The 122,566-nt window shown below is 40.8% G+C and overlaps 3 protein-coding genes across 8 annotated transcripts; 2 read left to right on the top strand and 1 right to left on the bottom strand.

Annotated features, from left to right (window-relative positions):
• The first annotated feature begins 1,063 nt into the window (after positions 1-1,063).
• Positions 1,064-54,642, top strand: slc20a2 (solute carrier family 20 member 2). 5 transcript variants are annotated; one of them, XM_034691609.1, is made up of 11 exons: positions 1,064-1,385; positions 30,290-30,850; positions 33,462-33,602; positions 34,193-34,278; positions 36,194-36,290; positions 36,510-36,629; positions 37,886-38,116; positions 38,684-39,326; positions 39,568-39,753; positions 46,806-46,890; positions 49,823-54,642. In XM_034691609.1, exons 2-11 carry the CDS (start codon positions 30,562-30,564, stop codon positions 49,985-49,987), a joined length of 2,043 nt encoding a protein of 680 aa, XP_034547500.1. In that variant the 5' UTR covers positions 1,064-1,385; positions 30,290-30,561; the 3' UTR covers positions 49,988-54,642. The 5 variants fall into 5 exon arrangements, with proteins under 5 accessions (XP_034547500.1, XP_034547498.1, XP_034547502.1 ...); XM_034691607.1 differs by lacking the exon at positions 46,806-46,890 and adding an exon at positions 44,571-44,655 and having other exon boundaries at positions 1,067-1,385; XM_034691611.1 differs by lacking the exons at positions 46,806-46,890; positions 49,823-54,642 and adding exons at positions 44,571-44,655; positions 45,152-46,300 and having other exon boundaries at positions 1,067-1,385.
• Positions 54,643-57,090: 2,448 nt separating this feature from the next.
• Positions 57,091-74,469, bottom strand: LOC117818395 (E3 ubiquitin-protein ligase KCMF1-like). Of its 2 annotated transcripts, none has more exons than XM_034691256.1 (7): positions 74,274-74,469; positions 70,332-70,499; positions 67,727-67,866; positions 64,939-65,040; positions 62,268-62,448; positions 60,635-60,953; positions 57,091-58,717 (listed from the first exon to the last, which is right to left on the bottom strand). In XM_034691256.1, exons 1-7 carry the CDS (start codon positions 74,287-74,289, stop codon positions 58,390-58,392), a joined length of 1,254 nt encoding a protein of 417 aa, XP_034547147.1. In that variant the 5' UTR covers positions 74,290-74,469; the 3' UTR covers positions 57,091-58,389. The 2 variants fall into 2 exon arrangements, with proteins under 2 accessions (XP_034547147.1, XP_034547146.1); XM_034691255.1 differs by lacking the exon at positions 74,274-74,469 and adding an exon at positions 73,573-74,165.
• A 4,710-nt stretch (positions 74,470-79,179) lies between these two features.
• lipg (lipase, endothelial) lies at positions 79,180-84,647 on the top strand. The gene is made up of 10 exons (XM_034691254.1): positions 79,180-79,503; positions 80,624-80,814; positions 81,037-81,216; positions 82,116-82,227; positions 82,307-82,525; positions 82,719-82,961; positions 83,175-83,295; positions 83,666-83,893; positions 83,985-84,089; positions 84,197-84,647. The coding sequence occupies exons 1-10, from the start codon at positions 79,413-79,415 to the stop codon at positions 84,207-84,209; spliced, it is 1,503 nt and encodes a 500-aa protein (XP_034547145.1). The 5' UTR covers positions 79,180-79,412; the 3' UTR covers positions 84,210-84,647.
• The last annotated feature ends 37,919 nt before the right edge of the window (positions 84,648-122,566 follow it).

The following is a 122,566-nucleotide window of genomic DNA, read 5'->3' on the forward strand; positions in this document are numbered from 1 at the left end:
TCAACAAGACACAGCATCTGCACAATTCAAGAGACATTTTCTCTGAAAACACACACCTCTGCTAATAAGTGCGTAAACAGTTTAATGAGATATGTTCTTAACTGTTGAAAAAATGTTTTACTCTGAAGCCATTGAAGGGGGATGTCAAGGTGAGGGCTGTAAAACGTCAACTGTAACAGTGGGTTGTTTTTGCCTTAGACTTATTTTATACATTTTAGAAGTAATAAAACCCATGCATTAACTATCTACTGTACAAACTGTACATTTACATCGCGCCAGGTTTAATTACCCTCCAAACGACCCTCCTCCCTCTGTCTCCCACCCACAGTTGTTGACTGGCTGCGCCGGTTACGTAACACATTTATGCACGTGGCCACAGCCATAATAGATGGCATCATTTTGACGGATTAAACATTATCATCGACCCAGTGATCACAACCTTATCACGCAACCTTCAGTTTACCTGTTGAGGCGTAGAATAAGGGTGAAGTCAGGGGGAAGGAATAACAAAGTAACTGTTGGACACACCAAAATCCCGGATTCGCTAGGACGGATTCCTCTGCACGGCACGAGTCCACTCCGTCTCAAATCATAGAAATAATCCACAGTGATAGTGTGGCGAAGGAACAGGACAGTATGTTTGATCATATTATCTGAATATACATTATTTTTTACCGCACATTGTGTTTGTGTCGCCTGTGCTCAGAATATAATGCTTTCAGTTGTCTGTCTTTATTTTATCATCGCATTTAAATCCAAGTAGCCAATTTTCGTTGTATGAAACGCTCGTACAATCACCCTTTGGACACTAGAAATACATATTACCGCAGTTAAATAAAATGCTGATACGCTTTAGAGATATATCCACTATTTTCTGGACTATAAAATCAGAGCTCAGAACAATCGATTCAAATCAGTTAGAAATAAACACTGCACATCTGTTTCATTAACCAAGCCTTGCTGCACACATTCATGGTGTATTTTGCCCCTCTCCCCCAATATGGTGTCACCATGCCCTCAACAGACTGACCACTACTCCTCTCTCTCTCTCTTTCCCTGTCTCACGCTATCCCCCTCCTCCTCCTCCCCCTCCTCCTCCTCCTTCATCCCATAGCTGTCATCCTGAGCACCGCTGAAACGACGGCTCAATCCCTAAACGCCCGGATGAGAGCAGCAGGCGACATTTAGGGCAACATGGTCGTATGAGTTGGCCGAGTCGAGAGCAAGCAACCATTCCGGAGGGGGACGACGGCCACTGCTGGAATCTGTGACATTTTCGACGCAGCCCACGGAGAGCGGTTCTGGGAAAATACAGAGAGAGATAGAGGCGTGGAAGCGAAGAGGAACACGGCACATTTCCCCCCTTGTGGTGTCCTATTTCGTTGGTAAGTACATTTTGTCTGGCCAAGAAAGACACGCTGCCGCTGTGTGTTTGTGGCTTCGTCTGGCTCTCAGTCGTGTTCGTCCACTTTCCTTACGCGTTTTTCTTTGTGGTGTGCCTCTGTGCAGGAGACGGAACGGGCCTGGTAAGTGAACACAACGTGAAATACAAATGTATGTGTGTTTAATCAGCGGCGGCATCTCGCAACCACGACGTCTTGCGATTCTTACTCTCAGCTCTGACAGGAATCACGTTACAATGTTACATTTCACCACAAGTGGCTTCATTTTGTTGCAACCTTCGCGTAATGTTGTCGGCACCGCTCACACGCACGCAGCTGAATGGAGCTGCTGCACGTGTGTAACTCCACATCCGACTGAGTGTATCACAATAGCACCGATTCACACAGACTGTCTGGTGGTCCGTTTACCGGTCTGAACCGGTGTGGGAAAGTGGAAAAGCCAAGAAAAAGCTTGGACCAGAGCGACGCGTTCAACGTGCGTATAATTGCTTGTCATTAATCACGCGAGTTCATTTCACTCTGTTGGGCTTTTCGTGCACCGAGTAGACACTACTTGACGACAAGGCGGGTCATCAAACCAAGCATGCGCACTGTGCACTCACAACTATCGCCCCATTGCCCAATAACAATAAGAAGTTGGGACAAGCCTATCCCAAAAATCTGAGAAGTGCCTCAGGTCTGTTCCCTTGTCCTCATCATGAGCTGTAGGCTTTTTATTGCCTCTGAGCTGGTGTCCCTACCTTGTTATTTAACCGTGGATTTCAGCCAACTACAAATCCAGTCGGAGCCAGTCAGACAGCACGGGAAAACAAACCTGATCTGTTCACCTGCAGATATGAGTGCGCGATAACGAGCCAGCCACCTATTGTGACAGTGTGTCTCTGCTTATGAAGCCCCAGGGCGAGCCTCTTCCTTTGTCCCCATTAAAAAGATCACAGTGAGACACAGTCAACATAGAGGGGTGGAAAATATAACAAAAACACCCAAGAGGAAAACAAAAATCAGAAAGAAAACAGTAAAAAAAATCCATATGGATAAAGTAATTTGTTGGTTTAATTCTCTGAAGTTTTGGATAAATGCACACCTACTGTATCAATTTGTGTTTTGCAATTAAAAAACATCAGGTGCACAGTTACTAAAATAATTAGATCCTACAAAATGTGCTATATATTTCCAATAACACTCTATATGACTCTAAACTCCCAACATTTATTTATCTAAGGAATGGCTGTTGCATCATGTCCTGTGATTGTGTTAGTTTGTCCTCTCCCTGTTTTTTTTTCAAGCAGAATGTGTCAAAATGGAGTCATCATATTATATTCCTTATCTGAAAAACATACCCAAAGCAGAAAACATCCAATGGCCTGCTGCACTGTAGGCTCTGTGAGTACATAAAACCCTGGCAGCAAGAATGAGGTTTGCGAGTCAATGATTAATCTCCATACTACGATAAGAAGGGGCAAGAAAGGAGAAGAATGCAGGAGTCTAGCACCACCGCATGTTTTCTTTGAATTTTTTTCTCATATAAAAGCTTTGCTGAGAATCTGCAACATCAGTGCATTTTACACAACATGAGCTCATAAACTGGAGGAACTATATACACCGAGGCTCTATCTTGTCCAGCCGTAAAGGTCATTGGACTGATATAAAAGCAGATCATGATAAGATTAGCTGATTAATAACTTCCCCTTTTTATGCACACCTTCTTTTTTATTTGAATGTACGAGTTAACAGTGTGAGACATCTGCTGACCAGCTTCTCCCTCACACACACACACACACACACACACACACACACACACACACACACACACACACACACACACACACACACACACACACACACACACACACACACCTTCCTTTGAAGTGTGCTTAAGTAATTCTGTCATTGTCAGCTCCTCAAACCTTCCCCATGTTTTTATCTTAGATACTCTATTTGTAGAACTCCTGAAAAGGGATTAAGAAAAAATTCTCAAGATGACAGTTTAATCTGCTGTTTTGCATTTGATGTGTCCTGATTTGCTGAGTGCACCTGCTTTCCAAGAACATTTTAACTTTACGTTCAACCAAGCAGCTCTCTTTGCAAGGATACTTTCTGCTCAGGCAACTTTGGCACAGTAGAGAACTGTTGTTGTTGTAGCCCTCCTTTCCACTGAGCCATAATTAAATTTTCAATCACTACCTTGTGGAAATGAGGTGAGTTCACAGAAACATTAGGGACAAATTTAATTTATATTTTCATTGTACTATGGCCTGCCCTTTGTGAGTGTAAGCCTCGTAGAGAAAAACAATCCAGGCAGAGTGATTCACAGTAAATTGCCATTGTGCAGCCACAGCTAAGAACACAGCCAGAAGAGCCTCTCTTTTATGATAACCCATGAATTGAAAGGCTTCAAAACAGACACAAGGTAGTGCATATGTAAGCAACAGTTTGGGTCTGGCAGCTGAAAATTGTGTTTTGAAAGTCTGTGTTGAAGCTTTCTCTCAGTGGAGGAGGGGAGAGAGAGCTGTTTGTATGCACGCGTACACAAAGTATTTGTACATTGTGTAATGTTTTCATGTTCCACAAGATGATGAGAAAGCAGAGTCAGACCAGTTTTCATGGAGGTGTGCTTTCGGCACACGTGCGCACAAACTTGACAGTTTCTGAGAACTTTGTGACATGTGTGACTCCACCTTTTAGTTCTGGTGGATGTTAAACCAGTGATGGGCCTCTTGCACTGTGAAAACACACAAGCAGGTTGCACCACATTGCTGTAGTCCCTCTTTACAATGTGTTGTGATGCATGTTTGCAGTGATGTCATCCATTTCCAGATTACAGATTCGGAATACATTTTTGATAACTCCTCTGTAAAATTGAATCACAGAGAATGGTCTAGCTCTCTATAAGGGGTCTTCACTATTCTCGTGGGATTTTTAGACATGCACGTTAGCAGCCCTATCACATGCAATGTCAATAAGTCCACCACTTTTATCCAGACTGAAATATCCCAGCAATTATCGGGTGGCTTAAGATGACATTTTGTACATACCTTCATGATCCCCAGAGGATAAATTCTAATGACTCTGACGATCCCCTCGACCTTTACAGTAATGCGTGTTTGCAGTCAGGTCTCCCTTAGATTGGCCTCCTAAGTTGATTGTCCTGATTTGTAGCACCTGTGCCAGGCCAGTTGGTGTCAATAAACGTCATGTGACTGGTGTATTTTATCCTGAAGAGGGCGGAGCGCCAATATTCATCCATTGAAATAATTAATAAGAGTAATGAGTGTTTGACTTTCAACTGGATGGATGACAGGTATTTATGATTCACTTTTGTTATGTTCAATTAAGTACTTAAGTTTTCCTGTAGCACCGTAATGAGGTTAAGATCATGATTTGTCAAATTCCTGCTGAATGAATGACGCTCGTCCAATCATGAGAGCACTTTGGGTTTTGGGTTTTCAGATAATTGGTAAATTTTTGGATGTTTTTGTGATTTCAAAAATCCCTCAAGTAAAGCTTAATCTCAAATAGCTGCTTGCATGGATTATCAGAAATGATATAACTGTTAGATACTGTCCTACTCCACAGCATCAAAGCTGTTAGCATAACAGAAGGCTGCATTTTTATTAGAACCCCACTGTGATGGGGCTGCTATATTTTTGAGACTGATCATGAACGATCCGAGAAGGGAAATGTAGCATATTATGGATTTTATGGCGTATATAGTGCACTTTTTAAGTGACATTTTAGTAGACCTTTCCTATTTTGCACTGCAATAATATGACCATACAGTGGTAATCAGAAGATTGCTCTCTAGAAACTTACTAAAGAGAATGTGTTAATAACCAGTCATTTCAAGTTTAGACAAACCTCCATAAGCTGTTATTCTTGCCTACATGCTGCAGACAATGCTGCGAGTATGGAAAATGATGGAGTCTGAGCACGCTCCCAAGAAATGTTGTCACTTTGTTATTTAGTCGGAAGATGTTGTGTATTCTGTTGAGTGGAGAGAGATAAGTTAAGTGGAGAGACATTCAAAGAAGTTGGCAGACATTATTTATTCCAAAGAAGACATAACTTTAATGGAGTGGCTGGACAAAAGAAGGTGAGCCAAAAAAAAGAAATGTATGGAAAGTGCCGCGCGGCCTGTTGTTGTTTCCATGACGGTGGGGTCCCGTGCAATCCGGCCCCTCTGCCAGTGGGTGTGTCCGTGCCTCTGTGGGCGGAAGGGCAGTTGGCACCGTCACCGTCAGAGAACAGTCTGTCTCTCAGATCGGCCCACCTCGCCCTCAGAGCACAATCACACTGTTATGTCTGAGCCCTCCTTCGCCATGGCAACATTACATGATAGCACAGTGGAAATCTTCATGCTGTGTGTGTGTTGCATGTCTGCCTGTACTTGTATCGCTTAATCCATGCTGTTGCCCAAACCTGGTTAAGCATGTCTGTGATCATATGAGGCTGATAACAGGCCTTCAATGACATGAGTCAGAAGAAGCACAGTGGAGGGAGGAGGGTGAGGAGAGAGAGATCGGCATCTGAGCGCTCTTCTTTAAGAGGGAACTGAAGAATGTTAAATGGACTGTATTTATGTAGCGCCTTCTCTAAGCGCTTCTACATTAGATGCCCCATTCATCCATTCACTCCACTTTCACACTGATGGCTGAGGCTGCTATGTAAAGTAAGCCATTAGCATTAATTATTCCATTCACACACCGCTAACACGGCCACTGGGGGCAGTTTGAGGTTAAGTGTCTTGCCCAAGAACATGCATATGAACAATGGGACCTGGGTTCAAACCGCCAACCCTCCGACTGAGAGCAGCCAACTCTACCGGGGAGCCACAGCTGCCACCTAAAGAGGAACACATGTTCAGAAAGATGCAAGCTGTAAGTGATGGAGAAAGATGCTGCAAACAAACTGTAAAATCCTCAGCAGAGCCATTTAGCTGTTTTTGAGACATCACAGTTCTGTGAGTCTCTTGATGACTTCATTTCTGCCTTGCTTTGTGTTCAAAGAACTATTAAAGCTGAGGAAGATAAATTGAAACTATTTCAGCTCTCAATTTGAGCACTTTAAAACCACATGTTCCGTTTTAAATTCTCAGTACTTAACATGATCTAAGGTTTAGACTACAGAGATACTTAAGCTGCATTTAAACACTTAAGTATTTGTGGTTTGCACTCTTGTTTATGTATGCAGCTGGTTTCAGGCAACTCCTATCTAATGGCAAGCTAACAACCGATTCAGATGTTTGTGTCCCATAATGCTCCTCTCTCCTCCTGTAACCACTGTCACGTAGGCCAGCATTCTTCTGTCAGCGAAATTCAAGCTGTAATTACCCATAATGCTCGTATTTTGACCGACATGTTTTAACTGAATTAAAGGTGTACTTTTGGGTTTTCTTCTGTCGTCTTGACAAATGCTAAACATTTACAGTTGGCATTTATGATCTGTTTAATCACTATTCCCGGTAGTTCTCCTGTCTCGGTTGCTTTGAAGAAGGCGACCCTCGCTTCACTTGGTGAGGATGACGCACACCAGAAAACCTCTGCTCTTTAAGTTATGAGCCCCTTAAAGAGTAAACCTCTAGATTCTCCACATAAAATGGAAACCCATATTAACTTACATGGAAACAGTTGGCCATTTATTACCCTAGTTAGCATGTGACTGCTTATGCTGGTTGCATCGTTTTCTCTGACCCTTTTGTGTGTTTTTTGGCTGCGTTTGTCCTCTCCACTCGGTCATGAGAGCCGTTTTGTAGTGTTTCTGGTGGCCTTCTGTAAGCGGCAGGGTCTGTATCAAAGCGTTGTCACACAGAGCGTCTCTTGTTTTGGTGCTGGCCTGGTGTTAACTATGCTAATGACAAGCTTACTGCTGAACTGTGAGGCATTGTGGCTGTATTTATTGGAAGTAGATTGGACATTATTTTCCTGTTCTTCTCATTTGAGTACATTTGTGAAGAGGAACCAGGAGCTTGATTTGAATGTCTTATTTTTATAAGTGAGACCTGTGGTCAGTTTGAAGTTTGGATAACCCCTCATGGAAAAATCACTCAGACAAAAATACTGTGAAGCATGTGAAAAGCTATTCCTGGCATTAGTGATGATATTTTAGGTGATGTAAATAGAACTTTATATAATTTATTTTACTTATGGATGCAAAAATAAGCCTTTATGAACTACAAGTTGCCTCAAAGTCTAAATCAGTGTGTCCTTTTTCTCTCGGGAAAAGATTAGCAAAACTCTCCTGGTGGGCTGCACAACATTGAACTTGCACATTACTTTCTAATAACTGAATATTGCATAGGGGATTGCTTTTTCATCTCTATGCTGGAGGTTTCGAAAAATATTTTTTTTTGGTGTGGAAGGTGTAGCAATCCCAGCGAGGACGAATGGTTTTACTCTCAACAGATGAGTTTATTTTCTCAATTTCCGTGCCGTCAATAAACAAACACACCGTAAGAGCTGCACGGGACAAACAAACAAAATGTAAACATCACCATAAGCAAAGAAATTACAATAACATCACATAAACACGAGACGAGGTAAAAGCATTTAAATACGGAAACCTGATAATTGATCCCAATACTGTTAAACCTGTGCAAACATGTAACTGCTAAAATTTACATTCCACAAAATAAACCAAACATAAGAGATAACACCCCAAAACACAATTAATCAGTGATACAATGAAAAGCATTTAAGGCAAACAAACAAACAAAGGGACGCAACACGAGGCTGGTCTACCATGACTCAGCAAACAAAGGGCTAAGAAGTCAGGTGTGAGCAGCTACCGCGATCCCACTTCATGTCATTAAAAGGAAAAGGTTATCAACATATCAGTAAACCCCCTCCACCAAACCAAGACAATAAAGAAAAATATACCTTATTCCCAATCTCAAGCGGGACGCTAACTGAACCTTCTCCGTACCTTCTCCGTACCTTCATTCATTGAGAAAGCGCTGACATTTGTTTACCTTTATCAGCTGTTCAGCATCAGCGCGTCAGCGGTAAACTGAGCTTTCAAAATAAAAGTCCCAACCCGGTTCCAACAATAAACACAAAAATAGACACTTCAACCATAAATATGAGCACATTTTTGTATACACTTTTATCTTTAAAAAGGGTCATTTACAGAAGGTGTGCACTCACATAGAGTTCTACAGAGTGAGTTTATGGGTGTGTCTGTGTACATATTCCTCTTAGTACTTTCAGCCTTTGATATTTTATTTGGTATGCTGCTAGCCTGGTTCAGGACTCCCAATGACCCAAACAGTTAGTGTTATGTCTACTAATTTGGGACGGACAATATAGAGTAAACAGATGACCGTATATTGACAACTGTTGCAGCTATTGTTGTTAGCTGCAGCATAATAATTGCATGTTTTTGTGCGGCTAGCCAAATTCATGTCCTTGCGTCTGAGTGACATACCCAAAGAAGGGACCACAATTAAAGTACAGTTATAGTCTATGAGCCGCTGTTGAAAGTGTACTACGTAATGTTATTTTACTCATTTTGTTCAATATGGCAAAAATTTCACACCAGGACTCCAGCAGAGGATCAACATGTGCTCTAACACCTTCACTTCCTGGTCCAATTACTTCCAGGTTTATTGTATAGATATCCAAACAAGTCACGGGTTTAATTTTCCCTGATAGAGGCAGGGACTCTCTTTTGTCATAGTGGATGTTCTGGCTTTGTAGAAATCTCTCTGTTTGAACAGGTGTGGGCTCACGTGTCCTCTTTAACTCTGCTCACTGAGTTTTACTCTGGATTGTGGTGAAGGGTGGGACAAGCCCCAGAGATGAACGATCGACCTGTCTGCATTGGTCCACACTGTTGTGTTGATAATGTTACCGCCTATTTGCATTTGATTGTTGAGATGGGGCAGGGCTCCATGTAAGGATGAGCAGCTGGCTGACTGGTCACTGCACACACTCATGTGACGCTGCTATTTCTAGCCAAATCATTCCTCCCCTCTCATGCCTTTAGCAACAAGAGCGAGTGGTGGATATGTGACACCTCAGAAAGCAGCAGGACTGGAAGGTGGGGGCAGTTTGTCAGATAGAGCCCAATGGTCTCTTTTTGGGGGGCCACCTTGCAAGGTGGCGACCTGCAAGGTGGAACAATGGCATGTAGAAAGGTTAATCATTGAGTTCAAGATAAGATGGAAATAAAAGTACATGCTGTGAGGTTGAGTGTTCAGGTTGTTGCCACCAATCTGCGGATTGTCCTGTCATGTTTGCACATTTTTCAGTTGACTCAAAATAAACACATCTGTCATAGCAGCTGACAGAGTGTCAAGGGATCAGCAGACAGGGATGCTGTTGAGTCATTTTGACACTGAAATGGGTTAGTGTAGTGTGGTTCATCTTACTCGCCATGCAAACATTCAAAAGATGAACCCCTAAGCACCTTCAGCACTCCTGCATGTCCAAACTGTAATTTAAACCTTGCTGGCATGCTTGCGGTTTTAAACTTTTAGTAATGTTAACAAACTTCTTTCTCCGATTGCGGTTAAATAGCGTTACCTTCTTTGATTGATTGGTTGAAGGTAAGCAGTCCACATATTCTCACCTTCTCGTGGTACTTGGTTTCATGCTAGGTATGCCGTCATACCGACTCTCTATGTCAGTACATGACTTAGCAGAATAAACATACTAAACATTTTCCTGTGTTAAAAAAATGTTTGATGACACTACGGAGGAATTAGCTTTAATAATTGAAATGACCCCCCCCATACTTCCTAAAACACCTTTGGTAATGACCCAAGCGGTACCAGAGTAAATTAATTTGCCATCTGTATTTTATAAAGTCATTTCTCCTGCAGTGTTAAGTTATAACAGTAATATACTGCAAGCAGCAGGTTGTAAATTAAATTTTTTCTTTATTATTCCTCTGTGACATTTAATTGTACGGTGCTGAGGAAATGCTATAGTGATTACTTCTATGATGTCTGCCTAGTATCAATTTATTACGCTTTAACAAGCTGGAGGTTCCTACCATGGTATTACAGGCAATTGTTTTCCCTTAAAAAAAAGAATTAATCACAGTACTCACCAACTGAAGGATATGATAAGTGGTTTAATGCAGGTTTCGTTGCCCTCTGATTTAATAATGTTAGATTGTATAATTTTTCCTCTTAAGATCTATGATAATCCAAACATAGAAATGAAAACCATTTTGGAACTGAGCCTGGAAAATGCACTGGCACCAAAAATACCCCTGTACTACAGGGAACCCTGGGGAAAACACTGAAAGTAGAGTGTACGCAAAAATAAACTGCTCCTGTCCTTGAGCTAAGATGCTTTTAGAGGGTAATGTCAGGCCAGTAAACTATGGGGGACGAGGATTAAATATCATAGAAAATCTTCAGGGTTCCGTTTACTGAACAGGCGCTGACATCTTCATAATGTTTCACACATTCCAGCCTCGCTATAGCTCTAGAGTGAGTGACCCCCCACTGCAGAGGTAATGCCGAGAAGGCTTACCCAGCTTCAGTCTGAACTGTGGTCAACAAACCTGTCAACATGATCTTTATCCATAAACACTTCTGTTTGTTTCCTGCTCATAAAATATACGAAGGGGCACATATTTTACCGGTGCGTAAGGCTGAAGTATAAATATTTTTTATCTCCAGTTATTATTATAGTTTACATAACTGCAGTATCTCAATAAGTAATGATTAAACAACAGAAATGAGTCAAACCCTGAAGAGTATGTTTTTGCTCATCAAGATAAGATAGTTTTTGCACATTATGTCAGCAGCTAGTAGGGCAGCTATACTAACAAACAGCACATGAACAGAGAGTCTTAATCTCCCACTAAAAGTTCAAAGACATCAAATCTTAGTTATAATCTTAACACTTAGAAAGCTCTGTATATAGACCTCTAGGATTTGGGAGTTTGAAGTTGAAATGCACACAATTAGTTGGCGATTAAACGTTGTTACCTTTGCTAGTCAGCACCAGAGTTACTGGTCAATAAAACAAATTATTAATGTTTTTATTATTGTAGTCCCAAAATGGCTGCTCTATGTTGTGTGAAAGAAGTAACACAGCCAGCCACCACTAGCCAGGGGCTGTAGCTCTGGTTAATAGATACTGCCATAATGCTAAAATGCTCAACTACGCAGATGTTACCAAGCACAGATGACGGATAGAATCTCGTAGCACTGTGAGGTTTGGCAGAATTTAATCTAGAAAATGGAGATAAAATTGTAGGCAGTATCTGGTTAAACTGGTACTTTTGGCTACTTGACCAAAGCAAGGCATGTGAACTTTAACCTGCAAGGAGGAGTAAAGGCTGGTGGTGCCAGCTCTGCTAACTTTATACACCAGCTATCTGATGTCACAATTCAACATTGTTTATCTACAGACTCTATGATCCCATGTTTAATAAATTGTGCTCACATTAGTCTGTTTTCTGAGTGTTTTCTTACCTTTTTTAGACTGATCATTTGGTCAGAAATTAGATGCATATTCAAATAACTTGGAAAGTCACTTCAGAATATCCCTGGTTTGGAGTAAGCAAGCTTCAAATAAAGGAGGGACACAACGAATGCCCCAAAAAGCAACAGGGAAGTCTGAAAAGATTGTGTAAAATGGATGAGACTTTCTTTCTTTCCTTCTTTCTTTTTCTTTCTTTCTTTCTTTCTTTCTTTCTTTTGTTTCCCTTGCATCATGAAAACTATTCTTTTCTGGTATCTCTTTTCGGATGGAACACAAGCTGCCCCACTTTGTATCCCCCCTTGAGAACTTCTGTTGATGTGACTGAATATGTGGTGCTTCTCTATTGCTGTCAAAATTAGGTTAACGTTTTGGTTGCCGTAATTGTGTCTGATATTCCAGAGTAGCATTCTTTCTGCAGTATAGTTTCTCTACTGGACATGCAACGTGGCATTTTTACTCTTTTTTGGTCATAATTTTAACCCCAAATGTTGCCATATTTCTCATTTCAGTTGTCACTAATGAACTCAAAATGTATGCTAAAACCTGCCAAGAAAACAACACAGGTTTAATTTGGAATTGGCTCTTCTCTGATTCACTGAGATGTTCTCTCTACGTTTGCACGATCTTATTTCATTACCTTGAAGTACAAAGTTATTTTCTGTTGATGCTTTGTGAAATACTATTAGGTTAAATAGAAGACCAATACAGGCCTGATGATGTATTCATTTTAAAACCTTGGCATTTTCAGTCACAACTCTATCAGCCAGATGGTACAGAAAGATTTCTCCTCAAATGATCTTTTATATCAGAGATGTTACTGATTTGTTTGCAACAGTCTGAAGCTCTTTGTTTGTTCTAGTGCAGCTTCATCTGGCTCCTCATTATGTTCTTGATGTGCGGGAGCGAAGATGCAAATTGAAAGTTTGAGTGGCGAGGATTCATCTCGCTGCAAACGTAAATTGAACTCTTCACACTCTATTCTGCTATAATGAAACCGTGTCTCAGGGCAGCAGCAGCTTTTATAAAGTCATGTCAGGGGAAAAAATACAATATACAAATACATTCAAATAGTGAATCACTGTTGTAGAGGCATTCTTATATGTCAGCAAATTTTCAAGAAACGCAACTCCAGCCCTCAGCACACAGGAGGTGTAGGGAGACAAACTAAAAGAGACAGTGGTTACCTCTTGCTGTGACAGCAGCAGTGCTTTAGTGTTTGAGCTTGAAGTGGCACTTAAAGCAGTGAAACATACCTGTGTTTCAGTGCACGTGATAAAAAAGGATTTGAGCTTACTGTGCCCTCGCCTGGTTGGGCTAGACAATGTCCTAATTTTGAGGAGATGAGTGAAAAAGTCTGTAGGAAATGATTTACCCCAACAAGATTAGAGGTGACCCAGTCATAGTTGCCCTCCTCCTTCTCATCTACCCTTCATCATCCGGAACACCAGCAGACCACTTGTCACTGTGAGTTTCCTTCAGCATGGAGTATGCTGTGACAGCACTCAAAGACACAACAAGCAGCACATGCTGCACAGCCTCAAACAACACTGTCCCCAAAATACCTCTCCCTTGAGCCATTAATTAAACATATCTACTGATTGATTAGCTAGTTTAGAGTTTTTCCACCACAGAACTAGAGCAGTGATAGTTCTCCTGTTTTTATATGAAGGCACGAAAGCAAGCAAACATACTTTTCTTTGTGTGATAATCTACAAGTAGCATGTTTTGCAAACTTGTGACCCACTGCAAAAAAGAACAGCCCTCCCTTTTTTTTCACAGTACAGTTTGTGTGTGCGCAGCATGTGCTGAAAGAGTGCAACACAAACAGCACACATGTGATATAGATAACGCTGGTCACACAGTGTGTTCTGTGTAATTTTAAGATTAACTCATTCATGCTTCAGAGGTAGTCGTAGCAGTCAGAACAGCGTGGAGCGAACTCTCCTGCCTGGCAACATTTTCTCTCCGTTTACAGTCCTGGATTCAAGATGATTTTGCTCACTGTCAGAAACCTGCCGCCTCAGGATTCCTCAGCCTCTCGATCAATGTTTACAGGGAGTTTTTCCAGCTGGAAGAGATGCACTTTTTTGCACCATACAATTATTCAATGGCTTAACTCAGCTAAATGTAGGTTCTCAGGCAAATTCCCTTCTTGTGCTGTGCGAGTATAGTAAGTCTTCCCTGCAGGTAATACAGCCCACAGGGGATCTCCTGTGGTGATGACATGCTGTGCTGATTCCCCAATGGTTTACTCTCTGCCGTATTGTTTTTTAGATTCCTCTCCTTTTCACATGCTTTTATGACTGCTGATGCTGGTAATAACTCGGTTTCAACATCAGTACTTGAACTCAGCCTTTTGCTTCAGGCGGGATAAACTTTGTGTTTACAGGGTTTAAAATAAACAAAACAAAGATTTTACTATGGCATATCTGACCACACATTTAGTGTCCTGTATGGAGCTTATGTATTCAGGACTACATTTCTTTACCAGCATTTGTTTTCTATAGATTAATTGACTTAAAAAGAAATGTCTCCCTTGCGAAGACCCCCTGATGCGATTAAGGTTTAATGCTGGAGTCGTCATGTGAAATTCCACTTCCTGTTTTGACCGCTTTAAGTGCCATTCTTGAATCTTTTTGTGCAGCTACAGCTTATGCTAGCAGCACGTTTTTAAGTATTACTCTTAGTTCCACTTAGAATAACAGCACTGGGGTAATCCGCTGACTCACTGACTTGAAGGCCTAATCCAGTCGGCCTCGTGTCTTTTCTTTCACCAAGTATAGACCGCGTACGCCGAGGTTAAACGTACACCTAATTCTCTCTCTCTCTCTCTCTCTCTCTCTCTCTCACCTAGTATAGACAGCGTACGCCGAGGTTAAACGTACACCTAATTCTCTCTCTCTCTCTCTCTCTCTCTCTCTCTCTCTCTCTCTCTCTCTCTCTCTCTCTCTCTCTCTCTCTCTCTCTCTCTCTCTCTCTCTCTCTCTCTCTCTCTCTCTCTCTCTCTCTCTCTCTCTCTCTCCCTCTCTCTCTCTCTCTCTCTCTCTCTCTGTGTATGTAAGCCTAACATTCCTACAAAGTAGTGGCAGATAAAAGGACCCCATGTCCTCCCTCTGTCGCCAAGTCACCCACTACGTGCGCACAGCAGCAGGTCTAATCAAAGCACTCCATAATACTGTTAGCTGGGTCATGTGCTGGAAGCCAGGATTAAGAGCAGGAGGGCACAGGCCACTAGATCCAGCTTAGGAGGGAGTGTTCTCCCTCTTTCTCTTTCTCTCTCTTTGTCTCCCCCTGTCAGTCCCTCATTCCCCTTTTACACTCCTCTTTCAACTTCATGGCAGCCTTGAGTCACATATGTCAAGAATTCTGTTGTTACACAAGAGTTTAATGAATGAAATGTACATTTTTATAAACACCACTAAATCAGTTGGATTATTAGCTTGTTTAATCTCTATTCTCCTGAAGTCTGTCCACTAACAGTTAATAGTGACATAGTGATCCGGTGACGGCACCGCTGGGGATACATAAAACTCTGTTTATGTTTTTTATTGCGTCCTTCTGTAACCTTTTACCACCTGCTGCTCTGCATGCAGAGCACCAGCACTCTGTAGAACTTTCCTAGACAGCTTATACTTGGAAAAACCTTTGTAATACAAGCAGAATATAGATTTATACATTGACATTTTGTCATTGAGGTCATTTAATAAAAGCACATTTTCTTATACTGAAAAAATGCACTTTTACTGTAAAAGATAAGTTATTTTTACATAATAAGACAGTAAAAAATGAAGGTATACCAGCAGATGATTATGTTTTAATAGCTTCTCTAAGATTTCTAATTTGGCAAAGACTTGGATCAAGCTTTAATTGGTTTGCTGGCCATGAAGAGCGCTGTAATGGAGTGGACAACATGTGTTTCATCCCCATTAGTGTAAATTTAACCAAAACTAATGTTAATGAAGTCATCACCTCTCTTTTCCTACAGCCTCTTGCACTTTCTGTGCTATGTTTTCAACACTCGCTAATACCAGCACCCACTTTACGCCAGTAACACATTTTAATACCTCCGAGCATGCCAGCAGTAGATTACCAGTCTCAGCAGTCGGGAAAGAGGTGGGGAGGTGAGAGGTCCTGGCCATGTTTTTGCGACTACACAGCCAGATCAACATCTCTCCATTTCCACATCCGAGATGAGGAAAGATCCGGTGGGCTAAGCAGAGGAGAACCGAGGGGTTGAGGACAGGGGGTGAGGGGTACACGCTTTGCTATTGGGTACCTACGCTGATTCGTCGAGCAAACTGGAACTGTCTGGCTAAAGCCTGGCATGGGAGGGGGAGGTTGAGAGAGTAGGGGAAAACAGAGAAAGGGTCAACAGTAAGATGACTCCCACGCTCAGGAACATCGAGACAGGTGGCAGGAAGAGAAGAAAGCTGGAGCGTAATCTCAAAAAAGCCACAATTGTTTGTGAGTATCAAGCCTAATTGTGTTGGTAGTTGAATGATGTGAATGCTAGCCAGCACAATCAGCCCCCTTACTGTTAGTAATAAAGTAGTTGGCTCTATTTTCATCGTTGAGGCACATTTTGATTGGTCAATTAGGATCCCTGTTGTGAGCAGGGTTTATTCTCAGAGATGACTAATAGTTTCTGCCGGGCTAAACGCTATATTTCAGTCTTTTATCCTTTGTGTTGCTGCTATTTCAGCCTTTTTACACATTGTGTGTTTGGGATTGTGTTTGTGTCCTCAGTTGGACTTTGCCATTGAATTATTACAAATCCTGAGTTAATAACTTGCTAACAGGAAAGAAAGACTACTTGTTGAAATGTGTTTCAAATTGTCTATACTCTAATATCTGTATTAGTTATCATGGTTTGGCTTTATTAGTGTCATTTTATCAACCCCCCCATTGTAACTCACCTCAAACAAAACCAATGTCTGAATAGTGAGTTTGTCTGCCTCACTCACTTCAAACAGTTGTACGCTCTTACAGGGAGGGGTCACTTTAGTCACTTTGCCATTTCAGGGCGAGGGAGTCAAACTGCACAGTCTCCACTGAAACCAGAGAGAGCTGACCTTAAACAAGTATTTAAACTTTAGGCTTACTAAACAAGGAGAGCCAGAGGGGGCTTGATTGTTTGCTGTTGTAACACAGCCTGCTTTGGTGTTGCTAAAGGCTCAGTTACTTATTTAATCTATGGAGGGGGTGACTGACACCACTCTGAATTCGTTATCTCTCTCTAAAGTATTGAAGACAGCTCACCAATCTATGTAATGAGGCAATGTGTCATTACAGATTAGGATGACATATGCAATGGATTTGGTTGGCCATGAATTGGCAGGCCAGGAACATCATTTCAAACTGAAAGAGGACATTTGCAGGTTTTTAATGCATAAAGTGGGAGCAACTACTGTCTACAGAACTGATAGCTGCTTGAAATATTTGCAAGAGTAGGTCGGAAATGACTTGCTATGACGTGCTATGTGATGAGTAACAAAGAATTAGCTTACACGGTGACTAGCACCTTGCATATCTCTGCCCGAGGCTACACCAGTTGGCACTGTTAACACACCATAATATCACACAGAGTAAAGGTAACTGAATTGCATTTTGGGTACTTTGGTGTTCATGTTCCTACATGAGAAAAGAACCAGTGGGCCGATGAACCAAAAAGGAAAGGCGGCAGTGTTTTGGGTATTCTAGTTCATGCTGTCCATTTAAAGTTGAACAGTGTTGTTGTCAGGCTGAATTTTTGGAGTACTTCTTCATATGGTTAATTTTTCATTGGATCCCCTTCTTATCTACATTGCCAGTCTTGAATTTATGTTCCTAGATAACTTTGTGTGACTTATAGTTGTTTATCTCTGTCATGAGTGGTGGGAAAATGCCAAGGACACTAAACCCTCTCATCACTTTGTTGAATAATGAATAGTGTCTCTACAGTTTATAGAGATGTAGTTTGAATTCCACGCAACAGCAGCAAAAATAACATTCAGAACTATTACAGGCAACACATGCTGTCAGGTTTTGTGCTACACCTAAAACAAAATGTAAATATGCAGAGATGCATGAGAAAGATTCCAATATCAAACAATTTGATTTGTATTTGTGTTGTTTAAGCACACCTGAGGGTCAGAAATGTTAAGATTTGGTGAGCAAAGATACATAGTTATTAGTTTTCTCTACTTACTAAAGCTAACTGAGGTCCCTATTGTTAAAGCGCAAAAAAACAAAGCAAAGTTCTGACTTTTATTGTTTTTCTAATGCAAACAAGAGCACTCCTGTTCATGTGTTAAAGTCTTCATCCAGCAATTGGGCCGCCAAACAAAGCATAGTCTCTAGGGATAGACCGATTATCGACCAGGCCGATTATCGCCGCTGATATTCGGCATTTTGATCCATATTGGCATTGGCTATTTTTAAAAAAGATCTGATAGGCGATAAGAGATCAATTTAAAACTGGGTTATTTTGGCTCATTTCTCCCTGCAGTTTCTCATCCCTGGGGATGAGCTGAGCAGCATCTGTTGTGGCCTCTACAACTACTAGTGATTAAAAACTCATACAAACCTACTTCAAAAACACTGAAATATCCCTTTAAACTAAGATAAGTGGAAGATTAACATTTCAGTTATATTGACATTTTGGAAAACTTTATTTACTGTAAAAAACTAGCTATTTATTTGTTTAAGTTTTCATTTAACTTTATAAGACATGCTGCTGAGCCTGGGAGCTCCCTGCACTATGTGTTTAAATCAAAGATGTCTATTGTCTAAGATTAAAAACAAACTTTAACATGTTGCAAATCTGAAAAGCTGTTTAATAAACATATGCTTAAAGGCATTTAAACAAAGTTAAGTGTTGGAGTTTGTATTATTCAAAATTTTGACGAAAATATTCTCCCTTTCACTGCAAATGAATATCGGCTCCAAATATCCGTTATTGGCCTCCTTGATTACTAATAATCGGTATCGGTATTGGCCCTGAAAAAAACATATCGGTCTATCTCTAATACTCACTTCGCTATCGTCAGAAGACCATACGTGCTTGGTAAAGCTAAATGTTGTTGAAAGGACTGTGAAGGTGTAGTGATTCCATCTTACAGAGCAGGTAGGGATACGTCTGCAAAGTAGCAGCGACTCAGGTCAATGTTCCAAATATGCCATTAGCTGGTGAAATCCTTTTTCACTAGTTAATTGCATATTTGGAATCTTGTCATGAATCACTTTGGCTTTGTGTTGTATCAGGTAGATTCTACAGTTCTCAAATTAGCACTACGGCACTTGCTGCTTGCTACTGCTTCTTTTTCCTTTAATGCATCTGCGCTGCAATGACATCTTTTTAGATGACTTGTTCTGTTAACACCTGAGGGCTTTGTTCCTCCTTGCTGAATACTTGCAGCACATGTTTTGAAAGTTGCAAGCATGTTATCCTCTAACAGAGTGAAAAACAAACACTGGTGACACCATTTTTACTCTCGTCAGTTTGCAGCTGCACTTGTGTTTTTTTTTGTACATGTTATGTTAGATCGCATACCGCCAACTACTGTGTTGGAATGTGTAGGCTTGTCAAATAGTTAATGAAAGCAACTTCTGTGTGTTGTTTTATGGGATAAGATTGTATTATTTGAATTGTACATAACAATAAATTATTCACTATCATCTTGATATTGTATCGTATGTAACACATGATCATAAAGCATGAGCCTTCGAGGGAATCTTATTTGAATAAGAGGATTGTGACCTGAGATGTTTCACTGCTGCCTCGGCTGGGATGTAAGTGATATCTGGAGACAGTAGGAGGATGATCACTCCTCTCTTTCAGGGAAAACCAGCCAAAAAAGCGTACTGGAAACTATGGATTCAGCTGCAGGCCCAAATTATTTTTTGACAGATTGTCCAAATGCTCGTAATGGCTGTCAGGAGCAGTCTGAAGGATTACCAGAGTAACTCGCTCCTTGACAATCTGACTGAGTGCTGCAATGCAGACCCACGGCTGTGGAGAGAAAATAGAGCGAGTGAGAGGATTTATGGAAATTTGTGCGAGGAGCTTTTGAAGATGGTGTTGAGAACGACATGCTCTTCCCAGTCATGCGCGCAGTTGTTGTCATTCTCGAGCGCCCCCCCTCCTGCCTATGGAGGCTGGCTGATCTCAACACCGCACAGTGTACAGTATGTGTGTATGTGTGTGTTTTGGTTTTGGAGACAGCGCCTCCCTGCTGTGAAGCACAGAGTTAGAGGCAGCAGGTGCAGCTGACGCAGACAGGCTTTTAGCAGGCAGGGACCAGTTGGGGGACAAAAAGGAGAGAATGAGTGAGAGACGATAGAGAGGAAACCACAGGAACTCAGACAAACACAAGATCAGACCACTGGACTGTACTGGACGAATGAGTTTATCACTCCTTTTCAAGTGCTGGAACAGCATGTGAAAACGGAGAGAACGGGACCTAAGCTTCCTTTCAATGGTGTACGTGAGTATTGAGTGTTTTTACGTTTAACAAAGGTGCAAAGATTGTGTGGAGGTGAAGAAAGAACCGTACAAACTGTACGATTGGATTGTTCAAGGCAGGTAGTTTGTGGTTAAACCAAATCTCAAAGTTTGAAAAATATGAGGATGAAATCTTTCAAAAGCCAAGATTTTTTTATCCCACAGTCATAGTTTTGAACATAACACTTCAGCTCCCGCACTCCTCTTGCCTTATGTCTCATAGATCAGCAGCCAGTACGTTCTGGGACTGGATTTTCTGTCTTGTTATGCTTGTTGCTGCATTATCAGTGAGTGTCAAGTAACTGCTGACGAGTACATGGTCAGCAATAAGTCTGCAGTGACTCCGGTCCTTGTGCTCGGTTGTGACGACAGGAGCCCCCATCTCTGCATGCTCAGACCAAGTGGCATAAAGACACAGTGTTCAGCACGTCTTTGAAAGGGACAATTGTGGCACAGAAAGTGATGGGTGGATCGTGGCCAAATGACAGCGTTGAGACGGTGTGTTACCAACAAAACTGGCCCAGCTCATTTTCAACAAGCATCTTAGATGATTGTACGGCTCAAAGATGATTACTGCACTTTGTCACACTGTTGCTTTCAGACCCCAAACATGACTCAGTATTAAGGTAAAAAAAAAAGGGCATATCATACTGATTCATGTGTATCTTGTGTTACTCAGATGACTGAGGGAATGCTCGCGCTCTGAATGCCCTTGATCCGTGTGCATGCTTTTCTCCGGCTGTATAACACATCCACGCACAGGCCAGGCTCTCCTCCTCCCTCATCTCCCTCTCCTTTTCTGCTGTCATTGGCTGCCTCCTCTCCATCTGTTCATCCTCTCTGCACGCAGACAGCCAGTCAGTGGTACACTTTGGCCTCACCGACGTTCGTCATTGGCTGGCGTGTGATGTGAATGCGGATGCTCGCCTTTAAGAGGCAGTCTAGACTCTCTCTCTCTCCCTCTCTCCCTCTCTCTCGCTCTCTCTCTCCTGCAACACCACCACAACCTGCTGATTTCTCACTAAGCTTCTCTTGCTCCTTCTTCCCTCCTTCTTTTCACTCCTCCTCTCCTCCTGTCATCAGCTGTTCTTTTCATAATTTATTCTCCATCAATCACATGCTCACCACCGTGTTGAACACCAGCTCTCTTCCTATTGCTTTTTCATCCTAGCTTTTGAGTTTCTCCTCACTCTGCCTTTGACTTTCATTCATCTCCACCACCTTCTCACCTTCCACATGATGTGAGGAGACTCGAAGGTGAGTGGAGTTGTTTTCCAAAACCTGTTAGTCTCGGCTTGTATCAACTTAACCATATCTCTCTGTTTTGTAACTTTATAAGGCATCCGGTAGCTGCGAGCATCCTGTGTCCTTGGAGGACTGCAGCTGCGTATGCTTCAGGTGTAACAATTAGCCGACACGTGTAGGATGCTGCCATGAGTCATCATCTGACGCTGCATGTATGTTCTTTGAGCCTGTGCCTCGAGAAGAAGGGGTTAGTAAAAGAGAAGAGAGATGAGGAGGGGAGGGGGGCTGGGGGCTTGAGTTGAATGAGTGCGTGGATAGTGCAGCCGCGTGTCAATGCAGACTACAGCTCGTGACACAGTGTTTTGCACCAGCTGTGGCTGTGGTGCAGCGGCATCTCAGGCAGATTAATGAGTATTGTGGAGCAATGAACAGTTAGAAAGGTGATCACTGTAAGTAGTTTAAACACCGGTTTCTCTCCACTGTCACGGCGTACAACATGTGCTTCCAGAGGTCAGGGCTGTAACAGGTAGATTGTTTTGCTCAGGCTGTGATGGAGCTGCATTGTTAAAATACTCTGAGATATCCAAAAATGTGAATATTCTGTACACGTAAAGAAAATTTTATCTGTTTACAGTCTTGGGTTTGTCCTCTAGACATCATTACCAGACAAGGCACCACACAGATCTAATTCAGTCTCGTCTCCCATATTGTAGGGCTCCTTTTTGTGTCGGTGGCCTCATTATGTGCGCTGTTTGCCACCTGACACCCACAGGAAGAAATTGTGTCTGCCCGAAATAATCCTCAAGAGCACGTCGTCTCAGAGTTTGTCTGGTTTTCGGCCATCGAGGGAAGGTGGTCACAGTGGTTCATACCACCATTCTGTTTTAGATGCTGAATGGTAAATGGACTGCTTTTAAAAGGTGTTTTAAAATTGACCTTGTAAACAGAGTCCTTACTGCTGCCTTGTCAAGTGCTGACCTGCCTCCTGGGAGCATTTTGGGGGTCAGTGCCTTTTGATTTGAGAACTGCAGGAGCCAGGGTTGTTACCACCAACTGTTCTACATCATGAGGAAACAAAATAAATAAGAACATCTCAGGGGATTGATCACAGTTAGAAATACTTAAGACATAAAAGGACGCTCAGATCATTCCTTCCTACCTACCTATAAATTAAACCATTTCCTGAACATCATAAATGATCAGTTTGTCCTCTGTGTTTGAGCCCTAGGAGATTGGCTGTCCAAAATTGGTAGCTGCAGTATTTGTATATTACATAAAACAAGTTTAATAGGACATATTTTTGACAATACAAAAACAACCAAATAAGAGATGAGAAATGATAATCCTGTCATCTAAGTTATATAATACCTGTGAAGTATTGTCCACAGTTCAATATTGCGTCTCAGACAGAAATGATGTCATGGGTTTCTCCCCTCCTGGCATTCTACAGAGTAATAAGTGTGAACAACAGCAATCACTTGGACAGCTCTTGCATCCTTGGTGGTCTCAGGTTCAGCACCTCGGACAGCGGTTGTGACACACCGGTAGCAGAATGTTATAAAATGACTCACCTGATGTTGGGAAGGGAAGGAGTGTGTTGAAAATCATAAACTGACCCTTTTGATAGTCTCAAACTTCAAAATTGAATGAAAAAGGTCTCAGTTTCGTTGTATTTGGTCTTGTTGTGAGCCTTTTTAACTCTGAAAGGATAACAACATTACTGCCCAACAGCTTGAAACAGACTAAATATCAATATTTCAGTTTTATAGTTGAAGTTTAGGCAAGGACGTATCATATATTTCATGATTATTGAATTCACTTTGAATACAGAATATATATGAATTTTCAAAGTCTAAATGGCTGGATAATATAACACCATACACTAACCTCTCTATCTGTTAATGACAGAGGTTGTCTCCATTTGACTGAGTTCCCTGAGCAGATTATTATTCCAAACAAGTCCCCAACAATGTTTCAGCAAACAAATCTTTTCTTTCCCCATTGCTACAGGTTTCCAAATTGAATTCAGCACTCGGAGTCAAATCTCACGTGGACACTTCCCCCATCTCAATGATCAGCAAAACAGCAACATAATCATGCAGTGCGTTCTTACCCTGGTAGCAAAAAGCAATTATGATCATCACTGTTGAGTCTTTATTATGGTGCTGCTGCCTCTGTTTGTTTTGCTGTTTGCAACTCAGGCTGGGCAATTGTTTCTAAATGATAGTATTGTGTGCCAATACTCATTGAAGGTAAATTAGAATACATGTTTTGGTTCATTGTCCTTTCTTGTGGAGAAAATTATTATGATTGGTATGGATGAATAGAGAGGACGAAGCAAAAAGAAGAAGGTAAAAGTGAAAACCTTCACTCATGTTGCATAACATGTTGCGCAACTCCGTTTTTATGCATTTTACTCTGTTAATTTCTGAAGATTTTATCAAGTCTTCTGCCTTTTGAAAGTTTCAAGGTCTCAGTGACTCAGTTCAGAGTTAGAGTGAACTCATGTAGCCTGAGATGCTGAGGAGTCCTCTTATCCAGCCAGTCTATTTGCAAGAAATCTATTTTATATGAGCTTCGTTTAGCTTGTATCACACACACATGAATTTGAAACTGAATCTCTGGCACAGGCTGCATTCTCTGAGTGGTTACTGTATGTACAGATCGATTCATGTAGAGAGCCATGGTAGGGGTTGTTGACTTGCTATTCAAGGACACAGTGTTGTATACCTCTTCCTCTGTGAGAATGTTTCAACATTCAGGCCGAGTTTTCTGTGCTCTAACTGTGACGTGGAGGACTGTCTCACATCTTAGATATGAATGCATTCAAAATGCTTGGCAGTCTGGGTAAAGTCCATACGTTGGCTGTGAGTGATCTGTAGTAGAGACAGATGGTCAAGAAGAAGGTGCATATATTTACACTCTGATGTTCAGTTGTGTATGATTGTAGTGGGCGCAGTGTTTGTTGTATTAGACTCTATTGTGGGTATTTACCATAGACTGTATAAAATATGGACGTAGGTTCTGTGACATCACCCATCTGTTTCTGAAGCGCTGTTTTGAGGCCAATCGTCGGTGGCAGCCATATTGCTGCTGTGGAGCGATTGTGATGTAAAGAGGTGGAGTTTCAGCCTCCTAGCCAACAGCTACAGTGTTCCTGCAGCCTGGCTGCTGTGCCTCTCATTGGAAGAATCGTAATCTAAATTATCTTTGAAATTGCTGCGTTAGAAAAAAATTCACCCCCTCACAGTGAGAGCCGATCGAGAAATTAGCTATCCAGACTACTCTCATCTTTTGTACCAGGCTGTAAACATGTTTATTTCTGCTGTAAAGATCGTCTTTTCCCCATTCATGTGTATGTGACTTCCGGTACTTCTGGAGCCAGCCTCAAGCGGATCCTGAATGAACTGCAGTTTTTAGCACCTCCGCATTGGACTCTTATTTTTAGACAAGAGGTTGCCGCTTGGTATTTACGCAGGTCTTCTTACTCCTGTTGCAATAGGAACTAGGTTTGTGCCCCCCAATTCTTTGTTGCAATCAAGGATAAATGAATGCTCTAATGAGAAACACTCTAATGCCTTTATATTAATCAATTATTTACACCAAGTGCTCATTTAACTTAGTTTAACTTTGTTCCTTGCCAGGTTTGCAGTTTTGCCCCATTTCCAGTCTTAATGCTAAGCTAATGGGCTAAATTCTAGATTCCCCTGCAAACTTGAGCGCTGTATTCATCGTGTAGCTCTCAGCAAGAAAACAATGTTGAAAAGTGTTCCATGATATTTCCACACACATCTCCCTCTAATAGTAATGAAGATTTCTGCGGTAGCCCTCAGGTCACTGAAGTTGCCCCTCAGTGAGCTGCCCTCTGCTTCTTAATACTGAGAATGTGTTTAATGCAGAGAATGAATATTCCCACAGGCATTAAGTGAAGTTTAGCTTCTTATCTTCACTGTCTTATTTTTCTAAATTTGGGGGATTTTTGAGATGCTTAAGCTGAAGGTGGAAACATATTAGAAATAGAACTATTAATTTCCTCTGAACAGAGAGAACTCAAAGTTTCACAGATTTATTAAGACTGAAGGTTCTACTACTCATGACGGTCTAATTGGTCTCTGGGCCCTCATGCAGTTATTCTGGGTATTACTTCATTAACTGACTGTAGCCTGTAACCATGACTAAAGCTGTTGGAGCTCATTTTCAACATTCTCCTTAGATAAGTTGAGGTTTTTACATTCTTACGCCTCTGGGGAGTGGTCTGACACTCCTCTGTAGCACCGCAGTCTGTAAGAGGACTTCACACGACCTGACCATGTTACTGTGAAAGTTCCAGCCATGGAGAAAATAGTTTTTATGTGCACAACTTGGAGTGGTGGTATGTGAGCTGGTGTTCATGTGTTACAGTCTGACAGGATCTTCAAAATGGACTTACCGTCAGCTGCAGCTGTCATGTTGAGTAACCATGTTGGGAAGATTGTAGACCTGATATGAAAAGGCCTTTTACTTGTGTACATTATAGACTGTATAAAACATATAGTAAAAGTCACTTTGTCAACACCTATAGGTTTCTTGAGAGACGCTTTGAAGCCCATTGATGGTGGTAATTAGAGGAAGGAATTGAAAAGATTTTATCAATGTCAATGCCATTGTCGACTCTGCTTATCAATCCAATTCCTTATCAATTCTCCTAACGATTCCTGAGTATTTTTTTAGGGGAAAAAAAGTAGTTCTACGGTCTTCCGCACCAAAAGGAAACATTTAATTTTTTCCAAAATTATGTCTGCACAAGACTGAACATGAACATATTCAACTTGAATATACTGAACAATAGGTTGACCTCATTCACGGCCGCGTGAGTCTGGACGTGGCCCCTCTAGACTGGATGAAAAGACTTTGAATTTGGAGAGGAAACGGTTTTCCTCCGAGGGTCATCGCGGAGGTAATTTACCCGCTCTCTGTGCCTCATTTTCGGCCGCGTGAGTCTGGACATGTGCCCTGGACGTCCTGGAGCCTGGAGGAAAATACTTTGAATTTGGAGAGGAAAAACGCAACGTAACATGATGTACCGTGATGTGACGTGACGTGACGTCGTGCTGGGAAATTAATCGTTAAGAAGAATTGATAATATTTGAGGTGTACAATTCCGATGGAATTGATCAGTTGGAACCAGTTCTAAGTCAGATCCAGTTTTCGATTCCCGACCCTAGTGGTAATATTGGAAATGTCAACTCAACCTAACTTTAAATCAACTAAGAAAGAGACAAAGAGGTGAAGCTGAGGCAGGCCTTCAGCCTTCTGGGGAACAGTTGCAACACATCTACCCATCAGTTAACTCTCCATGCCCCTCATTGTGCAAATTTCTGAAAAACTCTTAACCTCCTACATTTTGTACGAAGGGTACGATGAGTTATTGAGATTTATTGAACATGTGTATTTTTGATGGACTGGGCATTTTAACATGAGACCAAATAGGGATTGCATGGCTTTTGGAGCCCGCCTCAAGTGGACACTAAAGGAACTGCACTTAAACATTGGCTCGTCTTTTCAACAGCAGAGGTTGCCGTATGGTGTACACTCCCCCTCGCCCCAGTTATCAACTTCTTTGACCAGTGCTCAGACTGTTTCCTGTTTCTGTGACTGTCTTGGGGTTTGCGTCTGTTTCTGCCTGGTGGAAGTTAATGTTTGACTTTGTGGTCCTCTTGTGGCAGAGGTGTTCCCCATATTAAACATTTACTCAGCCTCTGGCATGAGACCTACAGAGTCTCCTACTGTCAACACATTGACTGTTCAACCTAGTATTTATACAGCCCTTCTCAGAGGGGCTTTAGAGGTTTTCTAAGTGGACACTGAGTTCTTCAATAATTCTACAGATGGATATGATCTATGATAAACCAAATTATGGTAACCTAAAAGTGGTGAGGACTGACTGTTTCTCATGAACTGAAAGAGCCACCCATAAAGCACTTCAGGATCCATTGGAATTTACTGAGGTAACATCATACCTTTTAACTGCTTGGTATATTAAGTCATGAATAATTAACTTAGCTGACTCTCAGTAGCACTTCTCCTGATGGACGTTGGCTGATAGTCAATAAGCTTGAGTCACAAACCAAAGAGTCTGAACCTCTGTCTGACTCTGGATCTTTAAGTCCAGAGGCACTGATCCTCCGCTCTGATCCTTCACTCTGATCTCCGTCTGGAGAGAGTCGTTGAAAAGAGAATTTGCCTTCAGGGATCAGTGAAGTATCACATCATTTTAGGAAGTCTTTTAAAGATCAGGGAACCCTCTGAGCTTTCTTTCCCCTTTTATAAAGAACACCTTTTTATCCGAGTGGAAAACGAACTGATTATTATATTTTTCACTTTTAATAATAATGATAGCTTTTAGTATCACTCAGGGCAGAGTGATACTAAAAACTGATTCAAGGAGGTCCTGAGAGGGACCTGATCAAGAGACAAGTTATTATCATCTTTTTAAAGTGTGTGTTGTGGTTCAACAAAGGACAAAGGAGAGCTGTGTGCGACCTCAACTGTTCCAGATGGAGCTGTTGGTCGGGAGGTGGGGAGCCATAACTTGCCGCAGGCTATTTAGAAAGGAGCTGCCTGCCCCCACGCGATGAGGAGCCCGCAGTCCGTTCATGCCAAAACAACGTGCTTGTCAGCCTCATAGCTGTTCACATTTACTGCTGCCCATGAACAATTGGCCTCACCATAGCAGGAAAAGTGCTGCCATTAACCCGTATGACATGACTTTGATTATGTGGCGCAGACAAAAGACAAAGAGGAGAAAGAGCTCTGATTAAGTCATTTGTGGTTGAGAGGTTTCTCGGGGACCACCAGAGGCTGCAGTGTTGGTGGCCTCTACATCATTATCATCATTATCGTTGTTGCCATTTAAATACGGCTTGTGGAACTTCACAGGGGCAGGGGAAGCTGTTTGTTGTTTGTTAGATCACCTAACAACAACTACAGGAAAGACTTTTTAGTAGGTCTATAACTAGAATTTGTCCTCACTATAATTTATTTTATAATAGTTTGTTCCTTTTATCCACTGTGACGACTTTAACTGGCTTTTTTTTGCCTGAAGACTGAAAGCAATGAGTTTGAAAATAATATTAAACAGAAACAGCGAATCACATTGTAGAAGCCGCAAAAAGGGATTGTTTGGAATTTTTTGGTTATGAAAACACCTGAAAATTTGTTTTATTATCAAGAAGGGTCTTGTTTTTTTTTTCAGTATGTAGACTTATTATTTGTTCTTTTCCAGTGAAAAAAGAAATATCTTTAAAGGTGTCAAATGCATCCTCATGTTAGCTGAAGTTGCAGCAGTTTGACTTGCACAAGCTGCATGCTTGTTTATTTACATAGACACGTGTCCTGGAAAGCTTCAAAGACGTTGTAAAGCTGTAAAACTAGTTGTTGTCAGTGTCAGATATTTGTCAAAAATTGAGTCAAGGGAGCTTCTTCCTTTTGACAATTTCTGACTTTTTACATTTATAGAATTATGTTAAATTTCAAGATTTTAAGTCATATGCACTTTTGTAGGTATTCATACATCATCCATGCTACTGAAAGTTTTCAAACAGAAGACATGAGAGATCTCTGAGAAGTTTTATGCTCTCTGCTGTGCAAGTTAACTTTGCCGAGCCCCAAATGTGCTCTTTTTTCTTCTCCCACATCACTGCTGATGTTCTTACTGCATTGCAGTCTTAACATAAATCTTTTCACTGTGTGTGTGTGTGTGTGTGTGTGTGTGTGTGTGTGTGTGTGTGTGTGTGTGTGTGTGTGTGTGTGTGTGTGTGTGTGTGTGTGTGTGTGTGTGTGTGTGTGTGTGTGTTCGTTCATTTTGTACTGCAGCAAAGCCCTCAATTGCGTTTGAACCTGTACTCCAAAGCTAGTTACAAAACATGTGTGTACCTTTGACTGTCACCCAGTGAGCACAGCGGTGCCGGTCATGCTGAGACTGAAAGAGCAAAGATTAGAAGGGTAATGTAATTTGTCACGCAACCAACATCCAGCAGCAGGCTGTCAGAGAAAGCAACTCTTAGTTAACATGCCATGTTAAATCACACTCACACCAGACTTTTTAGGAGGTGCTGCTGTCTCGTGATGTAAAACATTTGATATCCTTCATGATTCTGCTTATCATAGGTTCCAGATGTCAGTCATCAAGTTGAGATAATCTGCTGATTTGAAAACAGTACATTTTACAGCCAAGGGAGGAGCAGTAAAGCAAGAGCAGGTTTGGCAGAGAAGCTTCTAGTCCTGCTGTGTGAGGTTAAGGTGTTAATAGTCCACTTTCACATTGGAAGCATCGCTCGCATCTCACTCTGGACACCGGGGCTTTTTATAGCCTCTCCGCTGACAGCAGGCCCTTCTGATTCGCCTGATTTGATTTCTTTGAAGTGCAGACTGTGATTTCCTATTGTGGCTATCAGAAACATCCTCAGCTTTCCCCCTGGTGTGGAGTGCAGTGTAGTGTCTCCTCTGTTCCAAACCGGTCCTGCATAGTCATCACTTATCCCAAATCTTCTGTCTTATGCCTTTAACTCGTCTCTCCTCCTCTGCCTTTTGGCCCGTCCCCTCCTTTTGTTTTTGGTTTTCTGAGGAAGTCACATGGAGGTGTTGTCAGACGCTCGCTCGCTGCAGTTGAAGAAGAGTAATCATGGCTTATGACACTAATCTGTCTCTGTGTCTCCTGTCTCTTGTTTTTCCTGCAGGTGAAGGAACGTGCAGACAGGCTGTCTCACACTAAGCTATGGAATGCTCCCTGCACCCTCCATCATTAGTCTCCAATCTTTGGACTGAGATCCAAACGCTTAGTTAGCGGCTGTGCTTCTCCCCTCGAACTCTTTAAAACCAGGGGAAGAAGAAAAGGAGCGGGCTTGTCAAGTCCTCCGCTAAAACCGCACAGAGCACTTCTTTTATTTTATTACAATATTTAAGATTGTTTTTCTCCGCTTGGATTCTCGTCCGCTGAAATCACATCAAGATGGATCTGGAACCGTATCTGTGGATGGTGATTACTGGCTTCATCATTGCCTTCATACTGGCCTTCTCAGTCGGAGCTAATGATGTGGCCAACTCGTTTGGCACAGCCGTGGGGTCCGGAGTGGTCACGCTGAAGCAGGCCTGCATCCTGGCATCCATCTTTGAGACACTGGGCTCCATGCTGCTGGGGGCTAAAGTGGGGGAGACGATTCGAAAGGGCATCATAGATGTCACCCTGTACAACGAAACGGTGCCCGTGCTCATGGCAGGAGAGGTCAGCGCCATGGTTGGTGAGTGGGACTGAATTTGACAACCAGTATACAGTAATGATGAATGAGCAGAGCCTTAACCCACAGTGGTGTTAAAGCTCCTAAATAATTGTTTTCAGTTTACAGTCATGTTTACTGATGGAAGGAGCTGCTGCGTCTCCCCGTAGAATGAATAAAGTTACTGAATATCTTTAGGTATTCAACTTTTAGCTGCTCAAAACAAGGAATTTAGAAGATGTTACCTCTGACTCCAAAACTGTAGTTGATATATATATATATATATAAAAAAAACTTTGGGTGGCTTTTACTTTTATTATTTACCTTTTATTGAGGATAGGACAGGGAACAGAGCAATACATGAAGGAAAGGGGTCGCTGGCTGGAATCAAAATGCTATATGGGTGCACAATTTAACCACTAGGCCAAATCTGTACCCGAGTTGACATATTTTTTAAATTTGACAGTGTTTTAACAACCAGGGGACTGGTTGTATCAGAAAAAAAACAATTGGCCGACTGATAGAACAGGGGCACTGGTGGCCTAGCGGTCTAAGTGCCACACATACACAGGCTACAGTCCTCGGCGCAGAGGTCGCAGGTTTGCCTCCCAGCTGCGACCATGTGCTGCATATCTTCCCCTACTCTCTACTCCTCACGTTTCCTGTCTCTCCAACTGTCCTACCAATAAAGGCAAAAAAGCCCCAAAATATAACTTTAAAAAAAACAATAATGAATAATAATGTTATATAACAATGTTTAAAAGGTTGGACATTACTGAATTGAACCCAAGACTCTTAAAAAAAAAAAAGCAGTGAATATCCAGAATTATGCTTCATAATCTTATTTTCATTGACTGATTAATTAATCAGCAAATATTTCCAGCTCTAACTTAGGCTTCTTTGTGCATTTTTAACGTATTTAATATATTTTGGAGCAGGCGTTGTCACTCCTGATGTTTACGTCGAATAATCACATGAACGCGCGCATGTTAATCCTGCCCCCCGTAAACACGTCCTCCGCAGCTTTGTTTATTCAACTCATTAACAGGAAACACTTGATATCATTTTCAGGCCATTTAAAAAATGTAACTTCAACACATCTTCCTGCAGGAGGACTCGTACTGAGTACCAGATCTAAATAACAACCTTTATATACCGCTCTGCAAAGCTCTGCAGTGCTGCAGTCAGAGTTCATGATGCAGCAGTCTTCCACTGTTTGTCCAAACTGTTCAGAAGAAAAGAAACGTCACTCGTCTTCTTCACATGTTTTGAAGTTTGAGGTTTCCCCAGAAGAGAAAGCTTCAGACACATTTCCTAACATGTTTGTCTTCCACTCACTCAAAACAAAATTGAGCTACTTCATTACGCAACTCTTTCAGAGTTTTATTGCTTCTTCGTAAAGTTCAGGTTTGTTTATTGAAGAACAGCTGCAATAATTTCCTTCAGCAAATCTTTATTGGATCTTTGCAAGAACAAAACATTTTTATACAATCTCAAGAGAAACAAAATGATAAAAGATTTCTTTTAAAGTTGACCTCATGATGTGACATTCTGCGCTATGCTGACTCACCTCTCAGCTTTGTGAAAATCTCTCTGAGGAGCCACCCAGAAAAGACCTGTCCTCACATTCCAACTCATTTACAGTGAGGAACAGGCAGGAATAGTTGAGTAAGAGCAGAAGCTTTACCCGTCAACATTACATTACCTCAGTGAATGGATTCAGAGAACAGAGAACAGAAAACAATGGAGCCTCCGTCCAGACAATCCTTTTTTTATCACTCACTGACTGCAAGGAAGCTCTGATAAGTAAAGCCATATTTTATCATGTTCAGGGGATTCCCACGTGGCTGACAAATCAGGAGCGGCTGTCCAGGTTTCTTAATCTTAAACGGGAAGCAGCTTTCACTGGGATATTGTTTATACAGGACTTCATGGCTTGTTGAGATGAAAGCAGGGAAATACTTTTATTTAGTACTACAGTTTGTGATTCAAACTCAGGAACAGAGCAGGAGAATGGTTCACTTGTCAATGGCAGGTCTTTGGAAAATGAGACACTTGGGGGTCTTTATAAATAAATAAATAATGGAGTATGTCTAAAAGGAAAGATTTATTTACCTAAGGTGAAAGAATGTGCCATAAGAAAACATTTATATTATTAACTTTTATGTTACTTTTGTTGCCTCTGTGTTTACATGAGAGATTCATTTTGAAGGACGGTTTCACTTCATCAAAGATCTGTAACTCAATGTTTTGACAACTGCACTTATTCTACCTCATTTAGCAATATTTAATGCAAGGTCTTTTAATTAGGATGTCTATTCTATTCAAGTGTTTAAAGTGTTTGTACATTTAAAAACACGTCAACAGTTGTCACATAAACAGAAATTTTAAACACAGGTTCAGAGAATACAAACTAATAGCTGTAATTTTAATTTTCTTACAGCATTCAGATCCTTGATTAATTTTTCACAAGCTGCAGTGTAATGTATTTTTAAACTGAACTTAGATGAAAAGCAAACAGCAGCAAAGTCTTATCAAAATTTCTCCCTCTGTCCTCCTTGTTTCAGAGCTATTTTGTGATTACAAATTAAATATGACAAATGTTCTGAGATCTGCATGTCTGTTTTGCCTCCAGGATCAGCAGTCTGGCAGCTAATCGCCTCCTTCCTCAAACTGCCGGTCTCTGGGACTCACTGCATTGTTGGCGCCACCATCGGCTTCTCCATGGTGGCCATCGGCACCAAGGGCGTCCAGTGGATGCAGCTTGTCAAGATTGGTATGGGCGAGAGGCTGAATGAGGACCGTGTCTGTGTCGTACAACGCTTACATAACAATAACCCCTTCATGCATATATGTGCTGTATGCATGAATGCTGCAGAATATAAAGTGTAAATCAGCAAACTGAGGTTTTTCCATCCCAGCTAAAGGGGAGTTTCACTTCAGAGAGGTTTCCAGTAATCATCAGACTTTGTTGTCAGCAATTATAACTCCCTTGACCATTTCACACAGTGAGCAATGTACTTCAGAGGAGGCAGAATAACAGATTCCTCCAGCTTTAGGAGTCTCAGTAGAGCTGCAGGCTGTGCAGTAAGAGGACATACTTCAAGTGAAATACACTTCTGCTTTATCTCAAGAATGACTGTGGCATTTATTAACCACAGCTTCATCTTAAGAGTCAGAACATGTTCCTTAAGGGTTCTAAAGCTTTTCATGGAGGTGTGAGAGATGACTAAATAAGGTAAATAAGGAACTGAAGATGAGTCATGTGAAAAAGATGCAGTCTGATGATCTCAAATTAATGGATGATTTTGTTTTTAGGCAACTGTATACATTTTTATCTGATGAAATTTTCTCCTCCCTCTCCAGTTGCATCATGGTTCATCTCCCCCTTGCTCTCTGGACTCATGTCTGGACTCCTCTTCATGCTCATTAGACATTTCATCCTCAGCAAGGTGAGCTTACGTTTACTCCTCAAACACATAAACATAAATAAGCACAATCCCCTCTTCGGATTTATCTCACTATAAACCTCAGGAATATTAAAGTCAAATTGCTGCAATAATAACCATAAGAAATTATGTTTTATGACTTCCTATCTCAGGATTGTTGTCGATGCAATCATTGTTCAGTTTTATTATTTTCATGTGTTTGACTTTTTGTGTCACATTGACACCGTCAGCATGTTGAGTGGTGTGTTGATCCACGTGTTTCAATAATTTGTACACAGTGTAACACGTGTAAACAGGAAACTTGTCCAAAGAACTTCAGCACAGATACAAATCCATTTGATTTGGCAACATTCGCAGATCTGCTGTTACGTAAGAGACAATCTCTGGCAGACCAGGAGAAGAAAAGTGTTGTAGATCATCATAAGGTCACAACTGCAGGATTATGTGTGAGTGAGTCATAGGATGATGATTTGTCATCTGGACTGGAGTTACTGTGTGGCTGGGTCAGATTGAGGATGAGTTTATCTCGGTCTCTGCAAACTGTTTGCATCACATTAGTCTGACTTTGTCATTTTACTATCTATGCATCGCAGAAATTTCAAGATGATGGAAGCATTTGCAGATATGAAAAGTTTTGCGTAATAACATCATGAAACTCTCCAAAACCCACACATATTGTTTAAGTGAAGTAAGTGTGAGTTGCTTGATATCATGTGTTTTTACCATTCCCACACCTGTGTAGTAACCACAACTGAACTTCTGAAATCTGCAAAAATTCAAGTAATCAGGGTGCAAAGTTCTCCAAAAACCTGCACGTCATTTTTTAAATATGCTCAGATACACCCTATGACTGTGATGACTGATCGCAGACGCTTTTAATATGAGGGCTTCCTTCACCAGAGTGAAGGACAATTAGTGAGAAGTTAACTTCCCCTCAGGAACACTTTTACATGACAAGATAATAGCTGCTAATGATGGTTGGATGGTCATCACAGAGGAAGCTGAAGAGGTTTGATAATCCACAGATATTTCAATTTAAAAGTAATATAGCAAAGGTAAGACTGGGGAATACAAGATTCAAGATTCCACAAAATTGTGTTTCACGCATCCACCATTCAGTAATTCAAAGCAACACAATGGGTAAAAACTACGACTAATGGGGTGCCGTTGGCGTAATGGTCTAAATGTGTGCCCCATATACAGAGGCTTTAGTCCTCGTCGCAGCGGTCATAGGTTCGACTCCCGGCCTCGACCGTTTGCTGCATGTCTTCCCCCACTCTCTGCTCCCTGCATTTCCAGTCTCTCTTCAGCTGTCCTATTCATTAAAGGTGAAAATGGTCCCAAAATATAACTTTAAAACAAATACTAATACGTAATAAATAAAATCACAAATAAATAAGCTAACTGTTCGTTTGAAATAGAATAAGATAATGTTATAATAAAAAAAGCAGTACAAGCAATGTCAAAATGTCCACTTAGTTATAACATCCCTTGTTTTAACTTGATCATCATCGTTAAACCAACGAAAATTCAGCTCACTGTCATGTAAAAACAAAACTCCAATCTGCACATTAGACAAGCTGACACACTGATATAAAAGTAGATCAATTGTTCTGAGATGAACTATTTTAAGAAACCAATCTAATCAAAGATCTATCAGTAGTTGTTTTTATTATTCATGTGCAGAATACCAGGATTTTAATGTGGCATGACAGAAGAGAAAACTCCTCATACGTTTATATCCAAAACAATGACTCATCGTGTTTTTTGTTTGAACACATCATTTGCAGCTAATTTTAAACTATGACCTAGTGTTTTCACCTGACATCTCTTTAAAACTAAACCTTAAAACACACGTTTGTTTAACACAATATCAGGTCCTGTACAGAAGATCTTAATGTGTGTTGTCTCCTCACAGGAGGACTGTGTCCCTAACGGCCTGCGAGCGCTGCCCCTCTTCTACGCCTCCACCATCGGGATCAACACGTTCTCCATTCTGTACACTGGAGCCCCATGTGAGTGCTGCAGGACGGTTACATATTCTAATAAAGATTAAGTCTGACACCAACGTACGATCAAATTATCATCTCAGTCCTAGCTGATGCTGTCAGCATGTTAGCGTGCTTAAAATTCCCTTTGAAGGTGTGATAAGAGTAGAAGGAGAAATTAATACTTTAAACTGGACTGTGAGATGTTTTCCCTTAAAGCTGCCTGTGTGTGTTCTTTAATTGCAGTGCTCGGGTTAGAGATGCTGCCTGTGTGGGCCATCTTCCTCATCACTTTAGCTGAGTCGCTGATCTGTGCAGCTCTGGTTTGGATGGTCGTCTGTCCCTGGATGAGGAGGAAAATAGCAAGTAGGTATCTGTGTGTGTGTGTATGTGTGTATGTATTTCTGTTTGTGGACCCACTCTTTCTCACGCCATCTGAACCCCAGCGCTCTGACCCGGGTCTACTAACAGAGCCTGAGCTTCTGCATGCTCCATCTGTGCCCTGACACCAAGCAAAGGATGCCAGGGGATCTGCTGGCCTCTGCCAGCACCGCTGAGGCCAATGAAACAACTCTGTGAACTCTGTATTACTCCATGGCCTGCAGTGTAGAAGGCTTTTAGATCAACATTCGGAATAGTTTCCCTAATGGGGAAGTCGGCCTGCAGCTAAGCAGACAGTGCTATAAAACATATGACGCATGATACAAAACAATGGAAAGATCAGTTGGTGGAATATTTGAGAACGTGCTGGACGTAGGCAAAACAGCTCCTCTGTTAAATCTCACTTAATGTCATCAAAATACATTTTAATTTCTGTGTATTGCAACAATCCAGAGAGTAAGCTTTAGTGCTCTTTAGCAAGCATGGCCGTAAATCATGTCTGAGAAACCCTATCCGCATGAAGAAGTACAGTAAACTCCATGCTGAAGCTTGAAATAGACTGTCCTAAAATTTTTGTCCAACAGCGACACAAAAGTGAGGCCGATTTGACCTGCTGCAGACCCCTGCATGCCTGTGAAGATTAGAGGTGATGTTATCGGCCCTAATCTGGAAATTACTGCATCTGTCAAAATGAAACAGGCCATGGGCTGAGCTGAGTTTGTGTTTTTGTACTCTGGGCTGTTTTGTGGAGTACAGGGGCATCCAGTCTATCAGCACCAGGATTACTTTGGATCAGCTGATGGCTGGACTTGTGTTTGTGGAATGTTGCTGCATAGTTCTCACTTTTAATGACCTGAAACAAGCTTTTCTAGCTGCTTCTAACTTTCATTGATACTAAAGTGACATTATAGCTTTCATGAGATTCCAAAGAAAAATGACAAATGTTATTTTTGTGCATATTAAGTGCCTAACATGTGAATTCCTTACTCTGATACTTTGCCCTTATTGGAAATCCTTCAGAAATCTATATTTGATGAATTTGTTTCACTAGTAAACATTTCTTAGACATGTTTGAGTCTGATATAAATATATAGATGCATTTTCTCTCATTATTAGCACACTGTATTCCATAAACATTGTGTTTTCATTCTTTAAAGGCTTTAGATTTCTGTCAAGTTGTGACATTTTGTGACTCTGGGATTATCTCTCATCTTAAATGTTCATGGTTTGATCCCCTCCAGGTCGTCTAAAGAAGGAGCAGGCTCTGTCTAGGATCTCTGATGAGAGCCTTGATAAGATACCTGAGGAGGAGGAGGAGAGCCCCGTGTTCAAGGAGCTACCGGGGGCTAAGGGCACAGATGAGGCGGTGTTGCCACTCACTGGCAGCAGTGAACGCAGCACTCGAGAGTCCAGCGGAGAGCTCACCAACCTGGCTAATGGAGGCAGTGTCCTTCCAAATGGCAGGGTCTACGGTAAAACTAGTTTATGACCGCATCAAGAATTTGATTTGAGATGTGCAGGTAGAAATATTACAATAGTCATGTAATCTTTGTGTGCTACTTTTTTTAAGTTTTTTGAGATATCTATTTTTAAAAGCTGATATCAGAGAGAAGAAAATTAGGAGTCAGAATCAGTTTAAAATGACCTGTTCATGAGTTGGTACACCTTTCGAAGCTCCAAAAGATGCTGCACAGTTCAAGTTTAAGGAGGTCTCTTACCAAAATCTTGCCTCGATTAAGGTGATGTGGTTGTTATCTTTATTTACATGAAATGAATTGACTCACTCTTCGTATTACAGTTCATTAAAAAGTCTTAATTTGAAAAAAAGTTCTAATCAACTAATCTGTGCAGAAGTATCTTCAAGCCTAGTTCATCATGTTCCTTAAGAATGGCTCAATTTAGGATCTCAGTCCCTCCATAATAAAGTATTTCTGTATGCAGATGATGAAGAAAGTATCTGCTTTATGCTGTGGGATACTTCTCTGTCACTGTTTGATCATCCTGCCTTCACACGGACTTCTTCATCTTCTCTTGTTCAGGCCGGACTCACTCCATGACCAACGGCTGCCTCAAGTCCCCCGTCTCCAACGGCAGCTTCAGCTTCGATGGCCACATGCGCAGCGACGGCCAAGTCTACCACACAGTGCACAAGGACTCTGGTCTTTACAAAGACCTCCTACACAAGATCCACCTGGGCCGCTTGGATGACAGCGACCGCTCCGGCTCCAACTCCGCTGTGCCTGACAACAACTACCGCCTGCTGCGCCGCAACAACAGCTACACCTGCTACACTGCAGCAATATGCGGCATGCCCGTCCAGCCACTCATCCGGACAGAGTCACGTGACGACAGTGAAAAGCTAGTGGGAGAAGGAGGGGGCGGGGGCAGGAGCAACAGCGTGTCCTACACCAAGAAGAGGATACGCTACGATAGCTACTCATCATACTGTAATGCCGTAGCAGAGGCAGAGATCGAGGCAGAGGAGGGTGGGGTGGAGATGAAGCTGGCCACAGAGCTGGAGGGGGTGGATGAAGAAGGAGCTCCGGCTCCAGTGCCTCTGGACGAGCTGGTCGAAGAGGATCACGAGGAGAAGGATAAGTCGGAGGTGTACCTGCTTTTCCACTTCCTGCAGATCCTCACCGCATGCTTTGGCTCCTTCGCCCACGGAGGGAACGATGTCAGGTGCTGCCTCCTGCTGCTGATACGACGTACAACATTCCACATAGCTAATAAATAACACCATCATGTTTTTATATTCTTCAATCTTTTTGGTCTCATTGAAAAACATTGAAGTATCGTTTCTCCATTCCAAAATAGAAAAATCAGCTTTACTCTCCTGCTTTGATTTAACTTCTGCTCTAGATGTTCAGTCAAGTAGAAACTCTTGTGCCTATGTTCCTAATCTATCCGCTGACCTTTGCAGTAATGCCATTGGACCCCTGGTGGCGCTGTGGATGATCTATGACCAGGGCGGTGTGATGCAGGACGCTGCCACTCCTATCTGGCTGCTGTTCTACGGCGGTATTGGCATCTGCGCCGGTCTGTGGGTGTGGGGCCGTCGTGTCATCCAGACCATGGGGAAAGACCTAACTCCCATCACCCCTTCAAGGTGAGAGAGCCTCAGCATGGGAGTGAGTGAGTGAGTGAGTGAGTGAGTGAGTGAGTGAGTGAGTGTGTGTGTGTGTGTGTGTGTGTGTGTGTGTGTGTGTGTGTGTGTGTGTGTGTGTGTGTGTGTGTGTGTGTGTGTGTGTGTGTGTGTGTGTGTGTGTGTGTGTGTGTGTGTGTGTGTGTGTGTGTGTGTGTGTGTGTGTGTGTGTGTGTGTGTGTGTGTGTGTGTGTACATTACGAATGTAATGGGGGAGAAAGAAAAATGTGGATGAGAGAAAAAGAAATCTCCAGCATGAAAAACTGTGCTGACTTACTCAGGTCCCTCTAGTAATGGCTCCTTCGGTGAGTGTTTATGTGCACACAGCTGTTTAAAAATGCACACGCACCCTGTCTTTAATAAGGCTGTTAAATGCTATTGAACCAGTATCTGCTATCCAACTGACAGTAAAATCCATAAACCTAAAGCAGCACAATCACGGCTGGAGTGGCTTCTCTGGCTTCTCTGGCTTCAAGAGCGCTCTGTTTACAGGTACTGTAAACTTTTCTGACTAATCGAGTGTCTGTCTCGAGGACTGATGAACTGCTCTCTACTTCCCAAACAGAGCTGCTGCTGCAGGTCATTTTACAACACACACAACTGCAAAGGAAATGTGTTGGTTTTCCGTTGGTGCATCCAAGTTTGTATCTATAATCTTACTGCGAGTGTAAAATGATTTGATATAGTTTACTTTAATAAAAAAAAAATCATTATTTATTATACATTCAGGGTTAGTATTTTACAAATATTATACTGAATGATTTTATTAGACTCAGCCAACAGATTACAAAACAACAATGCAGCCATGAGACTCATGCACAAATATTTCATTAAAAAAAGTCCATAGTACAGAAGTAAAAAAATGTATACGTAAATACATAATAATTAAACATTTAGAATTATTAATATATACAAAATAAAAATTAAAGACAAACTATTATTAGAATAATAATTGAAGTACATACAATAAACTTTAGATAAAAATAAATAAAATAGAATAATAATGTATTTTATGTAACAAACAGTGGTGGACAAAGTAAAGAGCTTCATTACTTAAGTCAAAGTATAGATACTCCAGGTCCAATATTACTCCAATACAAGTGAAAGTTGCTCTGCTAGTACTTGCTTTTAAAAATACTTAAGTATTCAAAGTACTTAAAAAATCTCAAAGCTTTGTATTTTCACAAAGTATGAGTGCAGTCAAGAATACATAGGAGTACATTCTGTTACATTATGTTTATTTAGAAACCATTACTTGAAATCTCTAAAAACTATACCATGGAATAAAAACAGCAACAAGTTACTCCAAACACAGACAACTTAGTTTGAAATGTTCATCTGGAATTAAACAAATGTTACGTAGCTCGACATCTTTCTCAGGTTGGACAGTGAATGTTTGTATGTTTGGGCAGAGTGGGAAACAGGGAGAACATTTCATATGATACGTATCATTCTTCATTTCAAAAGCCTCTAACACGGGCTGAAGATATATGGCCATGTGTGCTCAGGTGGAGAATTATAACCATCATTACCACCTCTAAATGAACTGCCTGATCTGAGTGAAATGTTCTCTGTGTTTGCTCCACGTTCAACCGTGGAGATACACGATATACAGCTATGACTAAACCACTGAGACAAACAGAACTACACAAACACAGTTTACTGTCTTAGGGATCAGATTTCAGAAAAGAGAAGGAAATTCTTGAGCTGACTTCAAAGCTAAAGTAGTGAGTAACAAGAGCAGTGATAGAAATGTAGTGAAGTAAGACGTACAATAATTGTCTTCTGAATGTAGTGGAGGAAAAGTAATAAGCTCCCCCAAAAAACAATACTAAAGTGAAGTACAGATACTTAAAAAATGTACTTAAGTACAGTACTCAAGTAAATTTACTCTGTTACTGTCCACCACTGGTAACAAATCAGTCCATCAGGTAGTAAATAAAAAGAGATGAAGCAACAGGTGCCCACCTCATCCAGACAGGATCAGTTTTTAACTGTAATCTCGCTGTGATACTCTGCATATAGAAAATGTCCATTCTACGACATTACAAAATTAAGGGTAAAAATCATATTTTGTTATCTGTGTTGTGATAATCTATCATCTTCTTAATATTTTAAACCTAATTACACCTTTGCCAGTCATCTCAAAGAGTCTAAACTTTGCAAGATCAAATGTTTTCTTGCTTCTCAACATGTCCTAAGAGAGGAATAACCTCTATTTTTCCTCTGCCCTTTGCCTTGTTACATAATAATTATGAATAAATAAACAGTGTATAACACATGAAGCCTCAGGGCTCAGTTCGTCCTACAACCTCTGCAGCGGACATCACGCAGCTTCAACCACTGACTGTTGCTCCTCTGTCATTGAGATTGATCTTTCTCTCCCCCTCTCTCTCCTTCTCTCGCTGTCCTCTTGCTTCCCACACATTATCTGCAGAGAAAGTGTGCGTGAGTGTGCATACCTCAATGTTGATTATGTGCATCATGTCAGCTTAAAGAAGCCAGGCTCTGTGCCTGTGGGTCGTCATGCAGTTTGAGCGCACTGTATGTGTGCGTGCACGCCTGCAAGTTGAGGTCTAATTGTTCCAGTTATTTATTTGACAGAGTGTGTGTGTGTGGACTCTGTTGCCTGGCAGGAACATCACACAGGGTTTCAGGAAGTTGTTTGGCATTTGGGATGGAGAGAAGTAGAGCAAGGCAGGGTGAGGGAGGGGCAAAGCCACAGTGGGAACCTTGGCCTCTCCAGTGCAACTGCAGGGAGGGACGCCAGCCTGACTCCTTCTCTTTGCACTTCTCATTTTCCCCTCTGGCCTCCTCTTTTTTCAGATTCCTTCCCAACCGCTTCGTTACATCTCCATCCTTGAGGTTAACCGTCTTCTCCTCTCCCTCAGTTCTTCCACTTCCCATTTTCTTCCTCTTCTTCTTCCAGCATCTTTTGTCTTGTTTATCAGCTTTTCACCCCCAAAACTTTTTCTCTCTTCTTTCATTGTACCACAGTCGCTCTCACGCTCACTTCCATCTCATTATTTTCCACTCTTTCTTTATTACTCCTCTTCCCTGGCCCCTCTTTTTCTCTGCGCCTTTATTCTTTCTTACTTAATCTCCGTCTTCCATCACTAGCTTAGGCTTTTGCCAGGACTCAAAGACAGATTCGCTCCGGCTCACAGTTCTAAAGGTTCTCTGTCTGTTTCTAAGCATCGACCTGACAAAGAAGTTTGCTTGGGGACAGGAGAGAGTGTGTAAGTGTGTGTAAGTGTAGTTAAGTGTCTGCAGTCTGTGGCCCATCATATATTTCAGCAGGCACAGTGAACACTTGAACAGGGCCGTTAGTCACAGCGGTGAAAGCTGTTCCCTACCTTGAAATATGGATTTTCATCAGAGTGTGCAGCTCCCCCTGATGAACGACTTCATGGACAGACTGCTGCAATTATTATTGGCCTCTTGAAACTTCATCAGTGTGACACTCAGAAACAAATGTGCATGTGTCTTAGCGATGGGCTGATCCTGGGTTGCACAGATTTAAAGGATCAATTACTAAAAATCTTTTAAGTTGGAGTTACGGAGGGAAAACGAGACTTCAGGGCCTTCATATCGCTCATGCTGGCTTAATGTGACACCTGAATTGAAGTGAGCTGCTCTTCTCTGCTGAGTCAGACTATCCGCTGTGAAAAAGGAAGTTCAAGAGCTCTACTCAAATCTCACTGTCTGATCAGACTCTCAGTTACACTCAGAGCAGGTTTCACAGACTTCACAGTGGAGCATTATTTCCTTGATGACAGCTATCCATGTCCCGGGAAGTCATTTTGACATTTTTGCAGTTGCCAGATGACATATAATGAAGAGCTGACGGCACAAGATTCAGTGTCCCAAAGACATCCGACCAAACCTGATCGCTGTATAATACAATGTCACAATTGCTCAGCACATGACTGCATCATCTCCCCTCAGTGCAGATCACGGAGACACTGCCAATCCCCGTGTTCCTTCCAGATGCGTCCTAGAAGCAGCTCCACTAAAAATACATGCCCTGTCTATTTCTGATGAAACCCTTCAAGCTGTGCAGATGAGCCGGGCAAGAAGTCAGACAGAGGAACAGAAGAGTTACTGATGGTTGATTTTCTAAATGAAACATTGGAGTGATGATCACAACATTAACATACAGTGACAGAAGTACCCGCTAAGGATTTAGTGTTAAGTTGCTTTCTCTGGTTTTGTTTTCCATCCCGAGCAAAATGCCAAATTCATCTTCTTCTTCTCTGTTTGTGTGAGTGTGTGTGAGTTAGTGTGTGACAGTGTGTGTGAGAGTGTGTGTGTGTGTGTGTGTGTGTGTGTGTGTGTGTGTGTGTGTGTGTGTGTGTGTGTGTGTGTGTGTGTGTGTGTGTGTGTGGGAAAGGTAGGTTTCTTGGTTGAAGTGATTCTCTTTTCCTGTGCACCGGCTGTTCTGCTGTCTGTTATGGATAATGTTTCTGAACCAGGACTTGGCTATGAATATTTTCAGCATGAGGCGAGACACAAAAACACAATCCAATCAAACTTAATGGATTATCTGCCAAGATTATAAACATGTCACTTTCATTGTGTGTGTGTTTGAGAGTGAATGTGTGTGTATTTTTCCTGTTGTGTGTATTTCCAAAGAGCTGTTTCATGTTCTCTACAGTTTAAAAGGATGCTGGAGTTTTTAGAGGATCTTGTCGTCAGCAGCTCACACCAAACCTAACAATGAAAGATGTCTTTTTGCTCCCTCCTCCTCTCCCCCCTCCCTTCTTCCTGCTCCTCCACAGTGGATTCACTATTGAACTGGCCTCTGCACTCACTGTCGTGTTCGCTTCCAATATCGGAATCCCTGTCAGTACCACACACTGCAAGGTATGACCGAGCGGCCCGCCCTGCTGGCCTCTCAACTCCCCTACAGGTGTTTCCAGGGGAGAGGGAGCTCACACTGCCGACCAGGGCACCGGGCTGGAAACACACACACCGTGATAGTCTCAAGAAGGCAGACTTGAATCATGAGCATACTTTCCCCACAGTATCTGTGCCTGTCTCCTTTTTCCTGCTTGTATTTGTAAATATGCCCTCATTCATATAATTTGCCAGAAATTGTAGCAGGAAGAGACGACTCCAGTTTTATACAGCTTGGGTCTTACTTCTTAGTTTTGGCCGTCATGTCTATCAGTGCTGAGAATATTCTGCTTGTGTAAGTTATTTATGAGACCTGCGAACTTGGAGACATCACTGCAACAAGTCTGACAAAGTGTTATGACCAGGCAGGTTGTTTAACAAGCATGGAGTTACTTCCACTGGGCTGAGAGGAATGAGTTCTCATTACTTTTCTAAACAGGACTCTTATCTCTTATTTTTTCAGGTTATTCCATAAATTCTATCACAACATCATCCTTTGATCATCCTGCAGCTGAAATCAAGAGGAGAGAATCAAGATGCTGGTTACAATTTGGACCCTGTCCTAGTAACTCAATCACAAACAGCTGAGTGGTTACCAGAGTTTATTTGCCTCTCAGGCGACACACATCTTGTGCTGTCATATAGCCACAGATTGTTTGGGTCGTATAGAGGCAGTGAGAAAGATCTGCAGGGTCTGTGCTGAAGTAATACCTTTTCAAAATAAAAAGTACTACTTCATGGTGCAGTTACTAAAACTGTTTGTTAAGTTCTTAAAGTTCGCCGAGGGGTTTCCTTTCTGGTCAAGTCAGCATCAACACTACTCAAAACTGGCGTCTGTAGGATGATCGACCAAAGATGTCCTCTGTTATAATCCAGGGACTCAATTTGCAGTTAAGTGCTGAATTTTAGTGAAGTGAAGTGATGTCCTAAAATATGAATACAAACTAAAGATCAAACATCAAAAGTCTTTGTATCATCTAAAAACAACGCAGGCAGTAAAAACAGACTGTAGTTTATATCGGCATATTATAAATATGTTTGGTGAGTGACGTTAGTAAGAACCCTGAAAGCCACAACTTAAATGTGAACCACATTTGCAGGTCAGACTTAATAAAATCGGTATAAACATTTGGTGGGACTCAAATCTAACTCTTAAACTCTCGTAGTTTGCTGATACCCTCGTACTTTGACGTACAAAATTCAGTGCTTATGTCACAAAATAAATGTAACGTACCTTCGAATAAGTAGTTATAAAATACATTTTTGGACAAACAACTTGCAGAAAATCAAAAAAGTAAAACTAGCTAAAGTCTGATCGTGTTGTTCCTGATCCTCCTACTCAGCTGCAGGAATGTATCAGTAAAGCCAGAGGAGTGAATGCTCTGATGCTTACTGCTGATTGGTCAGGTGTAACCAGGAAGAGAGTGAAGACAGTTTGGCCTTTTTTCTTTGTACAGATAGATTATGACAACCCATTGTTAATATGTTCAGAGGCCCCTTCAGGAACACTAAAACAGACTATTTTGTAGAGTTAGTGTGCTTGTGAAAAATATTTATCCATGTTTTTCCAGAACTACAGTAGCAGAACTAACAGCACTGACCCAAAACTATGAAAATTCGACCCAAATTATTATAAACTAAGGGCTATCTTTACCTCTCAGAATCTGACAATCTCCACTTTTCTTTAAAAGACAATCAAACAACTTGAGCGGTGTCCAGCCCGCTGCAGTCTGCCCCCGGCAGCAGTGTGCAGCCCCTCTCCCCTGCTCTTTTCAGGAACGTTGGATCCAGGCTGGACGATGAAGCCGAGCCCTCCAGAGTCAATCCTTCTTTGTCCCCTCCTCATCAGCATGGTGTCTCATCCTCTGTTTCACTTCCAACAACTCTCTTCCATTTTTTTTATCCTCTCAGCATTGGCATGGTTTGCTGTGTTGGTCGTCCACCCTCCTGTGCTTGGTTGCAAGCAGACTCCCCCTCCCATCCCCAACAACCAACCAACCAACCCCCCTCCTCCCTCCCCTCCCTGACCCCACCTGTCAGACTTGTTTTCCACTCTCTCACCTCTCCCTCTCCCTCTCCATCTTTCTCTGTGTCTCTCCCCTCATCTGTCTTCACAGCGGATTTTGCATTGAAGTAATGAGTGCGCTAACAGTGCTTGTTGCATCAAATGTGGGCATCCCAATAAGCTCCACCCACTGCAAGGTATTGGAGTCATTGGTAGTGAAGCCGTGTAGAGCCCTCTGAGCTCCACTCTGCTGCCTCACCTGTAGCTGTCGATCTCCAGAGCCAATCATAACTCTTAAAGTTGATGTTTTGACCTCTTGTGCAGTGACCCTCTGGCAGCAAAGCCTCCACGTTTACATAAAGAGGATCTAATAAGAAAAAAAGAAGCAGGCTGATAGATATAGAAAAGTAATCTGTGAGCTTAGAAGGGTAGTCATCAGTCTTTTGAGCAGAGCTATAAAAGCTGAAAGCCTTATTTTGCAACCCTTTTGCTATGCTAAGCTAACTAGCTGCTGGAAACAAACTGCATTCACCTGACAGCCATCAGAGTGGCATTGATCTTAAGCTTTACTCCAGAAATATGATTGTGTCTTCATAAAATGTCAAACCATACTGTAAGATATGCATTTATAATGATTAAAATTGAGTAACTATTAGTGAGGGGTGATTAAGTTTGATACATTTCAACATAATTTTTATAAATATCAATTCATGTTTACAAAGCTGTAGTTAGAGTATAAAATCATAAGATCAATAGAAAAAAGAATAAAAAATGTGCGACTGCTTGAGGGAAACTGCACAAGACTCAAAACTGGTGTCTAATTCCTGATGATCAAATTGTTTCAACATCAACATCACCATCCATCCCTTTTTATTTCACTCCTCCCTTCAAATACTCCTGTCTCTTCCCTTAAACCTCAAATAATCAAACTGCTATGCCACATGCTTAATGTACTGATGGGTCGAGGAATCTGATCGTGTTGGTGAATTGATTCAGTGACTGTGTTTTGAGGGCTTTCACAGATGTTGTGATGTTAAAACTGTATTTTTGCTAAAATATGCTAAATCAAAGTTTATAACAGTGACACTGAAGTGTTCAGAAAGTAGTCAACAACATCTGTGAACACCTCCCTGATGTCTATGAGAGAAAGAGTGTGTGCAGTGATGGGCAAACATTTGAGTTTGAGTTCAGAGTGAGCGCTTCCTGCAGAGATTTGGCTTCTTTTTGATGTTCACATCGAACTGAAGTCATGCCCAGCTCTGCTGAGTTTATGTACAATGACTGGTTGTTTCCAAAGCTCTACAGGCACAAACACTGAGGTCACGCTGAGTTAGGCTTTTCTGCTGCATGCCTGGAATACTACAATTGGCTGTAAACAGACGTGCAGACCACAAAGTTGACATTCATAACCCAAAAGGTTTCTGAAAGACGACTTTTCGAATAACGAAGAGTACTCTGAGTCGATTTTTAAAGCCGACAGTTTAACATCTCTTTCCTAGAAGATGTTTTCATGTCAGAGAAAGACGAAACAAACACGCCTGTCTCTGTTGACCCTCACCTTCCACATTTAGTCCTGAATGTGACAGAGGGCGCCTCATGTTCCTGTGGCCGTATAAGAGCAGGCATTGTTGAACTTCCACCCACCTGCAGCGTCACAAACAGAGCTGCAACCAGTCACTGCACATGCCTCTCCCACACACTCAGGTGTCTGGAATATGATAACAGGATTTATCTGAACAAAGTTGTGTTCTGATTTAAATTCTTGAATAAAGGTGAGAAAAACGGTTCAGTGGAGAAGTTTGACATGAGCAGAAATCACTTAGTGAACTACAAAAACACAAACCTCCTTCAAATTATTCACAGAGGAAAAGATCTGATTTTTGAGAAACCATAACTGCTCATCTCAGACTTCCACACCTAGAAATGTATTTGATTGTAATAACTCTTACAGCTTGCTCTTACTAACACTGAGGATTTAGACTGAGCTGCTACTGAAGAGCTGATAGTTGTGTTCAGGCTTTTCTGTTTAGATGATAATATTTTGTAATCACCTTTTCTATAATTGGACTGAAGTAAACTCAGTGCTGAAATGTGATGGTGTGAATTAAAACTCAGGTACTTTAGCTAAGCAGAATTTTGGGCTACTTCAACTGAAGCTGAATATTTTGTGGGATATTATTTGTTTGTCCATGTTGTGCCACTAAATAGATGCACATTTAGAAATCAAATGAGTGACATGATTTAAATAAAACAACAACATGTGAGTCACTGTTATAAAAAGAGCTTAGAATTTGATGTTTGTCAACACAACATTCGGCCTTCTTCCTGGATGTGCGCTAATGATGAAGCACATGGTTGTACAGGTTCTTTAAAAGCCTGTGCTCTCACGCTGTGTGGCATCATTGGCTGAGGGCTAAAACCAGCACAAAAAGAACCACACTTCAGGGAGGACTAGGATACTACTCTCTAGGACTATTGAAAGCAAAAGAGACCATCAGCAACAAGATTGACGATCTCTATAGTGCAATTTTTAATGCATGAAACCACTGAGAGAGGGTAGGTTACAGACCAGGCATACAGTATGACAGCCGATGAACAAACAGTCACAATTAGAGGCACATTTTCTCACTAGAACAAGGCTGAATGAGAGGTTTTGTCAGAAGGCACTACCTTGGCATGTTGACAACATGATCAACCAAATGATTACATGTTTATTTTTTTTGCGCCAGAATCAACACAAACAAAACGTTCCTAACAGGAGCTTTAAATATTTTGATTTCAAAAGCTTAGTTTTATTTACTTGGAGAATTTTCATACTTTATTTTTGCCAGTTTCACTTAATAAGTCGGTGAAACAAGAAGCCCTTACCTCCTTTAATTATTTGTGAAAGGTCTCAAATGTAGCATTTTATTTCTATCATTGCACTGTGGCACTTAAATCCATCATATGAAATTAGTACACAGAGTATTAAAAGTAGGAAGGCTGACATGCTGGGGGCATGAAATGATCTGTAAGTCCTCCGTCATAATAAAAGCCTGAGCCAGCTGCAGCTCTTCAGTGTGTTTGACTTGATAGATGTTGTTCTGTGCTGCTCCTGATTGTCTTCTGTCTCCTGGCTTTGGCCTGCAGGTGGGCTCTGTTGTGGCCGTGGGTTGGATCCGCTCCCAGAAAGCGGTGGACTGGCGCCTCTTCAGGAACATCTTCCTGGCGTGGTTCGTCACGGTGCCCGTGGCCGGCGTGTTCAGCGCTGCCGTCATGGCCCTGCTCGTCTACGGCATCCTGCCCTATGTCTGAGGGCGTATGGCCGGGTGGGAGAACAGAAGAGAAAGAGAGACAGCGAGGGAAACTTGGGTGAAAATCATAGCTCGAGTGTCGAGGGTGTGCAGATAACGGAGAATGAGAAGAAGAGAGGGAAAGAGTGAGGGTGACGCAGAGGAGAAGGAGGGAGCTGCAGAGGTTTACAAACGGGCATGGTTGTACTGAAGATGTAAGGAGGGTTGGTTCATATGCTGCCTAGCTCTGTAGTCCAGAGATCTTTTTGACTCGTTTGAGTTCCTGATCGGTTTTTATTTATTTTTGGGTTGCATAAGAAAGAGTGTGCAACCAGCGTGTTCACCGTACCATTCTATCTGCTGTACATATGACAATAATAGGGAGATTCCAGTAACCTCTAACAAGAATCATCTAATGAGGAAAAGCAGTGGCAGCCATTTTTCTGTCTCATTGAAAAAGAAATCATGAGTTTTTAAAAATAAGACAGCACACAACTAAAAATAACAAAACCCTGCACAACGTAACAAACGCACACACCTGCAGTGACACTACATCATCATCATGCCTGTGAGAGCAGGAAGCATCTCTGGTCAAGTGCTCATTATTATTGTTCCAAATTGCCAGAAAATAATCCTGTACATATTGTTATATTGGACTGAGTGTGATTTGTTGTATTGCGGCTTGCTTTAAAAAAACAAAAAGATGTGCGTGTGGTAAACCAACCCATCCATCATCTCTCTTTGAAAACATGCTAGCCAGGTACAACTAGGGCCAAACAGAAAGGATGCTTCAGAGCAGGGAGGTGGGACTGTCACTCTGCTTTTTTTAAATAATTCTCCATATGATACCATAGAAACCTGATTTGCTAAAGAATTGATTTTTTGTCAAGAGCTCCTGTATGTTTGTAGAGATGGATCTCATATTTTTTAATGATGTATTATAATGTAATTTGTACTGTAAATACTGTCCGTACAGAGGTTAAGGGGAGGGATTAGGGGGAGGACAATGGTTTGTTTTTGATGTTGTAAAAATTGGGGTGTCTCCTCACCTCTTCATGATGTCATATTATAGAGTATTTTTCATCCAGAGTACACACACATACACAAACACTTGATAAACACACACATGTACTTCACAAGCTGCTGTTTCGCGGATGTTGCAAACAAATTTAAAGTAGTGAATCAAACTTGTAGATACTCCATCCCTTCTGATATGTTGTGTCGGTAAAGTCAGTATTTTTTTGCAGAAAGTTCCTAAGTGAAAGGTTTCCTCCTGGAGAAAATATAACATCTGGTTTCTGTCAGTGATATGCAAAAAGAGGGGACTCCGAGTAGAATTAGGTGCAGCAGAAGCCAAAAAACTAAAAACAAACACACATTGATAAGGTCCCAGAAAATGTTCACATATCTCCATCTGTTTGCCTTTGTTTTCATACATTCAACTCAGTTACTGGAGTCATTTCCTCATATCAAAGGCTCCCTGCCAATAATCGACCTCTACACTGTCCACGCTTGGATCAGTTTTAGATCTCCAACCCTTGTTTTAGTCCGGAGTGTGTCTGTTTCTGAACCTCGTCTCGTACCCCCCTCATGTAATAAATCTGAGGTCTGATCGTCACCGCCTTGTTCCCATCGGACAGCGATCATGCGTCATATCAGACACTAACTCTTTGTTAGTGTTGTTGTAACTCAGCCAGTTATGCAGAGGTGTGAGGAGAGGGGAGTCAACCTTCAGCCACACCTGTAGCTCCTCAAAAATGGCGGATGTTGCGTAGAAGCATTTAGTCTGTTGATCACGTGTGTTTCAATCGAAGTGCTAATGTTAGCAGAGGTAACAGGATCACGTCGGGGGCTGGATGAAAGCCGCTCATGTCAGAGAAATGAGATGGTATCTGGGGGGGGATAGTACTGATCATCACCAGCTTTTTAAACAGGGTCACCTGTGACCTGTAGATGAACAAAGTCTAAAGCTTTTTTTATTTGAACAAACTCGATGCCAGGTGTTGCAAGTTCTTTATTTTGTTCTTGTGGTGTGTTTCCTAATTTCATTTTTTTTGTCTCATGAACAAATCTATGCTTAAGTAGCCACTTGCCTTGTAACATTGTGTTTTACTTTGTGCAGATACAGTAAAATTATTAAGTACTGTGGTGTTTACATCGTAACCATATTGTAGAGTATAAGAAAAAAAACTGTTGCCTAATGATGCCAATGAAAGACAAACTATTAACCATGAATTTATAAGTGCAAGTAAAAAAAATAACCTGAAGTGTCTAGAGAGAGAGATGGAGAGCAAGATAGAGAGAGTGTGCGCGATGACTTGTTTCTTTGTTGTAGTAGTGTTAATCTTGACCCCGTCACTTTACACTGCTACTACAGTACAATGTGTTAACGCTACCTGTATGGGTGCAATTCAGTAATGAAGAGAATGACTAGAGAAATCTCATCAGACTATATATATTTTTCTACCATATCTGAGTTTTAACCTGGGCGAGCTTCCGAACACTTTGGAGGACACATTATGGGCTCGCTGGGAACAGGGATTAGCTGTTTGTAAGATCGCAGTGATACGAAGATAACGGTCTTATCATAGGACGTCTCGCCTCAATGGTGCCATGTGCCACACTTCCTCTGTAAGCCCTGTGTGTTCTTCTAACATATAGATTTGACGTGTCGGTTGCCAATAGATCAGATTTTTAAATTTTACCATTTTTATTTTTTGAATTTTAGATGAAAACACTTTGTAATTTTGTTTCCCTACCGCTTCGATCATGAGCTGTGAGAGGAGCAGGATAGGCTCCTTGCTAAAACCAGGACGACTGCTCACTGAATGCAAAACTTAGAAGCAGAATCTCTGTAGCTGAGAAACTATAATCTAAAAAAATACTTGATAACTGGACTGTGTGGACATTTGTTTCCTTGTTTTGGCAGGTATCCACTCTTAGAGCTCATACCCTTTCACTCTTTCACAGGCTGTGTGTTACAAAGGGGGCCGTGCAGAGTTAGTGTGTTTAAACCTGAAGGAAGGTAATAAACCAAAAATCTGGCTACATTAAAAACACCAAATATCTGCAGCTTCAAGCTAATTTTTATTGCAATTGTCAGTTGCTGAATACTTCAGATTTAATGACATTTATACAGCAATATCTACTTAAAGTCACGCACTGCTATATTTAAAGTAACATTTGAGCACATTGACAGCTACTTGATACATTTCCCATTCAAATACCCACAAGAGCAGAAAATATCCGAGTCTGAACCCTCTCACGATGAATGAGGAGGTTCATCTCTGAGGTCACGCAGTGCTCTTCTGATATATTTGACATTTGCTGCACCACTGTGCTCTGCAGGCGCCTCTCTGTAACTCACACTGTCATATTTTTTGTTTTTCCATTCATTCTCAGTCCTGATAGGCCAAAAGGGATGCACAGCTCAATACAGGAGGGGAAAGTGAGAATTGCAATTCAGTGGCTGTGTAAAAAAAAAAAAACCTGTCAAACTCTCCCGTGACACGTTTGATTTCCAACAACTAATGCTACATTTCTGATATTGAAGAAGCATCGCTGTTAGTATAAAACCGCCATTAAACATGAAAGGATATTTTGTGGGTAAATGTGAATTACTTTAAAGCAAATGGTAAAATTGGATTTGGATTAAAAGTTAAAAGATAACAACTCTGCTAATCTGATTGTAAGCTTTTGTAACCCTCCGATTTATAGCCACTGTCACCTTTTTCCATCCACTTATCTTTGGAGGGGTGGGCTCAAACGAACGTTGAAGCTGAAATTTCTCACGAGAAAAATGACCCAAAGAGTTGAAACTTTGTCAAAAACAATGTGTATATGCCAAACACAATCATTGTCAATAAGAAGCTGATTGACCAAAAAGGGTTTTAAGGGCCCAAAAAGAAGCCAGACATCATTAAATCTGATAATATTATGAAATACAGATATAACTGAACACTACTAATTGTTATCAATGATGAATTATTCTGGCAATAGTTGAATTGGTTGTTCTGAAACAAAAAAAGTGATATAAGAATATTGATGACATATATCAGCCACTAGAGGACGCGGTTTGACGCTTTCCCTCCCTGTATGGAAGGACCGCATTGTAGACCCGTCCACCTCAACTGCTCACTTCAATAAATGAATGGTGTAATTTCCACTGAGGGAGTCTCTGTGCTCCTATCCAACTGTTTTAAACTTGCGTAGAGAGAAACTAGAGAAACAACGTGCCATTTCTTCCTCCCTGAATGTGCAGCTACATGTCTGTCACTCTGTGGTGTGTAGCTCCACCTGCCCTGGTGTAATAGCGCCCCCTCCTGTTTGTATGAGGTGGAGGGGCATCAGTTCAGACCTCCATCTGGATGTGGCGTGCTGTCTCTAGTTTTCTGGTCTGTTTTGTGATAGAATGTGCTCCTTGGCTGGCCTGCAGGCTTAACAGCTCTGTGTTGTCTTTTTACTGTTTACTGCTGTTTAACTGTCCAGTCCTTCAAAAGTAAAAAATATATAAATGAATAAAAAATCAAAAGAAACTGTAGCCTGCTTCAACAAAATCTTAGAGCTCTTCTGATTTGCATATATCGTACTGTAATGTTTTATTTAAGATTTTAGTGGAAAAAAATGTCTGCATTTAAACTAAATTATGGGAATTAAAATTACAAAGAGTACCTAAAATCTACTGAGTCGTGTCTTATGTTGTATGTGTGTGAATGAATGGGAACTGTAATGTTAATCCTTGTATACATGATACCAAATTTACTTTGTTTTTTCATATACAGCTGGAAGTAAACACTACGATATTTCTAAAGTACACATGAAATGACATAACTATCACTGTTGTGTTGATTATTAGTGGCTTTTTTCAAACTGATTTCACACTATGTTCTTGAGGAGCTATTCTACTGTGAGTTTTAAAAGCTGCATGAAAAATGTAAACATCCTTGTTTACTCGAATGCCTTATGATTTGCTTTCTTGTCCACAGTATTTCTCTTCAACAAAGCATCAACAACCTTATGAGTCTGTAAAAAATGTGCATTATTTAAACACGAAAACTCAGGAGATCTTCAATGAAATTTGAATCTTGATCAAAATAACGCATTTTCCATACTTAAAGCTCTTGTGAGGATTTTTTAGCTAGCCATGTAACAGACTGATATAAATACTGATGTCTCTTTATGACCTCAAAAAACGAACAAGACCATCAACAAGAACAGCGACTATTTCCAGATAGTTCTTTTAATGTCTGAAAACACTGGTGGGGGGCAGATGTCAGACACTGCCAATACAGCGCTCTATTTTATCTTACATGTTCAAAGGCAAAGGTTCCAGTTAAGTGATACTTTTGGTTGTCAAAGAGAGCAGTAACATGCTTTACAAAATACCCTTATTAATACACATACAGGGAAAAATCAGCAAGGACCGCTCTGTCCAGAGGGGCACCAAAACGGACACTAACTGAAAGTTCCTAGCAGGACCTTTAACTGGTAGGAAATAAGTTGCACTTTAACTTACTCATCTTATTTCTTTATCCTGAATGGCAGGGGTGTCAAACATACGCTCGGCCAAAACCGGCCCACCAGAGAATCTAATCCGGCCTGCGGGATGACTTCGCAAAGTGAAAAATGTGCACCTGCTATTTCAAATTAGTCCTCCTTTGTCCCCCTTTCGTTCTATGAAGGGGGTAAAAAGAATATTTGCAGTTACATAATCTGGTTGAATTTCATACACTTTTTAGAGCACTTCAAGATCCAATTAACACTGATGTTTACGTATATGTAGAAGCGGTGGATCCACTATTTTCATATCGTGCATGTGCTTACCATACATGTGGGTGTACATAGGTGTGCTCCTTCACTACTAACACTAGCACTAATGTGTCAGGTGACTGGGAAACCTGTGTGCTTGGTGTGTTGTCAGCAGGTTTCACTCCTTAAAGAATATCAAATTTGGCCCGACTATTTCACTCATCATGGCGAAAAATACAACAGCTGTTTTTGTAAAAAAAAAAAAAGAAAAAAGAAAAGGACATTAAATGTGATTTTTTTTAGAATTTACTTGTATTTTTTTGTGCTAAAATAAAAGGAAAAATTTGGAGTTGTCGTTATTTATAGGGTTATTATGTTATGCTTTTACTGGTCTGGCCCACTTGAGGTCACGCTGTCAGGCTGTATGTGGCCCCTGAACTGACATGAGTTTGACACCCCTGCTGAATGGTAAATGAAAAGAATCTTCATTACATCTTGGTTATTCCACCTTTTTTTTTTAACTGCAATCCAAACAAATTCTCTCTTTACATCTAGTTTTTTCCCAACATCCTCACTTCTGCAACAGTGATGTATTGCAGAGCCATAAAACACGTCATGCTGTGGTTGTCTCTGCTCATTTCCCCTCACTTTGCATGCATTTGGTTTCCTATAGCAACCTACTCTTAAAGGACTGAATTAATCTGCCACATCCTTTCAGGCTGCTGTTGTTTAAGAGTTTACAGCTCAGATAATAATTCAGAGACTTGGCACTGATTGCCCAGAAGTCCCGACACTGCAGCTATGTTCGCATGGTTTAATTTGAGACGTCTCTACAGTGATGCTGAAAAATGCTGGCATCCAGAAAGTTCCACCATTTATTTTCGATGGGATAATGGTTTCCATTTCATGTTGGTTAAATCAGTAACCGTGAAGAAACAGAGACCACAAGCCCCCTGTAGTGTCTCGGGAAGAGTGACATTGTTCAGGGTAAAACTAAGATTTGTTCTTAATTTCTTTGCTTGAGGTTGTTTTCATCTTAATGGACGACAGAAAGAGCCTTAAATGAGACAACTTGTGGCTCCAGCATACCAGTAAAAGTCTCATCAGGATTGAAGTCTTTCTACATTTAAATTATTTTGACTGCAGACTCCCAATCAGTCCACTTAAAGGAGATTTGTTAAGTTTCATCTGCAGTCGGACATCTTCCGCATAACTTTTTAAAATGGTGACATGCATCAGGAGGAGATGACAGGACTAATTGAGATTGAACTGGACCTGTAGAATAGGTGTTTATTTTTAACCATATGCTGTACATGCTCACCCAGAAGTTAGCAACTGAGAACAAAAGAAAGTAAAAACACAAACCAGAAAGCAGGATTGGGTTAGTTCATTTCCATCCAAAACATTTTTATTGTCCTCCAAACTGAAAGGGTTACCCTGTGATTTGGCTTGTTCGCTCAGCCAAAAAACATACATTGCATTTCTTCAGGTAGCAGTGGAGGCATACAAAGATCATTTCGACTGAGAGAAATCAATGGAAAGAGCAATACAGGATTCTCTCCTTCAAGTCACATGATGAGTAAATCTTTGCATTCATGAGTAATGGAGAGAAGATTAATTTTTCAGATCACGGGAAGCTTGAGAAAGAAGCATCTGGTCTTCAGTAAAAGAGAGAGAGAGAGAGGGAGAGAGAGAGAGAGAGAGAGAGAGAGAGAGAGAGGAAAACAAAAACAAAACAAACAACTGTATGTGTTGTGTTTCTTCCGTGTTAGAAAAGGCCTGAAAACGGTCACGCTGAAGAGATTGTTGCATCTCCGTTTGCCTCCGAGTTGTGTAACGCCTTTTTGTAGAGCATCTGTAGTGTACACAAATGGACACTTGATATGCAATTCAAAACCAAAGTGCCCACAGTCGATATAAAGCAAGGTCATATGACCCAAAAAAGGTGATGTCACACAAGGGGGGGGGGGGGGGGGTGTTGAGACTGGACATGAATGTAACCGAACGCAGCCATCAGTCTGTTTGTGTATGTGTGTGTGTGTGTGCGTGTGTGTAGTGCAGCAATGCCAGCGATGTGGCACTCAGCACCATTAATTTACAGTTAGTCAGGTGTCCGAACAAAAGAGAAAGACCTCCCCGCCAAGTGACTGTGCAGTTAAAAATGGGCACATGGTGATTTAAGCTCATGCTTAAGTTGTGGTAAACCATCCAAGCACTTCTTTAATTAATAACTATAAATACACAGCAGCGTTTTTAACGGAGAGGGTTCTGTCTGCCTCCTCTCCAGGGGTGAGTGTGTGACGTGTTTGTCTCTTTAAAAACGGCTAACTACACTCTCTGCTAGAGGAAACACGGGTTATGTGGAATTGATTATCAACTTTCATATAGATTTTTCTATAATATATTTATATAATTAATTTTCTCTTTCTCTCACGCACCCACCACGCTTGCTTGCTTTCACATTCTCTCGTCTCACTACTTTTATTCAATGTACACAACGCAATAAACATGTGGGTCGAGTGGGGAGCGACAGAGCTGAAATGACAATCACTGAGAAAAAAAAATAAAACAAAGCCAAAAAGAACTGCAGTCTTTTTTGTCATCCATTGGCAGTCGGACCGACTCGGCAGTCAGCCAGTTTCAATGGTGGTTCGTGGGGAGGGAGCGGCCATGTCATCAAAGGGGCGGCGCTGGAGGCTCTTTCTTCGCTGGTGCCGTTTTAGTCGTCGTCTTCGTCGTCTTTGTAGTCGGGGTCGCTTCCTTGAGGTTGAGGTTCTCCAGCGCCACGTCTAAGGTCATGACTTCAACACAGCCCATGGCCTCGAAGTCGGCAAAATTCCGCAACGAGCCGTGACAGTCGTCGTCGTCCTCGGAGGAAGAGGCCGAGGCGTCCTCGTCGGGTAGTAGCGTAGACAGCAGCAGCTCCGTCACAAACAGACTCCTGTCCGCCCACTGGGCTTCACACGCCTGCCGCTCAGCTTCAGAGAGCCGCGGTTCGCTCAGCCTGCCGGGGAGAGAATGAAGAGACATGAGACACAAACCAAGATTTTAATAACACAGAAGATAATAAGAGGAAGATGGATGGAAAACAAGGTGAGCACAGAAACATTTTCTCTGTTGATAAACAAAAGGGGCATTTCAACCAGAGGGACTTTACCCCGGAACTATGTGCGCTTCGACCAGTGGAACTAGGGTCTAAATTTAGTTCAGGGGTAGATAAACTCCCCCATAAAAAGCCCCTGCTAGGGGGGTAGTACTTGTCAAAGGCCCCGGGGCTTTCAGGGGGCGGGCCTGCAAAGCTAAACGTGTCTGATTGGTAAATTACCTGCAGTGTTTTTATTCCGCCCGTCGTCCACAATAACATCACACACATCTGTGATTCACTTGATTTCTCTTTCTTTTATTTGTTCTATCTGTTTTGTATGTGTGTGTACTTTTCAAAAGAAGAAGCTTTGATTCACTTGATTTAGCAGCTTGTAACAGTAGTCTTCTCTCAGCCCACCACGAATGCGTCTCTGCCGGTGTTACAGTTTTAAAAGTGACCCTGGAAACTGGAGACTTTCAGCTGAATGTAACGGTGTTTGTGGAGTTTACACAGTTGTTGAAACACGGAGGGAGTTTTAAGATTCAATATTCTCATCAGATAAGTATTTAATAATCATCTAAAAACGTTTATGAGGGATGCATCCGGCTGAAAGTCGGCAGTTAACAGGGTCGCTGTTTAAACCAAAACACTGGCTGATCTCTGCCACGGCTTTTTGAGTTCAAAGGGATTTTAAAGCCGTGCTGAAACGTCTTTGCTACTCGCTCTTATCTCCTCTCACATGTTAAATCAGTGAATCCATCTGTGATGAAATATAGCACCATCTAAAACAGTGCAAGCTGAGTCTCTTCATGATGACAGGCTAACTGTTGTGATACCTGCAGGTCCTTCTTCTTCTGTGGTGTCATCTGTGATGAATGGCATTCATCTTTGTTTTACTGCCCTCTAATGGTCTGGTGGTGTAGTGCCTTTACTTTTTATTTCCTCCATACATCACTGGCCTGATTTGCACAATCTACCCGGGGCTTCGGCCCCACATTCGAAATACAGACAACAATGGGGGACACAGAACCCTTTAGTTCAGGGTAAAGTAGTTCTGGGGGCTGAAAGACCCTGGAACTCTTGGTCGAAATGTACCTAAATTTGACAACTACTTCCTATTGTTGTAACTCGCTTCATGAAAAGCCAATCTAAAAACCCGTTGGCTATCATCCTACATCAATATAGTATGAATGAGTGACATTGAAATCAAGCATACAGTTGCAGCCAGTAGTTACTGATTAACAATTCATTAATTTGCCTCTCCATACAAGTCCTCAAAATAAACATGATGATATCTTGGTTCATCACTTCCCACTGAGGAGTCATCTGTTCCTAGTGAGTCTCCGTTTCACTATATATAGTAAGTACTTATGACTACTCTACCAAGCAGACCAGTTCAATTGTGATTGACTTGCAGTTAAAAGTTTTGTCCTGTTTGTCCTCGAGAAGAGAAGAAAACAACCTTTAAAATGCTCATTTGTTGAATAGAGGTCAAATCCATCCTTTCAAATTCATTCCAGGTGATCTAAATGCTGATTGGCCTCCGTAACACATAATCAAACAGATCTGTGGCTCGCGTTGGAATGTTTGATCAAGAATGGATTATTGGTTGAACTAAGTAAATGATAACAAGAAAACTGCCAATGGGAACCTGGATGTCATTACTGCAGACTGTTCCACCTGCTTTTGCTCTCCATAAGGACTTTTATTCCTGAATACAAAGCCTACTGCTGATGCATGGTAAGTCCAAACTGCTCAGACTACTGATGTACAACAATCAGAAACCAGATCACTTCCACAACCCAGAAAACACACAGCAAATAATCTCAAACTGACCTGCTGAGTAGAAACTGGGAGCTATGTGCAGAATGCTGTGTGTTGGACTCAGGTGGGCCCGGGTTGGGACTAGGGTTGGTATTATGGTTGGCGCTGGGGTTGGGATTCGTGGCAGCTGAATTGGTATTTAGCATTGCATTGGCTCTGCCTCCGCCTCGGGTGGCATTCCGGGCCGTCTCTAACTGCTGACGCGCCGCCTGGGCCTGCTGGCGCTCCAGCTGGAGTTGCATTTGAAGCTGCTGGAGCTGAGAGGCTGAGGGACCCGAGCTGAGCTGACCGCCTGCTGAACGCCGCACCCCCGACAACTGAGACAGAAGCTCTGCAGAGAGAAGATGGAAGAAAACATAGGTGTTAAAGGTTAGATACAGGTTATATTGAGATTTTCAAGACTCCAGTCCATGCATCACCGTCACTCTCAACTGTTGAAACACAAGTGTAAACAGTTTAAGTCTTTCAAAACACAAATTTTAAGCAGATAATGAAATTCATACAACCACTGTAAGACTTTCTTGTCAATCTAAAGCTAGGGGTGCTAGAATATATACAAGCAAACAAGCGAGCTAGATTTTTAAATAATCATAACACTAAAAATGTCAAAGCTGCTATCTTTAGCTTTTGAATGACTGCCCCAAAGTGCAATTAGTCCAGGGACAAAGCGCTCAGGTTGGCAGGTGCATGGACAGCTATACAGGAGGGCCATCCAATCATTTTCATTGTGTAGCTCGCTCTAGTAACATCTAGTATAGGTCGTACAGGTGTATGGGATGCAGCTCACTGTTGACAGAAAAGGTAGTAAATGTCTCCTACACTGAACTTTACAGTAAGTGATTAGTGAGGTGTGTTAAGATTTCAAACAATAAAACTAAAAAAAAGCATCCAAAATACTTGAAATGCAATTGCCAAAATGTGTGTCCTTTCAAACTAGCATAAACAACTGTCACACAGCTTTAAAAGAAATAACCTCACTTTGGTCAGATCTCTGTGCAGCCTTCACAACCACAAACCTTCATCAGTGAACTTTTAAGACTTAACCTAGACCGGTCAGGTCAACAGCCCAGCTTCTATAGTGGGTCATTAGAGAAGAGTCTGGTGGTGTGATAGTGATGCAGAGTGGATGAGCCCTCATTACAGCACAGCTGGAGCTGACACGGTGAATACCAGCCGCTGAACCAGATTCAAATTAGGAACAAGGTAAACAAGGAATCACAACTCTGCCCACACTTTCCTGTGTTATCATGACTACCTTTAAAAGCAAACTGAAACAATGACTACACATGTGTGATAATGATGGTAATGCAGGCAATCTGAGAGAGAGTGAGTGAGTGAGTGAGAGAGACAATTTGTATAAAGACAACTCATTAAATGTGTCTATTTATAAGGTGCCACATGCCTGGTTTAGCACTGAGCATTGGGTTTTGTGTCAGACCTCCTGCAGCAACAGCTGGGTGATAATGAGTTTGACAATAACAAAAATAATTGTTTTCTCCCCGACTGTAATAAAGAAATATGTTCCAGACCCTCGAGTTCTACAGCTTCTCTTCCTGTAGCAAAAGGTTCAGAGAGAACCTGACCGTCTGTGTCATACACGTCAGCATGAGTTCACCATGTCACCGTGTTTACGTGTGTGACTGACCTGCTATGGGGTCCATGGCCTCTCTGCTGTAGTTGGAGCTCTGTGAGGAGCTCTGACTGGTGGAGAGCCCCCCTGTGGTGCTGCTGGTGAAGTGCATGTTAGACCTGCGGGCTCTTGGACCTCCAAGCCCACGCCCAGGGTGAAACATCCTCCTCACATGCCGCACCCCACTTGACTCATCGTGAAGCTTGCGGTTAAGGAAAACGTCCACAGCATGAAAGCTCTTACTTGATGTTCGATCACACTTTTAACCTAAAAACAAATCATTAACTCTCATCCACCACATGCTAAGCTGAGCATGTTCAATGTGCTTATGCTTCACCTCAGTCTTTTTAAAGGAAGCTGTAATCTGCATACATGTGCATGATGCTCTCATGTCAGGATACACGCATGCACACACCACCACACTAACAGCAATGGCAAAACTTCTTGGAGCTTTAGCTGCACTTGTTATCTCTGTTTCATTAAACTACACTGGTGCATCTTTTTTCTCTACTTATCCAAAGGTCTCTATAAATAGGCTGCTGGCGTGACTCTTCAAAAGTCCATCCCAGAGTGCAACTGTGGTCTCTGCCTGGCAGAAGCAGATTCAGTCTTTCCAAGCTTTTATTTCATATAAAAAATGAATGCATCTATAGCTCATTACCTCACAAAGATTCTTCGTTCCATGGCCACTCATATCTGTAGGTTAATTAAAATATGACTACATTATAAACTTTAGAGAGATGAAGGGGATAAGTATAAATATATAATATATAAATTACTTCTACACTTCAGTGGAGTCTCAAGCTTTAACAAGAGCTCAAAGTAATTAATAACGCAAGAAAATTCCAAACTTTTTATTCTATCCTCTGCTTGAGTTGCCTGAGAGTCTTCCCTCATGGTTTGATTCAAACTACATCTTTATCTTCTTCTTTGTTTTTTTCCTGCTTTGTTCATATTGTTTGGAGTCTTCAATGCTGCTGGCACATTACTAGTTTTCAGACCCATACAGTTACTGCCTTCTGTAGTTGGTAGAAATGTGGGTCACATTGCTGCAGAGCTTACGCCATGTCAGTAAGAAGAGCAGATACAAAAAATTGAAATCATTCATAATGCAAGGACTGAATATTTTCAGTGGAGATACTGTTTCCTATATTTAGAATCAAGATATTGTGTACATCCTGTACCAATCCAGTATCAATAAATGATGCAGAATGTGACGGAATTGATAATCTTATATCATCTCATCCTGAACTGACTCTCTTGACTGCTGCTGGCATTATAATGCATAATATACTGTATTATATAATTATCGTGCCATATTATATTATGTTATATTACATTATTATTGTGACTACAACTCACGGTCATATTACATAACCATATTTATTTTTATTTATTGCTTAATCTGTCATTACCAACCATAATCACACCATGTCAACCTTGTAACATTGTATATATCTAAATTGTATTCTAGCTTTATTTATCTATTTTTATTTTTTACTTATCTTATTTTATTTTATTTTACTTATTGAAACTTCTTCTTGATTGTACTTATGTCTGAGTTGCTGTAACAATTGAATTTCCCCCCCGGGGGATCAATAAAGTAATATCTTATCTTATCTTATGTTAAAGATACCAGATTCACCTCATCAGGGTTGTCTCAATGTCACTATGGAACCTGATTGGTCCATGTCTTCAAACAGTCAAAACTGTGACATCCGTTAAGTTAAAAACATCCACCTGCCTTGCCTCTATAGTTGGTTTTTTTCAATGTTAGATTGTATTCAGCCATTTAACAAATATATTATTTGCTCATCTCCAAGTTTTTTTCAACAGGTATGTTTTCAATGTTTAGTCAAATAGCATACTGTGTTAATCTAAAACAACCTCCTCTAAAAGTTGAGAGTAGCAGAGACAAGATTTCACTCATCAGGGATAAGAATGAGAGAGTTGACCCAGAGCAATTTAGCAAAAGGTTGACCAGCAAGACAAAAACAAATAATCTATTAGAATAAACTTAAGTTCATACCCAGTAAAAATGGTAACACAAGTTTTGTTAGTGGTAATATTTCCTCCCTGTGCTCTCCTTTCCAACACCTAACAATACATTTCAGTCATATTACCACCAACTCTTGAGGCTTTGTTTTACAGAGCTGCTTTCAAAAGGAAGAACACAAGGGCGTAGCCATTCATACATTTTTGATGAGAAACATGAAGTGAACTCGGCCTCCACACCGTCTGTCCTCTTATGCATCAAACCAGCTGCAAACCGCACCACACTAGCTAATCAATCCGAGAGCCGCCTGCCGACTTGAGCTTGTAGGAGTGACATGAGACTCATGATTCAGTTTAAAGGATGCCTCAAGGGTTAAAGGAGCCATGAAATCTTTAGTGCGCATATTCTGACAATTCACCTCACTTATGTTGACCCACTGTGGTGATTTGAACCGCCACTGGAGGCTTAAATGTTATTAGCAAAATGTCAACAAATGTCAGTTTCAGAGAACAGATGCTTCCCTGGTGCACTTATCTTTATAATGACAAAGCAAGCTGGTTAACACAAACTGCGTCACTTCTGAGCCGAGGTAAAACTGTTTTTTTAAGGTTTTCTTTGGTTCTCACTGAGTATTGCAGAAAAGTTCTGGTCATGTTTTCAGATGAGTGAACACTGCTGGAAAAAGGATATCAAGTCTCTGGGCGCTCTGTGTTCAAGTGTGAGATGAGCAGCAAAATCGTCTGTCACATGATTTGGGTCGCCACCTGGCAGCGCAGCACATATGGGGCAGATCTAGGAGACCGGAAGAGAGAGTGTGTACATGTTAATATCAGCACACTTCAATACACATTTGACATTTAGCAGTTGGTGCTGGTTTCTCCTGAACAAACACAGATAGCGCTGAATATCTGACGTGAAAATGCTGAACTTAAACATTAAGACAGGGAGCACCATGAGAGCACCAGCTATGTGTGGAAGTTTTTAAAACTCAAACAACCATGAAGTGAAGTTAGAGGGATGATGGTTTGGATGTTGGACAGTTTGATGAGTTACGTATGTGAAGGAAGTTCTGATATTTGATAGAAAAAGGTTCATTTTAGGGCTGTGGTCAAGCAAAGAAAAAAGTAGTCGCCTGAAATTACACCCACTCAACCAATCGGTTGGTCGATGGAATAAAAATGCTGTATGTTTTCTCTTGATCAACCAAATCCGGGACAGAGTAGTCAGTGCGCCCTGGCTAGTAGTCTTAATAAAAGTAATAACTGGCTCAGAGCCGACCAGTGTGCCCCTGCCTATATTCATTTGATTTCTGAAAACATAACTATATTAAATGATGATCAGAGCACAATAAGCATTTAGAACTGAATACAAAATAACTTCAGATAATTGTTTACCACATAACATAGAGCTATGTGTATCGGTGTGATCAGACTGATCTCAAATACAAAAACTTCTATCCTTCATCACAAATGGGCAGGTCATGCATTTTTCACATCATTTTTTATAAACAAACCAGCTTAAGGGGACAAATGCAGCATACATCAATTAAATCTGGTGACAGAAACTGGACTCATGTGTTTGGACTTTTTTTAACGCTAGAAACCTCGAGAGAAAAAACAGCCTGGGCATAATCTAGTAGGACACACTAACATCACTTTAGGTTATTAAGTATTTTTTCAAAACACAATATAGTGTGTGTCTTATTCAAAGATATACAGCAGCTGTAAAAAAAAAAAAAGTACAGGTACAGTATCCCAACACTTCAGGCTCCACAATGCTGTATAGGGTATTTACAGACCTGTCCACAGACTGTCCACACTTTCTTATGTTGGGTGCAATATAATCAAACCCACAAGTGTGTCTCTGTTCTTTGAAAGAAGACAGCTCCTGGATTTATTGACAATAAATTCCGCTTTGGAAAAAATGTGCTGGAGGTATGTGGAGGTTGCAGGGGTACAGAGTAGACGTTTTCCTACTCAGGCCAGTCTCAAGTATCTGTCTTCTTTTTATCTCTGTCTTCTGAACCAAAACACTGACAAACCACACCGTACATCAAGATGTCATCTGTGCTTGTTTAGATCCACATAGTAGAGCATTATGAGCTACATCCTCATCCAGTGGCGGGGGATACACATTTATGCATTTTGCAGAGCAATTTTTGGAGTGAGCATTCACTGCATCATTGTGATAGGTTGGGATCTCCCGCTTTCAGTTCACTGTTGCCCTGATTCACTGTAACTTACGCTGTTGCATCACAAAATTCTGCACAAATGCATTTCCAGTAAATCAATGCCGAGTCGTAGCATCTAGGGTTGCAAAATTCCAGAAATTTTCAAAGCTGGAAACCTTCCATGGGAATTAACAGGAATTTATGGGAATAAACCAGGAATTTACTAAATTGAAGGTTGGCTCTTGATAGGGAACTTAAATATAGTCGGGGAAAATATATTTAAGCATGATCCTGACTAAAACAACCAGATTTCATGCAAGAAGATGCTTTTTTTATTTGCATGTTGAATGGGACTTTGTTGGAGGGAGAGGGGCTCTTTTCATTTAACATTTTGAATGGGACTTTGTTGGGATTGCATTTTTGTTAATTTTTGAATGGGTTGGGTCGGGGGGGATGAGTAATATTTCAACTCAGCATTCATGTTTTTGTTCATCAATGAAAGAATTGATTAGTCAATAAAATATTTGACACTTGATAAAGTTCCATTTACAAATAAATCTGTTTTGATTGTATTATTTTGGATGGATGTCTGCTTATAACTAAACAAATATTTATGCTTGGATATGATACCTTTCCATTAAATTACCCTCAATTCCCAGTTAATTCCCATGAATTCCCATGAATTCCCATGGAAAGTTTTTCGTTTGGAATATTTCCAAAATTCCCCCGCTTAACTTCCCATGGAAATTTACCGGAAACTCTCCGGAAATTTTCCACCCCTTTGCAACCCTAGTAGCATCCAAATACTGAGGGTACCCAAAGTAAATTAATTTACTTAAACAAACCATAGCCATATTTTAGATATAGAGATTATTTTCCACTATGTATAACTACAATTGCACCTTTTCAACAATACTCAGTATCGTGGTTTCAGTCTCTTTCAAAGCTATCCTGCATGTTTACAGAGGAAAACAAGTCAACACGATGTCTTACATAAAATGTTGTCAGGTAGACGGAGCAGCTAGAGAGTGTTTGCTGTTTTCGTCTGATATTACTTGTAGAGTCACAAGCTGACATCAGAACTAGGCTTCTGTCGTGTCATTGTAAAGCAGGACAAGTAAACTGATGAAACCTCCAGGGTCCTCTAATACCAGGGACTCTTTCAGACACCGACTCAATTCACTCCATTGAGAAATGAACTCACAGGCATGTGAGGAAAAATCTACACAAGCGTCAATCTTTCCAGGCGCTCAGATCCGAGCAAACATCTTGTCAAGGTCTGAGAGTGAAACTTCAGCACCAACTTACCACCTCTACTGAGGTCTCTGTGTGCTCTGCAGCCACGTGCTCCTGCAGGGAGATCTCTGTGTAGCCCATCCTGCCACAGTAGGGACATGTGAAGGCCTGGGGCTGCTCCACTGAGAACGCCTCTCCACCATAGTATAGGTCTGCAGGGAAACAGGATGGACACAGAATTCAGAGTCAGTATTTGTTTTGATTTAACTGCAAGTCCATTTCAGGTGCTGGGATTGTGGTCTTTTAAGAAGAAGGGACTTAAGTTTAATCACAGCGGTCACAATATCACGCAAGACAGTATGTCTACAGTGTGAGTAAATTCTACAAGTCAAGAGCGGTGGATGCCGTAAACAAAAATCTAAAGAGCAGAGAGTTAAAGAACAAAAGGTGTACCAAATTTTACCTGGATTTACCCACATCATGAATCATATGACAGATTTTAATTAGACATATTGCATCAATAACAGCTCATTCTTCTCAGTCATGCAACATTACAGGACTCAACGTTTAGAGAACAGCTTTCCCTTCTCAAACCACCTGTTCTTCAGCCAGAGCCCAGCATGCAACAGAATGTGTTATGTAGCTTTAATGACATACTTTCCCATCAAATTACTAACTTTTTTTCATCGTACCCTTCAACCAACAAGGACTATGTGTAAATGAGATCCACCATCCAACAGGCGCACCACAAGTACACACAAATTCTACAAAAATGGAAATGTCTGTGTGAGCTTGCACCTCCTGCTGCGATTACAGCGACAGTTTGTATTTTTTACTCAACAGATTGTAAAACAACATTTCTAATGTGTGAAAGACCGAGTCCCAGCGTATGTCAGAGCACTAATGTATGAGATACGAGCAGAAAAAAACAGACCATTTAATCAAAAGCATTATCTAATTACATCTGAGAGAGCGCCAAATGCACTGTGATGTCAGGTTTACTAATTGTAAGCGGTACTTGAATTTACAGGTCCGATCAGGGTTTGAATGTCTCCGTCGTTATTGCTGCCACAACAAAATGTTTGATTCAGAGATAAATCAAACACAGAAACCCGAGAACACATTTCCACAACCTCCTCCTCCTCCTTCAGCTGCCTGGGTCAAATCAATTGCAGCCATTTACAAGCAGCCTCCTATGTGGTGCCGGCAAAACATGATGTACACTGCAACAGTTTTACAGCCACTGAGGGGGGTCCTGAAGTCTGTCTTTATTAGAGGTTTTACATCTATGACATGCTTATTATTTAGCATGCTTATTTTCTTTTAATGGTTTAATATTTTAGTGTTTTCTTAACTTAGAAATGTATTTTATTTTGGTGATTTTAATTTCTTGTGTTGATTTTTAACATCTTATATTACCTCTAGTGTTTCCTCATTAAGATATCATGGCAGCGTTTCTTCAGTTCCTTCAGCAACTTACTTTTTATTTATTATTTGTTTATTTTTTTATATTACTATTGTTGCATATATATTGTGTTCTTAACCTTAGGATTGTGGGGTGGGTTTGGGGTCGGGCCGTGGGATCTTTTTCTTAATTTATTCTATTTTAGGTTGTTTTTATGTACAGCACTTTGTGTTACAATGTCATTGTATGAAAAGTGTTTTATAAATAAAGTCTGATTGATTGATTGATTGATTGATTTATTGATTGATTGATTGATTGATTGATTGATTGATTGATGTCTTTGCAGCTTGTTATATACAAATGATATATTCTTCAAGAAAATATTTCTTCTTTGTTTTAGCATGTATTACTTCAACAGTGCTGCACCTGGCGCCATCTGCTAAGACTTGTCTTTAATGGCTCAGTCACACTCAGCTTGCTGGAAGTAAACTGATACTGGAGAGATGAATAAAGACATCAGAATCAGTTCATCAGTGCAGATTGGTGGTACTCCTCTGTGGCTGACATGCACATGATAGCTCATTCATTCATTCATTCATTATTAACCACACATAAATATAACAGTGTGCACTTTTTTTGCTCATATATTTCACATGTCGAAGTATGCTATTTTTCCTCAGATTTCGTCAACAAATCTATTTTAGTGATCCCCATAAACAGCATGGTTATTACACGGATGACGCATGTTTTTAAGGAGCATGCTTTCAGGACAAAGAAATCAGGAGAGTGCATTTAAAGGCATTGAACTGATGCCACTTCACAGCTGTTCCCCAGAATTTGGAAGTACATTCAATCGATCTCATAAAGACAGACCTCCTGTGACCTGCCAGTCCAGGATTTCCTAATCCTGCTTCTTCACCTGCAAGATTTTCTCAAGCCATCCAGTGTAATGTGATTAAACTGCACTTTTTAGACAGGCAAAGGTACACCTGTACAGCAATCATGCTGTGTATGATGCAAAAAGAAAGCAGCGTTCTTATAGTAAAGATGCTGTGAGTGTGGTTTAGGTGCATCCTAGAACTGTAGTGTAAAGAAGCAGCAGATGTTTATACACTGGGTTTAATATCGGTATGTTGTTCACCAGCCTTCAATTAAATACAAATATCATAACACTGACTGATGGATGGATGGTTCATGATACGTCTCGAATTCAGACACCTTAAAACAACCTCTACTCGCAATGAACTCACAGAGAATATAAATTCAACTTACCAAAGTCGACTCGGGTTAAAATACACTGCATGGGATGCTCTGTCGTGTGTCTTGTCGTGGTAGCACCGCTTTCATAGCATGATGCACACAGATCGTAGTCGTAGCAAATTAAACATTTGTACCGTCGACCTCTGAAGTTGCCTTTTAAACATGCATCACAGCTGACGCCTGAGGGGGGAAAAGAAAGGTATGAGAGGACAGGAATATACTAGATAAATATGCACACTTTTTATATCAAATGAAGAAGACTGTGGAGTCTGGTTAGTTATCCTGCAAAGGGATCAGTTTATACATTTGTAGATCACTATTGAAGTGATCGACAAAACACAACACAATGAGAAATAGCTGCAATAAATTTACACATATATATCTATGACACATTTCTAAAGAGGCTGTTGCAGACGTTTCTACAATTGTCTTTGTGGTAGTTCAACATCGTGTGTATTTCATCAAGTGTTTCTGCTGAGCTTTTTTTGACTTGGTTGGTTAAGTCTGCCTCAGTCATGTAAGGTCATTGTGTGATGTAGTGCTGTAACTATTAATCGACGAGCAGACTAAGTGAAATAATGATTTTGTGGGATTTCTTTGAACAGAAATGTTGCCTACTTTCTTTACTCTTCTATGAAAGTACACAGAGTATCTTTCGATTACGGATATGAGAAAACATTGACCAACATTTTTCAGCATTCTCTGATTTTATTGACCAAATAACAAAATGGTAAATTTGAAAATGAACAACCAGATGAAATTGAAAAAAAAGCAGGGATGCACCAAAAAATTTCGTCCGAAACTGGCCCAAAGGTGTATTTTCCGTTTTCGGCCAAATTACTTTTATCACCGAAACACGGCCGAAACAGAATGTTGTGATGACGCAAGCAAAAACCACGGCCAGTGTGCGCTTGTCTTAAAAGGCCAACATTTCTTCATCCGTTATTCCTTTAATTGCAGCTCTAAAGCGTCTTCTAAGCAAAGAGGTTGAGATGGACCACAGAGTGAAAACAATGAAAAGTACACTCTTAGAGTCTGTCAGCACACGTTTCACTGAGATCTATTCAGATCCTCTGCACTTCATAGCGACTTTACTTGATCCGCGTTATAAAGATCATTACTTGGTTGTGGGAATGAAGCAGCGCGCACAAGAAATGATCCAGGCTGCAATGGACGCGGAGAACCCGCTTGGAGACAGAAGTGCACAGCGAAGAAGAAGGAGAACAGAGCACAGAAAAAAGGACTCATCTCTCTGAACCAGATGAGGGGCATGCACCCTCGTTGTTTGATATGTTCAATGAGATCCTTGATTTTAGTGAGGTTAGTACACAGTCAGAGCCACAAATGCAATGGTAGGGGAGACCGGGGACAGTTGTAACATTTTTGACATTTCTCTCTGTAACTTTGAGCTCTTTTAACCCAGTGTGTTCAAACTGCTACACAAACTAGCTTCAAGTGTCTGCTAATAAGTGGCCTAGAAAACGCCTGTGCAACAAAAACAGAAAATGCATGGCTTAATCTCAAATCCAAGGAGTGAAATGTTACAACTGTCCCCGGTCTCCCTACTAACAACTGGTATAATAATTCATTTCAGTGTTTCGGTTTTCGGCCTTGGTTTTCTCTTTGTCGGTTTCGGCCAAGAATTTTCATTTTGGTGCATCTCTAAAAAAAGGCCTAATTATTGAAGTGAATATGAAGATGCACAGTCTCATTTGAGATGCATGAATGTTCTACAATAAACTAACTATGTTCAATATATAAAGGAAAAATAGCACAGCTTCAAATCTTGAACACTGGATCAATATTGGTGTTGCAGTGTAGCAACGATCAATATAATCAAATATAATACAGAAATCAGTCAGATTTCTTATGGGCCAAGAGCTGTCATTACTTCCCCTCTGTCGTGACTTTTAAAAGTCATCTCAAAACATACCTTTATTCATTATCTTTTAACTGCCCCTAACCGCACTGGCTCAGATACTCAATGCACTGTTAATTGTATTTCTTGTTTCTTACCACTCTTCTTTCCCTCTCTCTTCCTCTGTTGGTGCGTTTTTTTAAATTAATTTTCTCTTTGTTTTCCTCATCGTCTGTTATAAAGCACTTTGGATCAACTGTGTTATGTGTAAAGTGCTATATAAATAAAGTTTGATTTGATTACATGATAGAAAACACCCTCAAAATAAGCAATTAACAAAAGGAGAAAAAACTACAACTTTTAAACTACAAACTTAGCCCTCCTGTAATGTTGCGGGTCAAATTGACCCATTTCAAAGTCTATTTCAGGCAATGTATGTCTTCCAAACCTGATAAATGCAGCATAAAAATCTGGGCAGCATGTGACAGAAGAGGTGTTGTGTTAATTTATCAACATCACTTCATAAAAAAATCATTCAAAATGTAAAATAAAATAAACAAAAATCTATGTCATGTAAAACTATTGTATTTATATTTAGTACTTACCAATGTGCTTTAAAAAAAGTGTTAACATTAATTTTAATGAAAAATGAGTGAGTTATCCTCATTGAACCATGATCTGTGAGAATTAAAAGAACATCAATGGACTAAATATTGATTTAAATGGTTAGTAATGGAGTTCAAAATGAGATTTTTAAAAAAATGTGTATTGGAAGTTTTTGGGGTTCTGACACTTTTGGATAATTGAATATGCCCCGGGTCAAACTGACCCAGGAACATTATTGCTGTTCCAGTAGAACGAACATAACAGGAGGGTTACACTGAAAATGTGTCAGTGTGTATTCACAGCAGTGATATTACAATGCATCATACATCACCAGTGTGTTGCTGAGTCCTCCTCATGTGTTAGACAGACTAAGAGACTAAGTCCTGCCCCATTCACCTTTAATAACACTACAACCACAACACCACACTCATTCATAAAGTCATCCTCACTGCTGTATCTATTCAAACACTACACACACTACATCTCAGGGGTTGAATGGGACCCCAAGTCAAAGCACTTCTTGATGGACTCTGACAGTCGTGCAGTCTGGGTGGATTGTATGACACCAGGCTGTCTAAACTTCCTCTGATCCCCATTCATAGTAAGCCTTTAAAGCTCAGTGCAGACCTGGTCCTGGCGACTCTCTGCTACAGACACCTTCACGACAGTAACAACTATAACAACTATGTGTTACATATTATATATAAATGAGCATGGATATACTGAGAGGAAAGTTGACAACAACAAACACATTTAAGGAAAAACCAAGGCCGCTCAGGCCTGACTCACCTTCGAGGCTTGGACCCATTAGGGACTAAACGTTAGCTCAAGTGTTAGCTGACAGCTGTGTTCCTCTGACTTCACTTTAACAGGCTGGAGAGCTGGAAGTATTCACTGACAATGTTTACTGACACTAACTACGAACTTCCAGCTCAACAAGGTTGGTCACAAGGACGAGGTGAGTGTTCGTGTGCTGAATGTTAGCTCGCGAAACTGGAATCTAAAGGCCAACTTTCACCAGGAGGGAGACTGAAACTAGAAAGCAGTCACGATATGACTAGCCTAGACCCCGCAGAGCCATCTGGGATCTCTGCTCTCCCGTGTTTCCTCCTCTCGGCACTCCCCCTGTATCACCCCGGCTCGTCTACGTTAACCTACAAGCCCTCTCAGCAGCAGCTAGCTCGTAAGCTAGCCCGCACCCTCAGCTAGCGTGGACTGTCTCTCGGTTTGAGCCCGTGTTGTGATGGTAGACTGTCTGTGTATCGTTTACTGAAACAGACACGTCAAAAGAAAGGTCAGATGGATGAGACACACAGTTTTTGTCCGCCATACTGCGTCCCTACAGGATAGCACTGCAACCTTGCTACTCCCAGTTAGCAGGGCTGCAAAACAAGACCTCCTCCTCGGCTAGCTCTCGTTAGCTCGCGGTGCTCTGTTTTACACCGCTGGTTCAGACTCGTTCGAGCCTCCGTGCTGAAGAGGATTCTTACCTTCATGCCGGGACATCCTATGAACACTACAGCAGCCCCCTGCAAGGGCTCCCTGACGTGCAATACAGAAGAATATCAGTGAAGAGAAGAGAAGCCGGGGTTGGCTGGCTGTCCCTGGCCTCTTCCCTCATGAAGGATCCGGTCTGGCTCGGTGCCCCCCTCCGCCTCCTGCTGTGTCACTGTCCGGTGCGCTGCGCCTCCGTCCACACGGGGACGCTGCTGTCTCATTTTTGGTGCACATGAATCCTCAGCAGGTGGGTGGTACGCGGTACGGTGAGATACAGTTACAAACAAACAGACTTTTAACCCTCCTGTTATGTTCGTTTCTTAGGGACAGCAATTATGTTCCTGGGCCAACTTGCCCCGGGCCACATTTAATGATCCAAAAGTGTCGGAACCCCAAAAATTCCCAATAAACATTTTTAAAATCTCATTGTTAACTCCATTACTAACCATTTAAATCAATATTTAGAGCAATGGTGTTCCATAATTCTCACAGATCGTGCTTTAATGAGGATAACTCACTCGTTTTTTATGAAAATTCATGTTAATTTTTTTCTTAATGTACATCGAAAAGCCCTAAATATAAATACAATAGTTTTACATGACATAGATTTTGTGTATTTTACTTCACATTTTGAAATTATTCTATTTTTATGTAGTGATGTTGATAAATGAACACAAGACACCTCTTCTGTCACATGCTGCCCGGATTTTGATGCTGTATTTAGCTGGTTTGGAAGGCATATATTACCTAAGATGGAAGGAACCTCTGACTGCCACTGGTCTTTCATCCACTGTGAAATTAGAAATGTGAAATAATACTTTTAACACTTTTTTTTTTTAGATTCTTGAACATTAAAATGGATCAATTTGACCCACAACATAACAGGAGTGTTAAGAATCAATAATCAAGAAAGCTTTATTGTCAAGTGAGCTTGCACACACAAGGAATCTGACGTGGTGAATGGAACACTGGGACTTAACAACAAGACAGTAAGGACAATAAATATATAAACCTGAAAACTAACCTTAAACATTCTAAATAAAAATAAAAAATACTATCTGTACAAAGAAAGGTATATAAGTACTTTTAAATTAATTAATTAACCTAAGCCAGAGTGCAACTTTGAGTGGATGAATATAATAATAAAATATGTTATAGAATAAATTACAGAATTGCATGTGGTTGTTGAGATATTGCACTGGAATTCAAAGTATTGCACATATATGTGATGTATCACAGGAGTCTTTAGTGGTTTACAGTGTGATTGTTCATGAGGGATACGGCCTGAGGGAAGAAGCTGCTCCAGTTCCGGGATGTTCTGGTGCTCAGAGTTCTGAAACATCGGCCAAAGGGCAGCAGGTCAAAGAGGTGATGACCTGGACCTGGGTGAGCTTTTGAGGACTTTAAGAACACAATTTCCTTGTTGGTAGGAATGGTGTAAAAGACGTTGCTTTTTTCTGCTGGATTTGGAGAAAAGGTCATAATACCCATCGGTACTCATTGGTAAGTGGAGTAATTTGAGACTATTGTGAACTCTCTGCATTTTCCAATGCCTTTTTATCAAGCAATGTTATTATTCCCCTCGTTCCCATTATGACGGACCAATCATAGCTAATCTCCAATCCTCTGCCCTGATTGGTTAACGGGCGGCCCCTACTACGTCCTCTAATTGGTTATGAGTCCGGCACGATCATAACTGCACACGCCGAAGGAAATTGGTTGGGAGGTATATTGACATTCAAAGTCCCTCTCTCTGAACAGATTTTTACTCTGTGACTACCAACAGCAGCTTAAAATGTCACTCATAATACTCTAGAAAATAATCTGGACTACTGAACCAGATTTTGATCCCTCTCAATATTCCTGAACAGCCTTAAAATCAAATTTAGACCTAGTTACCTGCCACTTGATGGGGCTCTATGACCATAAATATAGCTACAGTCATAGACCGGCGAGAGAGCAGTTCTTCAACAGATTAAGCTGAGTTTGGTCAGGCTTTGACGATATAGTGTAGGCTATAAGTATTTGTAATAAAAATATAGATGCATGCAAGGTTATATACTAAGTAAACCCCTAAAAAACACTTCAACAAAACTAGCTTTTCTTGCAATCATTGGAAATAAACTTTAACAATTAATTAGTTCTTCATTGAAAGCTTTAATTACCACAAAAAACATTCAGATGCTATAATGGAAGCTATTCCTAATACACTGTACTTATCAAATAAGCAGCTACATACATAAGAAGCTTTCTCATGACGCACTGATCTGATAAAATAAGTAGACCAGATTAAATACAAAGCAAAGCAGCACGTTTTTCACTGCAATTTATGGCAATACACTTTTCTAAACCCCTAAATCCTGTTTGCATGACCACAAACATATCAGAGCCTTAAACATTATGGCCATTTATAAAGAGGGAAAGCAATAAGACATTCATCATTATCTTTACTTTACACTCTTTTATAGCAGCTTGAAAAGTTTCATTGTTTTAGTATTTCACACATGCTTTGGTATCACATCCTGCCATTTAGAAAAAAAACAGGACAGATCAGCAAGATGCAGTGAAACTGGAGAGCCAACTGAGGTGTTGAATTAAAGAGGAATCATGAAAAGTAGTATTTAACTTTGAAGAAGCTGTAACTGACAATGTCTGACTGCAGGTGGCTGCAGGTTTTGTTTGACTCCTGGATTTAGATTTAGATCCAAAATAAAAGACAGATGTGATGTCAAATGTGGCGAAAGCCCAGCGAGATCAGCCTCCTTTACACATTCAGTCCTCACCCTGTCATTCATGAGGAGTCGGTCAGAAACTCTGGGTTTATCATGGTACTGACCTTGGTTATGAGAACCACATTCAAAACAGTAATTTCATAATTTTAGAAACATTGCTAAGGTAAGAATAAATCCTTCTGACCAACATAGTAAAACAGATGCTTGCTTTAGTAAACTCATATGGTCTGGGTTAGGCTCTTAGTGACTCCACCTTGACCTGTCTCAGTCATTGATTTTCACTCTCCTTTTCTGCCCAACGTGTCTTTTATTCTTTTTCCAGTTTATTGTCAATTTTTGCAGTCTCAAAGTGTTTGCTACATAAAATTTAAGTATGACACACCAAACCTGATTGCAATCAATCAACATATATCCATTGTTGTTTTTGTTGCATCTGTGTTTTAATCTTGAAGCACTTAAAGCTCATGTTTATACAAAAGGCAATATGTTGAATAAAGGTGAGTTGGACTGAGTAAATCAAAAGTAGTTCTGTCAGAATGCAGACTGAATCCCTCTACAGCATGATTATTTCTACTGTAGGTTGTTAGTGTTGGCAGTACTTACGTTAATAGGAATCATACGATTATGAAAAATTCTGGAGTCCCTTGTAAATCAGAGTTGACTGTGTGATCGAGGGCTGCTGCTTGCTTCACAATTTCACTATCTCCTCAAAGATCTCTAAGAGCTTTGAAATCCTCATCGCATCCTGTGATGCTGCAGAGGTTACAGATGTCCTAAGAGTGAGTGAGCAGCTCTGCGCTTCCTTGCATCACCTCATCATTTGAACTCTGGTACCCTCTGGAGATGCAGCATCGGGGCACCTTCTGCTATGTTCACTAAAGCATATGATATGACTATTAATACATGGGGTAAAAATAGGACAAGTTATTTTGGACGTTCCTGTATCACGCACTGCCTCGCTCTCCCCCTTTGATGAACATATTTTTAATATTAAGGCCAGTTTTTTAAAAAGTCTAATTAAAAATATGCATAATTTCTTTTCAAGTCAGTTCAAGGCACAATGAATCTGGTGGATGGAGGGATTGGACTTATTTGGCATTATGTCCACAGTGGGAACAAACACTGTGCCTTTATTCTGTGCGTTCTTACAGTATGATACATTTTGCATTTTAAACAACACTGTCTTGTTAAATATATTGGATCTATATGATTGGGGTTTTTTTAATCATTCAATTTGGGTTTCATTTTTATTTTATAAACACATTCAGAATGAAAGGCAAATTTAACTCGCGTTCTAAAATATACTGAAATATATTATAGAAAATGGACTATAACTTATATTCTGGAGTGACAGAGCAGAGGGTTATGCCTGGATAAAGAAGTCAATCACTGAACAGTATAATGTCTTTATGGCTTGTTGACCTCACATCACCGTTAAATGCACTGACCCAGTGCGCATTGAAACCTGCAGCATGGCTTTGTTTTCACAAATGCTTAACATCCCTCTGGATCACAGGTACCAGGAGCTGCTGGGGTGGCAGGTGACACTTCCTGCTGGTTGGTGGACGCTGATGTATGTACACAAAACAGTGGTGTTATTGTAGCAAAGACCCCTTGCGTGAGTGCGCCCATTCTTCGCCTCATCAATTGAAACCGGTCGGCGAGCTAAGCTGATGGTCTGGCAGCGAGCCAGCCAGAGGGGACGATGCTTTCAAGGGGGGGAGGCTCGCCATCCCCCCACAGCCGGGTCGCAGCCTTTTAAATATTCCCATCTATGCGCTGAGGGGGAATGTGAGCTTCCCAGATATGATAATGAGCAAGCCGAGATATTTGAATTGTTTATATAACTGTAGGGATAAAAACACAAGTGATAGCGCGCTTTTTTGTTGTTCCAGTGCGCTTCCTTGGATTATAAACTGCGTATTGTTCATTTTTACACATTGTTCAAATCAGGTTTAGCAGCAAAGGTGTGAGCAACATGACCTTCATGCCAGTGCCAAAGCTACTGGATACGTTTTATGGCGTCAGTCATGCACACCCACAAGGGTTAAACACGCGCAACGTGAGAAGCCTACTACGACTTCATTCAGTTTTGCCACGCCTTTCAACGTAAACAAATGGGGGCTTGACCAATAAGATGCACGATAGATCAGCCGATGATCAGATGACTGAAAAGGAGAAACTATTTAAAACTCTAATCACACACTTGATGCTAGTTTATACATTTCTTGAGCGGTGCTTTAACAAGCGCACCAGAACGCACCACCGGCTCTGTTTCTCTTTGTCACCACTGGATCTAAACTCTCTCACCTTCATATTGCGCTACAGCCGGCAAAACAGAGAGACATTTTATATCACAAGGAAGCTTTTAATTCCTCCACACTCTCCTGTGACTGAGAAATGAATCATAAAGCTCTTTTACTGTGGATTTTCCTACAGTGTGCCGCCGCGCTCTTCTCGTCTGCTCTTGGGGAAAACGCTGTTCTTAAAGGTAAGAAAGTGCTTTGTGTCTTTTGTTCATTTATGTGTTTCATAAATGTATTCCTCGGCTTCTAAGGGAAGTGTCAAAACCTAATATCAACCATGGCATAGTAGCGCCAACACGCGCTTAAGAAAAACTGTGACTGAAATGTAGAATAAGTTGCCCTAATCTCTAAAGTCCCCACATACACTGAGTGATTAATGTGCATTTTCTAGACTAATAGGCTGAATCACAATTCATAGCAAGTGTGGCGGAAAAGTGAGTGAGCCAGAAAAGCGGGGATGGATTCAAAAGACGTATCGACGACGTGTCCTTTTTGGGAGTGCAGCAGCTTTGACGCAAAAGCTCCAAGTGGAAGACACACAACGCCACGTCTGTGTGAACTAGGCAACTTGGAAAGATGTTCCGCTGAATCCGCGTTTTACCACGGACCGTTCAGCAGCGTCTTTACTACCCAGCTGAAGTCATTTTGGTGTGTGTGGCCAGCAACCAGAGGGTGTTGAGTTCATTTAAATTCAGATCTGACGTTTGTCATCTGCACAGTCTAGACTGGTATTAATTTATCCTCATCCCCACCAAGAAACGAGCACAAAGAGAACTCACTCTTCCATTACTCAGTGTTGAAATAGTCCCTTTTAAAACCAGTATTAGCATTTATCATCACGTCTTTCTTAAAATATGTCTCTAAATCCGCAGTGTGCCTGCTGCACATTCTTTAATCGTCCCATTTTAGCCTCAGGCCTGAGCGCACCTCAGCGTTTTAAGTGTGGTATAATTATGAAAGCTCAGGCAGCAACTGCGTCAGAAAGAGAGAGGGACTGGAGGATTTAGAAGATGAGAAGAAGGGGTGCAGTGATATTTTGGCTCTGTGCCTGAGTCTCCGGTACAACTTGCACCCAACCGGCATTATTAGATCAGATGTTGGCTGTGAAAGCAGTGATTGGCTGCTTCAGCCGCTCCCTGAGAGTGTGAAAGGTGATTGGCTGTGTGGTGCTTGGCTCATGGTTTTGAAATTGAGTCATAAAAAAATGTAAGATTCATCCCCCATTCATTGTGAAGATCAGAGAAGAAGAAAATAAAGATGTGTAACTTGAGCATTGCATTAAGTGAATGTATTTTTCCTCCTCAGGTGAAGACAGTGGGTTGGAAGACTTGTCAACAGACAGCAAGGATCCATATGGCGGCGTCAGGTACAACATGAGGAAGAGTTTAGATCTGGAACAGGAGGGCTGCTACCTGCTGGCCGGCAAGAAGGAGTGTCTAGAGGAGTGTGGCTTCAACGCTACAGCCAAGACTATCTTCATCATCCATGGCTGGACTGTACGTATACATTTATATCTTCCTGTTTCTCTCTCTCTTGACAAACTGGGACTTGTTAAATGTACCATAAAGGGAAGTGTGGTCTCTCTTACCCCACACTGCTTTGATTGTTGGAATTTATCATGTGGACGTGAGCTAGCTGAGAGCAGGGTATCACGGAGAGGTCATCAGGTTAAAGAACGAATGAATGAATGAATAACACTTGTTTTTTTTTCCTCTCAGATGAGTGGGATGTTTGAAAACTGGATGCACAAGCTCGTGTCTGCAGTGATGCAGCGGGAAACGGAGGCCAATGTGGTGGTTGTTGATTGGATATCAATGGCCCAGCAGCTATACCCAGATGCTGTCAACCACACCCAAAACGTTGGCCTCAATATTGCTTCCTTGATCAACTGGCTTCAGGTGTGTACATTCATTTCTGCTCCTCAAACCCTTGTGAAATTAGATTACACACTTGAAGAATCCTCATATGAGGGATCCTGAAACATAATGACACAGATGCATCAATAGGTTTCTAGTGAGTTGTTACAAAAAGTAACAATCCCTACAGTGGCTTTGTATCAGCCAGTATTTACGCACTGTTGACGCTGCTTCTTCTCATCAAACAAAGCTCTCTTTAGTATGTAGGGCAGATGGATAAATAGGTCTCCATTAATTTTCATATGCGCAGCGCATGATCTGTCAGTGAGGTCAGTAATTCTGAGTGACAGAACAGCAGCTGAGTACCTGCAAATCCATAAAACCTGTCCCCCTCAACCTTTTGTTTGCATGACAGAACTGTCAAAATGTGTCTGAGGAGGTGTAATGGCATGCTACATATCCAGACTGCTAATTTAAGGTTACCCAGAGGCAGCAGCTCAATTTCTTTCTGGGACCTGTCTTTGCAGATTAGACTCATAATATTTAGCCCACTGAAGTACCTCCTAAAATCAGTGCTCATCAGAAGTTTTAATAAGGATCACGGTCTTTGTAATTCTTCTGAGGCAAGGAGAACTATTCCCATTCAGCGGGATTGTCACAGTATTGGACAGGGCAGCGAAAACTGCATGTGAGGAGAGATTCAGGCATCCTGCCATGTAGTTGTAAATGTAGACAAAGAGTGTTTCATGGAGACAAAGTGAGACAGATGGTGCAGGCTCAGTTGCGTGGTGGGGACTGTCAGTAGATTCTGTCCGGGGTTAACTGAGCTTGGCTCAGCTGCAGGCACGACTGATCATCGCTGGCTGAAATCCAGGATTTGCTCAGTTCGGTATCGTGGTCGTGGTGGCATCTGCTGACGTGAGCCTTTTTCTCTCTGACAGGATGAGCTGCAGCTTCCTCTGGAGAAAGTTCACCTGATTGGATACAGTTTAGGCGCCCATGTAGCCGGCTACGCAGGAACATACGTACGGGGGACAGTCGGCAGAATCACTGGTGAGTACATTGGAATATAAAACTCTTCTTTGAAGAGGTCGCTGCTTCATTTTACTGACCCTTTCTTTATTTCCAATAGGTCTAGACCCAGCAGGACCAATGTTTGAGGGTGTAGAGGAACAGAAGCGACTCTCCCCAGATGACGCTGACTTTGTAGACGTTCTGCACACATACACTCGAGAGGCTTTGGGTGTCAGCATCGGTATCCAGCAGCCGATTGGGGACATTGATATCTACCCAAATGGTGGTGACGTGCAGCCCGGCTGTGCTCTGGGTGACGTGCTGGCAGTGGCTGGAAGTAAGTTCTAAAAAAAAGAAATGCCTTTCTTTTGGCAGCATTTTAGCTACAAAACCACAATTTTGCTCAGTCTTTCAGTTAACCAGGTTAATTCTATTGTAATCCTATACAAATTCGCTAACAGTCCACATTTCTTTGGTTTTAGGTTTTGCATTTACAATAAACCTTACCCGTCTACCTTTTTTTTCTCCAGATTTCATGGAGGTGATGAAGTGCGAGCATGAGCGTGCTGTGCACTTGTTTGTGGACTCTCTGATGAACAAGGACCACATGAGCTTTGCCTTCCAGTGCACTGGCCCTGATCGTTTCAAGAAAGGCATCTGCCTCAGCTGCCGCAAAAATCGCTGCAACAACATCGGCTACAACACCAGAAAAATGCGAAAGAGGCGCAACACTAAAATGTACCTGAAGACACGTGCTGACACTCCCTTCAGTGGTGAGTTGAAATAGGATGCATCATTGCAGCCAGCTATCTTTTACTACAACTATTTACTACCTAGATTGAACTGATAAGTGACACTGCAATAATGTATCTTCAACCTCTTTATCTAACACGTTTTATGATTCAACGGTTGGCGGTGTACTCTACTACTGTACACAAATCGATAGTGGTTCAAGCACCAACTCTGTTTTGATGTTTTCTTTGAAGGGTACCACTACCAGATGAAGATGCATGTGTTCAACAAAAAACGGGCAGATGATGCAGATCCCACCTTCCATGTCAAGTTATACGGAGCCCACAATGACACACCAAACCTATTTGTTGACGTGTAAGTGCAAAATCTAAATTCTTTGTGCTAAACCAGTCTAAGAGTGCACTACAGTGTATATATACCCACTACAGTGATACAGAGGGGAACACAGACTGCTGTGATATAAATTTGGAATTTGAACTTTGATGGCACTAACCTTTTCAAAGTGTCAGCCATGTAGGTTTGTTTAGCAGAGCAAGCTCAGACTGAGGGAGGATCTCCTGTTACTTTCACTTCAAGTTTCCTTAAATGCTAATGCTAATTTAAAGTCATTTTCACACTCTTTTGTTAAATTTTTTTTTTGTTGACTTTGCATTTCTTTTTGTAAGTTAGCAAGAGTTAAGTTAAGTTTCTGGGCACTTGACTTATTCTGACTTCCTTTTTACAGCCACGATAACACCATCGGTCTGAACCTGACCAACACCTTCCTGGTTTTTACTGAGGCTGATATCGGCGACTTACTGAAGATCCAACTGAGCTGGGAAGGAGACTCTGAATCCTGGAACTCTCTCTGGAAAAACCTTAAGAAGACTTTCTGGGCCTGGAACACCAAACCTCCCAAACCTATACTGGAAGTCCGCCGTATTCGTGTTAAAGCTGGAGAAACTCAGAGGAAGTAAGTAGAGGGAGGAGCTGTGTTGACACCATCTACTAAAATTATTTTTTCTTAAAAAACATGTGCTGACATTACTTTTATCTTGTCAAAGGTTTACATTCTGCGCCCAAGACCCATCAAACACTGAAATTTCACCGGGGGACTCCATTACTTACGTGAAATGTCGTGATGGCTGGGAAGTGAAACCAAGAAAACGGTATAATATCTTGATATTCATGCATGAAATTATATGTTCAAGAGAAGCTATCTTTGATGTTTGATGATCATACTTGGTAAATAAAACTTTAATATTTTGATCAACAGACTGGCAGTGTAAAGAGTCAGCACTACCAACAACCAATGCACCATCACCATGGGGGACCCAACATGGATCAGAGAGAGGCACTGCCTTCTCTTTATTTGAGCACTTTTTGTAGGAGGAGGAGGATTGATCAGCGCACGGTGAAGGGGGCTTGACTGGACTCTAAACTGCACCCTGAAGGTTTCCATTGGTTTCTGGAAACATGGGTCTATCCAGCCTATGAGGCAACTGGCAAAGGAGGCGCAGGTTGGAATCAAGAGGCAGTCCTGAATTGTGTTGAGATTGCCGGCGGAGCTGCAAAACGTTCCTTTTGTGTGGACTAGTGAGGTAGAAAACAGATCTGTGCCAGTGGACATACACCAGCAAATGTAGTCACTGTACTGTATATTTTTAAATATCTTTTATTTATAAAAAAAAAACGGAAGCACTGCAAGACCAATGTTATTTATCAGAGCACATCCCATAATGAAGCATGTGTTGAATGCATTTCTCTTAGATGCAGTATTTTTGTGTGTATGTTGTGTGTGTTAGATGTGTGGGAGTTTGTTTGTGCTTGTTGTGACCAAGACGTGTGCCTTTCTGCTGAGAGATTACTGATACACTGTATAACTGAAGGACGTCCCTGATCTCATTGCACAAAGTCTATCTGAGGTTTTGTGCGTAGTGTTACTGTTACTGTTATAAGGCTTATTTTGGGGGTGTGTTTATGTACATACTGTAAATAACTTTTTGGAAAATAAATTCACGTTCTTTGTAAAAAAAAAAAAAAAAATGGTTCTGCTTTAATTTCTCACAAATCTCTGTGAAAAGATGTAAAAGTGCACTCTTGGTTGATTGGTATCTTGGTTGCCAGTAAGTTTCCAGTAATCATTTGCATTACGAGACCATTTCCTTTACTTTGAAAATGTACATTTTAGTGATTTAAATAAATCACATGGCTACTTTCAACCTAGAAATGCAAATGAAAGCCAGGTGGGTAACTCAAATGTATCTGGATTTGACAGTGACAATCCTCTATGAAATACAACCCTGCCATTGCTAGGGATCTTCATGCAAACAACAAACCACTAATTTGAAACTGATGTTGAAAACTGTATGCCTCAACTCTTACTGACATTGGGGTTTGTGAAGGGAAAGGCCAAATTACTTGTAAAAAAAACATGTAAAAAATCTGGACAAAGACACCGCATTTATCTTCATGTAGCCCTGAGAAACAATGTCCCAGCCCTCAACAATCACATCTCAAATAACAAAGCTTTTGTTACACGCTGACCTCTTTATCCAATTAAGGGCACAAGAACGTAGCATCCATAGGTTTTGTTTTTTGTTCCGTTTGAATCATGTCTCAACTTGAATACATAGTATTTACCTAGTTCCCTAAGCATGTCGTCTCATTTAACAGAAGCTCAAATTTGCACTCTTCTAGACCTGTAAGCTTATGAACACCATGTTCCAACACATCCTGACTTAACTAGAAATCCACAGAGTAAGTGTTATGGTGAAACACCTTCACTTCTGGCAATGTTTTTTTTTTTAAGTATCAGTATTCGCCTGTTTAGACACGTACTAAGATCAACAAATCATAATCCAATTTGTCATCACTATAAAAGTTCTGTATCCGTCTGACCAATAAATCAGGAATGCCATCAGCATTCCTGCGCAGTAATGACACATTAACATTTGTTGGTGCATGAAGCGATGAAGTAGTTGTGTCCCGCTGAGCTTTTTTCTCAGCTGATGTCCCACTTTAACTTTGTGCCAGAAAAACTGGATCACAGAAAGTTGAATAAAATATTGTGTGACATGGTGCTCTGTCCTATCATCTTTCAGTGAAATGCCTGAAAGCGTAGTAAGAAAAGTGATGGCTCATAATTAGTTGTTGTGGCTTCTATCTTCTAGTGTGAGTGTCCCCTGTTAGCTTAAATGCTGCATGTTTTCTGCTCCTGTTTTCTAGCTGTAATTATCCTCAATGATCTGCTCCTCTCTTGTGTGGATCTCATTGCAGCAGTGACCCATTTTTCTTAAGACAGGAAACCTGCAGAAACACCACAAGTCTGCTGCTGCTTAGAGCATGGAGCTGTCATGCCCCCTCACTAACCAACGTACCACCCAGTGTTGGTTTGGTGACTCACCTCAGTTTGTTTTATAGTCATGAAGAATTCTTAATGCCCTTGATACCAGCTGTCTCCCACATATAAAAAACCTCAACCTCTTTAGTCACAATTTGGCTGGACAGCAAAGCCATTCTATAACTGGAACTTCTGTGCTTTCGCCAGAAAATACATTACAGCATCAACCCACCAAGATGCTGTTAGCTTGTTAGCACTGCAGAAAGGAACATCTGAGTGTTTTGATAAAGTAAATTCTAACTCAAGGTTGGTTCACTATTTTCTCAAAGAACTTATCTGCAAGTTTTGTGAGGAACTTTTTTACTTGCATGTCATTATTGTTTCTATTGAATGTAAAACTTTGGTCAGGTGACTGCTAGTGGTCATCTTTGAGGGGAGCACCATAACCCTTGACTCTGTTTAATTGTTGTCATGGCATTCAAAATGTAGCCCTCTTTGTCTTTCTCTTAATATCCATGCACTCCTGGTTGATGAAAGCTAGCCCAGCTCTGTACAAAGGTGAAAAGATCTACCCTAAGCTAACGTTGAAAATCCATGAGCTCATCATTTATTTGCTCTGGCAGATGCATCTTGTCCTGTACTGGCCAGACAGATTTCCATTAACCTGATTCAAGTCAGGCCAATCAAATCAATTTACATAACATCATAAAGTCAAGGTTCTGTAAATGTGATTTCCTCGGCTACCAAGATGGCTGCTGTTTATGTTAATAAGACAAAATAATCAGAACTCAAACATATTTGGAACCCATTTTAGATTGAAAGACATGTTGTAGAAAGACCATCATAAGCACAAATCCAAATAACTAAATTTTCTGACACTGCTAAGTTTGTTTCCAGTTTGAATGTATTCACACTGCTACTAGCTTTATTTCAATTATTTCAAATGTATCAGTATTAATGATAACCGCCATAAAACAGAGGGAAGACAAAGAAGAAGCAGCAGCAGAAGAAGACTCAGTAAGTGGTGCTGGTGGCCTAGTGGTCTAAGCATCCCACGTATAGAGGCTGTAGTCCTCATCGCAGAGGTTGCTGGTTTAATTCCCGGTCCATTCAACCATTTACTGCATGTCCTCCCACAGTCTCTACTCCCCACATTTCCTGTCTCTCTTCAGCTGTCCTATCCAATAAAGGCAAAAAATCCCAAAAATATATCTTTAAAAAAAAAAGAAAAAAAGAAGACTCAGTAACCAGCCAGCTAGCTAACCTTTACAGCAGTGTGTGGCTATTACTGCAGTGCAAATCATGTCCAAGGAGAGGACAAACAAAAGCGAGGCTCTCAAGTTGGGACCAAAAAAGTTTCCTCCCCAGTCAGGGAGTATTTTTGATTTAGCAAAAAGGATGGGGTGTTAATGGACACTCCAGTCTGCAGGAAATGCAGCGACACACAAGCTCTCTGTCAACTTTCTGACAGTTGTGACTGTGATAGATGATTTTTTTTCTGTAAAACTTTAGGGGAACTGAAACCTTCAGACAAAAACCAGATGTTTCCATTTGCCGAACAACACTACCCACAGGTTAATGCTGCTGGTTAACACATACATTCACAAACATTTGTCCAAGTAGTTTAACCAAGCTGCAACCTTCGGTCTAAAAATATGAATCCAATGCGGAAGTCCTAAAAGCTGCAGTTCATCGAGGATCCGCTTGAGGCTGGCTCCGGAAGTACCGGAAGTCACATACACATGAATGGGAAAAAGACGATCTTTACAGCTGAAATAAGCATGTTTACAGCCTGGTACAAAAGACGAGTGTAGTTTGGATAACTAATTTCTCGATCAGCTCTCATTGTGAGGGGGATGATTTTTTTCTAACACGGCAATTTTGAAGATATTGAGATTACAAATCTTCTAATGAGAGGCCCTGCTGCCTGCAGGAACACTGTAGCTGTTGGCTAGGAGGCTCAAACTCCGCCTCTTTACGTCACAATCGCTCCACAACAGCAATATGGCTGCCGCCGACAAAACAAAACAGCTCTTCAGAAACAGATGGGTGACGTCACAGATATTACGTCCATATTATATACAGTCTATGAGTTTAACACAGTATACATTTCTGACCATTTTTTGACAATCTGCAGTAGCTTAGCATTACCGCAAAGCTTCAAGAGTCAAATCACATGTTTGAGAAAGATTTGAGACTCATTTTTTAACATTTGCAGTCCAGCAATAATTGTACTGTGCATCATGTGATGTGGAGACAGAAATAAACTAAGATAAAGTTTCATGCATATTTTCTATTGTTGTTGTTGTTGTGCGATTCTCCAGGCAGAATCTCCATCCTTTCTTCCAGACCATTTAGCGCAGCAGGCCATGTGCACGTCTGTGTTGCTGGTTACTCTAGTGCCACGTGCCTGGCAGATTAATGTGTCGGTGCACACATTGCCACATGTTGGGATGTTGGCTCAAGCACCCTCATCAGCCACTGCTCTGCGGATCAACACCAAGGAGAGGGAGGCATAGCAGGAGGTGGCGAAAGAGGAGGGGGGAAGAGGCGAGGTGGGTAACCTCACATGATCCCAACTAACGCAAGTCAGAGAGGGTTGTTTCTCCAATTTTTTATGCGTTGACAGTGGTCCAAGTAGACGCACGTCAGGAGAGCCTGTCGCTGACCCCCAGACATCTGTTGCATGTACTGTACTGAGCATGATGCCAGCTGAGTGACGGAGGCATGCCAGTCAAAGTCTGTCCAGAGTTGAGAGCTGTGAGGTCATACTCTTTTAGGTTTCGAAGTACAACAGATAATACATTTTCTAAGAATGAGAGATGTGAGATGAACACGCGAACCTGACTTTTGTTTTCATTAAATATGTTCTTACATGTGATTATCTGAAAAAATAATCCACTGCATATTTGATCCAGAATAGGGTTTTTGTTGAAGACATGTTATAATGATACAAAGTAGAACTCCTGGAGAGTAACTCTGCCTATATAAATAAGAGCCTATTATTTGCTTTCATACTGATAAGGTTAGTTTGTTTTTCTCATTTGGCAGAAAAGATGTCTGAGTAACAGAATTATCTGTTTGGACTGATATCAGTCTGAGTCTAGGTGGACTATTTTTGAGGTGATTGAAGTTGGCAAACAGAAACACTGATAATGAAGAAGATGAAAAGCAGGTTTTGTCTTGACATTTTTGCATGTTACTCCAACCACAGCGTAGGTTTACTCCATCGTGTAGATGTTGACCAGGGGATGCAAAGCCTCACTTTGCCTGACAGCGCTGATCCATCCTGTTGGCCTTTACCTTCCTCTTCATCCCAGAACCTTTACCCTAGATCACTGGACCCTGGAACAAACAGTCCTCAATCTATTTCTGTGTATTATTACATGACCCAGTTCAAAGACCAACATAGTTGATTTGGTGCATTTATCCTGAGAGTTCATATCTTCGTCATTGACCCTGGCAGAAATCTGTGTCCCAAGACTTACATAACTCTCTGAAACTAACAATCCAACAATCAAGTTTGAACTTCTTTCCGTCCCTAGCTCTCCTTTTCATGCTTGTAACACCAACTTCTGAACTGTACTTTTTTTAAGACAACTAAAACTCATTGACTTTGGACTCCTGCAGGCCAGGAGTTTGATATCTTTATACTGGAGGAAAGTGGACATGCCCTCAATGCATATGTGGGTGAAGGATATGGCATCATGCATTGTATTGGAACGACTTACTTATATTGTCAGGGGAAAGGGGGGAGATTTTCAAGAAATTTGGTCACCTTGAATTGAATTTCTCGGACGTTACGAAGCGAATTAATTGAAAAATGGTGCTGTGTTGTGTATTTGCTTATTCTATTTAATTACTATTATTATTTTTTGCCATTTTTTTTATTATTCATGTATTATTCTATTTTATTTTACTCGTTTAGATTTATTTATTTGGAGGGATTATGTTGTTGGTATAATGTATATTTAATGTCAGTTGTACCATTAGTATTTGTCTTGTCACATAAAACACAATAAATATATTGTTGGAAAAAAAAAACAGACTTCTGTCATATGTGCAAACTAAACTCCTGAAAAACAACCTGAAAAATGTTCACTGGCATTTCAGAACAACCACAAAAGCTTTGAATTTCAAACGGTCCATCAACGTACCCCTTTAATCACTTCTTGCTTTGCAAAAATTGTGCTTTGAGTTAGACACATGGGTTGGCCTGCTAATATACTAACGCTAAGAAGGCTAAGGTGCTAATGTCAAGCAGGTACAATGTTTACTTAGATGCTGACCCAGTTAAGGGTGTGAATATGCAGTCATCTGCCAACAAATACTGTACAAAATGTACTGCCAAACCTTATGGGAATGTAGTTTGCAGGTATTTTAAGAATCTGAGAATTTAACATTTTGAACTGATGATGCTGTTGGCAAAAAAAAGTTGGGGATCACCAACATTTGTATAATTTATTCATTGGGGACCATCAATGGCTGTACCAAATTTCATACCAATCTACCAACTGGCTATCAAGATACACCACTCAGAACCACAAATGTTAACTTCATGTCAGTAAGATTCATCCTCTTGAAAACATGAATTCACAAAATTTGAGTGCAAATTCAAAATGTAGTTCAGTGTTTCAGTGATGGTCAAAGTACGGATCAAACCTTTGACAGTGCCGTCCTTAAAGCCATGCTTCTATCTAACGATATATCAAAGCTTGTATTGATTTTCAAGTCGAGGCCGCCCTGTTTAACATTGTTTCCAGATACCTCTTTGTCTTATTTATTGTCATGCCCTTGTACTCAGCCCTATGTTGCATATCTTTGGGGGTGCTATGACGCCAAAGGCAAAGGAGGGAACAGCACTCACATGCAAGTCAACCGTGCTGTTTCCAGTTACACTGAGTATTATTAATAACCAATCATAAAATCGCTTACCAAAACAGATGTCCAATCAGAGATCCCACGCTTTGAGGTCTGTGTTTGTGTTGTGACAGGACATAACGTGTTTGTTTACAGTCATCTATAATTACACAGTCACCTGCTCTCTGTACTGTAAATGTGTGCGTAAGTGTTTGAAGCAGAGTGAGGGTGGGAAATTTTCCACAGGTTCCCTCTGCTCCCATTGGTGTGCACGTCAGAGCATGACGTCACTGTTGTGGTGTCCCTTTGTGCTCACCTTAGCTGGACCAGTGTTGTGTTACTCTGTGTTGTGACTAGGTGAGCGGTGCATCGGGGTTGCAGCTGTTGTCTAAGTCAGTAAATCATCTTTTATGACTACCAAGGAATCTTTGAAGTCAAGTTCACTGTCAGAGGACACAGAGGTCACCCAGAACTAACGAAAGGAGAATTGAACTATGATGTCAAACTCATGAGTCGTTCACAGAATAAATATCATGTCCTGCTTCTCTCTGTGCAGTGTGCAGCCTGGTGTTTACCTAAGGATCAAAAATTTTAATCAAAGACGCATTTGCCAGAATGAAAGCTCATCTGATTCATCCCCAAAATGTCTAGTTGTGCTGTTATTATCTTTGGGTTCTCAGCCATCTTTTCCTGGAAATAATCTTAACTATCTTTATCCAATGAACATATTTTTCCAATAACATAATAAAAAGACAAGAGGATAAAGACGTGGGAAATGTTGACACATGGCTTCTAAACAGCATCAATACTGATATCATAGGTTCAATCAGGAGACAAGTTAAAGAAGGAAATGTTATGTAGTCGAACAACTATCAAGTTAATCGGACTTGACAGAAAGTCCTTGGCGTATGGACTCTATGAGGGGATTTTGAGATCAAAGGATGTCTGATATGAGCAACAGCAGAAAAATTCCCCCATGGAGTCCAGACACTGGTGGTGGTGGCTGATGTCTTGCTAGAGCCGGACGGATGATGAATGAAGACTGATGACTCTGCGGAGACCAGGCAAGAGCTGGGAAGGTTGATCGTTATCATGATGGAACCAGAGGCAGAGAAAGAATAATTTAAACAGAGCATAGAAAAGTGATAAGTTGACAATGAAGGTTTGCCATCGTGATTAACCAGTGACCAGCCCCAGATGATGACTGTGGGTAAAGTGAGTGAGCGTGCATGAGTGGGGAAAAAAACAATAATGCTGTTATTGTGAGTGCAAATATATTTTTCCTGAATGAACTTTTGTTGGAGCTACATTTACTTTTTTTTCTACCAATTGTTGGCTTTTTTAGAAAACGTTGATAGTCATTCTGTGTATTACTGTTTTTTTTGTTTTTTTTTTACAGACAAACGAAAAAAAAGCAATTACATTTTTTTAAGATTTAAGGTTTGATTTAGGGTTTGTGCATCTTTATTGGAAGATGATAGGACAGTGCATAGAGCAGAAAACCAGGAGAACAAGTGGTGAGTGATATGTGGGGAAAGGGGCTGTAGGCTAGAATCAAATCTGGGCTGCCCACTTGAGGACCACAGCCTCTGAATATGGAGCGTAGGACTTAATCACTGGGCCAAACCGGCCCCACAAACCCCCAACCTTCTGATTGGGAGAGGACTGGCTCTACCACTGAGCCACAGCCGCCCATATACTGTATAAGCCTGCCCGACCCCTGCTTTCCAGTGAATTTTTGTTCATCCTCTCCTCTCCTCTCCTCTCCTCTCCTCTCCTCTCCTCTCCTCTCCTCTCCTCTCCTCTCCTCTCCTCTCCTCTCCTCTTCTCCTCACATGAACCAATGGGGGATCATTGGAACCAGACCCTACCCTGAGGCTCGAACCCCTAGTTCCTGACAGTTCAGGCTGCCTCAACCAAGGAGAGCGATGATAGATCTGACCCCAGAAAGTATTTCATCCTGACGAACAGCTCCCACACAGCTGGACCTCTGCCTGGCCGAACTGCCCACTCCCTGCAGTCCTCACTGCTCCCCCCATCCGGATGTTACTGTATCATACCACATCCATTCACTCCATGACCACACCCCTCATCGCAGAGTACCAACAGAAACACAACTGGAGAGACTGGCGAGCCAATGGTGGAAGAGCTGGCCATCTGGTAAACCCAGTTGACCTGGTCAGCTGTGAGCCAGAATCCTTTTGTCAGTTCTCGTACAGTCTCTTGTGAAACTTCCCATAATTAAAAGGAGAATTAGTTCTTGTGTCTGAATGTCACATATTTGCCACGACTTTTGTTAGAAATGTCAAATGCTAATTACAGAATTCATTTACAAACAGGAACCAAAGCATTGCTGAATTCTATTTGAAGACCTGATGACGCCTACCTGAAAGGTCCTAAAACATTCAAACCAACTTGTTTTTGATGAACAAGGCTCAGGATTAACATCATAAAATTTGATTTTGTAAATATAATATTTAAGGGACAAAATGTAGTCTTATTTCCATGAAGATCATAGGGGATACTTAGCCTAACTTAGCATAGATAGATTTGCCTCTTGCTCCTCAAAGTTCCAAACTATTATTGCTGTGTTCCAAACCTTACAACATGCAGCAGTTTATCCATATACACAGCACATCTGTATTTTGTCTTTAGCATAAGCATAGCTTTAGACCCTAACTGGTGTTTGCCGAGACATAAAGCACTAAACTTCAGACTAACTAAAGGCTGATTTACACTTCTGCATCGCAGCGACGGCATAGCCTACACCGGGGGTCCGCGTAGCTCCCGTACCTATGCAGAGGCCTACAAGCGTAGCTGACGTGCACCTCCTCCAAAATGTAACTATCCATAGAATCGATACGGACCGCAAGCTCTGTGATTGGTCAGCTCGGTGGCATTGTGTTTCCTGCATTTACAACCTTCCGGGATACCGGAAATCGACTGCACATCGGCCGTGTATTTCATCTCTTCCTCTCTATTCTTCATGTAATCATGTCTGTATGATAAACAGCAACATGTATCACCTGTAGATTATTAGAACACACTCTGAATCGCTGTGGAAAAGTAAACAGAGATCGTAGCGGGGCTGGAAGCAAGCATTGTTGAGTTGTTTATTCAAACCAACGACCTGCTTTCTCAAATTTGACTTTGTAAACTTCAAATATTTTTAACATCACATTTTTGGCATTTTCAAGAGACTGTTTACCTGTAGGCGTAGTGCTTGGCATCACTTTTGGTCAAGGGGAATATCCAACAGTGACCTCATTGACTCACTGTTGAATGTCAACAGTGACCAATAAGCTATAAATATTGCTGAGTCATTCTGAGTAAAGCGATATTGAGTTCAATGGAGAGATTTACAGCTTTGGCACCATCTTGCAATCTGTCTGTTGCCAGACCTTCTCATGAGGTCAAAGGTCAAAGATGAGCAGGTGTGAAACAAAGTTCTATTCAGGTTACTCAGTAGCTCAGGAGACCGCTGTGTAAATAAAACTTCCCCACGGTGTGATCTTGGGTCATAGCACGCACAGACATAGATATTCGAGTACATCCCCGACGTTATCGGAAAATCGTGCTATAACGAGCAACCAAATCCACATCCAAAAAATCTCCATGTCTTACAAACATGACAAAACTTCCAAAACATGTTGAAGAAGAATGAGAGAGAGTGAGTGAGGGAGAATGTGTGTGTGTTAGTAATCGGCCAGTCAAAAAGCACCACAACTAATTAGAGACCTGCTCTTACACCTTCTTGCGGTGTTAGCATTTCTACAGGAATGCAGCATAATAACTGAACACACCTGGAACCAAAAACAGAGCGGCCATTTTTGTTTACAAACAGAGGTGGCAGTAATTGCTGTTGAAGGGCAATTAAAGTTTAAAAATCCAACTAATTCAATCCACAGTCCAACACACATGCCAAAGTCCAAATCTTTTAAAACCAGAGACAGAGAGACGGGTTAGTGTTTGCCTGTCGCTGCCTTAATGGGATGCCAGCTCTTATGACACATCTCACATAGAGGTCGGGGGCAAAGCAGGAGAATGGGTCAAATGAGGGAGACTCCTGCCCATCAGGAGTGTTGGCAGGTCTGCATGTGCCTGTTCTCTGATGCTTATGTTTACACAACACTGTGTTCCTTTGTGTCTGTGTTTGTCTTGTTGACATATCAACTTAGATATCAAACATGATACTTTTTAATGTCAGGTAATGGAAACAAACTGAAACAATTCTGCAAATATCATGCAACTGCAAAATTACCTAATTACAGAATTCAAAGAAGAATATCTGAAAGTGAATAATTGGTTGGTTCTTTTGATTGATGGCATTAATGTAGGCCTCCTTGTTAACAATAAGCTTCTGATCACCAGTTCAAATACGCAAACACCTACAGATGTTGGGAAGGTTTTGTTATGAGATAACGGTCTAAACTTATTAATAGGTTTTTTTAAATAAGTGTGTGTGAGTTTATTCATCAATACATTTTTGGCAGTTATTTTTAATAATTACTCTCAATTTAACAAAACAACAGCATGTACTTTATTAATCCCCATGGAGGATATTCAAGTTTTACACTCTTGTGTTTTCTTTTTTGATCATGCTACACACACTGTTTGTTATACATACATACACTCACACACATACATGCCTTTATGGAGAGATGTCAGAATGAAGAGGCATCAACCAGCGCCACCCGAGCAGTTGGGGATTCGGTGCCTTGCCTCAAGGGCACCTTGGCAGTGCCCAGGCAAATGAACCAGCACCTCTCCAGCCACTGGTCCAATTGCCAAACTTAGTCCATATCAGGACTTGAACTGGCGAGCTTCTGGTTCTCAAGCTAAGTCCCTATGGACAGAGCTACTACCGCCCCCTAGTAGTGTCATTAGTAGCCCACTTAGTCCTTATTTTTGGCTTCTAATACCTTGAAATATACGTTTATATCAAGCGGCAACCTCCGGTCTAAAACAATGAAGTCCATGCGTTAGTGTTATAAACTGCAGTTCATCGAGAATCCACTTGTGGCTGGCTGCAGAAACACTGGAAACCACATACACACCAATTCAAAAATATATAGCCTGGTTAAAAAAAACGGCTTGGACCTACGGAGCTAATCTCTGTCTATCGGCACACACTGTACGGGGGTGAATTTTTTTCTAACGTGACGGTTCAGAAGATATTAAGATTACGAGTTTTTGCCCAAATAAGGACATGACTGACTTGACTCCCGGTCAGGAACACATAGCTGTTGGCTAGGAGGCTCATACTCCGTCCCTTTACGTCACACTCTGCCTGGTTGAGTTCCACATTTCCAAAACGGCTGCCGGCGTCAATTGGCTTCAAAACAGCGCTCAGGAAAAGATGGGTGACGTCACTGATACTACGTCCATATTTTATACAGTCTATGGTTTATAAATGACACTTCAAGAAATCTTCCAACCTAGAATCATTTCATTGGCTTTCAGCTGCGTGTTGGGCCTAACAACTTCACATTGAAACTGCCTTCATTTAGACTACATGTAAGTTTTCGTTATTTATAAACCTGCTCCTCAGGGCTTAAACCTCCCACCATAACTGTTGAACATCTCTCCCACATATTACCAGTCCTTCTTCTGTCAAAAATGAGATGAGAACTTGGCAAAGCTCCATCTACGTGACTTGTTGTATTCCTCTCTAAAAAAAAAAAAATCATGTGCAAATGAAAAGAACTTACCTGAAGGAATAAATTACATGTTGTCACACAGTCCTCACTGAGGTAATGCGTTCACTATCTTGTTACCCTGAGGGTGTTGGTGAAAACTTTAAACAAACAGCATGTCAAGTCTAACCGTACCAGAAACATTCATCTCTTCACTCTAATGCAACAGTTTAGGGTGCTCCAGCTGACATTTTGTGATTTCAGATGGTGTTCTTGTTTTTTTTGGCTCCTTCTTTAGGACTTTGCCGAAGTGAAAATAAAACAGGTTGAGCAATTTATTTGTTACAGCTTCATCAAACTGTTGAATGCTCATGGTGAACCTTAGTGTGATGGATCAATGTGAGATACTGTAGGTAGAAAACCCTGCACTCTCATTTTTACTCTCAGGTTCTTTTTGAGTAATCCTCTGAGACAGACTTCCCCATGTGGTCAATATTTTCTCATTTTCTCTTTTGGCTTTTCACACTTCGCTCTTTGACAAGGTTAGACACAAATTGAAACCTCAAATGGAAGCCAACAAAACTGCACACCCAACCTAACGCCTTAACCGTAGCCTTGCCTTGGTATTTTCCCTAGAACAGTTGGTACGCTCAAAGGTTTTAGCTCTAAAAAAACCTCTTTTGATGTAGTGAAAAACTGCTCAAATTTTCTCAAATGTCTTAAAATGTTGATAAAAAGTTCAAGCTACCTTCTTTATACTCAGCATCGCACATCCTGAAGCACTCCCAAAGGGTCACAGAGGACATCACTGTCAATGAAGCCACACTAGATTAAAACACAGAAACACACACACACACACACACACACACACACACACACACACACACACACACACACACACACACGCACGCACACACACGCACACACACAGAGAGTCAGTGATGCCGGTCAGAGCATTGTCACTTCTTCTGTGGTGCTTTATGGTGTCAGAAGCGTAGGCTGAGACTTTCTCATGGGAACGCGTCCGACCAGAGCGAGGAATGCAAATAAATGCCCTTCTAGCTGAGAGAGAGAGAGAAAAAACTATAATCTGCTGAGAACGGGATTTATGTAATTCTCACATGTTACAAAAGGATACATACGGCTCTCTGTCCAGGGTGAATTTCCTGAGCTGGCACATTGATTTGGCTTAATTTCTCTGAAATCAGCTTAGACATTTACAGCCTCAAACACAGTCTGGGCAGAGAAACAAAGCAGGTCAGCCGGTGGTTGAGTTTCTGTTGTTTTAATGGCAAAATTACAAAGAAAAAAAAAGCGTAATGGAGTTTATAATGTTTTCAGCTGTGTTTGAATGAGGTTTGTAGGTGTTTTTGATTACCTAACAATGGATAACTGAAAGTAATTTTCCAGTGAGTGTTATCCAAACTTGGTCAGGACTCCATTTTGAACTGATTTGGGGTGACCTTAGTTGCTCCTGTGGGTGTGGATGTGTATAGAAGCACTATCAACTATCCTAAGTATGAGTCCTTCTGCTGTGCTCATAGGCTCAAAGGCTCAAGGGCACGAGATATTTCTTTACTAACCTTACTGTGCACTAAATAAACAGAATAATGTAGTGACATCTGTGCTGACAGCTTAAGGTGTGCTGCATTTGAATCCAAGACACATTTTCCTACGAGGACAGTAAGATGTATCACATTGCAGATTAAAGAGACATTCTGCAGGCTCGTTTATCAGCTCTATGTATGTATTTGATCTAATTTTACACAATTTAAGCAGAAAGTTGATAAGAATTTATGCTTAGTCACAAAAAAAGATGATTTCTCTGGGGAATAAAAAGTTTGAAATGGAAAGAGTGATGTAAAATCAAGCTTTGTTCCTAGACAGTATAATACATTTTTTCGACTTTCTGTCACCCCCCACCTTCTACTGTTACTGTACCAAAGCATCATCCAACCCATTCTCCTCTACTGTTCTCCCTGCTACTACAACATGCTAACTGTCTCCAACAAAAACAAACTCACACGCACCACAAACACTGCCACCAAATTGACCCGCCTCCCCACACCCAACCTGTTTGACCCCAACAACAGAGCCAGCAGAGCACGGACTAAAACACTGGACCCCCAAAACCCTCTCTACTCCCATCTGGTCGCAGATACAGATCCCCTTACTGCAGAAGCTTTGTCCTGTCGGTCATAGCACTGCTAAATAAAATACCAATGTAATGTGTCCGGTGTGTTCATATGTCTCTGGTGTGTATATATGTGGGATAATGTGCACCATTGTTGTGAGGCTGGGTGGATGTTTATTGTTTATTTGTGTTTTACACATGTATCCTTTGTACAGACGGTGACAACAAATCTCTTTATTAAGGACAAATAAAGATCTATCTACCTAACATGGATGTAGCCTCGATGAAGTCACTCATTCATTCCTGACAAACCACTTGAAGCCCAACGATGGTGGTCCCACCCCAACTTTTGGTCAACTTGGACACAGACAAAGAGGTGGAGAGGTGGAAACAGCTTTAACCCACCCACTTGTCAATCAACTCAGAAACACTCCCCCCCCTGTCCAGTGTGTGTGAATGAATAATTGAGCCACATAGACCAAAACCATTAAACCAGGCTTTGAACATGTTTGTTTCTGTGTGAAGTTGTCCATATTAACATGGAGCTTAATGAGGAGTCCTTGGTTATTGGAGCCAGACTCATGTGGACACTTGAGAAACTGCAGTTTTTTGCACTTTTGCATTGGCTTCATTGGATTGGTTAGTCTTTGAAGACAAAAAAAAAAAAAAAGGCCAACCCAAAGACGGGATCTCAGTTAGTATTTGTCCTTCCCTCGTGTGGTCTTTCTTTAAATAGTAGTTTGTACCTGAACAGTTTGTTGCTCTCATGATCACAGTACCTTTTTTGCCTGCATAACCTAGTAAGCAGCTTTATGACGAAGGCGTAATCCATAACACCTACTGTTGTTTCTAAATTAGTCTAATCTGCATGTGGTTTCTGGCCTATTTTGTAAACATTCTCAGTTTTGCATATCAATAGTGTAGTTTTCATGAGACTATGAACAACAGCCTGCACTGAAAAAAATGTTGTGCAGAATCTACTAAATGTTATTATTTCAAGTTGTTGCTTGAAATACATTCCTCTAAATCCAGATACATTTATTAAGTTAAGTACAATTAAATTAATAAATATATCTGGATTTAGAGAAATGTGTTTCATGCAACAACTTAACATAATACAATTTGAAAGATTCAACACAACATTTTTTTCAGTGTGTAGATGGAATTTGGAATTTGTCAAAAGCAGAGATTCAGGTCGGAAGCTGATTATGCTTCTTTAGAGCCCAATTCCAAGAAGTGTATATGAAGGCTTTGAGGTCACATGGTTTGATTCATATGATTTGAAGACAGTAAGTCACTTGTACAGTAGATCAAACACAGCAGAGGGTCTACAGTAAAACTCCATGCAGCTGGACACAGATCCCACCTCAAAGGGAACTTCACTTTTCATCAGAGCTACACTGGTGAGGAATGAGGATTTACTGTTAATCTTTTAATACCAACTCTTTGCTCCAAAGACACTTTTTTCTGAAGGAAGACAGCAGAGAGAGGCAGCTGTATTATGAGTGCACTGAGGGCATTCATACTCTTTGATTGTGGCCACTTAAAATCATTTGGTAACACTTAATTTTACAAGTCACTTTACTTTTTTTTTTTTATAACATGGAAACGTCTTTCCATGAAAACACGGAAAGTTTGAGGGGAGGAGATATATAAACTTGACTTTTTACAGGCTGTAGAACCAATTAATGCACATTTTCACTTTTTCATAAAGTCTGAGTGGAAATGTCATATATTCAAGAAGTTATGATGCTTCATTGGCTCAGGTGTATAAGTTGTTGTATCAGTATATGTGTCAAAGTGTAACTGCAGCAGATTTAGTAAAGAAGTAATCTTGAAGAGGATGGTTCAGTTAAATGTTATGTAAGCTTCTGTTCAAGAAAAAAAACATGGTGACGGACAAAAATTGAACTGTGTGGACCTTGAGAAGATACAAAATTAAAACACGAAACAAAAAAAATGCAGTAATAATGACATTTTTTACAATTGTTCATATCCTTGACAGGTGCTGCTGAATCTCATCATTTGCATCAGAGACAAAATCCACCATGAAGTTTTTTAACAAATAATACCTTATCATGTCATATGGTATTATATCGTCTTGCATTATTGAATCATTATGTATCCTGTTGAATCATATTGTATGGAGTCCTATCACATGTGTGGTATCAGATTATATCGTATCCATAGACTGTATAAAATATGGACGTAGTATCCGGGATGTCACCCATCTGTTCCTGAGCGCTGTTTTGAAGCCAATCGACAGCGGCAGCCATATTGGAAATGTGTGGCGTAATGGGGCGGAGTTTGAGCCCCCTAGCCAACAGCTATGTGTTCCCGACCGGGAGTCAAGTCAGTCATGTCCTTATTTGGGCAAAAACTCGTAAACTTAATATTTTCTGAACCGTCACATTAGAAAAAAATTCACCCCCTGTACAGTGTGTGCCGATAGAGAGATTAGCTTCGTAGGGCCAAGCTGTTTTTTTGTACCAGGCTGTAAACATGTTTATTAATGCTGCAAAGATCTTCTTTTTCCCATTCATGTCTTTGTGGTTTCCAGTGTTTCTGCAGCCAGCCTCAGGCGGATTCTTGATGAACTGCAGTTTATAACACTTCCGCATGGGCTTCTTCGATTGAGACCAGAGGTTGCCGCTTGATCGTATCATATCATATATCATATCATATCATATATCATATCATATCACATATCCTATCACATCATATCATATATCACATAGCATATATCATATCATATCATATCATGCAATACCATAACATACCACAACATATATATCTCATTGGACTTGATTCGGAGTGGGATATCCTTTCATATTGAACCTGATAGTTAGTTAGTTAGTTAGTTAGTCAGTTAGCTAGTTAGTTATAGTATCCTATGGTATTGTATCATAAGGCATCATATTACATTGTAATTGTAGGTATAATATTGCATCCAATGGAATCAAACAGGATATGGTAACATAAACCATGCAAGTAGTAAAATAGAAAGCAGTAGTGAATAGAATTGAGGTAACATCTTCTTTTGCACATCATATAGATTTAAGGATTAAAATGTAACTGCATTTGGATGAAAACTTTCCCAGTTTATCCTTTTTTAACATAATGTCATTTTATTGCCAGCATAACCATGACAAGATGCAGAATCTTAGTGATGGATGTGAAGGAGTTTACAGAGAGCTAGGTTTACTTGCAACCTGATCCAAACTCTAATTTTATCATAGAAATTTTGCCACCAGCATCGTGGTCCCTCACCTGATTCCTGTGCATGTGTCTTATGTCTAACAGTTCTGTCTCTTTACAAGAGTATTAGCAGTTTGAGTTCCATTTCTGTTGGATTTTCAGTGGTTGCTGACATCTGGTCCATTGAAACTAAATCTTACCAAATCCAAACTAATTTATGAGTTCAGGTTTCCTCCTTATTCATACCAAATAAAAAGGCTTTTACTGTAATGGTGAAAGCGCCCTCAGTCAGAGCACAGCAGGTCAGCTAATCCTGCAGCTGTCATTAATTCCATATAAATTAAATCAAATTAAGTTCGCTTTTCACACAGAATATGATAACATGCCTGTTATGTTACTGGCAGAAGTAACACTTGTCTGTTAAGGCTTAAGATGTAATTTGTTATTTGAAAAAGAAATGACAAAGAGCCAAAGAAAAGACGCTGTCCTCACATCAGAAAAGATAATTCACAGGACAGCAGGGAAGGAAAAAGTTCAAGGATCCTCTTTGATCCAAACAGCACATCTGCATTACATTTACCCAATTAAAAGCACTTAAAAAGGGACGTCAATGAGATAAGAAGCAGATGTGTGTCTGTATTTTTTGGACTTGTGTTTTCTTTTTTCTTGAGCAGAAACAGGACAGCTTAGAGGAGCTGTTGTCAAATTCTTGACTTACTGTGTCATTTGCAGCATACCAATGTGACAGAAGGAACTTCCGTCTTTCTGTTGATACCTGTGAGGTAAGTTAAGAAATGATTAAGTAATGGATGCATTGCGTAATGTATTAAAGCATTTTAAGATAATTAATGAATGTGGACACTCCCTGTCAAATAGTGTCAATACAAACTCAAACCTCAAACCTCAAACCTCTCGTAGTAGGCATAACTTTCTGTGTCCTAGAAAGAGCCTGAACCTGTTATCTGCTGCCAATATGCAAAGAAGTCCCACCCTATGCCAGGCCTTATTAGCTTAAGTTCGGTATGAATCATGTGTTGAGACACGCCCTCCTGGAGGAGCAAACTGATATGTTGGCAGCTGAAGCGTGGGAACTAAAAATGTAATTCAGTTTTTGGAGTGTTTGTTTTTGTCAGATTCCAGAGATGTAGAAAAATTCTGTTTTGGCTTCAGCAAGAATTAGATCACTTCAATGTCAAGTGACATAAAAGCTGCACTGACTGATATTTTAAAACAATATTAGGTCAACAGCATGTGTAATAGAAGCGTGTCATAGCAAACTCAGTAGTTCCCTTTAGCTATGCAGAGCTTTTAGCATCTTTAAGCTCACTGTTTTTGTGTCTCTTCTTCTAAATGTACTATTTTGTTAAGTCTTAAAACACTCATTAACTCATCTATTGTTCATGTAGGTTTCAGTTTTATAGCAAAAAGCTAAGATAAAATCACTGTAGTCTATGCTTTTTCCTTAGCTGCAAACTGGAGTTTTAGCTAGTGTAAACAGGGAAGCATTTAGCCCCGAAAAGCTACAGATGTTTTCCTCTGAAACCCATGGAGATCATTTAAGGCTAATTTTATTGATTTATTTGTTTGTTTATTTGATAGGTACAGAGCGTGTTAGAGTACATGCTTGTAGAAACACAATCATTGGCCCGCATTTATCAAACGTGCTTACCACCAAAAACAGGGTGTACGACCATTTCCAAGCAATGGTCGGCATTTAATCAATCTGAACGTGGGCGGAGGATGCACTCAAATCCCACGCCAGGTCTGAGCTCGTGTACGCAAGTTTTCATGTCAGTGTGGAGCGTGAAGGAAACTGAATTAAACTTTAGCATTTGAAATAGGTTGGGTTTGTTTTTAGAAAGATTTGATAAATGACGGGACTTACCATGAAGACGATTGTTTTCTTCTGGTTATTTTATTGAATGGATGGCCTGTGTGTGGCAGGCAGCTGACTATTTAAGAACAAAGAACATTCATTCACATGAGACCAAACCCTGTCGGCACGTCTAGAGTTATTAATAATTAATGTAACACTCCGGTTTGACTCGTGTTTCATTGCCAAGCGGCGGCCTCCGGTCTAAAAATATGAGTCCAATGTGGAAGTGTTAAAAGCTGCAGTTCATCGAGAATCCGCTTGAGGCTGACTCAAGAAGTACCGGAAGAAACATACACATGAATGGAAAAAAAGACGATCTTTACAGCAGAAATAAACATGTTTACAGCCTGGTACAAAAGACGAGTGTAGTCTTGATAGCTCATTTCTCAATCAGTTCTCACTGTGAGGGGGTGAATTTTTTTCGAACGCAGCAATTTCAAAGATATTGAGATTACAAGTCTTCCAATGAGAGGCACAGCAGCCTGCAGGAACACTGCAGCTGTTGGCTAGGAGGCTCAAACTCCGCCCCTTTACGTCACACTGGCTCCCCAGCAGCAATATGGTTGCCGCCACTGATTGGCCTCAAAACAGGTCTTCAGAAACAGATGGGTGACATCACGGATACTACTTCCATATTTTATACAGTCTATGGTAATTGTGCACAAGCAATTTCTTGCAGAGGCGATACGTGTTACAAAATGACCACAGTTGGAGTTAATAACAATTGGTAGGTTAACCAGTGTGCGGTCTACGATATTGAATATTTGCCATCAACTGCATCGGACACGTACGGCACAGGTTTGTCTGTGCCCCCTGCGACCCGACACAGACCTGGTAAGTGCTGCCGCTCCCCTTACAGTACACAGTGTACACAGAGACAGTTTCAGGCTGGGGTCTCCAGGGCAGCTTGTTTTGAGAGCGGCCACATGTTTATGTTTTTTTTTTAGCAATCTTTTAAGGTCTTACATTTCCCCCCTGAATGTTAGGAATTACTTTTATTAAGGCATCTAAAAGTTTAATGTCACGGATGAATGACTTCGTTTTTTATCAAAGGATTTCTAAATCAAATGTTTAAACTTCGGCTGGAGTTCAGATTTCAAACCCACGCTGCTGCAGTGACTTTCATCCAGACGTGGTTTTTCTGACTCCCATAATGCCTCTTTTCTGGCTGCCGAACAACACAGTTGTATGTTGTGTCGCTAAGGTGTCGATCTCTAGCTCAGACATGTTTCCTGTTTTTTTTGCCGTAGAGTGTCCCTCCATGTTGAAATCCTGTGGGCGATCCCGGCTGAACTGTGAATGATTAGGGGCGTGATATTTAATGGACAATTGTTTTCAGCCGCCACATTTATCAAGATTCGATCATTCGTAGGCTGGGATTGGTCAGATACGAACGTTTCATAAATCACACGAGTGTCCTGTTGTAAGACCAATTCTGCGCTCAGATCTGCACCCGTTTTCACACAAGATTGATAAATGAGGGCCAGTATGTGAATATGCTGGAGTAAGCAAGAAAGCTACTTTACATGTCTAGCATGTTAATGTGCTCTGTCTCCTTTCAAGTCCATGAAAGATAATCAGCAGGTGTATCCTCAGCCAAAGAGTGTAATCTGGACCAGATTGGTTGGACCAAATTAATCAAAGTTTGATGGTAAAAAGACATTTGGTTGATGTTTGTGACGGTTTGTTTTGTAATCATAAAAAGTGCTGCTTGAGCTTTCACATGATGCTGCTAACAAGCTGCTCTTTTGTTAACCACATGATTAATACTTACTGGGTCATTTATCATCTATTGTAAGGATATACAGTGTCAGTGTTTGTACACAGTGCCAGTTACAGACAGTGTGAAACGTCAGGGAAACCATGTTGCAATCACAACTGTCACTGGTTACTGTCGTGGGAAACTTCTGCTGATTCTCAAGAAAAGGCGGTTATAAAATTAAGTGGAAATCATCTCTGACGTTACAATGACAAATTAGAGAGAAGAAGGCCAAAGCGCTCTTGTGACTTTGTGCTAGGTCAAAAATGAATTTAAAATCACTGTTTGTCCATGCACTTGATTAATTGTTTTAATTTCTGCACTTGTATTTTATTTATTTATCTGGTAGGGGATTTAAAAAATATATTTGACTGCACTGTAAACCAGCCTGTCATTATATTTCAGATTTTTTTTATTGTTTAAAGTTGTATTTTATTCTGTTCCATCCCATGTCTGAGGTTTTTCTTCGACATTTCAGTGCCTATAGTGTGTATCTGTGTTTCAGATGTGCTATTTAAATGAAGATGCCTAATATGCCTCGCTAATTTTGTAAAAAAAAAAAAAAGTTATGGGTTGTAAAATTTCACTTGTTTTCTTTCTTTTTTAATTTATTTGAGGGGCATGTTTTCCTTATTGATAGGAAAGCTGAAGAGTGACAGGATATGTTGGAGTAGAGAGTGGGGGGGGCGAGGCTAGAAGCGACTGCTGTCACAGGACTGTAGTCTCTATACAGGGAGTGGATCCAAACCTCTGATCTGAAAAATTAAACTGTTTATTATAATGTTGCTTTGGTCCTTTTTTTAAACTTTATTTTGGGGGTTTGTGTCTTTTATGAGAGATAGTACAGTGAATAGCCTATAGGACTGTAGCTATACCGTACATGGGGCACATAGGTGAATTGCCGAGCTAAACCAGTGCTCCTGTTTTATTTCCTTGTGCTACATTCTGCTGTGCATACTGTAGACATCATTCCTCTTTTGCTCTTTCTAAAGTTCCTCATACATTCTCCCAATGGAGGACTCTCTTGGGGCACCTTCTTATCTGAATCAAAGGTATAAGGATGAAGGATACTGTATGTTCTATTAGTTGTGAATCCCTTCAGGCTCTTGTGGTTTGTCATTCTAAGCCAGTGTTGATGTGCCCTGCTGTCATACGTCATTGTCCTGTCTTGTGTCATATCCTGCAAAAGCTGGTTGAGCTACTTTCTTTTCAAGATCCCCTCCAAAGAACATGTTACGAGATGTTATCAGAGATGAGCTCACCTCCCAACCATCCTGTACTCCTGATTTATGGGGAAGGACCACCTGTGCCTGACTGTATGTTATGGTATTCTGAAGGGAATCTTTGTTTGGTCAGAAACAGGAGCAGCTGTGTCTTGCCTTGACGAATATTATGCAACATGAAGGCAGATGACAGTGTTCCCACCTCAAGTTACACATCTGCGCACATATTTTAGGACACTCATGCAAGCTCCCAACTAGACTGCAACCTCTCTAAAAAAGAAAGGATCAAAGGTGACATTTGTGGAAGAGCCTCCTGTTCAGTGCAAACACAGACATGCTCATGGGCAACACAGCCTCGGAGGGTGAGGGATTTCCCCGGGTATTGTGTATTTTGTGAATGAATGAGTTGCACACAATGGCGCTGCAGACAAGCGCAAGAGATACAAGGACCAGAGGTTTAGGAGAAACAAAAACTGTCTGAGTGGCACACACCAGCAACAAATGGTAACCACTTCCGCCTCTAGGGGCGGGTGGGGTGTTACTCATGAAACAGAATTTGAGAAAGAATGAAAGGAGACTGGGAAACTGAGAGAGAGACAGAAAAGAGAGGGGGGGAGAGAAAAAAAGCACAACGTGTTGATTGGCTCAGGACAGGGTGCCTGATTCGAGGCCCATTGTGATTGGCTGAGAGGTATGGCCTCACCTTAAAAGAGGGTTACTCCAGTTCAATGACACCAAGATTTCGGTGCGTGTCTGCATGTGTTGGCGTGGCTGAAAACCTACATTCACTACAAGGATATAGTTTTCAAATCTGCAGCATGTGCTGGCATTCATCTTAACATTCCTAATCCTTCAGTCACTGTATTATTCAGTGGTAACCCTCGAGGAACACTCATATTTATTGAATTCATTTTCAGAAAATCTATGAGCGGACAGCAAAAGATCAAGACTCATATATGTAAAATAAAACGTATAAATCCACAGATGTTTTAAATTGAGCCTCAAAGACCTGATTAAAAAAGACAGGAGTAGTTTGATGCATCACATTAGCACAGTTTAACAAATAACTTCCTTCTCTCGGGCACCATTTAGCTATTCAAATGTGACAAGCAGTGTGTCGGCCTAATCAGCGATGGCAAGGAAAGTGGTTCTTTGAAAACATCCTGGGGGACCATAAAATCAGCATTGAGACAGAATTCATTTGTAAGCATGTACACATTTCTACTCTGTGTAGTGTAGCCAACCCCCCATGCCAAGTCTAACCTTAACCCTGACCCCTTCCTCACTCTCCTCCAACAAACCTTTAAAGTGACCCTAATCTCTGGACCGTGACCCTGCGCTCTCACTGAATGTCAGCCATTGAATGTGCGGCACTTTGCCAAACAAAGGGACTTTGTGTCAAATCCAACTTGAGCGCTTGGTGGGAAAGTGGCTGTGATGAGTTATTTCCCCACAAAGTCCACTTTTGATCCCAAAAATAAGGCTCATTTTTTATTTTTGAATGTTATTTTATTAAATTTGTCATTTTTAATTTATTTTATGGGTTTAGTACTAGAAAATATTGGTCAGCTATCATTGGTTATACTTGTGTTTTATATTTCAGGCCCTGGAACGCCACTATGAGGTGGTGACCAATAAAAAATAATTTGAATGAAAGACATATTCCTAGTTTTGTCCCTCTCATAGGGACCTGTAGATTTTGTTCCTTGCCAAAATGATCTCGTATATAGAGTTCCTCTATTGGCTGGTTGCATGCTGTTGCTAAGTGGTAGAGTCACTCGTCTCTCGCCAGAAGTGTCCCTGGGAAAGACACTGAACCCCAAATTACTCCCGCTGTTGGTCAGCAGTGTGTGTGAGTGTGTATAAATGAGATTAGCTAATACTGATGGTCCCTTACTATAGCAGATTCTGCCATCAATGTGTGAATGTGGTGTGAATGGATGAATGTGACTAGCCGTGTAAAAGCTTTTCAAGTGGTCAGAAAGATTAGAAAAGTGCTTTAAAAGTACAAGTCTATTTATTTAGAGACCAGTTGCTTTTGGCAAAAAAATAAATACATGCTCAAAGTATATATCTCTAAAAAGAAATGCTAATGCAGTTTGTGGTTATTAAATACAGCTGGAAATAAATGGAACCCGCGTTGGAGAATAACCTCTCAATGCACAGCACTTCATCACAAACATGTGATACGTGGACAAGTTTTGGTCTTTGTGCTAGATTTCTCTGTATGTTTTCTTTGTAGATCTGTTTTAGTCAGTCAGGACTGCTCAAGAGGACCCTGAGGTGGTGGTTAAATAGTTTGTCCACCATGTCAAATTGTTTCAAGGACTGGTGTTCATCTTGAGAGCTTAGTACATCGAGACAGAGTCTAACTCATTAGTCTCCTCCCTCAGGCCGTAGTTTAAGCTCTCAGGTGTTGATAATCAAGTCTGATTATCTGCAGCCAGGTGCGAACTTCACCTCTCCTGCTGCTGTCCAGTGAGACTCGATCTGACAGCGCTGTCAGCTGAGCAGAATAGTCACACCATTAAGAAGTCAATTCTCAATACATTTCAGGGGCAGCAAATTCTGGAATATTTAATCCAATGTAGCGAAAAACTGTTTATCTTTAAAATGTTTATCTTTAAAATGTTATAAAGGATGCTTGAAAAAACTTCTAACTACTGTAACTTAATTATACTCATCATGCTAACCACATTCTCATAGAGTAGGTGTCCATACACATCATATTCATATTTTGTACTTTTGAATCATGTCAATGTAATAACTTTATGTATATTAATTGTTAATTTTGTGTATTCTTATGTTATTTTATTTTTAGTATCAACTATTGTCTTTATATGTGTCAATTTAGGGTTTTTTTTATTCATTTTTGATATTAGAACACTATTTGGGTGGCGGCTTCAAATAAGTTCTTTGAGTTTTCTGCCTCTTCCTGCACATTATATTATTTATCTTTGCTAATTTTTTTGTATGTATTTTCTTTTAATTGTGCAAATAAATAAACATCAACATAAACCTGAAGAGGAAGTACCATCTTTTAAAGGAATAAGGTTTAACCAGCACGTAGCTTCTTAAAAAGCCTTTGGCTGTTTTCGAAACGGCCTGCCACATACTACCTTCGAATGTAGTAGGCAGTAGGTATTGCCATACTGCAATACATACATACTGCGTTTGAATTTAGTATGTAGTATGACTGTTCTGTTCGATCTGTTCTGCAGTATGCTGAACCAGACCTCACTGGATTTCCAGTTTTTGAAAGCGGAAGTAAAAACAGCCAAGCTGATAGCAAAACTGCTTCTTTAGCATTCACTTATGATTTAAATAGTTATGAAGTGGTTTATATGTAATTCAATAACTTCCACAACACCCAAAAATGGATTTCCTCCAGTCAAAAAAAAAAGGAAAAAGAAAAAGCGGAACTAGCGCTGTGCATTGTGGGAAACAGTGCGCGAGGCAGACTGGTCCGATGCATACTGTGACATTTTCCCGAATCAGTAGATCAGGAGTTTTGTCCTACTGCAGATTTTGCTCTTTTTCACATACAACGTACTACGTACTGAATTTTGGCCAAATCAGTACGTACTGCTAGTATAGTAGGAGGTTTCGAAAACAGCCCTTGTGTCTTTCTATGCCAAACCCTCAATCATTTTCAACCAGTTGTAAACGTTGTTGTTGCATATGTTGCTGGTGGGGTAGGGTAGAGTACAGTAGATGAATCTTTAAAAGAAGCACACTGATGCTGGAAAAAGGGCATGAAAGCTTAAAAACTTAAATAATGAGAGACACCAACTAAGTGTGGGAGAATCCCACAGACTACATGATTACAGGCAGACATCAGATCAGTGACAGCTATCACGTATTATAAATACATTTCCCCCTCTAATCTGATCAAGCAAAACTTATTATATTTGAGGGACTTTTATATTTCAAGATTTTAACTTTATATTAACATAAATTTATATTACGTGTCACTGAAAGAATGAAAGCTCTAGGATATAATTATTCCACCAAAGATGATCACGACCATGTATGAAATAACTTTATATGAAATTTGTCTTTAAGATACAAAATGCCAACCCCTCTCAGATCTTCCCAGAACTTCCTCTGTGTCTTCCCCTCAGGACGCAGGTTGCTTGTAAGCTGAAACTGAAACAACACCTGAGCCTAGAAGTTCTCAGACAATACTCACAGAGATAAGATCGACTTTCTTGCCGGCAGACATGATCTGAGTCATTCTGTTTAATATCAAAACTGGGAGTGGGGTGGTCAGACACGAGTCCTTCTGAGATGGGTGTGTGTATAAAATAAACAGTCATCAACCTTGGGTATAACTGTGAAGTCAGTTTGTAGCTGGTTGCTTCATCTTTTTTTGATTAGAGGAGTTTGTCCTCTCACTTACCCAACACACTGTACATCAGTCATCATGTTTTCACTCCATGTGGGCAGACTAACATGGTCCAGATTATGAATACTTGGTGACTCACACATCAAACAGACCCCGGTGTGGCAGACCGGGAAGATGCAGTAGAACAGTAAACAGGGAGAGCTAAAGAGGGAGAATACATTCCTGGGCATGGCAGTCATCAAACAATGATAATTAAAGCTCCTGTGAGGAGTTTTTTCTCTATTTTGGTGCCCCCTGTTGACAAAGTGACATCTTTTATCTTTCAGATGATCTTGTCATGTACATGCAAAGGGAATGCTTAGTTATCAGAAATATCATCTTTTTGCCGTCAAGCCTAAAACTTAGAAAATGAGAGGGGTCCAGCTGCAGACCTCTACTCTCAGCCGGCTTAATGGCTCCTCCACTGTGAAGAGGAAGTTCACTGACACCTCCACTGTGGGACGGAAGTAACATAATTCTAATCCTCCTTTGCGGTCTCAGCCATTCAGTCGTCTAGCTCCGCCTCCTCTATCGTTGGACGGAAGTGACGTAAATATTGTGCGTTTAAGTTACACAACTCCTGCCTAACATTAAACAACGTCTTGAACGTTTGGATATCGTAGCATAAGACAATTAGCTTTGGACTGTTGGAATCACTTTAATCAACATCACATAAAAAATAACAGTAAAATAGTTATCATGAAACAGACTTAAATGAACATTTTTTACCTTCATGTGCTGCATATAATATGTAGTGAATCATATTGCTGTGAATCTTTAAACCTTGAATTTATCCTACCTCTGTCCCTGTTTTATGGTTGAAACCACAATGAATGTAAACACAGAGGTTGAGATAGGACTGTAGCGCAAATGAAACAATCGTGTCCCTTGAGGAAATGAAAAAGGTCGAGATCATTACACCAAACAGAGGTGCCCACCAATGTTGTGTTATTGATGACGTGCATTTTATACTTTGTTTTTTCAATGTAACACTATTGAGGAATCAGGTTAACAAAAGTAATCAAAATGCAGAAAAACCAAAACCGAGAGGGGTCCAGCTGCACACCTCCACTCTCTTAATCCTGACGTCACTTCCTTCTGACAGTGGAAGTGATCTCAGAGTGGAGGTCTGCAAGAGAGTTGGCTGAGAGTGGAGGTCTGCAGCTGGACTGTCTTGTAGAAAATGTATAAAATCTTCGGTTGTGTCACCCACCCCACAGCAACTTAAATGGGAATTGTAATATACAACACAAGAACTACCAGCCGTCTTGCGAATGATCTCTTCTGCCTTTTAAAGTCATATAGAAAGCATCTGTAAAAATATGGGTCTATTTCATAAACAGCTAAAAACTAGTGCCTATGCAGTTAACAAACCTGCTTCTCTCTCAACACCAGCTCAATTTTCACCTCTTAAGTTGCTAGTCAGACTGACAACAAAATACATCACACAGAACAGCAAGTGCTGACCAGAAGTCACTTATTGCTAATTGCAGGCTACACTGGAAACCCTGAAAAGTTGTACGTTTCTCCAAAATGCAACAGATGTAAGCGATTGATGTCACTGTTTGTGAGATTGCCAGAAGTCCCGCCTCAGCTGCAGAGCTGTTAGAGGACAGCTGGAGAACACATGAGCCTGCAGCTGTCCACCTCTGTATGTGAAGGACTCCTGCACTTTATTCACACACAGTATAACTTTCTCCCACTCAATGCCAGTCCTTCCACTTCTCCCACTGCTCTGGAGTCTTCTTATACAATCAGCTTTGGGGATCTGATGGCTTTAATAAAGAAAACTAAACTGTGGTGTAGCCCTTTGTATTTCATCCTCCCTGTGCTATTCTCTTTCTCCCTGCTTCCTTTAGGACAGATTATAAAAAGTTCAAATATTTCATGTCATCCATATGCTGAATGCCTTTTTATTTATCCAGGATACTAGGCTTCCTAAACCCTATTACAGACTGGACAACCAAGAATTACCTATAACTTATATATATAAGATTAGCATGTTCCAGCAGTCATGGAAAGCATTGGACCTCTGTCAACACATCTGCCCTGCCTATAGTCAATAAAGAAGGCTTCTGCAAGATTACTCACACGGTCAAACATACGTCTCGCGTCACTCCCATACTGAAATCCCTTGACTGGCTTCCTGTGGCTTAAAGGTTCAAGTTTGAAATTCTCAACCTCACCTTTGAGCCCTTCATGGTCAGGAAACCTGACAGAACTCATTCAACCACACTCATAAGCTTGTTCCCCCAGGTCCAGCTCACTACACCTGCTGTCTGTCCCTCCGACACGCCTTAAGACTCATTGTGACTGTGCTTTTAAAAAGGATCACAAATGATGTGATTTTCCCAACATGGTAAAGTTAAGTTCAGTGGTATCTCGGGTGTTTGGACACAGTTTGCAGTTCAGTGAAATCCAAGCTGAAGAAGATGGTAGTTCTTCTAGTCCACCAAGCAATGGTTCAGCTGCATGAACAGATTATGCAACTGCAGATTATGCAAATAAACCCCTTAATACCTCTTATGTTGAACAGACATGACACGTTCAGAGTGAACCTTGGGAAAGTTTACACATGTTACTTCTGTCAACAGTTTTTTTCTTCTGTTTATTCTTTGTTGTCCAAACCTGCTGTTAAAGACATGTAAATGTCACTCATGTAATGTGTTAAATGACAGCACCTTGGGGTTATGTTTGGTGTCATGCAACTTTGAAGTTTCCTAAAAGAAATCAATGAACCAAAATGACATATTTACATTTCTGATACACTGATTTGTGGCTTAAGTTGATTCAGGGAAAAAACGTGATTGTGACCTGATTATGATCACACTTTTCAGTTTTAGTTTTTGTAAATTGTGAAGTCCATATCAGGACAACATGAAGATGAAAGAAGGTGCTGGAGGCATGAAAACAGTTGCAGGGTGCCTGGTTGATTTGCATGTCTGGAAACTTCATTCTTCCAGCACTTTCCCTCTCCCGATGGTAACACCAAACTCATTTTTCAAAACTGAATTTTACTGGAATTGCCAAGAAATTACATTGTGACCTTATAATTTTCATGTGAGAGATTTGACTTAACAACTTTGGAAATCACCCATTTGACCCATGCTAAATTTAAAACCTTTCGAAATGTTCTGCTTTCAGAGGACAACAAGTCTCACAGTAATGAAAGCACAGCTAAATAAAATTCCCTGTGTTCATTTAAAGGTAATTAGAGGGTGCAGAGGTGCTGTATCAGGTCTGAAATTCCTGCTTGTTGCTCCATGCACAATTGTGCGCAACCAGATCAACACTAAGATGTAAACATGCAAAGAACAGCCCTCATTCAGACTGATCTTTACACTATAAAGCTCTAATGTGCAGGGGACGCATTTCTCAATAATAGCTCAGCGAACACAACACATCTATACTACTGCCTGAAGAAAGAGGTTAACGTTTTAATTGCTGTAGAAGGAGAAAAGGACAGTCTCTTGGTTGCATATGCACAGAATCACAGACGCCCTCTTCCTGCTCGACTTCCTCAGCTCTTCCTGAGGAGACTGAATGCAAACACAACACAAGGCAGACAAAGTGATAGGAAAGAAAGGGTAAAGTTTTGAGGTCTGGGACAGACTTCTGTTCAATGATTAAAGTCAATTTTTTTTCTTAAACTGAAGATAAAGAGGTGACTGGGGAAGACTTACACTTTGATTTTTCATATTGGCAAAGGACTTTGTGCTGACTTTTGTTTGCTCTTTTGTTATATCACACTCTTGGCAATAAACCATCACACAGAACACAGAAATAGACAGATAATACTTTCAAAATAAATGGAATGGACTAAAGAACCTTATGTGTTTGATATGATTCACATTTAAAATGCTGACGGATGGATTTTACATTTGATCCTGTCCTTTAAGATATAACCAAGTATGAAGGCAGTTTTTAGGTAGAATAGTGAAAGCACTGTTGTTGCTCTAAGTCAATAAAAAGAGACAGTAATACCTACTGTAGATAAAGTCTTATTTTGAATCATATTTGTGGAGATGTGGTTATAGTAGTATAATGCTATGGCTATTGTTTTTATTGTTTCTGATTGGTGGAGAGGTATCTGTTGAAATGATATAGCTAGCTATCTCAAACCCACCCGTTCAACCACATCTCCAAATCTACATGCTAAACTCAACCTATACTTTACTGCCGGATACCATGGCAACAGCACTTCTTTCCTATAGTTAGAAAACTCTAACTGGTGAAATACAACAAACCACAACCAAACCATGACCACAAAGTTTAAAGGGGTATGTTTAGCACGATGGCAGCATCTGGAGCAGAAGGTCGGCCCTTACACTTGTGGTTTGTTGTGTGGTAGTCATCTGTAGTGTCAAGACGAGTGGAATTAGAGTGTTAAAAAGTGAAGACTGACTGCAAAAATGTAAATCTATGGGTCAGGACAGGGTTTTTAAATAGATTATAATGTCACCAAATCATTTGAGTGTGGTATCTGATAAAGGCTTCACTTTGAGAGCATACATGCTGATGTATAACCCTTTAGTTTTTGTGTTTCAGGATGCCTCCCTGTGTTTTTTTATTCTCATATCCCACAGTTGTCCTCCACACCCACAATCTGCAGATTTTCCCAGGAACCGGAAACCCTGCTGTCCTGCAGCTTCTAGGCACTGAGCCTGGGCTGCAGTAGGCCTGAAACACTCCTGGTACGAGACCAGCTGGAGACCTTTGTTACTTGTTGCTCCTCATCTTTCTGCCCCATTTTTTTTTCTGTCTTTGTGCTTTGGACTTTTTTAACAAAGGCCTAATATTTCTAAATAAATTGCATTAAAAACTGAATTGTGTTGTGAGAAAAACAGTACCTTGGCTAGAATACCTACACATGAAAACTATGTTGTAACAGCACAGAAGTCTTCAATTAGCAAATCATGAGAAACATTCTGTTCTAGATTATGTAATGAAGATGGCTGGAAGAAATTTGCTCATCAGATCACATTAATCAGAGAAATATTGGCGTGCTGACCACTTTTGTTCTTTGTGACACAAAGTTTGGCTGCAGACGAGAGTTCCCAGAGGACCGGGGGTTATCACAACCGGTGTGTGTGTGTTCAGCCATCTGAAAGATAGACTTGATATCACACCACTCTGTCTGTCTTTCACGTAATTTGCCATGCAAAATCCCTCGGACACCACCCACTAGCACGCAACTTCTCACACATAGACACACAGACACATAGACACACAGACACATAGACACACAGACACATAGACACACAGACCCACAGACACACAGACACACACACATCTCAGCTGCTATCCTATGTTTTTTCCTGATCACCTCATGTGCATCACACCACTTCTCACCAATTGGGAGCAAGGGAGGCTCCAGCACCAGCTGTTTTGTTCGTGTGAGTGAGTGAGTGAGTGAGTGAGTGAGTGTGTGTGTGTGTGTGTGTGTGTGTGTGTGTGTGTGTGTGTGTGTGTGTGTGTGTGTGTGTGTGTGTGTGTGTGTGTGTGTGTGTGTGTGTGTGTGTGTGTGTGTGTGTGTACTATAAAGAAATGAACTTTTAAGAGATACAAAGTTCAAGCCTGAAAACTATTGTTAAATACAAAATAATGAAAGATATTTTTTTTACACTAAAGTGAATTGTTGCACTCTTTTTTTATTTTTTCAGTTTGCTCTAAAATTGTATTTTCTTATTTGTTCTCTGTATTTGTCTTGTAGCCCTCTCCCGTCTCCTGTCCTGTCTTGTTTTGACAGTAATAATTTACTGTATGTGTGAGGTAAAGCTTCACGTGGACCTCTGGAGACTAGGATTACAATACCAACATATGTGTGTCGGTGTGTGATGGGTTTTGTGGAATTGCAGGTTCAAACACTCGCAGGTTCATTTGAATCCTGCTGCTCTCTGTTTTCAAGCCGTTCCATACGTGAGAATGGAGATCATGTTGTGTTTGTGGATCTAAACTTTTCAGTGTTTTTATTGAAGTTCATCACTCCAGGGTTTCATACTCTGTCCTGCACCATCTCTGTTTAAATTCTACAGTTTCAACCCCTGTGGAAATTTCTGCAATAAAAAACCTGAATGTTTTGTTTTTATTGTCTTCAGTCTTTCACGTGTAGAAACCACATTCACAGACAACAATGTCACTATTGTCATAAAGTGGTAGCTCACAATGGTGACAGTTTGGATGAACAGAAAAATGTGAATCTGGATACATTAGGCTGTCGACTTCTTTTTTTCTTCTTCTATACGTTCATATCACTCAGAATCAGAATCAGAATCAGAATAAGACTCAGAATCAGAAATTATTTATTTATTCCAGGTGGGAAATTCAGTCATTACAGTTGCTCTATACACAATAAGTCATACAATACAATAATAAGCTATGTAGAAAATAAATACATGGTAGAAGTCCCCGATATCTGGAATAGGGCACTCTGGTGGTCTGTCTGGAGTCTGGCCATGGCAGCGTTTTATTCTACCTGAATAGTTTGCGGACTCACTCTTCTGCTGCTATAAACTCTTGATGTCCGGTGCAATACCTCAATAACTATGTGCAATATTGTAATTTAATCCATCCATCCACTATCTTGACCGCTTATCCCGTTAGGGGTCACGGGGGGCTGGAGCCTATCCCAGCTGGCTTTGGGCGGAAGGCAGGGTACACCCTGGACAGGTCGCCAGCACATCACAGGGCTAACACAGAGAAGACAGACAACCATTCACACACACACTCACACCTACGGGCAATTTAGAGTGATCAATCAACCTGGTGAGAATGTTTTTGGATTGTGGGAGGAAGCCAGGGTACCCGGAGAGAACCTACACGTGTATGGGGAGAACATGCAAACTCCACACAGAAAGGCACCTGCCCGGCAGCAGATTTGAACCAGGAACCTTCTAGCTGTGAGGCAACAGCGCTACCCACAGCACCACTGTGCAGCCAATTGTAATTTAATCGATAACATAATTTATTACACACATATATATATATATATATATATATATATATATATATATATATTAATCTGCTAAAATATGCACTGTTTTTAATGTAATGTATTTATTTATCTCTTCAAATAGTACTTTTATACTTATTTGTACAGAAAGTATTTTTATATTTAGGTTTCTATATTTACGGTCCCTCCGTCTTGTTGTGAAGTACCGGTGTTCCAATCACCACATCAAATTCCTTGCGTGTGTGAGCTCACTTGGCAATAAAGCTTTCTTGATTCTTCTTGACTCTTGATTCTGGTGTTTTGCTGTCTGTTAGCAATCACCTCTTTCAGTCACATTCATGTCATTGCAACATTGCCTCAGAGCTCAAATGCATTACATACTAACTTAAAGTCGAAACCTGAGGGGCCCCGCTGTTCTGGTGCAGTAAATCTATATAATTAACAAACATTTGCAAAGACAGGAACCATAAATGTCACATTTGGCCTGAAGCAACATATGAAAACAGGGTAGAGTTTGTGTTGAAATGTTTTGAACCATAAGTTGTGCTATCAAACTGAATTATGTCGAACAACCTGAAGGTCACATAGAGTTTATAAGGACTGATTAAAGATTAACATTATGCTGTGTACAAAACATTATCAAAGCAGGAAGTATACGGGGAAACAATGCCTTTACCATAACGAGACCATGAACTTTGAACTTGTTGACACATTTCAATACTCACCAATAGCTGTAAATGTTAACTTCCTGGTGTGACAGTACATTTCTATTTATTTCTATTTACTTCTACAGTTTGGCCTCCTTTATGGTATAAAGCAACCTTTGATACTACTAAAATATTAGGCTTTTTGTTTAAGTTTTGTTAGTATAGCCAGTTTTGTTTTGTCATTACTCAAGTGTAAATATTGCTCTCTTAAAATAAGTCTTTAAATTTTATGCAATTTGTTAAAGGATTGCTGAGAAACAAAGCAAACAGGAGTCAGAAAGAGACTGACGGGAGTATACGCTCCAGTTTAACGAGTAACAGGTGTGAAGTAATGAGGTAATGAGCAACAGGTGTGCAGGGAGGAGCAGGATCAGGTGATGCTCTGAGGCGGGATCCTCTGAGGGCTCTCCCAAACTGAAGAATGAATTAAATCTGACACTGCAGAGAGAAAGAAAGCTGCATGCTGTTCCTGAGATATAAGAGTCTGGTTTTGTTTGTTTATTTTTCAGGATGAAGGAGCAGCTTTCTCACCATCACTGCGCGCTTGTACTGACAGCCCAGCACACCTATACTCTACACAGGTGTTCTAGCTGTTGATTATAAGACCTCTGCTGACACGAAAAGGTGTACTTTGATGATTTATGTGCACGAAGTTCAGAGGTTCATGAGGTCAATAACAAGAAAGCACATTCCAAACAGAGTGACGGACTACCATGCCTTATTTCCCATCATGCTTTGTGCTAGACTGAGTGGCTGGTTTGTTGTATTTGTTATTCATGTCTTAAACATTCATTATTTATTTTTTGTGCTGTTAATGTCAGTATTTGGAGATGTTGGAGATTCAGTGAGATGTCATCTTGGGTTCATCTGTAGTTTATTTATGTTTTAACCATAACTGAGGAGACTCTTTGATAAACTTAAAATTAGGACATTTTGCAAAGGATTATGGTGCAGTCTTGCGAAGATGAAGGAAAGAGGAAGATTGGAAGAAGGAATTAGCTATTATAGCATTTTGAGATAACCAACTTCTGCTTTTCTCAGGCCTCTTGACAACTCATGTTCCTGCATCCATCCTGCTTTTAACAAAGTAAATGCAATCTTAGAAAACCTCTCTTTCACCTGTGTGTCATTTAGTATAGACTGCAGTTTTTGCTCAAAAACTCAATATTGCTGTTATTCTTTATTTGTGTTGACTGCATATAGTAGCCTAAATGGGCATGCAGATATTTCACAGGCTAATATTTGCTAGTCTACTCTGATATAGCTACTGTGTTAACACAGTTCTAGCAGATTAACAACTGTATAACTTAAAGATATCAGAGGTCAATACCTTACATCTGAGAAATCAAACTGTTGTCTCTTAGGGTGAAAATGGAGAGTCAAACCTTCCAGCTGCTGATGGTTCTGTCAAACCATCTGCAGCTGTTCTTAGGTTCATCTATTTAAGATTCAATGCCTTAAATAGATTAAAAACTCTCATTTAAATTTCACATAACCCATTTGACTAATAAACTAATTCAAGAACGTTTTTATGTATTTCTACACAAACCTAATTTCCCATTTTGTAGGAAACTGATTGTTGAAGCTCTTTTTCTTTCTGTTTTTGATTATATAGAAGTGATTTACATGCATGCATCTCCATTTGTTCTTAAACCTCTAGATCAAGGGTGTCAAACTCATTTCAGTTCAGGGGCCACATACAGCCGAAGTTGATCTCAAGTGGGCCGGACCAGCAAATCATAACTTAGGCTAATAACCTTTGTTTTAGTGCAAAAAATTGATTCATGAAAAATTTGATCATGAAGTGCTCTGAAAGTCAATGATTTTTTACCAGACTATGCAAACTGCAAATGTATTCTTTTTCCTCACTTTGAGAAAAAAAGTCCCAGAGCGCCGTTCAGGTGAGCTCCATCAGCACTATGATTGTATGCGACCCCCAGATGACAAATCTTAAACAACAGTTACTCTTATTGAAAAATTGCAAAATTTTCACTTCACTTTGCAAAGACATCCCAGGGGCCGGATTGGAACCTCTGGAGGGCCGGTTTTGGCCCGTTGGCTGTATGTTTGACACCCCTGCTCTAGATGCTGACCACTCTGCCATCAGGTTTATTGCAGGTGATGCCTACAGTACTCATCATTGCACCTTGTATAAAATTGTTGGATGATAGACGTAAGAGGCACTTGTGTTTGTCTATGGCCCTCACAGGTAAACTGTAAAATGAATATATCATCTCTCCTCGTTTGGTCATCTGGACTGTATCAAACACGATCCAATTACTGTCTTTTTCTGCACATTTCTTTTTTTGAACCAAGCTTGGGGGATCTGCTTTTAGTTTTTATGCTCCATCCGCTTGGAACTCTTTTTCAAAGCACTTTAAAATTGAACACTTTTGTATATTGAAATCCAAGAATCCAAGAATCACACTAGAAATGTTAAGTTTTCTGAAACAGTTTCAACTGTAAAATTCAGATTCCAGTTGGTGTTGTAGAATAACATCACAGTGCTGTATTATTTGTAACAGTAATAAACTGTGACTGTACTTTACACTGTAAAATAACAGTCAAATGCTTGCAACTATAGCTTCCAGACGTAATTTAGCAGGAACATTTGACAGCGTTTCTCTCACTCAGACTGTTTCCAGTCAGACTCTGCTTTGCTGTTTCTTAGTTCCTCCTTCCTCAAGCATAGACTAGTGACATTTTTTACAAAGGGATGTGATATTTTACCAAGGGATTCCCTTCTCTACCATTTCATAAGAAACAGAAACCGACTTTGGGTTCACTTCTTTATTCTTCTGAAAATGACTCCATCTCTCCGTTCTTTCCAACCCTCTCCCTGTCTCTGAGCACCACCACGACTGTACGGTCACTTGACACCAGTGACACCCCGCTGTGTGTCTGGTCTCAGCTTCCATCTCACTTCTTCTCTGACAGGTTTTGCCCTTTAAATACGTAATCACTCGTTTCTAAGGGGATCTGTGGAAATGGGCAATTTACTCTTTCACTTATTAGCTCCTCCAGGCTTGAACGACCACGAGTTAGGGGACATTATTGTGCACTTCAGTGACCATGAGGGCATCGCATTAGTTGCACCTTTAAAGCAGATATTCTGGGATAATTAAGTTTCTAAAAATGGAGCCATAAAGTACATCTCATTTTACATTTACTTTTTAGGCCTTTAACTGTCACACATCCAGATCATGATGTAATGGTGAGTGAAGAGGGCTCAGCGGTGGACAGATGCAGCTCAGCAAAAACTGTGATGATGTATCACGGTTTAATCTCCCTCGCCATTTAAACTTGTTGTGAAAATGTCCCAAATAAAGCAGATTAAAGAAACAGTTGTCTATTAAAGATGTATTATGCAACAACAGTTTCTAATATGCTCATATCCGAAGCATGCTGATTCCCAGCAGCAATGGGAAAAAGTGAAAGTTAAAATTAAACAGAAGGGTGCACCTGACTCTCTTATCTCTCCTCCTTTCACTGCTGACAGAAGATTAATAATCCCAGTGTACTGAGAGAGAAGATAAACAAGATGATGCTTGTACTTTCTGTGTCTGGATAT

This window comes from Notolabrus celidotus, chromosome 9, assembly GCF_009762535.1.
Source record: "Notolabrus celidotus isolate fNotCel1 chromosome 9, fNotCel1.pri, whole genome shotgun sequence".
Taxonomy (NCBI): Eukaryota; Metazoa; Chordata; class Actinopteri; order Labriformes; family Labridae; genus Notolabrus; species Notolabrus celidotus.

What these genes read in the sequence shown, in the direction of transcription:
- slc20a2 (XM_034691609.1), top strand. Translation starts at nt 30,562, where the DNA reads ATGGATCTGGAACCGTATCTGTGGATGGTGATTACTGGCTTCATCATT. An exon ending in GATGAGGAGGAAAATAGCAA is followed by an intron (nt 36,630 to 37,885) that starts GTAGGTATCTGT and finishes GATCCCCTCCAG; the next exon opens with GTCGTCTAAAGAAGGAGCAG. An exon ending in CACGGAGGGAACGATGTCAG is followed by an intron (nt 39,327 to 39,567) that starts GTGCTGCCTCCT and finishes TGACCTTTGCAG; the next exon opens with TAATGCCATTGGACCCCTGG.
- LOC117818395 (XM_034691255.1), bottom strand. An exon ending in GGCCATGGACCCCATAGCAG is followed by an intron (nt 60,954 to 62,267) that starts GTCAGTCACACA and finishes TTCTCTCTGCAG; the next exon opens with AGCTTCTGTCTCAGTTGTCG. An exon ending in TCCCAGTTTCTACTCAGCAG is followed by an intron (nt 58,718 to 60,634) that starts GTCAGTTTGAGA and finishes TCTCCCCGGCAG; the next exon opens with GCTGAGCGAACCGCGGCTCT.
- lipg (XM_034691254.1), top strand. Translation starts at nt 79,413, where the DNA reads ATGAATCATAAAGCTCTTTTACTGTGGATTTTCCTACAGTGTGCCGCC. An exon ending in CCTTGATCAACTGGCTTCAG is followed by an intron (nt 81,217 to 82,115) that starts GTGTGTACATTC and finishes TCTCTCTGACAG; the next exon opens with GATGAGCTGCAGCTTCCTCT. An exon ending in CGTGCTGGCAGTGGCTGGAA is followed by an intron (nt 82,526 to 82,718) that starts GTAAGTTCTAAA and finishes TTTTTTCTCCAG; the next exon opens with ATTTCATGGAGGTGATGAAG.